Here is a 114,345-nt window from a genome sequence, read left to right as displayed (position 1 = left end):
GCAAAGGCAGCACACTGCATAGGAAGTAAGTACTCTGCACAGGCAGTAACTGCTCTGCACAGGCAGCACACTGCGCAGACAGTAAGTACTCTGCACAGGTAGCACTTTACACAGGCAGTAAGTACTTTCCACTGGCAGCACTCTGCACAGGCAGCAAATACTCTGCACAGCCAGCACGGCGCAAAGGCAGCACACTGCATAGGAAGGAAGTACTCTCCACAGCCAGCACTCAGCACAGGCAGTAAGTACTCTGCACAGGCAATAACTACTCTGCACAGCCAGCACTATGCAAAGGCAGCACACTGCGCAGATAGTAAGTACTCTGCACAGGTAGCACTCTGCATAGGAAGTAAGTACTCTGCACAGGTAGTACTCTGCACAGGCAATAAGTACTCTGCATAGGCAATACTGTACAGCCCACAGTAGCATCTGAAAGCCAGAGGGTGGCGGACCCCTCTCAGATAGATTATCTCCTGGGAGAGGCTGTTGGTAAGCATTTGCAGCTAAAAGGCATTCCCCACTCCCCAGGTCACTTGCCAGCAGATGAATCCATCCCATTCAGGAAGACAATTGCCGTGACTTAGTTAAATTAGCATTTGTAAAGAGGAGCCCCAGGTGCCACGTGGTGAGTTCTGGTTTAACAATAACAATAAAAAGCACCACCGAGGAAATTGAAATAGAGAAGTTTATTATTCACAGGTCCTGGAGGAAGTACACGTCTCTTGGGGTCACACTGGGAGGTCAAGGTACCATCTCCAGGGGTCACATGGGGAGGTCAACGCAAAGTGCAGGCAGAGAGGCAGGACCTGGGGCTCATGCCTTTATTAGGGTCTATGGGTGCAGTGCTTTGGGTCCCCCTCTTCTAAGGGCAGATTAGTCACCTCAAAAACAATGGGGTTTTGGTAACCTTTTGGGGTCTTATCTAAGGGACACACATAAAGAGGACCCTGAGAGGTAACAGTTTGGGGGGGTGGGGGACACTTGTTCTAAAGGGCTATTGAGGAGTCATATCCGAAGCTTACGTTTGCTTGTGATTCTGAGGGCTACCTAGGGCACGTGTTCCAAGGAGGGGTGTCAGTTCAAGGCCCCCCAGGCCACCTGGCCACACAGAATGGGTGCCGAGGCAGCAACACCGTAGAGCGCCTGACCTGAACTCTTGACATTCATAGTTCGCGGTGAGCATGATGTCATCAAGGCCCATCCCTGTTGCAGCATACGGTCAAAATTTCCTCACTTGGCAGGCTGAATAATATTGCATTGGATTCCTGTACCGCCACAGATACCAACATATATTTTGGTTATCCGTTCGCCGTCTGGACTTTTGGCTGCTTCCATCTCCCAGCTCTCGTGAACATGGGTGTGCACACATCTCGTCGAGTTCCTACTTTTAATTCTTTTGAGTATATACCAAGAAATGGAATTATCGCTGGATCACATAGTAATCCTACGTTTAATTTTTTGAGAAACTACCACCCCATGTCTTCCTGGCCCTGTGGGGTTTTGTCCAGGTTCTAAGGGGTTCCTAGCCCTGTAGTAGGGGATTCCCAGACCCTGCCGGGTAACTTGGGTGGCTTTGGTCCAGCGTCTTGCACACTGTCTGGGGCAGGCCTCTCTAGGAATACCACCGCCTCCCACCAGCATGACCCCGCTGCTCTCTTTGGTGGGAGTCTGGGAACCAGGTCTGGAGGGTTTGTTCCCTAATCTCCAGTTCCCAGCCCTACATTTTGTAAAGTAAGGAGGCTGCTTTAAGACCCACTTCTAGGGTTATTACTGATTTGCCAAGCAACTTTGGGAAGGAAAATGACTGAAAGAAACTAGAGTATGTCACCCCACCACATGCCTTTGTGAAAATAAAGGACACCTCATTTAGAATGGAGCCAGGAGGCCCTGAAGGGGGCGCTCTTACACAGGAACCTCTCCCTGCATTTGCACAATTGCCGGTGGAAGAGAATTATCTTCAGGAGGGAGGACATCTTTCACACAGGAATTTCATTTACTGCTTTATTTTTAAAATTTATTTTGTAAATTCTGGTATAATTAACGTACAGTGTTACATTAGTTTCAGGTGTACAATATAGCGAGTCAACAATTTTATACATTTCTCTGTGATTATCACGATAAGTGTTCTCTGAATCCGCCCACCTACTTACCTACTTCACCCACCCACAGACATCCCCTCTGGTAACCGTCAGTTTGTTCTCTATAGTTAAGAGTCTGGTTTTTTGGTTTGTCCCTTTTTTCCTTAGTTCATTTGTTTTGTTTCTTAAATTCCACACGTGGATGAAATCATATGGTATTTGTCTTTCTCTGACATATTTCACTTAGCATAATCTCTAGCTCCACCCAGATTGTTGCAAATGGCAAGATTTCGTTCTTTATTGTGGATGAGTAATGTTCCATTATACACGTACCACTTCTGTTTTTTATTTTTAAAAACTTACTTATCTAAATTCAAGTTAGTTAGCATACAGTTAGGTCTGAAAGGAGTCTCCTGGAGGCAGCATCTAGATGGGTCTTGTTTTTTCATCCCCTCCATCATCCTATGTCTTTTCACTGGAGTGTTTAGTCTTCGTACATTCCAAGTAACTATTGATAGTTATGTACTTATTGCCATGTTGTCGTTTGTTTTGCGGTTGTTTCTGAAGTTTCCCTCTGCTCTTGTCTTCTCTTTCTCAAATAGTTTGCTGGTTTTCTTTAGTGGTATACTTGGATTCCTTTCTCTTTATTCTTTGCACATCTGGTAGTTGTTTCTGATTTTTGGTTACCATTTGATTTGTATATGACATCTGCATATAGCAGTCTATATTAAGTTGATGATCATTTAAATGTGAACCCATTATTTACTCCTCCCCTCCCTGTGTTTGGTATATGGTGTCATATTTTACATCCTTTTATTTTGTGAATCCCCTGACTGATTTTTACAGATATAGTGAGGTCCAGAAAAATGTATAGGGCAGGTCTTGGTGGGGTCTGCTCTGGTCTTCTGGGGAGGGGCCCACAGTGCTGGGACTCAGGCAAGTGTGACTGGGAAGGGCAGATCCACCCAAGAGCAGGTGGGGGTGGCTGGGGGACAGGGCTTAGTGTAAGCAAGTTATGGAGTGAGTGTTGGCACCAGCTCCTGAAGGTAGCCCCGTGTTTATGCCAGGGGGCAGGGTAGGGAAATGATGCCCTCCCCGAGTGTGGGCTACCAGACAAGGGTGCCAGCTCCCTTCTCCCTGGGGGGCGGGTCGCCCTGTGATCCCGGCTTCTCTGGGCTACACTCTAGGATGAGCAAGTCACTCTCCCTCCCAGCGGCCCCCAGCGTTTTCTTCAAACTGTTAGTTCTATGCTGTATCTTTATGGGCCATTTGTCATACTGTCTCTTTAAGGGCGGGGACTCCACTTCCTAATGCCCTCCGGGCTTTCCCAGAGCTGAGCCCACTGATTTTTAAAACTCCAGGCTTTAAGTCCTGCTGTTTGTGAGAACCCATGAGATTCTGGCCCCTGTTGCTTTCAAAGCCAAATATTATGGGGGTTTGTCCTCCTGGGTCACGGGCTTTTGTGTGAAAGTCTGTTCTTTGCCCTTCTCCACACCACCAGCTCTCTCCTCACCGAGGACGGCCATAGTCCATTTTGTTCCCAAACTGTGTCTCTGCCCTTCCTACCTTCTTTGATGTGATCTCTTCACAACCTTTCCGTGTGGGGTTCGTTATGCTGGGCTTCAGGTCGATTTCTGGCATGGTCGATTTATTACGCTGGCATGAGTTGTCTAGTTGTACCCATGGAAGGAAGCAAGGTCGTCTAGTTGTACCTATGGAAGGAAGCAAGGTTAAGGTCCTCCTGCATCTTCCCAGCCCTCCATCACCCCTTTGAAGGTAGCATTCTGGATGACCCAGATTTCGTCTCCAATCCCGAAGACGTAGCAGTCAACCCCACCTCCAGAGAATTCTTTTTACAGGGAGCATCCCCCCCCCTAAATTTTTACAGGGCAGCACTCCTGCACTTCTGGGGTAACTCCCATAATGTTGGGGAGCCCTAGAGAAATAGACACAGAGGCCTGCCATGAGGGAGACACTCACTCAGTCTCAGCTTTTGCAGTATTCTAATGGCCCACAACCTGAAGGCCAGCCCCTGGATGCCAGGTCCCCCATCCCACCTCCCAGAGCGTCCTTTCCACCTCCAGATCCTGAGCTACATACCACCCCCATCGGAGGCAATGCCCAGGATGGCTCTGAGGAGCAAGGCGCTGCATGCCACGGCTCTGCCAGCTGGGCGTCCCCAGTGAGCTCGTATCTCTGCAGCCCTGGTACAGGCTTCTCTTGACAGGTGATCACAACACAGCCCAGTGTCAATGGCCCAGGGGACTGCAGAGGGCCCTGGGGCCTACTCGTCCCCCTCCCCCAAATCTTCCCCAACCTGGGAGCTCGGGAGCCCTGAGAGCCTTACCCTAAGGACTCAGCAGCTACAAGAAGCTTGTCCTTTCCAGGGACAGCCCCCATTTATGACTCTGGTGGTCCACTGGGACAAAGGTAATAACCACATTCCTGGCTCTTTCAGTCACAGGAGCCTGAGTCACGGTAATTCCAGGTAACCCTTCTAAATTCCCCAAGGGGGCCTCCTACACCCTACCAGAGGGAGCACAAGTCAAGCTGGATGTGTCTGTGGCACCATATTTCCAAATTAGCTGCTAGTGTTATTGGCCCCCTGGCTCCCTCTTCCTGTTACAGGTACGGATGCCCTGGCTCACCAACACATTGTTGGGAAATGTCACCAAAGAGAATTGACTGCCGGTTGACCTGTGAGCTGGACCCGGGCCCTTGGAGGCTCCTCACCCCCTCCCACCCTTGGAATGCGGGTTCCATTTGGCTTTCCCGATCCTAGAGGCTGCTCCAAGGATATGGACTTGAGATAGTGATGTGGTGTGGAGAATACCTGCACCGTGCATGTGACTAAACCCATTGAGGGTCTCTTTGTAAACGCTTAAGACTTGGGGGGCAGGTGCAGGAATCCATTCATCTTGTTGCTCAAGACAAGCCTTGTATGTAAGTTTCCTTTGCTTAGTAAAGCTACCACCTACCAACTGGGAGTCAGCTGCCTCTTTCTTTGGTGTCTCCTGCCCTCTGTGTAAAGGGCCAAGTTCAGGTTTCACCAGGGAAGCTCCAGGAAGGCTGTGATTCAACACACATCTACTGGAATAAGCCTAAATTCCTGGCATTTCTCATGAGAACCTGCTCAACTGCTTCTCTAGCACAAATATTGGTGGAAGCAAGGTGCGGAGGGATGATGCTCCTTGACCCTGGGGTCATTAGCCCGCCACCTCATCCTGTAATAGCCCCGTCTGGCCAGTGTCAAACTGGCCACCAAGGAGTGGAGACTAACAATTGACTCTGGCAACTTAAATGCACAGTTTCCTGCCACTAAGTCTCCCATTTCCAGTAAGACAGAGATGATGGATGACATCAAAAAAACTCAGGGCCCCTACTTTGCAGTCTGAGATCTAGACAGCGTGTTTTACTCTATTCCCATCAGTAAAGACTCACAACATCGATTTGCTTTCACTTTCAGACACCCAGGGCACCTACTCGGCTGTGGACGGGTTCCCTGCACAGCCCTGCGTCTCCTATAACCTATGCAGACAAGCTCTAAATCCACTCAAACTAACCCGCTGTGGCCTTTAGCATCATATGGAGGACATTCTGCTACAGGGGTCTTGAGATGGCTGTCCGGGAAGACTCACGCCAGGCAGCACGACATTTATAGCAGGGGATGAACCACCACTCCGAATACGATCCAGGACCAGCCGCTCTGTCAAGTTTCTCGGCACACTACGGTCAGCTGAGGGCCACGAGACTCCTCTTGCTGTGAACCTCCACCCCTCACAGCCAGTTCTCCCATGACACTGCGGCAGGTGAACACGTGGCAGGTCTCTCCACCTTTCGGAGGCAAAACGTCCCCACTCTCCATTCCGCTTGGCCCTACTCGTGCCGTTACTTGCCAATTGGCTGCCTTCCTTGGGGAGAACCTCAGAAAACTGCCTTACAGCTTGCCCTGCCCTTGGTCCCTCTGGGCTCAGACTTCCAAGTTCAATCACTGGCTGCCCCTGATTATGCCTCAAGGCGTCCCCAGGATGAGCACGGCTTTACTTGAGCGCGGGGTTCTGGGCCAAACCCGCCCCAGACGGCAGCCTGGTACATGCCACTCAAGTGCCAAAGTTTGGCAGCCTACCGAGCCCTATTACAGACAGAGGCATTACTGGTTCCCAGCCCGAGCAAGAGGCACACAGTCCCCATCCTGCCTTGGCTCAGCATAGCCACCGAGGCCTCACTGTCGAACTGGAGTTTTTTGTTTTCAGATTACAGGAAGGTGTGGCTTCCCCCACACTCGGCCCCCTCACCACTGACGTAGAGGCACAGATGGCCGCACCCCCACTGCCGGCCCTCTAGCGGTTTGGGGGGCCCTTGGCATCAAGGGTACGGCATGGAAAAGGAGCCAGTTCTTCGCCAATGGCAGGGCTGCCGCTGTACGGAGCACAGCGCCCCAGAAAGCCAGGGCATGTCCCACAGCCTGTCCCTGATTGGGGTGGGCAGTCCCAGCAGAACGGTGACAGTATGCCTGGCTCTACAATAGGTCAGAAGAATGACACTCCTGAGGGGGCACCTGGGTGGCTCAGTCAGTTGACCATCCAACTCTTGAGCTCAGCTCGGGTCTTGATCTCAGGGTCCTGAGTTCGCGTCCCACATTGGGTTCTGGGCGGTGCATGAAGCTTATTTAAACAACAAACAAACAAACAACAACAAATAAAGAAAAGAAGAGAAAAGAAAAAAAAAAGAGACTCCCAAGACACACAGTGTTGACTCCTGGGCGGTACGCAATGGGTTAGCAGCCTGTCTAGCCTGGTCTAGACAGTGGCCTCCCTGGGGCATCTCCATCTGGAAAAAGATCGCCAGCTCATGCATGCTGACTGTGGTCATGCGTCTCTGCACACACACACCAACACATACCAGAAGCACCTTGTAGTAACCTTGCGGACTCCAGCTCCGAATGACATGCCTGATCCAACGTGCCACTCGAGCCACCTCCACGCGTACCAGACACAGCCCGACACGACGAGTCCTCCAGACACGGCTGACCCACTAGCAGGTACGCTAGCGGAGTTGGCCCCTTACACCAGGTCACAGGACACGGCAGCCCCTCACCGCGGCTCCAGGCAAAGTGGTGGCACAGGATTGTCTCTTGCTGGTACATAACTGGCTCCCAGGAGAGGACCCGTGCCCCAGGAGAACAGACCCTATTCTTGAGCAGCCCCCACTAGAGACAGCAGGCACCCCACCACTATCTGGGTCACCTTCACTTTACTCCTGCTGGCCGTTCCTCTAGAAATGCTGCCCCCAACCTGTAACCACCTTCTTAAGCAGGTCTGGGCTCGTCTCTCTTGGCACACACACCAGATATCATGGATTGAGATCAAGGTGCCCGTTTCACTTACCAGGCTGTCCTGTCGTGAGTTCTAGAACGTGGCACCTTGTGGAATTTCCACCTTGCTCACCGGTCCCAAGCAGCCTGGTTTACAGAGAGGCAAAACGTTCTACTCAAAGACGTGCTTCTCAAGCTTTTAAACCAAAGGGGTCCCTCCGGTGGACAGAGAGTTTGCCCTAAGCTCTGGTCTTGCTCAAGTCCCAGCTCTCAGGGCTCCAAAACCCTCGCACCAGCTACCTGTCTCCTGCGATATCTCCTTGTGAGTGTTCCAGGGATCTTCATCCCGCCATAGCACAGAGGGCGTCATTCACATCTGTCACCGGGGGAGGCTCCCCTCGCCATTGAGATCTTTTGAGTTTTTTATTTCTATTTTCATTTTTTGAACTGGTGACCCAATTGAGGGCTGATTGTGTAATATGACCCTCTTATAATAGAAAGCCAAGGGGACAACCCCACCAGATTCTTAGAGGTCATACAGATTTCAGTGGTCCCGGTTACGATGGCCCAGTACCAGCTGCAAAACTAAGGCCGATGATGCTGCCTCACATTTGTGTTATAATAGCTGATCAATTTAAACAAATTCATCAGGGGTGCCTGCCTGGCTCAGTCCGTTAAGTGTCTGACTTCGGCTCAGGTTACGATCTCATGGTCTGTGAGTTCAAGCCCCGTGTTGGGCTCTGTGCTGACAGCTCAGAGCCTGGAGCCTGCTTCAGATCCTCTGTCTCCCTCTCTCTCTGGCCCTCTACTGATTGCGCTCTGTCTCTCTCTCCCTCTCTAGTGGGACTGTGTGGGTCTCAGAGACAGGAAAAGAGGTCTTCTGCTTAGTGATGCCATTGGGAAGTGAAATCCACAAAGGAATCCTGGAATATAGTGGTTGTTATCGGCAGACGTGGGCCAAGCCTCCACCCTGCCCTAGGTGGAGGGGTGAATGACCTCGGGCTCCGAGGCAGCCACACTGCACCTGGGGTCAATATCCAGACCGAGTCCCCAAGAGGCCCTGCAAGCCTGTACATGCTCTCCTGGGTTGTGGCTCCTGCTCTCCCCTGCACAGCCCGGATGGTGGGGTGGCAGGTGGGCCTCGGAGGGTAACGCGTCCCGGACTATGGGCTGGAACAGAATCAGTGCCAGTGCTACAGGCCCCGCCAGAAGGGCTTCAGCCAGTGGGCCGCCAGCCGTGGGTTCTGACCCTGAGCTCACCTCCCTCTCATTAACTGGGGCCGTGGAAACGGGTTGCTCCTCCTTATCCCCTGCCTCCGGTTATGCCCCGGGCAGAGGGCCCTCCCAGTGTAACCAAGTCAGCCCGTCTGGCTGGCAGGGGTGTGCTCTGACGATATGCCACAGTTTAATGGGGAAGTCTCCGGACTGTGAAGCGGCCATCCACAAACGTGGTGACAACTAGCCCATCAGGGTGTCCGGAATCTGTAAGCACCGTGGATAGAATCTCCACGAGACTCGGACACGGACAAGGCGCACCCGCCACGAGCAGGTGGAACTGCCTACAATCCGCTCGCCGAGCCACAGAGCCCACACTGCAGCGCCACCCTGAGCCCGGGCCCTCGCAGATGGACTCGGGACTTAACACCAGCCCGCTCTTGCCCCTCATGGGTCTCCTCCTGGGTGGGTCGCCCTCCGCCTGGCTGGCCCCTACCACCCCAAGTACGCCAGTGCCTCGGACAACGTCACCCCAGCCCGAGAGCATGATGGGGACGGTGCGCGGTGACCTCTTGGACACTGGGACTTTCCCCTCCCAGGTGTTCTCTGCACATGGGTTGGGGGGGGAGGGCCAGTGCCCGTGGCACAGTAACCTGGAGGCCAAGTTGCACACATGCCTCCCCCTGACCGACCCTGACAACCGTGCAGAGTGTTATTTTTTCTGGAATAGCTGGGCTTGCAGACCCTGCCTCTAGCAGAGGCTCGCAAACTGGGAGGAAGTCCCCTGCCCACTGGCTGGCACTCTGGGCAGCATTTCACCTTTGTGGCCAAACAGTGGACCGTAAACCACGGCAGCCACTCTGAGGGCACTTCCCGCATCACCCCGGCGTGACGGCCTGGGCCTCGTGAGGCAGGGGCCTCCTGCTGCCGCGTTCACTGCTCGGTGCACTGGGACACAGCTCCTGCTTTGCGCGCGACACGTCCGCGACAGGCCTTGCTCCCTGCTTCCCGCTACCACCGCCAGCACCCCAGGCACTGTCCGAAGGCTTCCAGCTCCACTCCAGCACAAAGGCCGGACCTCCCCCTGGGTACTCACTGTCCCCCGATGGCCACGCCTCGCTCAGACTCTAGAGTGGACCTGACTCAAGGCCCAGGAGCAAGTCCAGCAGACCGTGCCCGCCCACAAGCCATCTGCAGGGATGGCCCCTGTTCCTGCAACTCTGTTACCTTGACTGTTCCAGCGCCCTTCGCCCTCTGGGCATCTCCCCCAAACATGTCCTGCTGGCTGACCAAAAGCCATTCTTATTCCCATCCTGTAAGGGACTGGCCAGCTCCACTGGCCCTGCAGGAACGGAGAACATCCTAGAGCAATTCCCAGCTGCTCTAATCAACCACACGCAGAGAGCACCAAGCTCCGAGTCTGAATCAGCAACAGCACCACCGGCTGGGCAAATGGTGATGGGGTCCACCTGGGCAGGTTCCCGGGGGCCGAGGGCATGGGGCCTCTTACAGGGACAGTGATAGGGTCCACCTGGCGCCTAGGTGCCTCAGGTGCGGGGCCTCGGGCGCCCCTCGCTTTGCTCAGAACAACTCACGACAGTACAGGCCAACCTCAAGGAGAGGCCTCCAGATATCAGGTCAGGTAGAATATAACTGAAATATCCAACAACCTCCGTCTCCCCGAGGTCCCTGATTTGTCGCAGGGCTCCCGCCATGCACCTGGGGGCAATGGCTGGGAACAGGACTGCAAACAGCAGCGAGCCTATGCACTCCAGGCTTCGTCGTGATGGCCTCGATTCAGCGTATGTTCTGGGGGCTGCAGAAAGCAGGACCTATGTCCTTTAACAGATCTGGTCCTTGCGGCACCTGGGCAGCTCAGTCCGTTGAGTGTCCGACTTCGGCTCAGGTCATGATCTCACAGTCCGTGAATTCGAGCCCAGTGTTGGGCTCTGTGCTGATCACACAGAGCCTGCTTCGGATCCTCTGTGTCCCCTCTCTCTGCCCCTCCCCCACTCTCTTTCTCAAAAATAAATAAACATTTAACAAACAAACGTATCTGCTCCTCCATCCCTCCATCGATGGCTACTGCTGAGGGCCGGGCATCCCAGGACAGACTGTCCAGAGTTCAGCTAAGCTGCTCTGTGGGATTCCCGCCTCTGCCCCTTCTCTCTATTCGGGCTCCGTAAAAAGGCAACATTGAGCGTTGGCAGGTGGATGGCTTGCCCAGGCTGGAGGTGGGGACAACACAGAGCCAGAGGGTCTCCAAGCTTCACCCAGGACTTTGTAAAGATGCTTCAACGTTTGGCTACAACAGGAGGACACATTCTGCCCTGAAAACATTTGCTCTGTATCAGCCGAAGTCCTTACCCACAGGCAATCCCTCCTCTGACAGAATCAAACAGCTCCTTCCAGGTGGAGGCTGCGGGTAAACGAGACCCCCTTCCTCCTGGGAGCCTCGGCCCGGGCTTGGCATCTTCCCTGGAGGCCAGGCCGCCCCACATGTGGCGGTCCTGCTGGGCTGAGGCAGCGCCCCGCCCCCTCCCCTCTCCCCGCCCGAGATGAGTCTCGTCAACGCTCATCTGTCCCCGCAGGGACATCCACCGGACTCCAAAATACAGGAGAGAAAGGACACGCCTATCCGTGGAGGCAGGATGATTGGAGGGCGAGTGAACCCTGGTCAGCTGCACTGGGGCCTGCCGCAGGAAGTGCCTCACAGATGTAGCTTGCTCACCTTGTTTGTAAATAAATGAGATACTATATATAGAAACACAAGGAAAATGCAGCGGGATAACGTAAACGTTTCTCCTGGGGTTGCCATCGCAGGGGCGGGCGTCAGGGGCCATGGAAACCTGGAAGATGTTTTACTCTAATTTTATACCATTTTTTAAAAATGCTTATTTTATTTCTGAGGGAGAGCATGAGCGGGGGAGGGACAGAGAAAGAGAGGGACAGAGGATCCAAGCAGGCTCTGCGCTGACAGCAGAGAGCCCGATGCGGGGCTTGAGCCCACGAACCTTGAGATCATAATCTGAGCCTAAATCAGACGCTTAACCAAACTCAGCCACTCAGGCGCCCCAATTTTATACCATTTCAAAAACTGGGATTATTGTTGGGTTTTAACTTCATTTGTATGACATATTTTCCTAATGGAACTAACAAAATTAGGATGTGGAGGAAGGGACTGTGTCTCTGTGTTGTTGTCTGTGTCCTGACCCCAGACCGCTGCCGTTTTCAAGTGACAGAAGCTTGATCATGACCAGCAGCACCCCACCCCCCAAAGTCTGGACTCTCAAGTTCAGGTTCCAATGTTGGCTCTGGGCTCTGCCAGTGGTGGGAGTGGTCCCCTTGGGGAAGTGATTTCCCAACCCCCCTGGCCTTCAGCCTACCCCCAGCCCCAGCCCCAGGGTAATTTATGGTAATTTTCTGACTCATAGTTATAACCTCCTAGGAATAGAAACTTGGAGAAAAGGCTCAGCCAACATTGGGACTAGTGTATCCCTCCTGCCTGGAGCCATGAAATCCTTGGGTGGTGCTCCAAGTGGGCCAGGGCCAGTCCGTTTGCATTTCAAAAGCTTTTAGAGTTTCACTGTTACAGACACCGAGGCTCAGACAGCAAAGTGTCCCATCAAGGCCACGCTCTGTCCTTAGGCAGGGCAGTTCGCTGGACAAAGGCGAGGGGAGAGCGGGCCCTCTCTCCACCAAGAGCACAGTCCTCAGTCTCCAAAACGCGTCTCCCTCTGGGAGCGCTACCTGTGCACCTGGGCAGCAATCAACTCCGCAGGTGTCCTGGGCCCTCTCTTCCAGAGAGGTGGGGAAGGGGCAGAGGTCAAGAATCGTCACCTGTTTTGGGGGGTGATTTGGGAAAAAGATAGAGGACATAAGCATTTGTCTGTAAAGGCAGGAGGCTTGGCATCCCTCCGTACGTTGCCGTGGAAACGCAGACAGGCAGCTGTCCCAGGGCCGGGGCTGGCTCCCCAGCTCTGCCCACACAGCGGCGAGGTCTGCCGGCAGCTTCAGTGTCCACTGTCCGGGGCTCCCTTCTGCAGCAACAGAACACAGGTGACACGGATTTTGGTAATACATTTTAGTTTACCCAGTGTGTCAAACGTGTCATTGCTTTGGCCATATTACGAATGCAGACATCACTGAGCTGCTTCATGTTGTGTGTCTCGAGTGTTCACAAAGCAGAGTGCGTACCCGCTCACGGCACATCCCAGCTTGGAGTCGCCACGTGTGGGTTGCCGGACAGAAACGCCCTCACGGCCTGTGGCAGGGGAGGAGCCTGGCCACAGTCAGGGCCAAGGCTGGCTTGAATCCAGGGCTGCGTCTGTCGCGGGCCCGGGCCTGACCTCTGCTCTGGAAGAAACGGGGATGCGAGCAGAGGCGAGGACCGCTTGCTACAGGGCTTTGCCAGGGCTTGGCCCCAAGCAGGGGGTCCAGACCCCAGAGTCCCTCTGCGGAACAGCCCCCTCAGTCTCTGGATCCAACCTTTCCTACCACCAACTCCCGGAACACCTTTCTAGAACTTCTGCTCCTGTGCCAACCTGCTCGGGTCACGTATCCCGGCCCTTCTTACGCCTGCGCCTCGGGACCCCCCTCTCTCTTCCACTCGCCCCTGCACGGGCGGTGGGGCTCCTCAGACTTAGCAGGTCTTCAATGGGACCGTGGGAGGCCAGAGAAGAAGGGAGAGCTTTCAAGGGTGGAAAGGCCGGCAGTGGGCGCGGGGGGTCGTGTGGAGTGCTGGGGGGCCTCGTAGGCCTGTAGGGCTGCAGTGGCTTATGTGAAGCTTTGGGATCATTGTGGGGTGGTGTGTGGTGTGTGGTGTGTGGTGGCTTCAGGGCGGCATGGGGCAACACGGGGCTGCGTGGGGGGACCGAGGTAGCTTGTAGCTGGTGTGTCCGTCCCCCAGGGGAGGAGCAGAGACGTTGGTAACTGTCGGGCGGCTCCGTTCCTCCCAGGCTGGCTCTCCGATGTCGAGCACACTCAGAGACCCTGCGCACGTCCTTCAAGGACCCACAGCTTTGGGGATCATTTCTGACCAGAACGGGGGTGCCTTTTAGGACTGGAAGCACTCTGGACTCGTCGCCTGCTTCTTCCCTGTCGGGGGGCGGACAGCAGCTGGGCCCTCGAAGCAGGCCAGGAGGGCAGTGCTCCTGTGCCCCCGAGCTTCGCGGCCTGCAGCTCGAGGACCAGGCTTCCCGGGACTCTCTGGGGAGTCGAACGTGGCATTTCCAGTGGCTCTCAGCAGCCCCCAGGACAGTCCCACGCAGCTTCTCGGCTCCTCCATCTCCTCAGGGCTGCCCCCTCGGACACTTGACGGCTATCAGTTCAGCACAGACTTGGGTGAAAATAATTTCTTTCTCTTTCTTTGCTCGTCTGAGTCAACCTCACGAGGACGTCCCAGAACTTTTCACTTGCAAATTAACCCAGCCAGAAACAAAACCGAGCAAAACCCGACACAGTTTGAAAGGCAATACTTGACATCCATTAAAAGGGGTTGCAAGTAACGCCCCGCCCTGCTGATCTCCAAAGTGAGATAAGCCTTCGACCGAAGACACTGCAGCCTCTGCTCTTCTCCGCCTCTCCCGGGACCTGAAGCTTGGGGACCGTCGCAACGGGCTGTCCTGTTTACGTGGATTTACACACTACTAAATTACTAAAACCCTTGGGACTTGATCCGTCCACCCAGGTTCAAGAGAAGGGGGCTCGGACGTACGGCACCAACCTAAATCCGAACCTTCTGGGGGCCGGGCAGGCACAGAGGCAGCTGCCTTACGAGAAGCTCGTTTCGTGGTCACACTTTGCCCGTTACGATTCGGAGGGTACAGATGAGGAAGCAGCAGTGGAGGGTTCCATGGCAGCTGAGCAAGGAGTGTGGGTCCCGGTCTGCTCTGGGCGCGGGTCTGGGCAGGGGGCGCGTATTTGTGCTGCACGGCAGGTGCTCACTGACATTCCTTCTGCTTAATTCACTGGTGGCCAAGCCCCTCGAAACAGCACCCACTGGCAATGCACGTGGTCGGCAGAGCCTGCACTTGGCAGCCTGAAGTCCTGTCTTAAGCCCGGACGCATGCGGGTGCGCTCACCCTTCGCAGCCCTGCAGGGCCCAGAGCAGTTGAGGGATGGGTGGTCTGGCAGCACTCTGGGATCATCGCTTCCCGAGAAGATAGTATTAAGGGAGGTGGGTCTTGCAAAGTGCTAACCAGGGGCTTAACTGGGTGGGACCCTCGGCCTTTTCTATAAGACCTGGGGCGGGTGGGAGAGAGGGAGGCAGTTCTTACCGAGATCCCTCTGACCTGCTTCAGTCTCCAGCTTGGTCATGTCTTCAGACCGTGAGTCCTAGAGGGGGGTCCTGGGGGTGGGGGTGGTGGCCGGAGAGGCCGGGCAGTGGGGTCCAGGCAGGTCTCAGGCGTTGCTCACCGTGACGTCTGGTTTGGGGACCTGGGAGGAGAGACCAACACCCCGGACCAAACCCGGAAAGGCCCCCTCGAGGAGCACGGGAGACACCATTTTTCAGTCCACAAGTCCCCTCTGGTGGGGGCTGCTGGCTGGCACTGTGGGGCCTGAGGAGGACAGGAGGGAAGGGAGCCCGGCTTCCCCCGGGGCCGTGTATTCTGCGGGCTTTTCTCCACAGCGGATTCTGTGTTGACCTGAATCCCGTCAGAGGGGAGCCCGCTCTGCCCGGCCCGGGGTTGGGGACCAGCAAGCTTCCCCAGGTCACGGGGGAAAAAAACCCGTGTTGACAGACAGAAATCCCCTGGGCTGGGCTTTTGCACACGAAGTCTCCTTATCTTGTGGTTTTTGGCCTCTCTCCCCACTCGTGTGTCTTGGGCACAAGCAGAGGTAGTGGCCAGTCGGAGGCTGGGAGACCCAGTCGTGCCCATCCCGGAGCGGCCGAGCCCTGCGAGATGCCCTCACAGCCCGCAGCCCGCAGCCGGGGATTGGGGGCGGGGGGGGGGGGGGGTCAGCTCATGTGGGGAGAGCAGGTGCAGCCGTCGGTGCGGGAGCTCAGGGAGGGTCCCCAGCATGTCCGCCTAGGGCACCGGCCAGGGGCAGCAGCTCGGGACGACTGGGAGGCTTTTTCAGAGGGGCCGGAGTCCCGTGTCTGTAGGCAGACACCTCGTCTTGGGGAGGCTGCACGCTGACTTGGACGGGGAGCGAGTCTCAAAACGGACCTAACCGTGGGGTCAGACTAACACCTCCTCTTTCTGGGTGCGAATCTGTCCCAGCGCCCCAGGGAGGTCGGAGACGCAAAAGGACCAAGTTCAGCAAGACCCAGTACCAGGTGCTCATCGAGGCCTTCGAGAGGGACTCATACCCTGATATCACTGCCAGAGAAGAACTGGCTCGACGAACCCAGATCCCTGAGCCCAGAATCCAGGTGACTACAGACCGGTTGCTCCCTGACGGGAGGGCGAGGGGGCAAGGAACCTTGTACTAAGCGCCTGTTCTAGCTCGGGCTTAACAACCCGCTTTGCGTTAAGCCTCTCGGTTCCCCTGTGAGTAGGCGTTAATTATGCCCTTTAGCTGGGCATTTGGTGACAGGTTACAGCTCTGGCAAGGGGTAGAGCCTGAACTGGTGATCTGAGAGTTGCATCTGCCAAACAGTTACCATGTTAGCAATGAAGAGAAATCTTCAAATATTTACTAATTAAAAAAAAAACACATAATAAACCCATTACGTGTAAACCGAAACTTATTTTTCAAGATAAGCAACCATATTGTCACAGCCAGAAAATTTACTCAGAGAGGATGCCAGAGGAGGCGGGAAGAGCAGGGGTGGGGCTCCCCTCTGCCGAGGGCTCTGAGAAACCCTTGAGAAAGTGGGGTGTGAAGTAGGCAGAGGCGGATTACATCTGGGTGTTGTAAAGGAAAGCGTTGTGAGCTAACAGCGATCCCGAAAGGATGTCAGGGATCCTGGGGGTCCCGGGTCATGGGGTCCTCTGGGTCTCAGTGTTGGGGGCACCGGGCCCCACCTCCAGGAAGGCTGCTGGGTGCAGCCTGGGTTTGAGGGCCGCTGCCCTGCATGAAACCCAAGTCGTCGAGAGTGGAGCCCAGATACCGAAGGTTGTTTGGGAAGCCCCCCCAGGTGATTCTGCTGTGTAGGCGCCTTTCAATCTGAGACCATCAGGGTCTCATCCCAGACTGATCAGGATCTCTGGGAGTGAACGGATGTGCAGAAGTTTTTAAAACTGCCAGGTGACTGCAGCATGCCGACCCCTACCCTTTGACCCTTGCCCTCCCGCGTGCTGTGGGCCCAGCCCTCCCGGAGAGCCGACCATCTACTGAGTCTGGGTTCGAGCTGGGCCCTGGAGTTCCGAAATCTCCCCAGGTGGTTTGCAGGTGCAGCACACTCAGGGTCACCCCACTGGCCTCCAGGGCCCACCACCCCCATTTCTTACCAGCCGCTTTCGAGGTCCTTGATGAGGGTGGTGGGACGGATCACAGGCTGCTGCATGAGAACGAACAATGCTTAAGGGTTTGCTAATTTTTTTCTAATGTTTGTTTATTTTGAAAGAGACAGAGCATGACTGGGGGAGGGGCAGAGACAGAGAGACAGAATCCCAAGCAGGCTCCGCACTGACGCGGGCCTGATCCCACAGACCGTGACCTGAGCCGCAATCAAGAGTCGACACTCTACGACTGAGCCACCCAGGTGCCCCAAGGGTTTGCTAATTTTAAAAAATTTTGACCTAACCCCAGAGATAATTAAACCACAGCCCAGAGGGGAGAAGGGTTACCAAAAACACCCTACAGGGGCTGAGAGATAAGCCTTGGGGCTTCCTATTTCTAGAAGCAATAGATAGCCTGGGCCGTCAGTATCTGTCCTAGAAGCCCCCTGCTGGCCCAAACCTTACAAAGAGAACCAGGATACAGAAAAGCTTAGTGAAAGCCCCAAGCCTGTGACATTAGATTTAGTGGCCTTTTATCAGCGGGCCTGGAAACCTCACTCAGGGAGGGGCAGACAGCCCTTCAGGACTAGATCACCTTCCCAGAACCCGTCAGCCCAAACAGCCCTCCATGCCAAGTACAACTTGACCTTCCCCAGGAGAAAGAATTGGCCACAGAAGTTCAGTACTTGGGGTGAGGTGGGTGGGTTCCAGGTTTCAGCTCAAGCAGCTCCCGGATCCGGGAGGAAAACCCTGACGTTCTCGGTCCGGCTGGCGCCTGGGTGGCGAGTGAGTTCCCGGGGCCAAGTGTGCTGGGGCAGCTGTGATCAGGATTCGCAGAGGCTCTGGCTCCCACAGGCTGCACCGGCACCCTGCCGGCCGGCACCTGGGCCCGGCCCCGGGCCAGGGTGTGTGTGGGAGGGTGCCAGGTGGCGGTTCTGGGAAAGGGCTGCTGGAGGATTGGGCTTTTGTCTTGCAGTTTGTGCGGAGGATTTTTTTTTTTTTTTCTCTCCCTGGGGCAAGCAAATCCTGGGAGTTGTTTTGCCTACTTACGACCCATCTTTCTGTGGGATCTTCAGGCCTCGCTTGGTGGCTGGCCCCAAAAGAGGCCTCTGTTGTGTTTTCCAAGAGTGGAGGGGAGGCCTGGCTGACCGCTGCTGGGAGGGGCATGGAACCACCTGACCCAGGTGACCCCCAGAGGAACCGGACATTGAACCTGGGCAGAAAGAGGCTTTACTCACAGGCGTCCATCTTACTCCTTGTGTGGTGGAGAGGGGACCACCCAGACAGAGCAAGTGAAGGCTGCGGGGTGATCTTGGCGGGGTGCAGCCCCGTCGCTGGTTCAGCAGAGCCTCAGAGGCAGGCAGGGATGGAGAGCTGCCAGTGCAAGGTGTGGGTACTCGGACGCCAGCGCGGTCAGCCGGAGGGGCACCTGTGTACTGGTCTGGGGAGCAGACTGGGCTGCTGGTCCCGAGCTGAAAGCAGGTCCTGGGTGGGCATGGTCGAAGCTGATGGCTGTAGGGGTTCTGTTGTGATCTGGTCGCAGGTGATCTGGCCTTTGTATGTTCAGCCCTTCACTGTTTTCCAATACATTAAAATTTTTTTAGTGTTCATTTATTGTTGAGAGACAGAAGTTGAGTGGAGGAGGGGCAGAGAGAGGGAGACACAGAACCCGAAGCCCGCTCCAGGCTCCGAGCTGTCAGCACAGACAGCTGGGAGACCCAAACCCAGCTGGGAGGCTCAAACCCACGATCTATGAGATCATGACCTGAGCCAAAGTCGGACTCTTAACTGACTGAGCCACCCAGGCGCCCCTGTGATACAATATCATTAGCTATAGCCCCCCTGCTCTGTGAGGCCTCCAGAACTTGTTCATCTCAAGACTGCAAGTTTGTGCGCTCTGACCAGCACCCCCATGGTTATCGGATAATGGAGGATCGGGGAGAGGGCGCGGGAGCCGGAGTGTAAGTGTTGCCCGGTGGACCGTGGAGACCCCTGGACGACACCACACGCTCTGGTCTCGTCCCCATAAAGAATTCAAGGACAGACCAGACAGTGGTTGAACGGTGCTAGTAGGAAAGTTTGTTTAAGAGCAAACTCTGAGGGGTGCCTGGGTGGCTCAGTCGGTTAAGCATCCGACTTCGGCTCAGGTCATGATATCGCGGTCCGTGAGTTCGAGCCCCGCGTCGGGCTCTGTGCTGACTGCTCGGAGCCTGGAGCCTGTTTCAGATTCTGTGTCTCCCTCTCTCTCCCCTCCCCTGCTCACGCTCTGTCTCTCTCTGTCTCAAAAATAAATAAACGTTAAAAAAAAATTAAAAAAAAAGAGCGAACTCTGGAGATGTGAGCGAGCTCCAGGATGTACGGGGTTTGGGGCTCTGTCTTATATTGATAGTTGTTAACCGGGGGTGGAATATTAATTACTAGGGGAGGGGACTAGGGTTTTGTGCCTTTTTTCCCTTATTTGGGCAGGGTCTCTGGCCTTTGTCGTGGGAGGGGCTGGTTTCTTCCAGCTTCCCTTGGCTTTGCCTTGGAATGCTCCCAGGACAGGTCTGTAACTGCCCCCTCCGTGGCAGTGACTCCCCTTTGCCAGCCTCCAGGCATCATGTTAAGGCCTAATAATAACCGCCTACCCTAGCACGGGCAGGAGAGAGCCCGGTGTTTCCCCGAGGCAGCCTTCCCGTTGCACTGGCGTGTCCATGAGTGTCTGTCAGTGTGCACGTGTGCACGGGTACCAGGTGGGTGCCTTGGGGAGAGGTGCCTGGAAGCTAGGGAGGGCCACACAGGGAATGGCTTGATCAGCCGAGCCAAGGATTTTGCTTTCGTTCTAAACTCTGAAAGTTTCATTTGGTGACCGTCCAACCTCGGCTACGTGGTGATGATGACTGTACTGGCTTTATTACAGTGTCTCCTCTTCGTCTCCCCTTCCATGCCCATCCTTGCCCCTGCAGGTCTGGTTTCAGAACCGGAGAGCCCGAATCCCCAAGAGCAACCAGAGGAGGCCAGGCGTGGAGGCAGGTGCCCAGGCGCCGGGGTCCGGTCAGCACGGCGGGGGCGCCCCCCGCTGCGCCTGCCAGCCAGGCTTTGTGGGGGCCCCGAGCACCGCTGGCCACTTCTTGGCGTCGGAGGGCACTTCTGGTCAGGCCATCCCATCGGGGCACGCTGCTGTCGCGGACGAGAACGTGGCCTTGCGTGACCTGGAGACTCCAGGCAGCGCACTGGGCGAGCCTTCCGGAGATTTCTATCTCTCTCCCTTGGGCTTCAGCCCCGAAGCCCTGTGTCCGCTTCCTGCTTCCCTGCAGCCCCTCTCCCAGCCGGAAGAAACCGGAGCTCAGTGGGGGGACCTGGGACAGCTCCTGCCCTACGGGGACTGTGCCCTGCAGGGCTGGGAACAGCCTCCCGCCTCCAGTGAGCCGCAGCCGCAGCCGTGGTGGGGCTGGCAGCCTTCGCCCTCACTGGAGCCGGACGTGTTGCCCCCACAGCCCCAGCCCCCGGGGCCCTGGGAGCAGCCAGCATGGCCCCTGCCTCCCACGGAGCCCTGGCCCCAGCCCTCACTGGAGCAGGTGCCCTTGGGCGTCGGGAGCAGTTTCCCCACCCCCCTGGGACACGGGATGCTTGAGGGAGGCCCCGGGGCCCCCACACACCCCGGCCCCCAATCCCGCAGCTGTGGGGCCATGCTGGGAGCTGCTGCTACAGCGAAACGTTGAAATGACTTCAGCTCCAATGGTAGGAGATAGTGAGTGAGCAGCGGTTCCCCTGCACGCTTAATGCTACGCGAAATTAAAAGGGAATGAAGGTTTGCGTCCTTTGCGCGGAGAGGTGTCCCGGACATACCTCTCAGGAGTGGGGTCTGTCATAGAGTGCAGAGGGACAGGCAAGCGGAGGATCCAGGGGGATGTTCTCAGATGGGAGGAAAGGGAGTTTTTTGTTTTTACCACCCATGTGACCTGCCTTCAAGTCATTGGTAAACTCAGAGCACTTACAATGTCCTGTAGACTCTTAGAGGGGGCTTGGGGACAGGGCGGGGCTGCCTTGTACAAGGGTCAATAAAGAGGAGCACCTCGTCCCTCTTCACATGTACAGCGTCTGCTTCCTTCCACCTGGCCTTGGCCTTCACAAGGGTCCCACACTCATTCCTCCCCCACCGCTCCCCCATCCCCACGTCCAGCCAAGTGTGGCTTCCTCCTGGGCACTGGACGTGTCCCTGGTGCTGGGCAAATTTCTTGAAAACGAGCCCTATGGGTCTAATGCAAAATGCGGCATAAAATGGCTGGATCTCAGCAGAGAGAAGCAGGGAGGATGCCTGAGCTGCGTCCCTTCTCTCCGGTCCACAGTGTAGTCTGGGCCCCCCAACACCCGCCCATCTGCACTGAGAAGGGGTGTGGGGGAGGGTGCTCACCTCGCCTGGACAGCCGGTGGTCCTGCCTTCAAGGATGGGGAAGTCATGAAGACCTCTCTTGGTCACCGGAACCACACCTTCGAGGTTACACAGAAGGAAACATTAGTGGTGCCCAACTTACAAGTAGGGGCAGGTGTTAAGTCAGACGGACGCCAGAGATCGACCACCCTGCGGCCCTGAGAAAGCAGGAGCTGAGCCCAGCGGCTTGTCGGGCACACACTTCATGTCCCTGAGGAAAGGCGGACACACAGATCTCCAGGGCTTCTGTGAGTGATGTTGCCGTGGCCTCTGTGTCACCACGTCCACCTGCTTGTCCTCCTTTTCCAGCTGAGGCCCGGGGGGGCCTCCTGCTTCAGCCGAACACTCTAGAACCGGGTCTACATCAGCACCCTGGGTCTCAAGCCAGGCCAACTCAGGTGTGTGGATACGTAGACCTCTTTGTAGCCAGCAGTCCCGGTGTCCCCATCCCCCGTTACCCTTCCCCAGATGACAGTCCCAGCTGATGGGGCGGGACTCTGCCAGGCAGAGCCCCAGCTGCCTGGTACGATGTCGTCCCTGTCGGGGACCTGCCCTGCGTATCTGCTCGTGAAGAATGTTCTGGATTTCCCAGGGCTGGAGCCAGAAGGGACCAGAGCTGGGCTGCGTGCCAGGGGACCCAGCGGCCGTCCTGTTGGGAGGGCGCTGATTGCTGACCTCAGGGTGGGTTCTCCCTCTGACGCCCTTTGTATCTAGAACAACCTGCAGCGTGCGAGTCCACACGGAATGATCCACAAATATTAGCTGGCCCTTTACCACGTGCCAGGCGTTGGTAGGGATGAGAGACAAGATGCCTGCCAACCGTTTCTTAAATACCCAGGGTGATGCCGGGCCCAGAAACTGCCTGTGCTGAGCAGCTCGGGGAGCGATGTTCCTTCTCTGAAGTGAGGCCCTGGCGATTCCTACCTTCCCGTAGCTGCGAAAGATCCAAAGGAGTCAGCTGTCTCTTGCTTTCTCTCTGTCTTCTATTATTAGCAAGGAATCTGGCTTCACGGGAGGAAGGCCTTTAGAAGATTGGTATTTGTTAGGAAATGCTTGGGGATATACGAGGGGAAGCCAGGCTCACCGAGGCCCTAGGTCTCCTCGGATCACAGCTCGCTGCTCAGCTGCCTGCCTCCCTCTCCACCGGGCTCAGGTGCGTATCTGCCAGGCAGCTGGTCAGAGAGAGCCTGAGGAGTAGCGGGAGGAGTCTGAGGAAGGATCGGGGTTCGGTTCTGCCCCCACTCCTTCTAGGTGTAGAGTCTGGGCACTATTTCTTCTCTTACAACCTAGTTTCCTTAATTACGGGGGAGCATTTGAGAGCTCGTTTGGGCCAAGAGCGGTTCCAAGCATAAACATAAACGTGTAAGAGATGGCTCTGCCTTAGTTCAGGAGAGAGAGTCACTGCAGACAGACTCAGAAGGCAAACGACAAACTGGGAGCAACATGAGGATTTATTTATTTATTTTTTAAGGATTAAAAAAAAATTTATTAGAGGGGCGCCTGGGTGGCGCAGTCGGTTAAGCGTCCGACTTCAGTCAGGTCACGATCTCGCGGTCCGGGATTTCGAGCCCCGCGTCGGGCTCTGGGCTGATGGCTCAGAGCCTGGAGCCTGTTTCCGATTCTGTGTCTCCCTCTCTCTCTGCCCCTCCCCCGTTCATGCTCTGTCTCTCTCTGTCCCAAAAATAAATAAACGTTGAAAAAAAAATTAAAAAAAAAATTATTAGAAAAAAATTTTTAATGTTTATTTTTGAGAGAGAAAGAGAGACAGAGAGAGAGAGAGAGAGAGAGAACGAGCAGGGGAGGGCCAGATAGGGAGACACAGAATCCAAAGCAGGCTCCAGGCTCCGAGCTGTCAGCATAGAGCCGGATGCGGGGCTCAAACTCGTAAACTGCGAGGTCATGACCTGAGCTGAGGTCAGATGCTGAACCGACTGAGTCACCCGGGTGCCCCCAAACGAGCAATTATAATAGCAGAGAAACTAATAACACCAGATAAGGACGACTATCACCTCCCAAAATGGAAGTACCTATAGATGGGCAATGAACCTATTTTAAAAGTTATCATTCTAAAATTTAAAAAGTAATGCAACTTAAAATAGTGCCATGCTACTTTTTACACAGTATATTGGATTAAAAATGAAAATATTCGTCACACATAGTGCAATATTTGAGGAAATGCATAAGAGCTTGTAATAGTAAAAATTGAGGGGCACTGGGGTGGCTCAGTCAGTTGAGCGTCTGACTCTTGATTTCAGCTCCAATCATGATCCCAGGGTCATGGGATCAAGCCCTGTGACAAAGCTTCTCTTTCTTCCTCTCCCTCTGCCCCTCCCCCTCTTGTGCTAGCCCTCTAAAAGAAAAAAAAAAAAAAAAAAGGAAAGAAAAAAGAAAGTTGGGAGAAATTTGCGAGGTTAAAGGACCGTAGAATGGATAATTATACAGATCTTCTAGAACATGAACTATTATGCACCCATTTCAAACAACGTTCTAAATGAATATTTAACAACATATAGTCTTGTTTTCAACATCTGGGCGAGAACCATTCAGCTAATTAAATCCTCTACAGGAAAGAATCTGAGCAGATAATTAGCCAAATTCAACCTCCTTCCTTCTCTTTTTTATTAAATCTCTCCACCTAATTATAAATGCCTTTAAAGGCACACCAGCACCATTCAGGTGAACCACTTGAAACTTCCGAAATGCTCCTGGTTCTGGTCCTGGCCCTGGTCTGGCCCACCACGTGCAGAATCATCCACCCCAGCTCGGCGTGTCCAGGGCAGAGTTGGGGGAAAAGACATTTGCTAAGCAATGTGGCCTTTGGGTTCAGTGGGCTGAGCATCAAGTCCTGGGGAGCCTTCCCCTCTCAGACCCCCAGGGAACGTGTCCCAGGCCCCAGGATGCATCCCCCCTCTGGGGTCTCCTTTACTCATTCGGCCTCGCAGCAGCCAGTGCCCCGGGCAGCCCCCCTTCCGGAAGGTGGGGGTGAGGGGATTGAGGAGAGGAGGCAGGAGGTGGCAGGGGGCCTCACTCACGCCTGCGCACGGTCAGGTTCTGGAGGACACTGGAGATGGGGCAGGGGACAGAAGCTGAGAACCGGCCCCAGGACACTGAGCCTGACTCCTGTGGGTGGTCCAGGGAGCACGGTGCCGGGAGGGGGCACCACCGCCCTGTGCTCCACCTGAAGCCTGCGTTTGCACGTCGGGTCTAACGGGTGCAGGTGCCCCCCTGCCCCACAGAGGAGACTGTGGAAGGAGCAGGGGCAGTCGCTCTACAAAGGCAGGGGGGACACCCGCGGTTTTGCCGGGGCTGGGAAGGCCCGTGCAGAACTGTCGGTGTGCGGGCATCAGCAAACGGAAGGCAGCAGCGGGGCAGCCCCTGTGCCAGCGACAAACCAGGCTGACCCCAGCCCCCTCTACCTGCGCAACCCAGACTGCAAGTGTGAGTTGGCCTACCTCTCACCTGCCAGGGATCCAGGTCCCTCTGTGGCGTTGGGCTGTGGAGAAGCAGCTGGAGGGTCCTCCCTTGTCTTTTTAAATTTTTTTTAACGTTTATTTATTTTTGAGACAGAGACAGAGCATGAACGGGGGAGGGGCAGAGAGAGAGGGAGACACAGAATCCGAAACAGGCTCCAGGCTCTGAGCTGTCAGCACACAGCCCGACGCGGGGCTCGAACTCACGGACCGTGAGATCATGAGCTGAGCCAAAGTTGGACGCTCAACCGACTGAGCCACCCAGGCGCCCCATCTCCCTTGTCTTTTTAAATTCTTCTCTGCCTTTTCTCCTTTATTTATCTTCCAGAAAAGGGGGATTGTTCTTTCTCCCTTCTCTCCTAACCCCCGTGTCTTCTGAGTAAAGACAAACCTTCCCAGGATTCCAGTCCCCATTGTCCCGCCTCGCCCACGGAGGTCTGGGGAGACAGGACCTGGGACGCGTGGTCAGAGTGGTGGATGGGTCGCTGCACTGTCCATCCTCCCCTGAGACCCGAGTCTCTGCCCGGCCTGTCCCAAAGGCCTTGGGATGCACGGGATGGGTGACAGGGCTCGCATGCCGTCTCAGATTTTGAGGAGCTAAATCAATTTTGTGCCATTTTCACTGCAGGGGTCTCCGCGGAGGGGAGCACCCTGGGCAGGTGTTTGGGGACAACCCGCTGGCCCTATTTTACAAGGACTTAGAAAGTTTGGATAATATCACCAACAAAAAATAATTGTTGCTAATACAAACTCCACAACCATATCTTGCAAGTACTCGCATTACATTGTCCCTTCTTCTCGACACTTTGCTGCCCGTTCTGTCTGGAAATCCTCATCTTTGATATTGGGATTCCTGAAACTAATCCCCGATTTCCTTAACTTTTTCTGTGTAGCTTTACTCTCCTTTGTGACACTTCCTTGACTCTCTCTTCCAACCGTTCTGTTGGCTTTTTTAATCACTCACATCCCGTTTTCTTTAGTTCTGAATGCTCCTTTTAAAGGCACCCATAGCCATATTCTTATTTCCTCTAAAGACACATGTATATGCATAATATCCTTGGAGATTATGTATTTGTGGATATAATGATAACTTTGAAGGTTTTTTTCTATTTTATACATAGTTTCGTTCCTCCGCATTGATTGTTTTTGCTTGTTTTGGTCTTATTTTCCCTTTTAGAAGCGGGTCTGGTAATCCGTGGTTGTCTGCTCATGGTTAACAGTATGGAATGGAAAAGCTTACCGGAAGCCCTATAAGTGGGTGTGGCTTGCTGACCTTGCCCTTCACTGTGAGATGATCTTGTCCTCACGCACCACTGCTGAAGTCAGTCCTCAGCCCAGAGCTCCTCTCCAGAGAACAGATGGGGCTGTTGGCCGTCATGAAGCCCCGTGGGCTGGGGAAAGGGGTCTAGTGAGCCAGCTGCTTCTTAAACTTGGCTTGGTTCTCAGATGAAGTCCCTTGGGGCTTTGAATGCAGCTTTCTGGGGTTGGCTAGATCAATTATTGCTCTTGATTTTTTCCAGCTTCCAAAGTTGCTTTCTGTCTTCTGGTTTGCTGTTGAGGACATGTTTTATTCCCCAAAGATGATGACCACAGTATCTCCAACCTCACGTGCTCTTCTCACCGTGATTTTGACACTTTGGTGGCTGAAAGTGTGTGGGTAGACTGATGGGTTCAGTCAGTCACAACTGCAACACCGAGACGATGTTTGAATTTGGGCGTCACTGGCCTCTGTGCTTTAGTTTTCTCATTTGAAATAGGAGGATAACGATAGGACTGTTGCTGTACAACATTCACAGAGCATCTTGAGTTACATCTGGTGCATGGTAAGCCCTCTGTTTTATTTTTTATTTTTATGAAAAAAGATTTTTTTAATGTTTTATTTATTTTAGAGAGAGAGAGAGAGAGAGAGCAAGCAAGCTGCAGAGGGGCAGAGAGAGAGGGAGACCCAGGATCTGAAGCAGGTTCCAGGCTCTGAGCTGTCAGCACAGAGCCCAACGTGGGGCTCGAACCCACAAACTGTGAGATCATGACCTGAGCTGAAGGTGGACGCTTAGCTGACTGAGCCACCCAGGCGCGCCAGCCCTCTGTTTTAACTATTGCTATGATGACGAAAGAATCTCGGTAACTTCATTCTTGCTTCCTAAGTCTTGGCTCCTACTGTGGTTAAGAGTGCAGTGTCTTACCTCCTACAGTATGTTACCTCTCCTCGTGAACAATTGTGCCAGAGGTCAGCTGGTTGATTTTACTTATCTCTTTGGTTCTCCCACAAAGAACCAATTTTAGGGGCACCTGGGTGGCTCAGTTAAGTGTCCGACTTCAGCTCAGGTCATGATGTCACGGTTCGTGGGTTCAAGCCCCGTGTCGGGCCCTGTGCTGACAGCTCAGAGCCTGGAGCCTGCTTTGGATTCTGTGTCTCCCTCTCTCTCTGTCCCTCCCCTACTTGCACTCTGTCTCTGTGTCTCAAAACTAAATAAAATGTTAAAAGAATCTATCTATCTATATATAAAAGAACCAATTTTAGACTTTTTGGGGGCCCCTTTAGGTATATTTCCTTTTTAATCCACTTCTGCTATTATTTTTATTATGTTCTGCCTTCTGCTTTTTGGGGGAATATATTTTTTTTGTTGGATATTTACACCTATATGGTGCTTTTAGTATGTAGCTCTAGTATACACTGAGATTCAAGGTCAGTGTTTCCCAACTTCTATCATGATTTCTTCTTTAGTCCATGAGTTACTTAGAATCGTTGACTGGTTAATTTCTATGCAAATGGACATTTTCCCCGCTTAATGCTATCTTCTTTTATTACTGTTTCCTATTTTATTTTATTTTTTAATAAACATGTATTCATTTTTGAGAGAGAGAGAGTGTGAGCATGGAAGGGGCAGAGAGACAGGGGGACAGAGGATCCAAAGCAGGCTCTGCGCTGACAGCAGTGAGCCTGATGCGGGACTCGAACTCACGAACCATGAGATCATAACCTGAGCCGAAGTCGGGTGCTTGACCGACTCAGCCACCCAGGCACCCCGCTGGTTCCTATTTTAATTGAGTTATAGTCAAAGGATGCAGTCTAGGTGAACCAATTCTTTGAATTTGTTGAAGCTAGCTTTATGGTCCAGGATATGGCCAATGTTTGTATGTTTTCCCTTAAATGTTTGGGAAATAATGTGTATTTTTTTTAATGTTATTTATTTACTTATTTTTTTTAATTTTTTTTCAACATTTTTTTTTAATTTACATTTTTTTTAAAAACGGGGGAGGGGCAGAGAGAGAGGGAGACACAGAATCGGAAACAGGCTCCAGGCTCCGAGCCGTCAGCCCAGAGCCTGACGCGGGGCTCGAACTCACGAACCGCGAGATCGTGACCTGGCTGAAGTCGGACGCTTAACCGACTGCGCCACCCAGGCGCCCCTTTAATGTTATTTTTGAGAGAGGGAGAGACAGACTGAGTGTGAGCAGAGGGGAAGGGTCAGAGAGAGAGGGGAAGACACAGAATCTGAAGCAGGTTCCAGGCTCCAAACTGTCAACACAGAACCCGATGCAGGGCTTGAACCCACAAGCTCTGAGATCATGACCTGAACCAAAGTCAGATGCTCAACTGACTGAGCCACCCAGGTGCCCCTTAATGTGCATTTTCTAATTTAAGGGTGCAGTGTTCTATATACGTCTATACAGAGATCAGGTTTGTTGTTCAAATATTTACCAGTTTCTGTTACTCAATTCCTAAGTTGTTGAGAAATATCTTACCATGGTCATAGATCTTTCAGTTTCTCCTTGGATTTCTAGGAGTTTCTGCTTTATATATATATATATATTTTTTGAGATTTTATGTGTTACTGGGCACAAACCTTCTAAAATTGTTATATTTTCCTGACAGTTTGAATTTTTAACTGCTATTGATACTTTTTGCCTTAAAATGATAGCATGTCTGCTAGGAATGGTGGGGCCGGGTGTGTTGGGTGCGTCTGCCCACCTTCCACGTCCTTCCTTTGTGTGCCGCAGGCATATCTCTAAACAACACGTAACTGCACTTTGTGTCTTCAGGACATGTGGGGATATATCCACGTTTATTTCTGCCGTTCCGTTTTGTGCTTCCTACTTACTCTGATGTTCCTCCTCCCTCCCTTTTGCTGCCTCCCTTTGCATTGTCCAACTTTTCCTCGAAATTCCATCCTCCCTCCCCACCAATTCAGAAGTTATACACACTGATGGCACAAAAACAGACACATAGACCAATGGAATAGAATAGAAACCCCAGAACTAGACCCACAAACGTATGGCCAACTCATCTTTGACAAAGCAGGAAAGAACATCCAATGGAAAAAAGACAGTCTCTTTAACAAATGGTGCTGGGAGAACTGGACAGCAACATGCAGAAGGTTGAAACTAGACCACTTTCTCACACATTTCACAAAAATAAACTCAAAATGGATAAAGGACCTGAATGTGAGACAGGAAACCATCAAAACCTTAGAGGAGAAAGCAGGAAAAGACCTCTCTGACCTCAGCCGTAGCCATCTCTTACTCGACACATCCCCAAAGGCAAGGGAATTAAAAGCAAAAGTGAATTACTGGGACCTTATGAAGATAAAAAGCTTCTGCACAGCAAAGGAAACAACCAACAAAACTAAAAGGCAACCAACGGAATGGGAAAAGATATTTGCAAATGACATATCGGACAAAGGGCTAGTATCCAAAATCTACAAAGAGCTCACCAAACTCCACACCCGAAAAGCAAATAACCCAGTGAAGAAATGGGCAGAAAACATGAATAGACACTTCTCTAAAGAAGACATCCGGATGGCCAACAGGCACATGAAAAGATGTTCAGCGTCGCTCCTTATCAGGGAAATACAAATCAAAACCACACTCAGGTATCACCTCACGCCAGTCAGAGTGGCCAAAATGAACAAATCAGGAGACTCTAGATGCTGGAGAGGATGTGGAGAAACGGGAACCCTCTTGCACTGTTGGTGGGAATGCAAATTGGTGCAGCCGCTCTGGAAAGCAGTGTGGAGGTTCCTCAGAAAATTAAAATAGACCTACCCTATGACCCAGCAACAGCACTGCTAGGAATTTATCCAAGGGACACAGGAGTACTGATGCATAGGGGCACTTGTACCCCAATGTTCATAGCAGCACTCTCAACAATAGCCAAATTATGGAAAGAGCCTAAATGTCCATCAACTGATGAATGGATAAAGAAATTGTGGTTTATATACACTATGGAATACTACGTGGCAATGAGAAAAAATGAAATATGGCCTTTTGTAGCAACGTGGATGGAACTGGAGAGTGTGATGCTAAGTGAAATAAGCCATACAGAGAAAGACAGATACCATATGGTTTCACTCTTATGTGGATCCTGAGAAACTTAACAGGAACCCATGGGGGAGGGGAAGGAAAAAAAAAAAAAGGTTAGAGTGGGAGAGAGCCAAAGCATAAGAGACTGTTGAGAACTGAGAACAAACTGAGGGTTGATGGGGGGTGGGAGGGAGGAGAGGGTGGGTGATGGGTATTGAGGAGGGCACCTTTTGGGATGAGCACTGGGTGTTGTATGGAAACCAATTTGACAATAAATTTCATATATAAATAAAAAAAAAAAACTGAGCAGAGGGGCACCTGGATGGCACTGTTGGTGGCAATGTAAATTGGTGCAATCACTATGGAAAACAATATGGAGGTTCCCCCGAAAATTAAAAATAGAAGTACCATATGATCCAGCAGTTTCACCTCTGGTAGTTTATCTGAAGAAACAAAAAGGTTAATTCAAAAGGATATTGCACCTCCATGTTCATTTCAGCATTATTTATGACAGCTAAGACATGGAAACAACCCAATAAATAAACAAAATGTGAAAAAAAAAAAAAAGAAGTTATACACACTGAGAATCCTTCTTACTTTTCACAAACCTTAAAAGCCGATTCGGACGACAGAAAGTGTTCTGCAGGCTCCACTTCGTTCCAATACGCAGAGGATTCACTCTTCTGCCCCTTTTCTCAGCTCGCTGCACAGGAAGGCAACGTTCACCCGTTCAAACCTTTGGCCTTAAACGGACATAAAGTCACCAAAGGAAAACTGCCGTTTGCTCAAACTCAGGTTCGATACTTAGGGCCCCTGACCTCAGAACCTGGGCTAGATTTGGACCCAGGCCGACCTCAGGGCACCCTGAACATCCCTAAACCTAAAACCAGCACCAATTACGAGGTTTTCTTGGCCTACTAGCTGACTGCGTCAAAACTGGACTCCAAACTCTTACAGCTCAACCTCCTCATGCTTTCCTGAAAATCAACCAACCTGACCCTGTTATTTGGAAAGATCAGGATGACACAGCTTTTGGGACTTTAGGGAAAAGCCTAATACGACCCCTGCCTTTGGACGTCCTTTCAATTCCCCTTTTCCGTCTTGGTATGTGAGAGGGAAGGGAATGCCCTTGGAGCGCTCACCCCAAAATCACGGGCACCACTGCTGTCCCGTAGGGCATTACAGCCAACAACTTGAACCTGTGGCTCAGGGATGTCCCCCCGGCCCCCTTGCCTCCCAGCCATTCCTGCCACTGCCTTCTTGGTTGAGGCCACTGCGGAAATAGTCACGGGGTCCCCTCTCACGATCCTTGTGCCCCATGCAGTGGAAGCCCTCCTGAACTCTCCCCACACTCAATACTCTTCAGCCAGTCGCCTCACTTACCATCCTCCTGCTAACTGCTCCTCATGTGACTCTTCCTTTTTGCAACAGCCTTCACCCCACTATTCCTCTCTCCTCCCTCATTGACAAGACCCTCACGACTGCTCGATGTTGACACATCACCTTTTGACGCCCTGTGACAAGTTACAGGAATTTCTCTGCAGATGAAATACAGACTTTTAATGGTTCACTGATGGTTCTTATCTAAAGGATGAAAATGATAAATATCGTGCTGGGAGTGCTACTGGGACCCCTTTTGAAGTCACTAAGGGGGCACCTTTACCTCTGCCTACTTCAGCCAGACAGGCTGAGTTACATGCCCGGACTCGAGCTGGATACCCTGGCCAAGGGTAAAACCACAGGCATTTATACTGAGAGCTGGTACCCCTTCCAGTAAGTAACTCAGGACTTTGAAATAGCATGGCAACAGCGAGGGTTACCTCCAATGGAGATTAAATTTTAAATGGCTGTATCTAAATATATTACGTGCCATATTTTTAAGGGCTGCTCTGGCGTTACCAAGGTTCCTGGGCATTCCAGACGTGAGTCCCTGGAGGCCAAAGGAAACCACCTCACTGACATTTCTGCCCCAAATGCTGTTCTCTCGGAGGCCAACAGCCAGACCTCTGCCCTGGTCCAAAGGGATGTTCTCTCAAATGATAATTTGGAAAAATTGACCAGAGACCCCAAAAATTGGCCCCAGAAAAGGAAAAACAGTATTAGAAATCTAGTCATTGTTGGTTTGATAGTAAGAGAGAACTCTGGTGTGGACCAAATAACAATCTGCCCACAGAAGTTCCAAAATCCCCACTGCTCACCACTGTACGTGCTTTCAACCACTGGTCTCCTGACACGGTGATGGCATTCGTGGACCAATACAGGTGCAGAAAAGATAACAGGGTGCCTACTTTGCTCGTCCCACATCCAAGGTATAATCCAGGGAAAACCGCACTTCTCTCAGACTCTGAACCGTCCGACGGACCATTTGAGGTTTGGCAAATGGATCTCATATGGCTTCCCTACCTCAGGGAAAGAAACATGTTCTTGTCGTGGTCTGTATGTTTTGCCACCGGACCGAAGCTTCCCCTTGTAGACAGGCCAATGCTTCTTCTGTGGCTAAAATTCTGTTAAAGAAGATTACTCCTACCTGGGGGCCCCTCTCACACATCATGGTGGTCGGGAAACCCACTTCACCATTCAGGTGCTTTGTTAGTTAGGCGTGCACTGTTCGGCCGTGTGATGTTACCACACTTGCACTGTGCACACGCCACGCTCAGTCCTCAGAGTTGTCACACTCACTCGCGGCATCGTGAAGTCTCAGCTGGAAAAACTTGTGGAGACTGCCACTGGTCCTTCTAAATCTCAGATCCATTCTCCGGGGAACTCCTGGACCCTCACCCTTTGAGACAGTCACAGGACGTCCGGCCCGCTTGGCCCTGCCTCCTCAACCCACAGTCCGTAAAGGGAGGTCCCTTCCGTAGCGTCAAGGCTCGCTGCTCCTATAAAAACAACCACGGTTTGGTAAAGCAAGCTTTGCGCGGCGTGCTCCCGGGACACGCCGTCCTGCATCACCCCTGGCAACCCGGAGACTTCGTCTGTCGGAAAAGATGCCTCCGGAAAGACTCTCTTCAACCTCGCCGGCAAGTGCGACCGCAGTCCAGGGAACAGACTCTCGGATCCACGGGACACGTGCAAAGACGACGCCTGACTGGCCCTGCCCGCCATCTGGTGCGGCCTGAGGGTACGGGCTTCCCGGAACTGAAGCTGACATCTGACCAGCTTTCCCACAATGCTCCCCTCTTGCACTTTTCTTCCCCTTATTTGTGTTGGTCTCTGTCTTTTGTGTTACAGCCTTCTTCCCAACACTTGGAGATCCTCAAATATTCATTCGAGTTTAAGACCGAGGCAGAGAACATCTGACTGGAAGCTTGGGTGGGGGCTGGTGTGAGGGGTTCTCCACTTCAGACACACATCTAAGCGTTGTTTCTCTTCTGCTGGGCACTTTCCTGGGAAGACCCTTCTGTGTCTCTGACTTTCCGAGAAAGGTTCAGTAGAGATGTGGGAGGCACACGGAGAGCTGTGGTCACGTGTGGGGTGAGGGGACAGCCGCCTGGGGACAGGTAAGGGGCCGCCGTGGGTTGTGTGGTGGGGCTGCAGGGGAGAAAAGCTGTCATCCCCAAATGTGCGCTCTCTGGCATGTGTGTCTATTCTGGGCTGATTATTTTCATGAAACAGAAGGCTCAGGAAGAACCCTGACCTCCCCCAGGCGCCTCAAGAATGCAGGCAGAGAAGCCGCTTCGGGGGGCAGCCGTCGCCGTCAGTGACCCCAGGACCGCAGGAGGGGGACTGGGAGGCACCTGTCTGCCTGTTAACTCCTCCGTGTCCCACATCTGTCTACCAAACGTTTACTCTACCGTTTACCATCTTCCCTGTGAACCGTCTTCCTTCCTAACACCAGTTATTTCCAGGTCCCTCTGTATGGGAGAAGACACACACATGGGGAGTAGGAAGGTCTAATTGGAACTGATCCACATCGGAAGGGAAAGAAAATTGTTAAGATTCTCCAGCTTTCCTACATTCGGTCTGGCACCTGTTAGCGCGTGACAGAATCACACCGGTGTCAGTCGTCGAAGAAGTAACCTGCATCTCTTTCTCTGTCCCCAAAGCAGACCACACGTGTCCTGCAAGATGCTATGAAAACAGCAGCAGAGTGTGGGCACACACTGTGGGGTCTCTTACCGCATGGCCACAGCCCCCGAGTCCTGGCACTAGCACGCAGCATCCTGCAAGGACATCCAGTGTTCCCCAACCTGGTGTCCCCTTCTTCACGGCTAGTTGTCGAGACCGCGTCCTTCTGGAAATGGATTCCGCGTGAGATTTGCCTGCAGGGGGCTTCTCGGGAGCCCTGGCAGGAGCCACATGTGGGAGGGATGTGGGAGCCAGCGGAAAAGGCAGTGGCCATAGAGGCCTCATCTGATCCCTCGGGAGATCTGAGGCTGATGTGGCGCTGCAACTGCCCCTTTGTATCCCACGAGTGACAGTCACCAGGGTCAGGCTGCCGCCAGGGAAGGAACAAAAGCTGGCGGGGGGGGGGGGGCAGTTCCTGGGGAGGGCTCTACTCCTCTGAGCCCTCAGCAGGCAGCACAGCCGGCAGCTGGGGGGAGGAGAAGCCCAGTCCTGGGAGGGAGCTGGAGTGTGCCTGCGGAGGGCCAGGCCTCAGGCACCTGGCCAGCCCCCACTCCCGCAGGAAGCTGCTGTTCTGCCTTCAGAGTTCACGGTCACCTTGACAGTCTCATATCCTTCATCTATTTAGTATGCAACCACACCTAATCGGTGGGGCCGGTTCTCTGCAGGCCGGTCCCCGCCCCCCGCGATCACGGGTCAGCGTCCGCGGGCCAGTTCTCCTCCGGCTGGTCCACCCGTGATCACGTGTCAGCGTCTGTGAGCCGGTTCTCCACGGGCGCTCCCCCGGAGGTCACGGGTCAGCGTCTGGGGGAGACTCACTACCGCACAAGGACACGGCCGAATCACAGCTATTCGGAGTAGCGTATTGCGAGCTGCGCCGTACTTGCTAAAACCAGTGGCACCATCGGTCTGTGACATGAAGGAGGGGGCCCTTCTCTCTTGCCCGAACTCGAACTCCACCGTACGCACCTTTGGAACAGGGACGTGTGGAATGGAGAGACGGTCTTGCAGCAACCACTTGCTTGAAGCTGGCGCCCTCCCACCCCCAACAGACTGCATTCATCATCAGTTAATGCATAGATACTGTGGCCTCTCTCTATATCCAGGAGAGGTTAATGAACTCTCATTTAAATCACGATTTCATTTGTTGAGAGTTGCTCTTGACTGAATGCATTATCTGCTCCAGCTGTCTGTGGCCAAGGACCACAGACACACCTAACAACAGGGATTGTCTCCCAGTCTGGAGTCTGGAAGCCTGAGATCCAGCATGGGCAGGGCTGGTTCCCCTGAAGCCTCTCCCCTGCCCTGGGAGATGGCCACTTCCTCCCTGTGTCCCTCTGTGCATGTCTGTGTCCTCACGTCTTCTTATGAGGACACGGTGTAGGACCCACACTCCCAAAGATCGGCTTTCAGACCTGTGTTCAGAGAGTTTTTTCTTTAAAAAGACCAGCATGCTTTCCCTTATGGGTAGTTTGAATTTTGTGACTATATTTATACGTATTCGTTGTGCCCAGAGTTCAATTTTTGGCCCGTGTTTAGCACATCAAGTGTCATCAGAATCGCCCAGAGGGCTTGTTAAAAACAGATCACTGGGCTCCACCCCCGGAGTGTCTGACCCAGGGGGTCTGGTGGGGCCCGAGGATTTGCATTTCTGACATGCCCTCCCAACCCCGCTGGGGTGCTCACCCATGTGTTCCAGACATGGTCCACCAGGTGGCGCAGTGGGAGCACCTCCAAACAGGCTATTACGGCCAGCGGGCCCTCCAGGTGGGCAGTTGGCCCCTGTGCACCAGGGACCCTCCGCACAGGCCACGGGTCCCCTCACCCCTGTAGGACTTTTACCCTAAATTGTTGCGACCCAGCTTCAGCTGTGGCATTTCAGACCTCAAAAGTAATAACATTTTTAAAAAATTTTATTTTTAATGTTTATTTATTTTTGAGAGAGAAAGAGAGCATGAGCAGGAGAGGGGCAGAGAGACAGAGGGAGACACAGAATCCGAAGCAGGCTTCAGGCTCCAAGCGGTCAGCACAGAGCCTGAGGTAGGCCTCGAACCCACGAACCGCGAGATCATGACCTGAGCTGAAGTCTGAGGCTTAACCAAATGCGCCACCCAGGTGCCCCAAGAGTAACAGCAATTTATTTATTTATTTTTTTCAACATTTATTTATTTTTGGGACAGAGAGAGACAGAGCATGAACGGGCGAGGGGCAGAGAGAGAGGGAGACACAGAATGGGAAACAGGCTCCAGGCTCTGGGCCATCAGCCCAGAGCCCAACGCGGGGCTCGAACTCACGGACCGCGAGATGGTGACCTGGCTGAAGTCGGACGCTTAACCGACTGCGCCACCCAGGCGCCCCAAAGTAACAGCAATTTAAATGACACAAACTGGTAATGAATAAAGCAGTAAGGAGCTAGAAGTCTTTTTTAATACAGGACTTTTCATGCTGCACAATCAGCATATGCAAAATCGAGCTGAGGAGGATGAAGGGAAGGGTCTTCTGCCTTTACTGTCTTTTGTTCTTACATTTGGTTCGTCAGAGTCAATGGGATCCACTTACTTGTGAAGTTAATTTCCTAACCATCTGCTACCCTTCAGCCTAACTTGCAACGTGAGCTATTCCTGTTTAAACTGTGCGTGCAGTCAACAGCAAGGAAATCACAAGCGTTTGTATGACTCAGACAGTCAATCAAGGAAGTGATTAGTATTTGGGGTGAAGGGAAGCTAATTAAATATGTGCCTAATCATGTATATATGAGAGCAAAGTACTGTAATGAAATTGTCATTTTGAGTGGCACAAGTCAGCATGATGATTAAAAACAAAACTCATGAAGAAATAAGATATTTATTAACTACAGGGAGACTGCAAGATCCAAGTCGTCAGAAAGTTGTACTCAGCCTGGTTATGTGCAGACTCTGACTTTGTGTTCAAGGGTCTTAAATGTTCAGTGCAAGCTATATCCAATTACACTATGAACTAGAGCTATGATTTCTAGCAGTTTTCCAAATGATAGGAGAAAGTAATTATCAAGAATGCACCCTTGTGGAGGGGGAAAGAAAAAAAAAACCCAAATTCTATTAGAGGAAATAAAAGACATGGGAAGAATGTCAAGTTATTTTAGTACAAGCAGATTTCTGAACACTTGATTAACAGAGGGTGTCAGAAATCTTTTTTCTTTTTCTGTATGCCTCCACTGTACTTCAAATTAGCAAAGAATATTGCCTTTATCAAGGCCAAGATTTGCATGTTGCAAAGAGAAGAAAAGAAGTAAGTAGATCATCTTTAATGATGATTCTTGGCACAGTTAGAGCTGGAAGAAGCAAGGGGTAAGTCAGTCTGCGCCCACGAAGTGCCCCGGGCCCACCCCTCAGATGTGTGCACGCTTTAGGCCTCTGGTCGGGGGCGCCGAGGGATCGAAGGATAAGACAGTACAATCTGCTGGGAGGGGACTGTGAGATCCTCAGTCACAGGTCAGTTCAAGGTGAATTTCAGATGGAATCCTACAGTTTAATCGTCACATCTGAGGTGTGTTCTCTGTCCATTCTTCTTCCTTGTAAAGGAAAATCTGTGCTCACATGGTGTCTCAGTCAGCTCGGGCACAAACACCATGGCCAGGCGGCCTAAACAGCAGACATTTCTTTCTCTCCATCCTGGAGGCTGGAAGGCTGAGGTCAGCGTGTCAGCGGGCTCGATTCTTTCCGAGGCCTCTCTCCTGGCGTGTAGACACCATCCTCTCCCCACGTCTGCACGTGCTTGTCCCTCTCTGTGTGTCTGTGTCCTGATCTCCCCCGTTTAAGGACACAAGTCACGTTGGATGATGGCTACCTTAATGACCTCATTTTACTCTAAAATATAAAGGCCGTCTGTGCATACACAGTCTCATTCTGGGGCACCGGGGATCAGAACTCTATTATGAATTTTGGGAGCCCTGAGCACAGAGTGTTATGGCGGCAGTTGGCTTCTGGACGGGAAACCCTAGAGAAGCCTTGTCAGAAGTGAGCCCATGGCTCAGCAACTCTACCAGGTGAGTCCCGCTCCAAAGGGCACAGATTCTACCCAGTTCCTAACCACCGCGTGGCGCGCCGTGGTTACTGAGGGCAATGGGGGTCTGGGGTCAACTTCTACTTCCAAGAAGCAAGATGTCGATACATTTAAAATGAAATTTTAATTTCATAATTTCATGCTGCAATTTAAAATGTTCAGCAGTAAGGGGCACCTGGGTGGCTCAGTCGGGTAAGCGTCCCACTCAATATCAGCTCAGGTCACGATCTTGCGGTCATGAGTTTGAGCCCCGAGTTGGGCTCACTGCTGAACGTGAAGCCTGTTTGGGATTCTCTGTCTCCCTCGCTCTCCTCTCTTTCTGCCCCTCCCCGGCGTATGCTCTCTTTCTCTCTCTCAAAATAAATAAACTTAAAAAAAATTATAAAATGTTCAGCAATAACTAAATCACTCTGTGGACGAGGTACTAATGCCTCTCAGTCAAAAGCACAGTGTGTTTCCTGCAACATGAGAACGGCTGGCTTGTGGTAAACCCCGCGGAAGGCAGCGGGAGAGAACCATCGCCCATGGTGCACGCGGATCCCGTGTCTCGCTGGCCACGACTCGGACAGTCACCCTGCCTGCCCCGCGCTTCTCTACTGAGCACTCCAAGCAGAGCAGGCGTGGATGGGCCGAGGCCCAGTGTGAGAAAACCGGCCTGCCTCTTGGTTCACGGGAGCGCCCGGCGCTCCTGCCTGAACACGGAGGGCCGCACAGTTCCCGGGGAGGTGGGAGATGACGCACCGGAGGAGGCACAGCCCATGTCCCCAGAGCGTCCCTCCTGTAGCTGGTGGCCAGAGACGGGCACAGCCGTCATCACACGGGGAGGGCTTTGGGGGCTGTGATTCTCCAAGTGTATCCTCAGACCAGCAGGGTCAGCATCCCCAGCGAGAGGGTTGGAAATGCAGATTCCTGGGCCCCGCCCGGATCTGCTGAGCCACGACCTCCGAGTGTGTAGCCCAGAAACCAGCGTCTGAACAGGCGGTCTAGGTAAGGCTGCCAGGCACGGTGAATAAAATAAAGGCACACAGTTAAATTTGAATTTTAGAGAAACCCGATTTTTTCACGGGACATACTTATACTGAAATTGATTCATTGTTTCTCTGAAATACAGATTTCATGGGGCTTCTGCCTTTCCTCTGGCAGCTCAAACCCCAGGAGATTCCGATGCTAAAGTTTGGGAATCACTGGTATAGAGATTTGCCCTGATCTGGCACTTTCCATGATGAACTTCAACGGGTTTTCATCAGATTCCTCCCGACTTTTATCTTTCTCTGCTCCTTTTGTAACTAATGACTCCATGTTCTACAGACTTCTTTTCCTGAATCTGGGTCTGGCTTATCCAAGCCAAGCAGACACCCAGAATGTGGTCGTATTTTCGTTTCCACCACAAGGGACTTGGAATGTAGTCGTTACTGGGGAGAAGGACGTGACCCCAGCAGCCGCGCCAGGCGGAACTGCCCTCAGCTCCTTCTCATCTCTGTCCTTACGCTTACAGGTCGCATTAAGATTTGTTCTGATATTTGCACGGTTACCCGACAGCCTTACCGTTTGCTCCCACTGTAGATTCGAGGGCCTCCCCCGACCCCACCTCCTCCCCCCCAGGCCTCTCCAGAGAGAGCAGGAACATCAGGTGCATAGTCCTCTCCCAGATCATTCTTGTCGAAACGCACCAGACAGTCCATGAAACAGCACGTTTCGGGAATACGGGAATGGCGGCCAAGCATCATACACTCACCCCCTTTATGTCCAAGTGACATTCGTCGTCACGGAGGTATGAAGCTCTTGGAGGAGCTGATGTGAACCTTGGAAGACATGAACCACACACAGGGCTGCGCTGATCCGTCCTGGCCCTCACGTGGGAGTGGGGTCAGAGGTCCGAGAACGGGGCCATGAGGAGTATTTGTAGAACTCTGGAAGGCGGACACGTCACAGTTACTGACCACATAGCTTTGTTTCAGACAGCTGAAGAGCCTTCTGTCCCCACATTTGTCGCCCTGGGTACCTGTCCCTCTTCCCTTCATGTCTGATTCTCTGTTCTCTCCCTTGTTTCCTCTGTCTTTTGCTCCTCAGTTTGGTCAGGGATGGTTTTTAAATGTCACCCTCCCCCCCCCCCCCGCCCAAACTGCATGGACCTACTACATGCTGTTTGTGGCTTGTGGCTAACCGGAAAGGGGTTAGACTGTGCACCCTCTGACCAGCACACCTGCCCAATCCACAAGTGCGTTCGTAAGACCCTCAGAAGTCATGTCCTTGTTCTGCATCTGGCTCGTGCCTCCACACGTGCATGTTACTAGGTCACAGCCATTAAATATAAAGGAAAAGAGAACCCCATTTTTTTTTCCTAAGTGTTTGTTTATTTTTGAGAGCAGGTGAGGACACACATGGGGGAGGGGCAGAGAGGAGAGAGTCCCAAGCAGGTTCCACGCTGTTAATGCAGAGCCCAACATGGGGCCTGAATCCATGAACTGTGACCTGAGATTGTGACCTGAGCCAAAGTTGGATGCTTAACCGACTGAGCCACCCAGGCACCCCAAGAGAACACCATTCTTGAAAATCATTGTAGATGGAGCTCTGGTTTTGATTCTGGGTTGGACACTGAGCTGTATGGAGCTATTGATAGTTAAAAGACAAATCCTGGGGCGCCTGGGTGGCGCAGTCGGTTAAGCGTCCGACTTCAGCCAGGTCACGATCTCGCGGTCCGGGAGTTCGAGCCCTGCGTCAGGCTCTGGGCTGATGGCTCGGAGCCTGGAGCCTGTTTCCGATTCTGTGTCTCCCTCTCTCTCTGCCCCTCCCCCGTTCATGCTCTGTCTCTCTCTGTCCCAAAAATAAATAAAAAACGTTGAAAAAAATTAAAAAAAAAAATAAAAGGCAAATCCTTTAATACAGCACGTGCTGTTGTTTATGACAGACAGTAACTGACCAACCAAGGCTGGTTGAATGCAGGGTGTTAGTCGGCTGAGGGCTTAGGAAGGTCATATAATAAATAATATTTGGCAAATGCGTTCAAGAAACGGAGGTAAATATGTCACTCTTGGTGGTGACACGTGATTACAGACAGAAAGTTGCAGCCCCCAGCGTTGATGGAAGCTTTTTAACATTGGGTTTTCTTTTCCTCGAGCAGATTTGCCCAACGATTCAGCATAGCAAGAAAACAGTGCATTTTATACTTAGGAAGAGGGCATGTGGTAGTCGAGACACAGGCTGTTCACATGTTCCTATCAGGTGGGTTTGAACTGTGGCAGTGAGGTTGGGACAGCTTAGGCTGGTGACTGCCTGTGTGGCCTTAGTATCGACTGGAGTTGTAGTCACAAAAGATCATTCCAGGATCTGAACAACTGAGATTTCAGCCCTGTTGCCAAATAGGGGGCGATGTCCCTGTCATGACACGGACACTCGATGATCCCCGCTCTGGGGTCCTTCTCACATAGTCGACGCCATCGCTGTGCGCTGATTTCCACCACGTAGATTCAGCATCTGGACAAACAGGCGGACCTCTCCAGTGTGGCTGCAGATGGGGTGTGCGTGCGCAGAGCCAGGAGGGGCGGCCGGTGAGGTTGGCAAGGCAGGACAGACAGCACGGGCGGTGCTGCTGGGGCTTGATTCCAAGCAGTAACTCCAGTCGTTTACAAGGTTTTCATGTCATAGTTTTTAATGCATTGATGACTGATGGCAGGAGTTCTCAATTATTCACGAGATGGTTCCCATAACTCCTGCTCAAGTTCCCCAAAACAGTCATGTGGGAATTAACTTCCAAATATTATTATGCTTTAAAATCGTATTACCTCAGAGTGGATGTGTGGTTGGAAAAAGAATATGTCACCCGCCTTCTGCCTGGCAGGCGTTCTGTGCTTGCCCTGGGGGCTGTAAACGCCCGTCTGGGCCCCCGCCTCCCGGAGCCCCCTGATCCTGCCCCAGCTCCGGCCCTGGGCCAGTCGGGAGCACGTGCACGCTGAGACCCGGGCCATGGAAACGTCCCAGGAGGACATCTGCAAAGACCTCTGTGTCGGCCACTGTGTTCAGATGAGTTGGCTGAGGAAAGCGGTGTTAGCTGAGGTTCTCCAGAGAAACAGAAGCAACACTGTGCGTATACGTAAAACGACAGGGAGTGAGGTGAGGAGGGAGAGAGAGAGTGGAAGAGATGTATTTGAGGAATTGGCTGGCAGGTCTAAGATCTGCGGGGCAGTGGCGGGCTGGAGACCCGGGGAAGACTGCTGCAATCTTGAGTCTGAAGGCAGAGTTCCCTCTTCCTTGGGGAACTTTAGTCTTTAAGACTAAACCTGATCAGACGAGGCCCACCCACATTATGGAGGGCCATCTACTTTGAAGTCTGCTAGTTTTATTTATTTATTTAGTTAGTTAGTTAGTTGTTATTATTTTAGAGAGAGAGTGTGTGAGCAGGGGAGAGGAAGGGAGAAGGGCAGAAGGAGAAAGAGAGAGAGAGAGAGAGAGAGAATTTCAAGCAGGCTCCATACTCAGCACACAGTCCTACTCAGGGCTCAATCCCACAACCTTGGGGTCATGACCTGAACCAAAATCAAGAGTCAGACACTCGACTGAGCCACCTAGGCTCCCCTGTACCAGAAGTAATGAAAAATTTTCCAGGAACTTCTACAGTGTTTTCTTTGGACCCAACTTGTGAGCAGTTGCCATTCAGCGCTTAGAATAGAGCACAAGACGACTGCCGTTTGGCTGCCGCAAAAGGCACACGGCTTCGGGATGGGAGCCCAGGGGCGCCTTGGGGGGCTCAGTCGGTTGAGCGTCCGCCTTCAGTTCAGGTCACGATCTCGCAGTCCGTGAGTTCGAGCCCCACGTCGGGCTCTGCGCTGACAGCTCGGAGCCTGGAGCCCGCTTCGGATGCCGTGTCTCCCTCTCTCTCTGCCCCTCCTCTGCTTGCACTCGGTCTCTCTTTCTCTCAAAACTAAACATAAAAAAAAAAAAAAAAGGAATGGGAGCCCAAAGCCCAGGGTGTACTGGGATCCTCCTCAAGGATTACAGAGTGGCTGGTTCAGAGGCCCTGAAGAGAAATCTCCAGAAAGGGGGTGTGAACGAGGCCCACCTGCTGGTGTCTGTGGGGTCTGCAGTCACTTGGGGCCTCTCCTGTCAGGAGCCCAGCGGGTTTTCTCAGAGGCTTCTATTTCTAGCTCCCTTCACAAAGCGCATCTCGAGGCAGCATGATGAGCAGGAAGTGGAGCAAGTGGATGAGAGCTGCTGTGCGCTCCCCGCACCCTCCCCAACCGTGAGCCTGCTCCTTGAGCTCTCCCGGGGGGCTGGGGCCTCTCCTGGCCACGGGATGAGGTGGCCAGCTGGGTGCCAAGGGGACCAGACACCTTGCAAGAGCGCCTCCCCGGAGAGTAGGCTTCTCTGCAGTGACAGAGAAAACAAGAGGACACTGACCTGCTGTCTGTGGCAGTTCCCGTGGCCTTCCCGCATCCCCCCCCCCCCCCCCGTCCCCGTCCCCCTCGCTGTGACTGGAGCCCCAGGTGAGGGCTTCCCTCAGCTCCTTAGTGGGTTCGAACCCCACATCAGGCTCTGTGCTGACAGCTCGGAGCCTGAAGCCTGTTTTGGATTCTGTGTCTCCCTCTCTCTGCCCCTTCTCTGCTCACACTCTGTCTCTGTCTCTCTATCAAAAAATTAAACATTGAAAACAAGTTTTTAAAAAATCCATAAGGGGCCCCTGGGTGGCTCATTCGGTTGAGCGTCCAATTTTGGCTCAGGTCATGATCTCATGGTCCGTGGGTTTGACCCCCGCATTGGACTCTGTGCTGACAGCTCAGAGCCTGGAACCTGCTTCGAAATCTGTGTCTCCCCCTCTCTCTGACCTTCCCCGGTTCATGCTCTGTCTCTCTCTCACAAAAATAAACATTACAAAAATTTAAAAAAAGAAATGAATTTCTCTTATGAAGAAAATTTATTCAACCCACAGAAACTCCCGACTTCAGTTTCATCTTCTTCCATTAAATTCCAGAAAACTTAGTTTGACAACTTTACTTAAAAATTGCATGCGTAATATTTTGTTTAATGTTTATTTATTATTATTATTTTTTTAATTTTTTTTTCAACGTTTATTTATTTTTGCGACAGAGAGAGACAGAGCATGAACGGGGGAGGGGCAGAGAGAGAGGGAAACACAGAATCAGAAACAGGCTCCAGGCTCCGAGCCATCAGCCCAGAGCCTGACGCGGGGCTCAAACTCACGGACCGCGAGATGGTGACCTGGCTGAAGTCGGACGCTTAACCGACTGCGCCACCCAGGCGCCCCTAATGTTTATTTATTATGAGAGAGAGAGAGAAACAGAGAGAGAGAGAGTGCGAGCAGGGGAGGGGCAGAGAGAGAGGGAGACACAGGATCTGAAGCAGGCTCCAGGCTCCGAGCTGCCAGCCCAGAGCCCGACGCGGGGCTCGAACTCACGAACCGTGAGATCACGACCTGAGCTGAAATCGGAAGCTTAACCGACTGAGCCACCCAGGCGCCCCTACATGTATAATATAATGTCACGTTTGTAATTCTCTCCCCATCCTTTGGTTTACCTTTCGGCACATGTAGAAAGTTACTCTCTAGGTGCTGCCTAGTGTTGCTTTGAGCTGATTGGAGTCAGGATGAGATTTATATTCTTTTTTTTTTTTTTTCTGTATCACTTTTTTAAATAACAAGAATCAGTTACCATTTGGAAAAAATAATGTTTTAAAAAGCATATTCTCATGGGGCACCTGGGTGGCTCAGTCGGTTGAGCATTTGACTTCGGCTCAGGTCATGATTTCACGGTTCATGAATTCTAGCCCCACGCTGGTCTCTGTGCTGACAGCTGAGACTGGAACCTGCTTTGGACTCTGTGTCTCCCTCTCTCTCTGCCCCTCCCCTGCTCGTGCTCTGTCTCTCAAATATAAACCTTGAAAAAAAAAATTAAAAATAAATAAATAAATAAAAAGCATACTCTCAAAAATGTAACAACGTGCAAAAAAGGGATCACAAAGCTGTGTATCATGACACTGCATAGGAGAAGGGCTGGGAAAGAGTACCTCAAAAGGTCCCTAGTGATTTGTGAGAATTGAGATTACAGGGGTTTTTTTCCATAGCTTTTTTTGATATGTTAAATATTTAACATTAATATGTATTATTTCTCTGTATTACTCGGGGTTCTCCAGAGAAACAGGGTCAACAGGGTATACAAATAGAGATTTATTATAAGGATTTGGCTCACATGACTGTGGAGGCTGAGAAGTCCCCAGATCTGTGACTGGCACACCAGAGGCCCAGGAGCTGATGGTGCTGGTGCCCATCTGAGTCCACATCTGAAGGCAGAAGACCGTGTGCAGCTGGAAGATGGGCAGAGATATGGAATTCTCCCTTCCTTGGCCCTGTGCTCTATTCGGGCCTCCGTCGACTGGATGCCCTCAGTGGGGAAGGCACTCTGCCTTATTAGTCTGTTGATTTAAATGTTTATCTCACCCAGAAAATGCCCACAATCATGTTTAACCAAGTATCTGGACACTCCAGTGGAACTGACAGATAAAATTAACTATCACACTCCTTATAGTGAAAAAATAATAATAATTAAGGCCATTGAAGGCAGAGACGCAGGGTGATCTTTCAAAAGGGGCGTCCATTGGCTGCTTACTGGCTCGGTTCTGCACATGGTGCGGGCCTGTGGAGACCTTCCCCGGGACATCAGCAAATACTCTGAATGACCTCGCTCCTTTGTGCTGCACGGAGGGTATTGGGCATCAGAGGTGATGAGGGAGAGAGCTTTGGGCCCCCAGGAGCCACTGCTTTAATGACCGTAGCTCTGCTCACGGCGCGTCCTGTGAACCCAGTACTATGCCCGCATCTCATTCCTCCCCACCACGGCTGCAAGAAGGGCTGTCGTTCTTCTTTACAGACGGGGAAGGTGAAGGGCAGAGAGGCCACATAACCCATCCAACGCCACACAGCAGGCAAAGGACGGGGGATTTGAACCCAAGAGGCAAGTACGGATGGGCTGACCTCTTGCTCCCAGGTCGGCAGCTCCATACCTCTGCTTCCCTTGGGTACCAGGCAAGGGCAGGTGGACTTTTTTTTTTTTTTTTTAAATCAGGGCATCTTTATTGCAACACGTATACAATCGCAATGCATTTTATATATACTTGAAGGGCTTGAAATCTTACTTTCCAGCTCATTAACATAAAATTGACACTGAAGGCCCAGAAATTTGAGTTTAAGGTGTGACCCGTGGAGGAATGATTTACATATCCTGGGGCCACTGTCTTATGGAAGGGCTGTCTTTAAAGAGTATTCCAGGGGGGCGCCTGGGTGGCTCGGTTGGTTAAACGTCCAACTTTGGCTCAGGTCATGATCTCACAGTTCGTGAGTTCAAGCCCCACGTTGGGCTCTATGCTGATAGCTCAGGGCCTGGAGCCTGCTTCGGATTCTGTGTCTCTCTCTCTCTCTCTGCTCCTCTCCTGCTCGCATTCTGTCTCTCCCTCTCAAAAAAATAAATAAATAAACATTAAAAAAAAATAAAATAAAGAGTATTCCAGGGTGTCTCATCTTCTAGGACACTGCTGAGGAAGGCTATCTTAGGCACAATTCACATTTTTGCACGTTTCCTGAAACCAAATCATTTTATTAGATTTTGTAACACTACTGCTTTCTTTTATACGGGGACCCTTGGGGATTCCCCATGTTTGGAATTAAATTCAAGCCATCTATCTTTTCTCACCAGATGCCTTGCCATCGGGTCTGGTCTTGGTAATATTTCGAGGACCACAGACACCTGGGTTGAGCGGGACACATTTTATTTTATTTTATTTTTTTTTAATTTTTTTTTTCAACGTTTATTTATTTTTGGGACAGAGAGAGACAGAGCATGAACGGGGAAGGAGCAGAGAGAGAGGGAGACACAGAATCGGAAACAGGCTCCAGGCTCCGAGCCGTCAGCCCAGAGCCCGACGCGGGGCTCGAACTCACGGACCGCGAGATCGTGACCTGGCTGAAGTCGGACGCTTAACCGACTGCGCCACCCAGGCGCCCCAAGCGGGACACATTTTAAACAGTGCAGCAACATGGCTTTCGTTTTCCTGAGACTAGATACTTGTTATTCAGCCAATACAATTCCAGATTCCTAGACAGATGGAAAAGTCAATATTTTTTCTTGAACACATCCTAACTCCTAGACTTCTTCTTGAGTCTGTGTGTGAAGCTGGCCGTACACGCACCTGCAGATGTAGTGGTTGTGCTGGTTTTTTTGTTTTTTTTTTAAGTGCTGTACTTTTTACGACAACTTGCCTCCTGGAAAGGGCCCACTGTCCTGGTGGAAAACTTGCTTGTGACAAATGTTTTAGTTTTGAATTTTGGTGCTGAGAATTAATGGGTCACAATAAATATATGAGGGGGTTCTTTGTGGTTTTTTCCTCAAGGCGAGTTTTCCTTTTGATATTATGAATTACTTAAAACATCAAGCACACACATGGACAAGCGTGTGCACACACAGGGCAGTAAGAATAGGATGCGTCATTTTCTTCCTTTATTTAGTGTTTATTTTTAAGAGAGAGAGAGAGAGAGAGAGAGCGCCAGCAGGGCAGGGGCAGAGAGAGAAGGAGACACAGAATCCGAAGCAGGCTCCAGGCTCTGAGCTGTCAGCACAGAGCCTGACACGGGGCTCGAACCCATGATGTGTGAGATCATGACCTGAGCTGAAGTCGTACGCTTCACTGACTGAGCCACCCAGGCACCTCTGTGATATAGAATTTTCAGCATCTTTTCTGCCACAAAAGTACCAACTATTATTTAGTCCGGGAATTGTGGGAAATTTCCTAAAGGCAGAAATTTAAGCATTACTGTTTTTAGTTTCTCGGTGGTTACTTCTAAATTCCAAACTATACTGGGGAGCTGGGTGGCTCAGTGGTTAAGCGTCTGACTTAGGCTCAGGTCATAATCTCGCCCTTCATGAGTTCGAGCCTCGTGTCAGGCTCTGTGCTGACAGCTCAGAAGCTGGAACCTGCTTTGGATTCTGAATCTCCCTCTCTCTCTGCCCCTCCCCTGCTTGTGCTCTGTCTCTCTCTCTCTCTCTCTCAAAAATGAATAAATATTGGGGCGCCTGGGTGGCGCAGTCGGTTAAGCGTCCGACTTCAGCCAGGTCACGATCTCGCGGTCCGTGAGTTCGAGCCCCGCGTCGGGCTCTGGGCTGATGGCTCAGAGCCTGGAGCCTGTTTCCGATTCTGTGTCTCCCTCTCTCTCTGCCCCTCCCCCGTTCATGCTCTGTCTCTCTCTGTCCCAAAAATAAATAAACATTGAAAAAAAATTTAAAAAAAAATGAATAAATATTAAAAAAAAATTTTTAAACAAAATTTCAAATTATAAAGTTTCTCCATTTTTCGACCTTGATTTGTTTTGTGATGACCTTCTGTTACGGAAGATGGAGGTTTAGCTAACATGCACTCCTCTCTCCTTCCTCTGGATTATTGTAGGTACATGATCACAGTCAGTGCTCTTATAGGTTCATATTTAGCTTTAAGTGGTTGCTTGAACTTGAATTTCTTATTGGATCAACTTTAGATGGTAGGAATTGCTGAGACAAGCAGGTCTCCAAACCCTGCCTTTCCCTCCATCTTTCTCCCAGCCTTGTGTGTCCCACATTCTTCCAAATAGCATTTATTTTTTTAGTGATAGATTTTTTGCCCCATTTTTAACAGCTGGTATAGTTTACATACCATAAAACTCACCCACTTCCAGGGTACAACTCACTGATGTTTATAAATCTACAGCTGTGTAAGATCCACTAGCTCTGTTCCAGAACATTCCCAACATAAGTATGCACTTATTTTTATATTGTCAAAGTAAATGTTATTGAGTTTGGTCCCCTGGCCATATATGAATTTTCTGGGTTTCATCTAGAAGTCAGGTCAATACACCACACACAGCCATGATTACGACAGTATAGGGATGGGCCCGGTGCAGACTCATGACTGTTTACTTAATTCACTCAACAATAAATCATTACTGAGAATCCACTTGTGTCAGGTGCTGTTTTAAACACCAGCAACAAGATGGCGAGCACAGTGCACCTGGTGCCTGCCTGCATGATGCTTAAACTCTGGAAAAGCCATTGACACCATAAAGTACCGACCCACACATATGTATATCCATTAGCTTCCACCAGCGAATGGTGGCTTCAAACCACAACCACCTGATTACCATACATCTGATTACTGGGTCATCTGGACTGGCCATCCAGTCTGGGCCAGCTTGTTTGGTCCCTGTATGTGTGGTCAGTTAGAGGGTAGTGTGGAAGCCGGCTGATGCAGGATGGCCTCCTGTCACACAGGGTCTCTTCCACCACATTCTGTTGGTCAAAGCAGCCATGAGCAAAGGGGGAACGTAGACCACCCCGCTGAAAGGGGGATCCTGGGTAGGAAGATTACCCGACCTGAAGCAGCCATGCTGGGAGAAAACTCAAGCCTCACAGAGAAGCCACGTGCAAGAGCTCCAGGCCTGGGTGAGCCTGCCTTTGGGTCATCCCAGGTTAGGTGCCGGATAAGTTAGGAAAGAGGCCTCTGTCATTTCGGTCCTCTTAGCTGGGGATTCCAGACTCCAGGGAGCAATCAAACCATCCTGTTGGGGTCTGGCTAAATTCCTGAGTGCAGAATCCAAGGGGCATAATAGAGAGGATGTTGTTTTATCACAGTAAGTTTTGCAGTAATCCATAACTGGGTCAAGGAGAAAGATGGGGGAAGTACTGGGGTAACTCACGGAGAAGATGGTGCATGTTTGCAATGTTGTTCCTTTCAGTTAAAATTGTTTGCATGTGATGTCGAGAATGAATGTGAGAAATCAGGAGCCCATACTGTGCTTTGCATTAAGTGACACATGATTTGGATATTATCCGAAGTTGTGAATGGAGTGACTCTGCCCAGCTAGTGCTGAGTGGAAATGGTGGCCATGGAGCAAGCGTGGGGTACGCTGTCCCAGAGCAGTGGGTGTCCGAGGCCACTGGGCCTGGTCTGCCTTGGAGAGGACAATCATACTGGTTTCTAGATCAGAAAGCTCTGAGCTCAGGATAAAGAAAAGAGTCTTCTACGGGAAACTGTAGAACTTGATGTTTTTTTGTTTTTGTTTTTTTTTTCTGGAATATTTATTCTTTGTTTGTTTTTCTAAATGAGTAAAGAAAAATTCTAAAGAATATTCATTGGATTTAATTTTGTTCTTTGGAAATCCAGGGATGAGCTTCTAGGGGAATGAAAGGTACATGCCTGAAAGGGCTTTTCTCTTGTTAAAAAATGTGATTAGAGGATTACCCAGAATGCTGTGTTTTGCATTTTCCCTGTGGCTTTCATTACAGCTGCTCCTTCCTCAGCAGGCTCCATAATTATACAAATGTCTTAGCCTTTCAAGTGTTCCATTATTCATTTGTGACTCACCGGGAGCACCTACGGCCTGTTCAGCTGCGGAGACAGCTTGCTCAGTGCACTGGCTGTACATTTGGTTTTGACTTGGGTCTTTTGTGTTTCCGGGAAAGATGAAGTGGAAGATAGCATTTATGCCGTGGTTCTCCTCGCTTACACATGGGGGCCTTATTCTTTATCGCTCACATGCGTGAGCCTCCAGACTGCTCAATCCTTGGTTCCCTGGTTGCACTGGCTTGCAAATTGTAGACACTGTCACTGAAGCAATCTTGCCTCCTTGAAATATCTCATTTACTGTCATTGCTTTGGGGGCAACCATTTCCCAGCCTCTGAGTCTCTTTGCCCACCTACGTCTTCTACTTATTGTATCCTACACGTTTCAGCAAAGCCATCTCAGAATCCTCATTTCCCACCATAAATGTTGCTTAGATAGAACTAAACTAGGTTAGACAGAACTTTTGGCTGTGTGCCCCTGGTGACATGTAGAAGCGGGAATGAATAAAAATGATAGATTTTTGACAAACAGCAGTTAATAACAACTTTTAAGTGGTGAATTAATCATTTGGGCCATTTAATTGTCATGTAGAAGAGTTCAGAAATTGGAATGTCTATGAGGGTAAGCAGACACATGTGTGTGGACGGGCTGGGGTGCATAAGACATCTACAGTTACACAGCATCTCATTAAAGTAAAGAAAACTCTACACATGCAGTTGTATGAAATAGTACAGAGACATCTTGAGCACCCACCACCCAATTTCCCCAGGGGGTAACATCATCCAAAAGTACAGGACAATGTTAACCAGAACATTGACACTGATAGTCAGGACATAGCATTTGCATCACCACAAGACCCTCTTGGGTCCTCCCCGTCCTCCCCACCCCATCCCTAACCTGGGCAATCACTCCTCTTCACCAGTCTTTTCTCTGTCTCTATAGTTTTGACATTTTAAGAATGATATATAAGTGGAATCATAAGGTATTATTAAAAAGAGAAAACAGGCCCAAAATGGAGTCACCAAACCAAGACTTAATACCTAACATAACAGGTTTCAGCCTCTCCCAGGGGTGTAATTTTTTTTTTTTAAGTTTATTTATTTATTTGAGAGAGACAGAGACAATGCAAGTGAGGAAGGGGCAGAGAGAGAGGGGGAAAGAATCCCAAGCAGGGTCCATGCTATCAGCACAGAGACTGACACGGGGCTCAAACTCCCAAAACCATAAGATCATGACCTGGGCCAAAACCAAGAGTTGGAGGCTTAACTGACTGAGCCACCCTGGCAGCCCCCAGGAGTGTAATCTTAACCAGTCAGTCTGGGATTACCTGGTCAGTACTAGTGAGGTCATCTGCCTGATAGACCCTCAGGCTTCCCCCAAAGGAAGGTGGCCTTGACTAAAACAGTCCACTCTGCTAATAACTTGTTTGTAAAAGTCTTCCATTTTGTACCCCATCTGCCACAGATCTCCTTTGTATCTGCTCAATGGGATGCTGATCAATTCATGAATCACTGAATAAAGCCAATAAGATCTTTAAAATTTACTCAGTTGTCTTTTAACAGTAACCTTTTGGGAATGGATGTTTTCCCACTCAGAACTCCTTGTAATCTGTTGCATAAATAAATAGTTCTTTTGATCGCTGAGTATAATTTCATGGTATGGACCTCCCAGAGTCTGTGTGACTTGACACCCACTGAAGGACATTTGGTGTGTTTATATTTTTTGGCTGTTATGAATAAAGCTGCTCTGAACATTTACATAAAGAATTCTGTGTGGACATAAACCTGCATTTCTCTGGGATAAATGTCCAAGGGTTTGCTCCCTTGGGTCATGTGGGGATTGTGTGTTTAGTTATGTAAAAGCTCCCACACTTTTCCAGAGAGACTGCATAAATTCACATCCCCCCCCCCCCCCCAGCATATACAAGTGATTCTCTGCATCTTTACCAGCATTTGGTGTCAGTGGTGTTTGTCCTTTCAGCCTCTCTGTTAGGTCTGTAGTGATAGCCCACATGGTATTAATTTGCATTTCCCTCATGATGGATGGTGTTGGGCTTATTTGTCGTCTTGCTTTCATCCTCAGGACGTGTCTGCTCGTGTCTTTTCCATTTTCTAATTACACCATGTTTCAACACATGAGACAGAGGAGTGCAGCACGTCCTGGATCCCAGAGAGCCTGCTACATAGATGACCATCTCACAGAAACTAAGAGCCATGGCAACTTTCCCTGTTGAAGCATTTCACAGTGTCCCATGGCACTCACTTTGATAATCGCTGACATACAGCCAGCGAGAAAGTAGTTTTCTTTGTCAACAGAAGGTGGACTCTGAAATCTGGGGTCAGGATCCCTTGTAGCCAAGAAACAGAAGAAGCATCTGCCCTAGCCAAGATGTCCCCATGTCTCCCGTGCTGTAAACGGGCAGGGAAGCAGCTGGAAGGTGCAAGGGGCAGAGGGAGGGGGGGGCAGCACCTAGAACCCCAGGTTTCTTCTCTTCCTTCTTGGCACTAAAATTTTCACTTCAATCCACAGTGGCTGCTCAAGCAAGATTTTGCTGGCTTCGGCCCCAAATCTGTAATTTCAGCAAGAGTCCAGGTCATTTGTCTCCTTCTATTTGGGAAACAGTGCCTTCTAGTGCTCCTGCGTGTCACTTACTCGTCTGTCACAGGGCGGATTCCCAGGAAGATGGGCTACCTGGTCTCTTGCCAGCGTGACTTAGTGCCATTTAGCACACGTGCTATGGTCCTCTGTGCCCACGGTTAGTGGCAGCCACCAAGTCCATCAGGCACCTCTTCTGAAGATGCTCTGTTGAACTATTGATGGGCATTCACAGAAGACGGGACCTGTGTGTATTGTTAGTTGTACACGGCCCATCTGTCCCACAGCATCTAACTTTCTGCTTCCTACTTCCTTTCCAGTGTACACATATTTTATGAGCACAAATTCTCGGGGGGGGGGGGCGGGGAGGGACATAACGCAGGCTTTGTTTATTAATACTAGAAATTACAAGTTTCCAAAAAAGTAATTCTAAAATAATTCATGCAAGATATTCCCAAATATCCTAATCAGGAATCCTCCTGCCCTGTACCTTAGGAAAAGAGTCTCAAAAGAAAGATGAATGGTTTCTCCAAATCCTAAATGACCAAAAGCACCGATAAAACCCACTTCCCCTGGATTAATGCTATGCTGTGGTCCATTTCGATCAGTTGCAATCATGTTCACTTAGTAAAAATCTCAATAAAATTGTCTATGTCAATTACATGTTAAAACAACAACATTTTGGTATATTGGGTTAAATAGAATACAGTATTAAATAAAAAAATTTTAAGTTTATATATTTATTTTGAGAGAGAAAAAGTGAGTGGGGGAGGGGAGGAGAGGGGTGGGGGGAGAAAGAAAATCCCAAGCAGGCTCCACGTTGTCAGCGCAGAACCCGATACGGGGTTCAATCCCGCGTGAAATCATGACCAGAGCCGAAATCAAGAGTTGGCTGCTTAACCCACTGAGCTCCCCCCCCCCAGGTGTCTCTACAGTATTAAAACTAAGCCCACCTGTTTCTTTTTAGTTTCATAATGTAGTAACTAGAAAATCTAGAATTACGTCTGTGATTTGTTCCTCTTCTGCTCGATGTGGGCGCGCTCCTCGCTTAGCTCTCTGCCAGAGGTCACCTCCGCCTGACTCCTGGGTTTTCCTACCTGCCAGATTTCTGTTCACAGCTCTGGCCTTATACGACTTCATGTTTGTCATTTTTTGTCTCTTCCCCTAAAGTTAAAGGGTGCGGAAGGCAAGGACTGAGACTGGCCTGTGGGCCCCCCACCCCCCAGACACCCAATGAACATTTGTTGAGGGCATACAACTCTACCAGACAAAGCTGCAGTCAAGTTCATGATCCAAGGCTATATTTGTAAACAGTTGAACAGATAAGCTCTGGAATGCACATTTTTTTTCCTTCCTTTTTTCAAATCTCATGGTTTCACAGTCCTTCCAAGGTTTGTAGCTCTGACCCAGGCCCTCAGGGCTAATGATTTGCCTAAACCTATCTCTTTTTTTTCCCTTTATTTTTAAATGTTTATTTATTTTTAAGGGGGTGGGAGACAGAACTCGAGCTGGGGAGGGGCAGAGAGAGAGGGAGACACAGAATCCGAAGCAGGTTTCAGGCTCTGAGCTGTCAGCACAGAGCCCAGTGCGGCGCTCGAACCCATGAACCGCGAGATCATGATCTCAGCCCAAGTCTGAGGCTTAACCACCTGAGCTGAAGTCGGATGCTTAACTGACTGAGCCATCCAGGTACCCCTATTTATTTTTATTTTTTAATTTTTTAATGTTAATTGATTTTTGAAAGAGAGAGAGAGAGAGAGAGAGAGAGAGAGAGAGAGAGAGAGAGAATGAGAGGGAGACACAGAATCCGAAGCAGGCTCCAGGTTCTGAGCTGTCAGCACAGAGCCAGATGCAGGGCTCGAACTCATGAACCACAAGATCATGACCTGAGCTGGAGTCAGACACTTAACTGACTGAGCCACCCAGGTGCCCCCAAACTTAATTTTCTAATAAACTTTCAACTTTACACATTTAGAGTTGAGACATCTGTAGTTTGTCAATTGGGCACATTTTAGGAGAACTAAATGTATAATAAAATCATTTTGAAAGAACCATATCTGGAAGAACTGTTTTGTACCAATGTTGAGTATTAAAAATTGAGTGGGTAGAAATAAAAGCTTTTTAGACAAATACAAGGTGAGGAGAGTTCCAGAAACTATGGTCATTATTTAAAATAAGTTCCTTATTTCTGGTATTATTACTGATCCTGAGGCTTATCTTGATGAATTCATGAATCCATACTTTGTGTATACTCGCTCAGGCAGAATAGTTTGCAATATTGCTACTGGCGACTTGAAATGAATTAAACTATGATTTAGATAATTTACAATAAAATAAGTGACAGTTTTTTTCAAGGGGAATGAGGGCCTCTGTGTATTACTAAATCCTCCCTCCGGGATATCTAGTTCTGAAGGAGAGGCTTGTGCTGAGGGTGACCCAGAAAACAAAACGTGTAGGAACTTTCTTCCTTGGAGAAAACGGTTTCTGATGGAAAATGATATACAGGGAGGATCTTCGGGGTATTGACGGAGGGCTGATTCTGAATTTTCTGTCATTTTCATCAGTGTTAAAGTCTCGGCCCCTCTCTGATGCCAAAGAAGGTGAGTGCAGACAGTGTTCTCCTGGGAACTGGCTCCCTGGTAGGGCCTCTACTCCAGGATGGCATCTATAGTTAAACTCAAGTTAACCAAACTCTCGAGACTGATGTATAAACCAAAACACCAGTTTATTACTGTCCCAGTGAGTAAGGGACAGAAGTTCAGTTCTTCTCTTCAACACATTCGCCCTTCAGTACTGGAAGCCCAAGTTATTCTTAGTAGACTGTTTTGGGTAGCGGACAAATGCATGTAAGATGCTCGGATGGCATCTTGCCAGGTGGCAAGCAGCTTAGGACGCAACTCTGAACCAGAAGCTGAGGGCCCTGCCCTGCGGAGGCCGATGCGTACGTCATTCCTGTGCCGGGCCCTCAAGTGCCTGCCGGCAGCACAGCCTTGCTCCGTATGTGGTTGGAACTTGGGCAAGTTCTGACTTTGTTGGCCCTCCGTCCACAGTTCTGGTAGTTATTTCTCGTTGCCTAATCCTGGCTCTTCAGACAGGATGCAACATACATGTGATTTCAGCGTCCCTGAGTGACAGTCACCTTTGAGCCCAAGCCATCTGCTTCTCCTCCACAGGATTTATGCCGTTTGGACACACCTGGACATTCCCGAATGCCTACAGCTACGCGGTTACAGGTGATGGGTTAGGGGGGTTACAATGGCACTTTAAAACTTTTTTTTTCAACGTTTTTTATTTATTTTGGGACAGAGAGAGACAGAGCATGAACGGGGGAGGGGCAGAGAGAGAGGGAGACACAGAATCGGAAACAGGCTCCAGGCTCCAAGCCATCAGCCCAGAGCCCGACGCGGGGCTCGAACTCACGGACCGCGAGATCGTGACCTGGCTGAAGTCGGACGCTTAACCGACTGCACCACCCAGGCGCCCCACAATGGCACTTTTAGAAGGAGACCTCATCTCTAAGTTGTGTGGACAATTTACCTTACGTAGCGATATCTTTACTTTTTGTATCATGGAAGCTAGCTGTCATCAGGGAATCTGCCAATTTATTCTCAGTATACTGCTGATCTTTCTGCAGTTGTCTTTTGGGGACATAATAGTATCAGTTTAAAAATAAATCCTCAGAAGGAATGTCTGTATTGAGCCGGGGCTAAATCAGGGAGGGGACAAGAGTGAGCACGGGGAGAAAGAGGAAGCCCATCACGGACGCACCTCGCTGTGTGCACCCGGCCGTCGGCACACTTGGTAAAGTAGATCACACACCACGGGAAACGTTTCCGTTCCCATCTGCGGAATGTCCGGGCCTGTTGCAAGTTAAGCTTATGCCCAGAGGCTGGGTCAGGCAGGGTGAAGCTTGCCGGCCTCCCGTGAGACCCGCACGTCTCGGATTCCCACCAGAGTCCTTGGCCTGACACTAAACTCTACCTTGGCTTATGGACTTATTCTGGGGGATCACCTCCGCACCAAGGCTGGGTCTCCTGTCATCGGGACGGTATGACAGGCACCATCGTTATTCAGTGGCCTGTTCGTGTCTCTGAGGCCAAAAGAATTCAGTATCATTTCAAGTATTCCATCCGTCTGCATGTTCACGGATGCCCATTGTCTCTCAGGGACCCTTGTAAGAATACATCTTCCCTGGTGCTTTCCGTCAGCACCCGCAGGGCACATTTCCTTTCTATTACACTTACAAATTTTTTGAAGTTTATTTCTTTATTTGAGGGAGAGAGAGAGAGAGGGAGAGAGAGAGAGGGAGAGAGACAGAGGGAGAGGGAGGGAGAGGGAGGGAGAGAGAGGGAGACAGAGGGAGACAGAGAGTGCATGTGCGCGCATGAGCAGGGGAGAGGCAGAGAGAGGGAGAGCAGGAGAGTCCCAAGCAGGCTCTGCACACTCAGCACAGAGACTGACGTGGGGCTCGAACTCACGAACTGTGAAATCATGTCCTGAGCTGAAATCAAGAGTGGGATGCTTAAGCGACTGAGCCATCCAGGTGCCCCTACACTTACAATTTTTTTTTAATGATTATTTTTTTAATTTACATCCAAGTTAGTTAACATATAGTGTAATAATGGTTTCAGGAACAGAATTTAGTGATTCACCACTTACATACAACACCCAGTGCTCATCCCAGCAAGTGTCCTCCTTAGTGCCCATCCCCCCTTTAGCCAATCCCCTCCCCCAGCGTCCCCTCCAGCAACCCTCAGTTTGTTCTCTTACACTTACAATTTTTATTTCAAGTATGACTCCTATAGGCGGCAAAATGCAGGATTTTTTTTAAAATACTGGCAATGGTTTGCCCTTTCTTCCCTTCTCTCCCTCCTTCCCTCCCTCCCTTCCTTTCTTTCCTCCTCCCTTCCCTCCTTCTTCCTTCCTTCCTTCTGCCCTCCCTGCCTCCCTCCTTCTTTCACAGCAGAGTTCTGCTGATCTGGACTGGCTCACACAACAGCCTGTCTCCACTCACTGTGACTCTGTGCCACTGATACATGGCTTGCTTTCTGCCCTCCTGGATTCTTTTGCAGAGTGTGAGCGGGTCACATGGCTCTCGCTGACCCACTGGTGACTTTCTTCAAGGGGTTCGGGGTAAAGAAATGCCGAACTCCCTGCCACATTCCCGGAGGAAGCCCACGCACTGTTGGAAACCCTTACTGTGACCCGAATCATCTACTTAGACTAGCGGAGGTCAGGAAAGTCTGGTCTGGAGAAGTGCCTGTCAGACCAGTGGTGACGATCACCTCTGTCTCTAGTTCAGCAGGTGCCACTCTGAGAAGGGAGCACACTCCCCTCGGGGCCCTGGGGACACAGCTTTGCAAGGGTGTGCAGCTTTGGCCAACCAGAAGAAATAGAAAATGCATCTTCTTCACCAAATCGCTGCACTTTGACTCATTCCCCCAGCTTGCCTTTGGATCTCCAGTGGCACTACTTTGAAATGGATTCTAGAATGAGTGCGGCATGGAGGATGTCGTCAGGCGCAGATGGGGACCAGGTTGTCTCTGCATCTGTCCCTCACCCCACTCCCTGCCCGGGCCGCTCAGATGCACCCAGAATGCCTTACCTCCAAAATCAGCTCAGAAGGAGCGTATCTTTCTTCCAAATGTCAGCTGGAAGCTTGTGGACACAGCCTGGCTTGGACGAAGACCACTCACAGTGCGCGTGAGGGCAAGATTGCTCTTCATTCCGAGCACCCTGGAAAGGGAAACGTGACTTGTCAAAATCAAGCCCCTTGAATTTAATGGCCATAAATTTCAAGTAATTAAGAACCTGACAAAAGCAGACAATTATGCTTCAAAATAATTAATTTTATAGTTTTTGTTTCCAGGAAATTGACTGCTGTTTGGATATCTCGTGAATTTTGTCACCGTTGAACAAAAATAGCTTCCCTCTGTCAATGTCAGTTAATACCACCCTGTAAGAGAAAATCTCGCCACCATCACATGAGTGTTTATGACAAGACGTTTTGATAGATTTGCATCACTCTTGTAAAAAATGAGGTGGCAGATGCCAAGCTGTTGTTGGGATTCCATAGAGAACAGAGTCCGAAGGGAGATTTGCCGGTGAGATCTTTTAAGGTGCCCTCTGGGAAGACACCTTTTAGGGGAGTGAGGGGAGAGTTGGCTGTGATGCTGGTGCAGCAGCAGCCTCAGTGAGCCCAGTTCTGAGCAGGGATGGCCTTTCTGAGACGACATGCCATGAGGTAAGGGATCTGGGGCTTGCACCTTCCAGGGAGGAGTGGTGGTGACCTCAGATGGGGAAGTGTCCTTTGCAGAGGGCAGTTCCTGAGGAGGGACCTGTCTGGGAGCCGTGGACAGCAGGGAGGTGCTCTCAGCAGCTGGGGAGTGATGGCCAGATTGGGAGGGAGATTGGGCAGTACACCAGCATCCACCAAAGCAGTTATTAAATTGCTTATTTTCTCTTCTTGAATATGGATAGTCATATGGAAAGGGAAGGCGGGAAACCCTGGGACAAGGAGGTCCACACAGGGTTCTGGCAGAGCCCATCTTCCCGGTGAGGACTTCTGGGTGGCTCAGTGGGTTAAGCATCTGACTTTGGCTCAAGTCATGATCTCACTGTTCATGGGCTCGAATCCCATGTCAGGCTCTGTGCTGACAGCTCAGAACCTGGAACCTGCCTTGGATTCTGTGTCTCCCGCTTTCTCTGTTCCTCCCCCACTCACACTCTCAAAATGAATAAACATTAAAAAAAATTTGTTTTACAGAGAAAAATGTTCATTCAGGTCCTTTGCTCATTTTTTAATTGGATTTTTTTCTACTGGGTTGTATGGTTCTTCATATATTTTGTACATTAAATCCTTGTATGATTTGCAACTATTTTCTCCCATTCAATAGGTTGCCTTTTCATTTTGTCGACAGTTTCCTTTGCTGTGCCGAAGATCTGTAGTTTGCTATAATCCCACTCTTTAAAAAATTTTGCTTTTGTTACCTGTTTTTGGTGTCACGAAGGAAAAAATTTTAATTAAGAACAAAACAGACACAAACCATGAGAGACTCTTAAAGATAGAGAACAAACTGAGGGTTGATGGGAGGGAGGAGGGTGGGGGGGGGTGGAAGGGGGGATAGGTACTAAGGAGGGCACTTGTTGAGATGAGCACTGGGTGTCGTATGTAAGTGATGAATCACTGAATTCTACTCTTGAAACCAGTTATCACACTGTATGCCAACTAAATGGAATTTAAATAAAAATTTGAAAACAAAACAAAACAAAACAGATTCATTTCAAAAAGTGAATCACTATTAACATTTGTCTTTTCTCTTTAGGTCAACAGCAAAAATATATTGGACTTTCAAACCCTTTAACGCACTGAATAAATCCTGTAAAATAACATAATTTAATCAATGCCTCTAATTTTTTTTAATGATCATCATTTATATTACTTTACACCCAAGGAATAACTTTAATTCTAAATTCTTATAATATTCAAGCCCATTGTTCAATGTACGGATATCTTATAAGAAACTGTATTTCTTACTTTTTCCTAACGCTTAGCTGAAGTGATGTCAGTAAATACTGTTTTCTCTAAACGCGCATGCCCCCCATTAAATTTATGGGAGAACTTTCTAGAAGCTGACATCTGTTACCCCAGACAACACGAACCTGAAGTTGTTGCGTCTCCTGTCCCAGGCCCCGCCTCTCTGTTGTCTTGTATCCTTGGCTGGGCTCGCCTCTGGGAGAAATTCCTCCAACACTGATCTTTTAAATTAAGACAATAATAGGGAGCCAGAGCCTCTGTCTGTGAAGCTTGGGGACTCATGGAAGAGTGGGAGCTCCACGCTCAGGCAGCACCGTGGTCCAGGTTCACCAAGACTCGGGCGTTGCTCTGAGAACCAGGCCACCTCGTTTCTCTAGAGCAGGGTGGCCACGTGCCCGCCTCCTGCGACCTGGGTGGTGAGCCCGTGGACGGGCCTGGAAAGGCCTGGGGGCACAGAGAGCTCATGACCAACCCATCAGGTCATCATTTTTCGGTCCAGGCAGCTCCTGCCATGCCGGAGGGCTGGAGCGACTGCTTTTCCTTCTGGAGAAGCCAGAATCCAGACGTTTTTAATGTGAACATCTCTCAAATTTTACACGTTAGAACTATTTACATTTTCTTTGAAAGCAGGGTGTGGGCCAAAAAAAAAAAAAAAAAAAAAAAAGCCTGCGGCTACTTTTGGGCCTCAGGCGTCAACGTACGCGCTCCTGGTAGCCTCTGGTGGGCAGTGTAGTCGACACGGCTCAGAAGGAAGGTGCCGCCTGGGCGGCACCACCCACCCGCCAGACGCGGGACAGGCGCGGAACCCAGGTGGACTGGAAAAATGAGAGAGGGACACCAGCCGTGCTACTGGGCACACTCCTCACGGGGTGGGCTTCTTCACGTGGCTTCAGAGAAACAGGTGGTCCAGGCAGAGGGGTGGTTCGTACAACCCCAACCTGTGCGAGTGTAAATCAGGGAAGGTCCGTGAGGCCCCTGCGTCGAACGACTGCTTCCGCGGGCTTGCACAGGCCTCAGAGGTTCCTGTTGCGGGTTCCACGGGGACAGGAGAAAGCAGGCGGATGGCCTCCTGTTTACCTGTGTGCAAAATACTTTCACCATCATTCCCGGGCTCGGGTGACGAAACTTTTACCAACAGAGACCCTCCCAGACGGGGACGCTCACCGACAGGGTCCCTCGCAGAGGGGACCCCTCTCCCCACGGGGGCGTCTGGAGCCTCGAGGGCCCGCCCCGGCAACCTCACTTCCGGTCCGGGGCCCGCGGGCGGCCAGGCGCGGGGAATGTCGGGAGGCGGCAAACAAGACTCGGTGAAGAATGGACTCTCCTCCCCTCGCACCCCCAACACCTACCCTTTCTCAGCGCTTCCACCGATTGGAAACCTCCGAACTGCTCGAAGTGTAACCTGTTACCCTGACCCGCAAAACGTCGGGCTGGGGCCGGCGGCCTTTCGTCCTCATCCTCCCGAGAAACGTGCCTGCCGGTCAAGGCCACGGCGGGCTTCCTCTCGCCCTGGAAGAGCCGGCCCGCATCGGCGCCGCGGAAGCTCCGATGGCCTGTCCGGAGCAGCGCTGACGCCGGGCGAGATTTCCCTGGGTGAGAGTCGCACGCTCGGCCCGTCGGGAAACGTCGGGAAACGAGCGCGTTCGTGCTTAATTGCCACCCAAGCGCCTTCAGCTCTTTTACTCCGGAAGGACAGCGCGAAGATCCTCCGATGAGACGAACTCTTGCACGCCGCCTTGCTGTGAAGACTTGTGTTACATGCACTTGGGGAGCCTCCCTTTACAAGGGCATTGGCGTAACGGGGCACTGGCCACTGAAGCTAACGTACGAGCCCGGCTCTGGGACGCAGTCTGTCAGCTGGGTCGTCCCCCCCACCCCCGAAGGGCCGGAGCTAGGCAGGAACTCTCCCCTTCACATCACCAAGCAAACCGGTGGGCTGCGGTCCCCTGAGTCCTGTTGGGGAAATCCATTCGAAAGGACCAGTGAGTTTAAATAGCCAAGGAAGTAAACACTCTTATTTTCTTCATCTCTTTACAAGATTTCAGGTGCTACAATGACTGATTTGCGACTCGAGCCTGTGATTACATTTTTGTGCACCATAAGCTGATGGGGGCATTATGCAAAGGGCATTTTTGTTGCTGGGGCGGGTTTCAAAAGCCAGGCACGTAGACTGTACCAGAGTGTTTTAGCAGATACTTTTAATGAGGTTGCATCAACACTAAAACCATTTTCAAAGCCAAGAACAAATCAATGTATAATATGATCCAGATGGTTCTCAGATACAGGCTTCCAAGGACTCTGGGCCCCATATTCCTGTAATAAAAAGAATACAAATTCTACACTTTCTTTAAATGTTTATTTTATTTTATTTTTGACAGAGAGAGAGAGAGACACAGAGCATGAGCGGGGGAGGGTCAGAGAGAGAGAGAGAGACACACACACACAGAATCTGAAACAGGCTCCAGGCTCTGAGCTGTCAGCACAGAGCCCGACGCCGGGCTCGAACTCACAGACTGTGAGATCATGACCTGAGCTGAAGTCGGACGCTCAACCGACTGAGCCACCCAGGCGCCCCTAAATTCTACACTTTTTATTGGAAGATTTGAACCTACAGATAAAACAAGAGTGGATGATTTCAAGAACTGGTTTAAAAGATTACAGCCTTGGGGCGTCTGGGTGGCTCAGTTGGTTGAGTGTCAGACTTCCCCTCAGGTCATGATCTTGGGGTTCATGGGTTCAAGCTCCGCATCCGGCTCTGTGCTGACAGCTCAGAGCCTGCTTCAGGTTCTGTGTCTCCCTCTCTCTCTCTGCCCCTCCCCGCTCAGACTCTGTCTCTCTTTCTCTCAAAAATAAGCATTAAAAAAAATTTTGGAACACACGGATGGCTTTTTTAAAACGTATGTTGAATAACGTAGACAAATTCGAAAGTATCAAATCGAGCCGAGCAAAGAGGAGCAGGCAAACGCAGCAACCGTAAAGGCTGACCTAATTACTGGGACTGAACTTAGTTTGTATCCTTCTGGTAAGCATTCGGGCCAGAAGTGTTATAAGCCACACTGTTCTCATTACCAAATGACAAAAAACACGTAATTTGCCTCAGAAGAGATGAAGTTGTCGCCATCACTAAATTCTAAAAGTTAGGTGAAGAGACAACCGGTCAACTGAACAAATAAATTTTAAAAATTCAACCTGCTGGCCTAGAAATTGGTTGGCTTTTAGACTAAAGTAACCCAAGTGTCATATCGGGGAGCTTATCTTGGCGTCCATGTGTCTGATGCGGACACAGACTCTGGGCTCGGAGGCTCAGAACACAAGGGGTCTGGGAGCACTCAGGCCTCTGTGCACTGGGGCATATGTGGGACCAGTAACACGTGGTGTAAATTTCCCAGTGAAAACCTCGTTCTTAAATGCTACAGCATATGACAGGATTTCCCGAGTTTTCAAGGCCGAACAACACTGTGCTGCACGAAGATCCCACATCATCTCCATCCTCTTACCTGTCCATGGACACGAGGTGACTTCCCATCCGGCTCTTGGCTCTCGGGGCTGAGCTCTCTCTTCTCTGCCTTCTGTGGACAGGGCTGCAGCTCAGGCGGGCGTCACTGCTTCTGCACGTCACCGTCACCGTAGCAACAGGTCAGTGAGTGTGCAGAGGAGCTCCGGATCTCAGCATTCCTGAGCCGCCTCCAGGTCCTTCTAGGCCTTTCAGAGCCAGGGCGGCCGGGGCTCAGACATGTCCCAGACGCGCCACACCGGCCGTGGCACTGGAAACTCTGCTCCGACGCAGGCCACGCTTCTCACTTTGGCGTCTCCAGCATAGGCCCAAACGTGCACATCGGGACTTTCCAGATTGGGAAACCTGATGGCTTTGCTGCTTCAGCAAAAAGGGAATGTAAATATTTTCTCTTGCATCCTGGGAGGATGAGAAAATAAAGTCTTTGCCACCACCCAGAAGAACGGAAATGGATTTCATAGGTCATAGAAAGTCTTTTACAATTAGGGAGAATTAGAGTTTCAGTTGGTGCGGTAGAAGGCCCTGAGGGAACCAAGAAGGAAGGAAACATGTTCGGGAAACAGAGGCTTCGCTCAGGCATGGCGGCCTCACCCATCCCGGCCTCGCAAATGTCCCAGGACACCCACAAACCCTAGGGAAGGGAGCTGAGGCTCCGGAGACGCAGTGAGGGGACCGTGTGGAAGCCCACGCTTCCCGCCCCACCCAGAATCAAGCGGGGCCTCCCTGTGGGCAGCACAGTGCTCTTGAGGGGGCCCGGCCTTCCCCGAGACTCCTTCACCCAGGCCTCACTCACTCACTATCCTGTGCCTCTGCCTCAGGACCCTCTGAGGCACATGCTGTTCCCTCTGATCTGTTCGACATCAACGGGGGCCAGTGCCGACACCAGCTTCAGAAACACACTAACAGAGAGAGGCCCTTGGTGACCAGCTGGGCCCTCAGTCGCTATCACTTTTTTCTGCTCTATTTTTCTTTGCTATCATCCCTGACATTATTTATTATAGATTGTTAAACGAGAATATAGGTTCAAAAAATCCTTTTCTGTTTAACTTTGCGATTTCCGCAGTGCCTGAAGGGTGCCTGATGTAGAGTAGATCTCGCTTCATACCTGCTTTACCGAGACAAGGCCTTTACCCTTCCCTCCCCCTCCCCCATCGCCGCCAGGTGTGGCCCCGGCAAATACAAGGGTGCGCAGTGCTTGCAGGCGGCAGCAGAGGGCGCTGTGTGAACCCAAAACTGCTCTAAAAAATAGTTTATTAATTACAGAACAAAACAGAAAGGAGGATGACCACATGCCGGACACAACTGAGAGTCTGGACGGACTGCGGGTTCGTGAAAAGCAAGGGGTGCCTGCTGTTGGGCTACGCTCAGCCTCTGTCTCCGGGCTCAGACCCGCAGGAAATCCTCGCGGAAGGTGGGGTGCCGGTGCCCAGGGCGGCCGAGAAGCAGGTGCCAGCCTCGGGGAGACGGGGGACGCTCCGGGCATCACCCACCTCCTGGCCCCGGTGCTCTGTCAGGAGAGATCCAGCACGTTCGAGGCGGCTGCCTTGGGCACCCTGCAAGGCCTGTGTGGGGCCTTGGGCACAGGGAGCGGGTGGCGCAGGCTTCCGTACAGCTTAGCGTCTTAGAGTCATTTCCTAACGTCTTATTCGGTTTTTATTTATTTTATTTATTATCATTATTTTTTTTAAATTAACATTTATTAATTTTTGAGACAGAGAGAGAGAGCATGAATGGGGGAGGGTCAGAGAGAGAGAGGGACACGCAGAATCTGAAACAGGCTTGAGCTGTCAGCACAGAGCCCAACGCAGGGCTCCAACTCACAGACCGCAAGATCATGACCTGAGCTGAAGTCGGATGCTTAACCGACTGCGCCACCCAGGTGCCCCTCCATTCGGTTTTTAAAACTTCTCTTTTTGGGGCGCCTGGGTGGCACAGTCGGTTGAGCGTCCGACTTCAGCCAGGTCACGATCTAGCGGTCCGTGAGTTCGAGCCCCGCGTCAGGCTCTGGGCTGATGGCTCGGAGCCTGGAGCCTGTTTCCGATTCTGTGTCTCCCTCTCTCTCTGCCCCTCCCCCATTCATGCTCTGTCTCTCTCTGTCCCAAAAATAAATAAAAAACGTTGAACAAAAAAACCAATTAATAAAAACTTCTCTTTTTATGGCTGCCTCTCTCGGGGGTAAAGTGAAGGCATGTGTGTTTGGGACGAGGTTTTTGCAAAAGCTTCGCTTTCGAGGATCTCAGGACGACTTTGTGTGTTTTTTTCCAAATGAGAATGATGGGGTATTAGGGTTCTCAGAGAAACAGAACCAACAGGATGTGTGTGCGGAGAGTTATTATAAGGACATGGCTCAGGCGATTATGGAGTCTGACAAGTCTCCATCTGCACTGGGGGCCGGCAGGCTGGACTCCCAGGAGAGCTAGTGGTGCCAGTGACGTGGAAGGCCATCTACTAGAAAATTCCCTCTTGCTCGGGGGAGGCTGGTCTTTTTGTTCTATTCAGGCCTTCAACTGATTAGATAAGGCCCACCCATGTTAAGGAGTCTTTCTTCACCTATAAATTTAAATGTTAATCTCATCCAAAAACACCCTCACAGAAATACCCAGGGTAATGTTTGCCCCAATATCTAGGCACCCTTTGGCCCAGCCAAGTTGACACACAAAATTAGCCATCACACTCCTTCCCTCCCTCATTCCTCCCTCCCTCCCTCCCCACCTTCCCACTTTCTTTTTTTTTAAACTTTAAAAAAAATGTTCATTCATTTCCTTTGGCAGAGAGAGCGAGCAGGGGAGGGGTAGAGAGAGAGAGGGAGGCGGAGAAGCTCAAGCAGGCTCTGCACTGTCTGTGCAGAGAGTGATGTGGGGGTCAAATTCACAAACTGTGAGGTCATGACCTAAGCCGAAATCAAGAGTTGGATGCTTAACTCAGCCACCCAGGTGCCCCTTCCCTCCTTCTTTCATGCAACCCTCCCTTCCTTCCTTCTTTTTTGTCTCCACACATTTCTTCAGTGCTTTTATTTTTTTTTTTTAATTTTTTTAATGTTTATTTATTTTTGAGACAGAGAGAGACAAAGCATGAATGGGGGAGGGTCAGAGAGAGGGAGACACAGAATCTGAAACAGGTTCCAGGCTCTGAGCCATCAGCACAGAGCCCGACGCGGGGCTCGAACTCACGGACCGTAAGATCATGCCCTGAGCCGAAGTCGGACGCTTAACCGACTGAGCCACCCAGGCGCCCCTCTTCAGTGCTTTTAAATCATAGTCTACTTTTCTCTACTAAGTTGTATCCTGAATTTTATTCAATTTAAACTCACATAACATAACGGGATGTAGATCAGTACTTGGATATATTTTCTTAATAAATAATTTGAGGCCGGGAAGGCATATATATATTTAACTTGGTTCCTTCACCAATTGCATGGTACTGAAAAAAAGTTTTCCTTATCTTCAGCCTGGATGCTGCTTTAATGTGAAATCCATTTCTTTTCCATTTGATTTTGGTCCATCTATTGATCAAAGTTAAATAAACACTTTTAGTATCTGCGATGTAGCTTTTTTTATTAAAAAGTTTTTAGGGGCGCCTGGGTGGCGCAGTCGGTTAAGCGTCCGACTTCAGCTCAGGTCATGATCTCACGGTTTGTGAGTTCGAGCCCCGCGTCGGGCTCTGAGCCATCGGCACAGAGCCCGACGAGGGGCTTGAACCCACGAACTGCGAGATCATGACCCGAGCTAAAGTCGGATGCTTAACCGACTGATATGATATAGTTTTCAATCTATGTAACTGTATGATATTTCCCACATACTAAACTGTCTCAACCCATCTAATTTAGGTACATTTTAGAATTTTCCATATAAAGTGTCACACTTGAATTTCATTTATGATTATGAAATATTATAATATTTAACCACACAATCTAGAGGGTAAGGACTGGGCTTTAAAGCTATGCTTATAAAAGTACAAATATTCAGAGTCATTTTTAGAAAATATTTTGCATGGAAGACAAAACAACAAACCCCCAGCCAAAGCACACGTGTGCCCGCAAACACTTCTGCTTCCATTCTCTGTCCCCGGGAGCTGGCTGAGGCAGGACAGGACATGTCCACTCAGATGCCTGTGGCGTCCAGGTGGGTAACCCAACTAGACCAAGTGTTAGCCGGCAGTTACGGGCGCCGTGTGAGCTGTGGCGTGCGCGCTGCACCTAAAACCTTAGCAGTTGTAGCTTTCCTTCTGCCACGGGAAGAGGCCCCAGCATGAACAGCTCAGGGACACACAGCGTGTACAAAAAGGAACGACTTTGGGAGTTGAGAGGGAATTCTGAGAAGCGCGAAGATTTTAAAAACGAACGCTATCACTGTTACACAAAACCAGAAGGGCTCTTCACTTTATAACTTTTTTGTTTTAATGTTTATTATTTATTTCTGAGACAGAGAGAGACAGAACACGAGCAGGGAAGGGGCAGAGAGAGAGGGAGACACAGAATCTGAAGCAGGTTCCAGGCTCCGAGCTGGCAGCACAGAGCCCGACACGGGACTCGAGCTCATGAACTGTGATCATGACCTGAGCCGAAGTCAGATGCCTAACGACCGAGCCACCCAGGCGCCCGAGAAGGCCGCTTCACTTTAAGAGGCATCTGGCAGTCCCAGAAGATTTAGAGGTTATGTAGTCTAATCAACAATGAGTAGCAAATGAATTGAAACTATATCTGCATTAAGTCCTTCGCTACGAGGTACAGCTAGGGTGAACTGATTATCTCCAGCAGTGTGGAAAGAAATCAAGTTTGCACGTCTGTGTCGCTCAGGCTTTTTGCTCTAATCGAAGGTCAGCGTCTTCCCCCACCCTGCGGACCCTCTCCCCCAGCCACACTGGGTCCTCTCTCCCAGAGCACCAGCCCGCAGATTTAGTGTCTGTCATTCTGACTTCCATTTAATTTGTTTCTAGAAAAGTCCAGATACAATTGTATTTGCAAACTGCGGAGGAGAGGGGAAAGCATCGTATGTCTTGTATCGTTCACAGAAACTAGACAGGTTTTATTTCAGGCCGTAAGTCATTTGAGAACACAAAGAGAACTTTGACCTTAAGCCGTTTGGTCTGGTTTTAAGGGGAGGAGCTCTTGTGCTTTCTTTGAAGGGGTTTTTTAAACTTCGGGCTTGTTTTGTTCCAGAGGAAAACTCATTTTGGATGGCAAAATATTTACTTTATTTGGTGTGTTGAGAATAAGACGTCTCCGGGCTTGAATCTCCATTTGAACACTTAAAAACTACCTCTATCACCTTGAGCTCGCGACTTCTCACCAAGCTTCTGTGTCTCCACCTAGAAAATAAGCGTGTTGATATCTGGTTTGGCTTCCTTAGCCCTGCCTACATTTCCACAAGTAGACTTGTCATTACTGTACTGATGCTCAGCCTTCACTGGCCATTGGAATCGCCTGGAAAGCCTGGCCCCTGCCCCAAGCACCGGGAATGTGAACGCTCCCTGGTGACTCTAATAGACGGCCATGGTCAAGAGCCACTGTGTTCAAGTCTTTAGATTTGAACCATCAGATGTAAATTCTATTTTCTGCTGGGATCCTGGATATAGACATCGATATTTTTAATTCCTCAATTCATTCCCACTAAACACTCATTGAGTGCTTACCATTAGCAGGCTCTGTGGTAGGCTGTAGGGATACATCAATTCTAAGAAATTCTGTTTTTAAGAATTGTAACTAATGTGTAGAAGATGCATTTAGAACTTATATTCAAACAGCATAGATCTTGCCATAAAGAATTCACATTGTTAACTATAATCCTATCTGTTGTTATATAATGTTCTGAAAATATCTCATAGACAATGAGACAAAAAAAAGCCGGGGTGGGGGGGAAGTTATACAGATCGGAAGGAAGAAATACAACTGTGTCTGTTCACGATGACATGGTTGTCTATGTAGAAAATTCTCAAGAATTGACCAAGAAAAACGACAAACTTCTGGAGCTGTTGGGTGATGAAACAAGGCTGCAAGATTGCAGGATACAAGGATGCTATATAAGATTCAATGCTCTCCCATATACCAGCAACGAACCATTGGAATTTGAAGTCAAAAACACAAAACCGGGGCGCCTGGGTGGCTCAGTCGGTTGAGCGTCCGACTTCGGCTCAGGTCACGATCTCGCAGCCAGTGAGTTCAGGTCCTGCATCGGGCTCTGTGCTGACAGCTCAGAGCCTGGGGCCTGCTTCGGATTCTGGGCCTCCCTCTCTCTCTGCTCCTCCCCCACTCACACTCTCTCTTTCTCTCTCTCTCTCTCTCTCAAAGATGAATAAATGTTAAAAAAAATTTTTTTAAAACCCCACAAAACCATTTTTAGAAAGGAAAATGGGAATTATGCGAGTGATGGATATATTATTTAGCTTGTGATGATTACTTCATAATGTAAACATGTCAGAACATCAAGTTGTTTACCTTAAATATATTGTTTTTTTCAATTATACCTCACTAAAGCTGGGAGGAGGTGAACCACAACACCATTAACATCAGCAATGAAAAAAGAGAAATACTTAGATACATATCTAACAAAATCTGTACAAGGTCTATGCAAGAAAACTACAAATCTCCAGTGGAAGAAATCAAAGGAAATTTAAATAAATGGAAAGATAATCCGTGTTGGTGAACAAGAACATTCAACATCGGAAAGATGTCAGTTCTTCCCAAGTTGATCTACGGATGCAATGCATTCTCAATAAAAATTCCAGCAAGCTACCTTGTAGTCATCCACAAACTGGTCCTAACGTTTATTTTATTTTATTTTATTTTTTTATTTTAGAGAAAGTGTGCTTGAGCTGGGGAGAGGGGCAGAGGGAGGGAGGGAGAGAGAATCTTAAGCATGCTCCGCATGGTGCTGGATGTGGGGTTTGATGCAGGCTCAGTGCAGGGCTTCACGTGGGACTTGACCTGGGGTCATGACCTAAGCCCAAATCGAGAGTCCGAGGCTCCACCGACTGAGCCACCCAACCGACTGAGCTCCTGATTCTAAAGTTTATATGAAGAGACAAAAAGACCCGGAATAGCCAAAACAGTATTAAAGAAGAAAAACAAAGTCAGAAGGCTGAAATCACCCCAATTTCAAGTGTTACCGTAAGGCTGCAGGAATGAAGACAGTGTGGTCTTTGTGACAGACACATAGATCAGTGGAACAGAAAAAGAGACCAGAAATAGACCCTCACAGACAGAGTCATTTGACCTGGGACAAGGGAGCAAAGGCAGTTCAGTGGAGAAGACGAAAAAAGAGTCTTTTTAACAAATGGTACTCAAACAACTGGAGAACCACATTAAAAAAAAAAAAAAAGAACCTAGGGGCACCTGGGTGGCTCACTCGGTTAAACAGCCAACTTCAGCTCAGGTTATGATCTCACGGTTCGCGGGCTCAAGCCCCGCATCGGGCTCCGTGCTGACAGCTCGGAGCCTGGATCCTGCTTCAGATTCTGTGTCTCCCTTTCTCTCTGCCACTCCCACACTCATGCTCTGTTTCTCCTCTCTCTCAAAAATAGATAAACATTAAAACAAAATTTAAACCCTTAAAAAAATTGAACCTAGACACAGATATTATAACAAACGGTACGGGAACAACTGGATGTCCACATGCAAAACAAATGTAGACACAGATCTTACCCCCTCCACAAAACTAACTCAAGGTGGATTGCAGACCTAAATGTAACACACAGAACTGTAAGACTTGGAAAAGAAACCATACGAGAAAATCTTGGGGACCCATGGATTTGGTGATGAGTTTTAAGACATTAAAAGCACGATCCATGAAGGAAAAATTTGGTAAGAAGGACTTAAGAAAACAAACCTTCCAAAGAGTCCAAATGTCCATCAAAAGATGAATGGATAAAGAAGATGTGGTTTAGGGGTGCCTGGGTGGCTCAGTCAGTTGAGTGTCCGACTTTGGCTCAGGTCATGATCTCACGGCTCATGAGTTTGAGCCCATGTCGGGCTCTGTGCTGACAGCTCAGAGCCTGGTGCCTGCTTCCGTTTCTGTGTCTCCCTCTCTTTCTACCCCTAACCCACTCGCATTCTGTCTCTGTCTCTCTCAAAAATAAATAAACATTAAAAAAATTAAAAAAAATTTTTCTTAACATTGATTTATTTTTGAGACAGAGAGAGAGAGAGAGAGAGAGAGAGAGAGAGAGAGAGAGGGGGCATGAACGGGGGAGGGGCAGAGAGAGAGGGAGACACAGAATCAGAAGCAGGCTCCAGGCTCTGAGCCATCAGCCCAGAGCCTGACGCGGGGCTCGAACTCACAGACTGCGACATCATGACCTGAGCTGAAGTCGGACGCTTAACTGACTGAGCCACCCAGGCACCCCTTTTTAAAAAAAAATTTTTTTAACTTTTATTTATTTTTGAGACAGAGAGAGACAGAGCTAAAAAAATTTTTTTAAAGAAGATGTGGTTTATATATCCAATGGAGTATTACTCGGCAATCAAAAAGAAAGAAATCTTGCCATTTGCAACTACGTGGATGGAACTGGAGGGTATGATGCTAAGTGAAATTAGCCAGAGAAAGACAAATATCATATGAATTCACTTATATGAGGACCTCAAGATAAAAAACAGATGAACATAAGGGAAGGGAATATATAAAAACAGGGAGGGAGACAAAACATAAAAGACTCTTAAATAGAGAACAGGGTCACTGGAGGGGTTGTGGGAGGGGGGGATGGGCTAAATGGGTCAGGGGCATTAAGGAATCTACTCCTGAAATTGTTGCACCATATGCTAAGTAACTTGGATGTAAATTAAAAAATAAATAAATAATTTAAAAAAAACCCTTCTGATCTGTGAAAGACACAGTTAAGAGGACACGGAGGAACCTTAAATGCATATTACTAAGTGAAAGAAACCACTCTTTTTAAAAAATGTTTATTTATTTTTGAGAGAGAGAGAGAGAGAGAGAGAGAGAGAGAGAGACAGACAGACATAGGGGAGGGGCAGAGAGAGAGGGAGACACAGAATCCGAAGCAGACTCCAGGCTCTGAGCTGTCAGCACTGAACCCAACCTGGGGCTCAAACTCGTGAATGGTGAGATCATGACCTGAGTCGAAGTCAGACGCTTAACTGACTGAGCCACCCAGGCGCCCCAAAAGAAATCACTCTTAAAAGGTGACATACTGTAGAATTCCAAGTCTATGACATTCTGGAAAAGGCAAAACTATGGAGACAGTAAAAGGATCAGTGGTCGCCAGGGATTTGGGGGTGGGCATGAGTAGGTATTGTGCGGAGGACTTTTAGGGCAGTGACACCATCCTGTGATATGTAATGGTGACATTATACATTTGGCAGAACCCAAAGAAGTGTCCCATACAAAGAGCAAACCCTAATGTAAACTGCAGATTTTAATAATAATGTGCCAATATTAGCTCATCAGTTGTAACAAATGTACCATGCCAGAGCAAGATGCTAACTATACGGACAGAGGGCAGGGAATAAAGGGAATATATAGGAACTCTCTGTACTCTCTGCTCAATTTTTTTGGTAAACTTACAACTGCCTTAAAAAATAGTGCCCACTAATTGAAAATAGGGGCGGGGGGGGGGGGGGGCGTGCGCGTGTGTGCTACAGAAACATCTCAGGCTCCACTTAATGACATTATTTCTCATGAGCATCAAAAATTTTGGAAAAAAATTTATAACACCTGATTGATTAGAAATAGTCAAATGTCCGAATGAAGGCAGGGCACTAATGGTCATTCGCGTGTCTAGAGGAGGAAGCCATGGTGTGCTAAAGTGGACAGGACACTCACAGGCAAAGTCCTGCCAGGCTGGGCTGTATCTTAGCTCCCCACCTGGTGGCAGGTGTCCAGTCCTAAGGCATTAGTTTGAAATGTTGCCCTGAATTTCATTGGACGGGCTAATTCTTGCAGGTCTGAAGCTGCATAAAAAGAAGGTACAATCATTTTTGGTAGGGGTGGTCTCATGAAAGTCTCTCCAGACTTTAGTTTCCTTAGCTGCAAATGAGGGTGAGAGAATTTGAATTCAAATGAAATATTTGGGGCACATTAAGAAAGATAACTTAAATACGTATAGGAGATAAAGGGTCTTGGACTTGGGGTTCTCACTCAATAAGGGAATTTCAAATTTCTCAACCGATCCTAACAGGCAGTAGTGGCAAACGTGTCCTGTAGGAGGTTAAGTAGGAGGTGCTCCAGACTGTGCGGCCACACCTGTTCACTGCCGTTCAGCCGCTGTAGCAGCAAGCAGCCGCACTGCCCGGCCACGCATCAAGGACAGAGCGTGAGCTGGACAGTCACTGGTCAGCAAGAAATGGACAATGGTCTGGAATTACCCTTGGAGCACCTGGGTAGCTCAGTTGGTTAAGCCTCCGACTTCAGCTCAGGTCATGATCTCATGGTTCATGAGTCTAAGTCCTGCATCGGGCTCTGTGCTGATGGCTCAGAGCCCGGAGCCTGCTTTGGATTCCGTGTCTCTCTCTCTCTTTCTGCCCCTCCCCTGCTTACTCTCTCTCAAAAAAATGAATAAACATTAGAAAAACCATTTTTTAAAATAAATAAACGTTTGGAATTACCCTTAACCAGGGTCCCAGACTTCTTGTGTCTGTGGCCTGACATGTAAATTAGCTCAAACCCTTTCTTTAGATGTCAGTGGAAGTTTATCAGTTGTGTTTGTTAGAATATCACAGGAAGGTGGTGCCTTAGAAAATTGTTTTAAGCCGTGCAAGTAAAATGAAGCAGAAGCCCACACTCAGTTGGCTGAGGTTAAGATGAACATCTCCCCTCACTGAGTGAGCCCGATGGGTGGTCTCCTATGTGGGAGCAGATGTCTTAGGTAATTGCTGGCTGCCCCCCCCCCCCCCCCCCACACACTCCCTTTTGGCTTTGACTTAGTGTTTTTAGCTTAAGTCTCCCTCTGAGGAGAACAATGTGGCATTAGGGACATTAACACAAAATGCTAAATGCTTGGGACTTGTTGAGACCCATTCTCAGTAGATGAAGGGACTCATCCAACTTGCCCAGGAAGCGCCAGGCGGGGACAGAAATTCTAGCATCTTTTTGGCACGTGCGCTTGTGCCCTGTGTCCAAAGAAAGCTGTGGCGACCATGAGATGGTTCGTGGTTCTCCTTGCATCCCCGGCCTCCTCCCGAGGGAGATGCAGTGATGCTAGAACAGACAAAAGGGGAAAGACACTTGGCTCCCTGCCTGAACAGAGAAACTAACACTCAGAGGAAGAGAATCCGAAAGCAGGCTGAGATACATACACACCCACCACACCATCTTTGAGCCAAATACGGAAATACAGCGACGTGGTGAGAACATTATGGTAACATTAACACATAATGAGAAAATTATGGAAAAGATGCTCCTCTCCTTGGAATATGGAACCGAGAAAAACCAAGGGGAGATCGAGGATTGTATACGCATCTGGGCAGACGAGTGAGTCATGACAGATGGTTCTCAGTCCTGCAGTTAATTGCTGTACACAAGCGTGAGGGCTTTGTCCTTTAAAATTTTAAATTCTGTCTTGTAACCTCCATACGGTCGCCTGTCATTTGCACAGTTTTCTGTTAAGTCCTGCCTTATTTATTACACTCCAAACAATATTTGCAGAGCGTGTAACGAACTGGTACCAGGGAACATACTCATTAGAATCTTGTTTCTGAAAGCGATTGCTGAGTGTCCCGGAGCATCATCCGCATTCCTGAAACCCCGATACTCACAAAATACAGAGTTGCCACAGAGCAGATTCGCTCCATTTTCCAACATCACACGACGATGACGCTCCGCACTCGTTCAGGCACACCTCGTTTTACTGCTTCGCCTTGTGGTGCTTGGCAGAGCACGTGCTTGTTACAAACTGCAGGTTTGTGGCAACCCTGAGTCCAGCAAGTCTGTTGGCACCACTTGTTTCCAAAAGCACCTGCTCACTTCGTGTGTCTGGGTCACATCGTGGTAATTCTCACAATATCCCAAAGGTTCTCGCTATCGCTATATTTGGCGTAAGGATCTGTGATCAGTAATCTTCGATGTTATCACTGCAGGTGTTTTGGGGGCATCACAAAGTATGCACGTGTGACAGCAAAGAGGGTGGATAAATGCGTGTGTGTTCTGATGGCAGACGTGTGGCAACGGGAGAACCGGAAGCAGAAGGGGGGCCTGAAGACGGCAGGGAGCTGGGCCACCTCAGGATACAACTCCAACGGATGGGGACTTGCTTCCCGTGGATGAACAAAGAAAGTGGTTTCCTGAGACGGAGTGTGCTCCTGGTGACGATGCTGTGAAGAGTGTCAAAATGCCAACACGGAATTGAGAATATCACACGAACTTAGCTGACAGAGCAGCGGACAGGGTGTGACAGGATAGACTCCGGGTTTGAAAGAAGTTCTGTGTGTAAAATGCTACCAAACAGCATCACGTGCTACAGAGAAATCGTTCTTGAGAGAAGAGTCAGTCAACGTGGCAAACGTCACAGTTGTCTTATTTCCAGAGATGGCCACAGCCGCCACCTCCCTGCGGGGTCAGCCGCCACTGCCCTGAGGGGTCAGCAGGCTTCAACGCTAAGGGAAGACCCTCCACCAGCAAAAAGATCGTGGCTCGCTGAAAACCCAGACAGATGATGGCTAGTGCTTCTTAACAGTAGAGTATTTATTTATTTTTGTTTTTTTAAGTGTATTTATTTATTTTTGAGAGAGAGAGAGAAAGAGAGAGAGAGGCAGAGAGAGAATTCCAAGCAGGCTCTGCCCTGTCAGCACAGAGCCCAAATTGGCGCTCAATCCCACAACTGTGAGATCATGACCTGAGACGAAATCAAGAGTCAGACGCTCAACCGCCTGAGCCACCCAGGCGGCCTAACAATAGAGTATTTTAAATGTTTTTAAAAAATTTTTTTAAATGTTTATTTATTTTTGAGAGAGACAGAGACAGAATGCAAGTGGGTTAGGGGCAGAGAGAGAGGGAGACGCAGAATCCGAAGCGGTTTCCAGGCTCCGAACTGGCAGCACAGAGCCCGACGCGGGGCTTGAACCCAGGAACCATGAGATCATGACCTGAGCCGAAGTCAGACGCTCAACCGACTGAGCCACCCAGGCGCCCCTGTTTGTTTTTTTTTTTTTTTAAGTAGGCTTCACGCCCAGCGTGGGGCCTTACACAGGGCCCAACATGGGGCTTGAACTCACAATCCCGGGATCAAGACCTGAGCCGAGATCAAGAGTTGGACACTTAACCAACTGAGCCACCCAGGCGCCCCAACAATGGATTATTTTTATTTTTTATTTTTAAATTTACTTTTACTTATTTTTTGGAATATTTTTAAATTAAGCTACGAACACTGTGTCGTTAGACATAATGCTATTGCCCATTTCACAGACTACAGTACGGTGTAAACATAACTTTATGTGCACCAGGAAAGCAAAAAGTTCACTTGACTCTCTTTATTTCAATATTCACTTTATCCCAATGGACTGGAACCAGATCCACAACATTTCCAACGTGTGCCCATCATTTTTCCCAATTTTGCACACATTGTAAAAAAGCTTAGCAACATCATTATAACTTACGTCATCTCACCAACAGCAGCCCCGCACACAAGTTCCTATTGGCGAATCTTTGCTTGTGGTTCCGCTGGTTGCCTCGGCCTCACAGAGGGCAGCGTGGCTCCAGAGAAACTGCCTTCTTCTGTTACCACAGCATGGCGCCCACAGCTCTGTTCTTGTTTCCTGTTGCTTCTTTGGACTGGTAGTTTGTGAGAATCAGGGTCCTCCTTGATAAGACCCACAGCAAGGCTGTGCCTCATCCCATGAGTCACTGCACTGTAATTTAAAACAAAAACAAAATTTTTTTAACTTTTTTTATTTTTATTTTTTTATTTTTTTTTATTTATATATGAAATTTATTGTCAAATTGGTTTCCATACAACACCCAGTGCTCATCCCAAAAGGTGCCCTCCTCAATACCCATCACCCACCCTCTCCTCCCTCCCACCCCCCATCAACCCTTAGTTTGTTCTCAGTTCTCAACAGTCTCTTATGCTTTGGCTCTCTCCCACTCTAACCTCTTTTTTTTTTTTTTTCCTTACCCTCCCCCATGGGGTCCTGTTAAGTTTCTCAGGATCCACATAAGAGTGAAACCATATGGTATCTGTCTTTCTCTGTATGGCTTATTTCACTTAGCATCACACTCTCCAGTTCCATCCACGTTGCTACAAAAGGCCATAGTTCATTTTTTCTCATTGCCACATAGTATTCCATTGTGTATATAAACCACAATTTCTTTATCCATTCATCAGTTGATGGACATTTAGGCTCTTTCCATAATTTGGCTATTGTTGAGAGTGCTGCTATGAACATTGGGGTACAAGTGCCCCTATGCATCAGTACTCCTGTGTCCCTTGGATAAATTCCTAGCAGTGCTATTGCTGGGTCATAGGGTAGGTCTATTTTTAATTTTCTGAGGAACCTCCACACTGCTTTCCAGAGCGGCTGCACCAATTTGCATTCCCACCAACAGTGCAAGAGGGTTCCCGTTTCTCCACATCCTCTCCAGCATCTAGAGTCTCCTGATTTGTTCATTTTGGCCACTCTGACTGGCGTGAGGTGATACCTGAGTGTGGTTTTGATTTGTATTTCCCTGATAAGGAGCGACGCTGAACATCTTTTCATGTGCCTGTTGGCCATCCGGATGTCTTCTTTAGAGAAGTGTCTATTCATGTTTTCTGCCCATTTCTTCACTGGGTTATTTGCTTTTCGGGTGTGGAGTTTGGTGAGCTCTTTGTAGATTTTGGAGACTAGCCCTTTGTCCGATATGTCATTTGCAAATATCTTTTCCCATTCCGTTGGTTGCCTTTTAGTTTTGTTGGTGGTTTCCTTTGCTGTGCAGAAGCTTTTTATCTTCATAAGGTCCCAGTAATTCACTTTTGCTTTTAATTCCCTTGCCTTAGGGGATGTGTCGAGTAAGAGATTGCTACGGCTGAGGTCAGAGAGGTCTTTTCCTGCTTTCTCCTCTAAGGTTTTGATGGTTTCCTGTCTCACATTCAGGTCCTTTATCCATTTTGAGTTTATTTTTGTGAATGGTGTGAGAAAGTGGTCTAGTTTCAACCTTCTGCATGTTGCTGTCCAGTTCTCCCAGCACCATTTGTTAAAGAGACTGTCTTTTTTCCATTGGATGTTCTTTCCTGCTTTGTCAAAGATGAGTTGGCCATACGTTTGTGGGTCTAGTTCTGGGGTTTCTATTCTATTCCATTGGTCTATGTGTCTGTTTTTGTGCCATATTTTTTATTTTTAAAAATTTACATCCAAATTAGTTAGTATATAATGAAGCAATGATTTCAGGAGTAGATTCCTTAATGCCCCTTACCCATTTAGCCCATCCCCCCCACAACCCCTCCAGCAACCCTCAGTTTGTTCTCCATATTTATGAGTCTCTTTTGTTTTGTCCCCCTCCCTGTTTTTATATTATTTTTGTTTCCCTTCCTTTATGTTCATCTGTTTTGTCTCTTAAAGTTCTCATATGAGTGAAGTCATATGGTTTTTGTCTTTCTCTGACTAATTTCACTTAGCATAATACCCTCTAGTTCCATCCACGTAGTTGCAAATGGCAAGATTTCATTCTTTTTGATTCCCGAGTTATACTCCGTTGTATAGATATGCCACATCTTCTTTATCCATTCATCCATCGATGGACATTTGGGCTCTTTCCATACTTCGGCTATTGTTGATAGTGCTGCTATAAACATGGGGGTGCATGTGTCCCTTTGAAACAGCACACCTGTATCCCTTGGATAAATGCTGAGTAATGCAGCTGCTGGGTCGTAGGGTAGTTCTATTTTTAGTTTTTTGAGAAACCTCCATACTGTTTTCCAGAGTGGCTGCACCAGCTTGCATTCCCACCAACAATGCAAAAGAGATCCTCTTTCTCTGCATCCTCGCCAACATCTGTTGTTGCCTGAGTTGTTAATGTTAGCCATTCTGACAAACGTAAGGTAATATCTCATTGTGGTTTTGATTTATACTTCCCTGATGATGAGTGATATTGAGCATTTTTTCACGTGTCGGTTGGCCATCTGGATGTCTTCTTTGGAGAAGTGTCTATTCATGTCTTTTGCCCATTTCTTCACTGGATTATTTGTTTTTTGGGTGTTGAGTTTGATAAGTTCTTTGTAGATTTTGGATACTAACCTTTCATCTGATATGTCATTTGAAAATATCTTCTCCCATTCTGTCGGTTGCCTTTTAGTTTTGCTGATTGTTTCCTTTGCTGTGCAGAAGCTTTTTATTTTGATGAGGTCCCAGTAGTACATTTTTGCTTTTGTTTCCCTTGCCTCTGGAGACGTGTTGAGTAAGAAATTGCTGCAGGCAAGATCAAAGAGGTTTTTGCCTGCTTTCTCCTCGAGGATTTTGATGGCTTCCTGTCTTACGTTGAGGTCTTTCATCCACTTTGAGTTTATTTTTGTGTATGGTGTAAGAAAGTGGTCCAGGTTCATTCTTCTGCATGTCGCTGTCCAGTTTTCCCAGCACCACTTGCTGAAGAGACTGTCTTTATTCCATTGGATATTCTTTCCTGCTTTGTCAAAGATTAGTTGCCCATACGTTTGTGGGTCCATTTCTGGGTTCTCTATTTTATTATTCCATTGATCTGAGTGTCTGTTCTTGTGCCAGTACCATACTGTCTTGATGATTACAGCTTTGTAGTATAGCTTGAAGTCTGGGATTGTGATGCCTCCTGCTTTGACTTTCTTTTTCAAGGTTGCTTTGGCTATTCGGGGTCTTTTCAGGTTCGGTACAAATTTTGGGATTATTTGTTCTAGCTCTGTGAAGAATGCTGGTGTTACTTTGATAAGGATTGCGCTGAATATGTAGATTGCTTTGGGTAGTATTGACATTTTAACAATATTTGTTCTTCCTATCCAAAAACAAAAATATTTTTAATGTTTATTATTTACTTTTTGAGAGAGACAGAGTGTGAGTAGGGGAGGGGCAGAGAGAGAGGGAGACACAGAATCCGAAGCAGGCTCCAGGCTCTGAGCTGTCGGCACAGAGCCCGACACGGGGCTCGAACTCACAAACCGTGAGATCGTGACCTGAGCCCAAGTCGGATGCTTAACCGACTGAGCCACCCAGGAGCCCCAATGATATTTAAAGTGAGCTCAGAGTTACCTGACCCCAATTTGATAGCAAGATGCAGAGAAATCTACTTAGAAATGTGACCCAGGCAATTCCTGGTGTGGCTCACTTTCCTCCCGGGGGTCTTACCGAGCAGGGCTCCCTCCCTCTGCGGCAGTGCTGGCTCACTTTGCCTACGGTCTCCTTCTGCATAATTTTCCTTTGAGGAGGGGTGAGGAAGGCGGGAGAGTGGGAGAAGAGGGGAAGGAGAGGAAGTCACACCATGTTGCTTCTCTCTCATGTTGGGCATGAGGATGGTCCTGCCCAGGACATGACTTATTTTACGTCTTGGGTGTGGGTGCTACACTGAGCCTCCTCCGTGAGCTGGAACGTCACCATGGCACTTCTGGAAAAGAGATTCGATGTCACCTCTGATGGCAAGTAAGCGAGAAACACAAGGGCAAAAATGATCATCAGGCAGACGATGAGGACAAAGGACACTGGAAGCCATCATTTCTGAAGTGATGGTCAGAGAAAGAAATAAGGTTCTAATCTCAGAACACCCCCAAACAAGGGGGGAGGGTTGGTGAACAAGTCCCTCTTCCCATCACGTGCTGTTGAGAAAGGGCGTGAAAGAGTGGAAGATACAAAGGAAGGGAAGAGAAGAGAAGCCTGAGCTCTGCTGCAGGGGGGGGGTGGGAAGGGGTCCCTGGGGCCTCCAAGCTCAACCACTTGTGTCTTCAAGCTGAGAAAAAAGTAGAGAAAAGGCAAAAATCTATGAAGTCTCATGAATAAATAGATGCTTAATGGGAGGGAAGAGAAAAGAGACTCCCAGACTTCTCCCTGGAAGAAGGAGGGATGGGGGAGAAGGAGAGAGCCCCACTGGCAGGAATGAGGTTCAGCCCCAGCCCAGGATGAAGTGAACCCCAGAAGCCAAGGCAGGCAGAGTGAGGGATCCCCAAGCAGGGGGAGTGGAGGGTACCAACCCCCAAGCCAAGGATGAACTGGCTTTGGCATTCAATTTAACTTGAGTGTGAGCCGAGCTGCCCCACGTCCACGTGGCCACAGCCCAGGAAGGCAAGGACACAGAGGTGGCCATGCCCCGTGGTCTGGAGGGGGGGGACCCTGGGGTCCTTTCAGAGATGAGGGCTGCCTCGGGGCAGCAAGACTTTAAGATGGCAAAGTGGAAGCTTCTCAGACCTCTCTTTTCTCTTCACCCTTAAGAAAATGGTCAATTAGGAACAGAAACAGAAATCCCATCACATAAAGAACATAAGAGAACTGAAATAACGGAAGACAACACCTCTACTGCCACATCCTGATGTCCTTGAAGCAGGGCGGCCCGAGGCAGGGGAGCTCAGACACCACGAGAACACGACAAGGGCAGGGGAGTGGGGAAACGGCCCAGACAAGCCGCGTTCCTGTGGTATGCCACCCAGCGAGGCTTGTTGAGTTTCAGAGTATTTGATGAGAAATCTTGGGGTAAAAAGCTATACTGATGTAAGTCCTTTGGAAGTACAAATGCTGTGATGGCTACTAGGAGCATGAGCAGAAAGGAAGGAGAGCGGTTGCCATGGGAGCGCTCGGAGCCAAGAACAAGACTTGGGGCCTGGGCTCACGTGCATCTAATTAGTCTTATCTTCAGTGTCTGCAGGAAGAGCTCCCAGGTCAGGGGCTTTCAAGCTGTTTGTTCTGGACCATCAACAAGAAATACATTTTTTAAAAAGTTTATTTATTTATTTTGAGAGAGACAGAGAGAGAGAGAGAGAGAGAGAGAGCACAAGCAGGGGAGGGGCAGAGAGAGAGGGAGAGAGAATCCCAAGCGGGCTCTGCACTGTCAGCACAGAGCCCGACGCGGGGCTCAAACTCAGGAACCATGAAGATTTATGACCTGAGCTGAAGTTGGACACTTAACTGACTGAACCCCCCAGGCGCCCCTAAAAGTGCACACTCTTATGACATAAGATTCATTCTGATGTTTTCTACATAGTTTCATTCTGCTTTATTTTTCAAACACAGCTGTGGTGATAAGACGATCCCCAGTGATCTCCACCTCCTGGAGTCCACACCTTTTGATAATCCCCTCCCCTGACTGAGGGCAGGACCTGCAACTCAACATCTCCAACCATTGGAAACACAAACCAAAAGCACAATGAGATACCACCTTTCACCCATTAAGAGGGCTACCATCAATACACTACAAAGTACCAAGTATTGGCAAGGATATGGAGAATGGGGACACTTTGCACTGTTAATGGAAATGAAAATGGTTTAAAAACTTCTTACCAGACATGTCACCAGAGGCAAGGGAAACAAAAGCAAAAGTGAACTACTGGGACCTCATCCAAATAAAAAGCTTCTGCACAGCGAAGGAAACAATCAGCAAAACTAAAAGGCAACCAATGGAATGGGAGAAGATATTTGCAAATGACATATCTGATAAAGGGCTAGTATCCAAAATATATAAAAAATTTATATAACACCCAAAAAACAGATAATCCAGGTTTAAAATGGGCAGAAGACATGAATAGACGCTTTTCCAAACAAGACCTCCAGATGGTCAACAGACACATGAAATGATGTTCAACATCACTCACTGTCAGGAAAATAGAAATCAAAACCACACTGAGATACCACCTCACACCTATCAAAATGGCTAAAATTAACAACACAAGAAAAAATAGGTGTCGGTGAGGATGTGGAGAAAGGGGAACCATTTTGCACTGTTGGTGGGAATGCAAACTGGTGCAGCCGCTCTGGAAAACAGTATGGACTTTCCTCAAAAAATTAAAAATAGACCTGCCCTACAACCCAGCAATTGCACTACTAGGTATTTACTCAAAGAACATAAAAATACTAATTCAAAGGGATATGTGCACCTCAATATATATAGCAGCATTATCAACAATAGCCAGATTATAGAAGCAGCCTGTGTCCATTGACTGATGAATGGATAAAGGAGATGTGGTATACATATACAATGGAATATTACTCACCCATCAAAAAGAATGAAATCTTGCCATTTGCAATGGCATGGACAGAGCTAGAGAGTATCATGATAAGTGAAATAAGTCAGTAAGAGAAAGACAAATACCATATGATTTCACTTATATGTGGAATTTAAGAACAAAACAAATGAGCAAAGGGTGGGGGCGGAGAGAAAGAGAAACCAACCAAGAAACAGACTCTTAACTGCAGAGAACACAAGGATGGTTACCAGAGGGGGGTGGGGGCTGAGTTAAATAGATGTGGGGCTTAAGGAGGGCACATGTGATGAGCACCAGGTGATGTGTGAAAGTGTTGAATTGATATATTGTATACCTGAATCTAATATTACATTGTTTGTTAACTGGAATTTAAACAAAAACTTAAAAATATATTTATTAAAAATGGCTGAGATATTAAAATTTGTGTCTATGTATTTCACTGTAATTTAAAATAATTTTTAAAAACTCTGATAGAGCCACTCACCTGGGAGGCTCAGTCGGCTGAGTGTTCAAGTCTTGATTGTGGCTCAGGTCATGATCCCAGGTCGTGAGAGCGAGCCCTGTGTTGGGTGGGCTCCTTGCTGGACATGAAGCCTCCTGAAGATTCTCTTTCGCCTTCTGCTCCTCTCCCACTCATGCTCTCCTCTCTAAAAACAAAACAAAACAAAAACAAACTCAGATGGAATCACAAAGCAAAACCCAATGTGTATGTCACATAAAAGAGATTGGCCTAAAATAAAGTAACTTACATACTGCAGTAAAGGATGGGAAAAGTCACACCAGACAAATGAAAATAAAGAGAAAGCAGAGGTTACAATGCCACCGTCAGAGGTGGTTGCATTTAGGACAAAGAGTGCTCACTGTGATGAAGGAAGGCCATTTGTAAATGACAAAGTAGCCCAGCATCAGAAAATGTTATTCAAATGCTCCAAGAAAGACAAGAAGCCACTGATAGAAATGTTTTGGAAGTAGGAGGCTTTCATTTACTCCTCTTGGTCCATGGTAAATCAGATAGGGAAAAATAATAATTAAATCTAAAAGACCCTGAAGGATATAAAAAATAAGGTAGACCTGGGGTGCCTGGTTCTACCAGTCAGTTATGCTTTTGACCTTGGTTTCTGCTCAGGTCACGATCTTAGATTCACGTGATGGAGCCCTGTGTCAGGCTCTGTGCTGACAGCATGGAGCCTGCTTGGGATTCTCTCTCTGTTCCTCTCCTTCTCTCTCCCTCTCTCTCTAAAAATAGATAAATAAACTTAAAAAAAAAAAAAGGTAGACCTAATTGATTCACATAAACTCCATTCACTATTAACAAAGAATACTTCTTGTTAAGTGCTTATAAGACAGTCAAGCACATTAACCATATATTTGGCTAGTCCATAAACTAGAAGTCTTTTCTCACAATTTATAACTACTTGTTCATAAATAAGGTAATTGTACTATTGACAGTTTTTAATTATTAAAGTAAATACAGGGGTGCCTGCTGGCTCAGTCGGTAGAGCCTGCAGCTCTTGGTCTCGGGGTTGTGAGTGTGAGCCCCATGTTGGGTGTAGAGATTGCTTAAATAAATAAACTTAAACAATTTTTTAACACAAAAAGTTTTAATCCTTTCTTTTTGCTTCCTGAGAACACATCTTTTGCATCCTTCTGTGAAAGCTTACGCACTGAACACAAAGATTCATCAAAAACGGCAAAGACCTCAAGAGACGGCCTCAGGAAAAACACAAAGGCTACACATGGCTTTCTCTGGTCTCAGGTCAGGACAATTAGAATTAATTTTAAAAATTAGGAAAAAAAAAGTGTTACCTGTATATTTTCTAAAATCTCTTAATACATTCGGGCCAAAGAAGAAATTGTGATAGTTGATAACAATAGCCCTGATACTAAAGCTAAAGCATTGCTCAGAACAATTCATAGTCAAGTATTAATTTTAATAAGCGAAAAATCATTTAAACATTCAACTCTAGGAGTTAGAAAACGAACAATATTTTACAACTAAAGAAACTAAAGGGTGGCTGGCTGGCTCAGTTGGTACAGCATTTAACTCTTGATCTTGGGGTGTGAGTTTGAGCCCTACAATGGGTGTAGGGGCTACTTAAAAATAAAATCTTTAAAAAAATGAAAATAATCAAAACAACTAAAGAAACTAGAAGGAATAAATTAATACATATAGAAAAGAGGAAAATGGTAAAACTAATAAATCTAGTATCAGCTAAAGTATATAAAAGAATACTCATAAATAAAACAGATTATTTCTTTTCAAAAAAAATTTTTTTTTCAACGTTTATTTAATTTTTGGGACAGAGAGAGACAGAGCATGAACGGGGGAGGGGCAGAGAGAGAGGGAGACACCACAGAATCGGAAACAGGCTCCAGGCTCTGAGCCATCAGCCCAGAGCCTGACGCGGGGCTCGAACTCACAGACCGCGAGATCGTGACCTGGCTGAAGTCGGACGCTTAACCGACTGCACCACCCAGGCGCCCCAAAAACAGATTATTTCTAAAAATGAAACCCTAGCCTTTCCCTCCTGCTTTAGGGAAGAGCCTCAGCTCCGTGTCCTGTGCGTTTCTGCCCTGGGGACACCCTGACTCACACCTCCAGTCGCCAGATGTGTGGACAGTTCCCCCACACCAACAAACAATTCTCAGACACCAGCAGGGTGTCCTAAAATTCAACTCAATTCTGTCACCATCTACCCCAAGGTGGCATCAGATCCCACAGGCTAAGGGCTGAGTCCCCATCCCCTACATCAGATGCCAGAGTAAGTCCAGGTTGTCACCTGAACTTCTGACCGACAGGATATAAATCAGAGGTTCCCATGACCCCCTCCTCAGGTTCCATTAATTTGCTAGAGTGACTCACAACTCAGGGGAACACCTGCATTCACCAGCTTATTAAAGGCTCTGATAAAGGATACATACGAATAGCCAGATGAAGAGATACTTAGGGTGAGGTCTGGGAGGGTCCTGTGCACAGGATCTTCAGTGCTGTGTTCACCAGCCCAGAAGCCCTCTGAACCCTGTACCACGGGGGTGTTATGGAGGCTTTCTCATGTAGGCATAATGGATCATTAACTCCATTTTCAGTCCTTTTTCCTTCTCAAGGGAATGGAGGGCAGGACTGAAGATCCCAAGCTCTGATCATGGTGACCAACCTAGGAGACACCCAGGAGCCCACCCAAAGTCAACTCATTAGAACAAAAGATGCTCTAATCACCCAGGAAATTACAAGAATTTCAGAAGCCCTGTGTCAGGAACCCGGGTCAAAGACCAAACATTAGAACAAAAGAGGTTCCTACTATTCTTATCACTTAGGAAATTACAAGAGTTTAGGAACTCTGTGCCAGGAACCAAGAGCAGAGACCAGTATACATTTTCGATTATGTCTCAGTTTCCTAGGAAAAAAATAAATAAATGGCAACTATTTAGAGAATATAAACTATTCAAATGTCAAGAAAAAATGAGAGGATGGTTTCAGGGGGCTATCCCTTGGGGAGAAAAGGGCAGAGATGGTGTCACAAGTGAAGTCTACAGACCTAAGGAACAGATAAACCAAAGATATGAAAATGTTTCTCAATTCGGGAGGTGGGGGGGGGGGAAACATTATAACAGTTTTATGTAGTCAGCATCATGCAGATACCAAAATCTGAAGTGGATAGCACCAAGAAATATCACAAGCAATCTCATGTAGAATTACTAATGCAGAAATTCGAAGGAAAATACTAGCAAATGCAATCAAGCAGCATCTGAGAGCATGATCAATTGTTTTCATAACTGGAATATACAAGAATGACTCAATATGGAAAAACCTACGAACAAAATTAATTGCCTGTATGGATAAAATTGGAAAAACAAGACCATCTCCATAGATGTTGGAATAAGATTGGAAAAAATTTCAAAATCTATTCCTTAAAACCTTTTCATAAAAGATGGAAAGAAGAATAATTAACCTAAAACCCAATACCATAGTTAGCAGAGAAATAATGAAAGTTTGTTAATAAGGTGAAACAAGACAAGGATGTCCACCATATTTCAGTGTTGTTCTGAAGTATTTGAAGACGAAAGAATTTTCAGCACAGAGGAAAGGAGATACAGATTTAAGATGGCAGTTAAATGAGAACTTTATTGCCCCAAATTTGAATTGTAAATATAAACTTATGATTTATGTTTTCTTAAGAAACAAGAACAACTAAACTTATCTCTTAGCTCTGTCCACTGATAAATCTGGAAACAATGACCAAGCCAGAAGCAAGGAGCCTCCCCAGCCCCCAGGCTGTGGTTGCTATGACCAATTCCCACCTTGGGGAACTAGAACTTCTGCAGAGGGCAGATTCCTCGTCAGGGGTGGGATGACCTGAAGTGTCTTGTCACATCAGATAGCGAAGAAGTGAGGTTGTGTCGAAAGGACTCAGAAGACAATCTGAGGAAACTCTCACTGGCCAGCAAGAGGACAACCAGATCAATAACGCAGTGGAGGGCTGCCTGGGTGGCTCAGTCAGTTGAGCATCTGAGTCCTGATTTCAGCTCAGGTCATGATCTCACGGTCACGGGATCGTGCCCTCGTGGGGCCCACACCCAGCATAGAGCCTTCTTGGGATTCTCTCTCTCTGCCCCTCCCTCACACGTTCTCTCTCTCAAAATAAATAAATAAACGTTAAGAAAAATAACACAGTGGATTGAAGCACACCAAATATGTTTAAAATGTTAGTTCATAATAATACTAGATAATACTAAACACACCCAACACCACCCCCACACCTAAAAAAGAGGAAAGAAATCAAGAAAGCAGAAAGCACATTGGTTACCTCTGGAAGATGATGAAGGGGAAAAAAATTGGGCTTCCAAGCTTTTATTTCACCTTTTCTTTATAGAGGTGAGAAGCTAGTATTCCAGCTAGTAAATGAAGATAAAGGCTGAGAGAATATCACTATTCTGCAATCCCTAATGAATTAGAGGATCTAAGCAGCGGGCATCGGTGGCAGCTAACACCACAAGAAGAGAGAGATAGCCAGAGATAATAGGCTTTCCAGTGGAGGAGCATCGCCCTTATGACACACGCCTGTCCAAATAATCAAGCCGGAATCCGATTAAGTCCCCAGATCCTACTTACTAGTCATCTATGGGAAATGCAGAGAGAGGAAGGTGTTGAAAAGGATCAAGAGAACAACAGACTGATCCCACCTAAAATATTCATGCAAAGTCTTAGTAAGATATTAATTGTTAGCAGAGTTCATCAGTACATTATAAAACCATAGCCAAGTAGAGAATTGATGCATTGATTCAAAGATGGTTCAGTATCAGGAAATCTACCAGTGTAAATAACCATATTAAAAGTCAAAGAGAAAAACCAAATGATCATTTCAAAATTTATTCTTGATTGAAGTCATAAGTGCATAGGAATGGAGGAATATTTCAATTCCTCAATAAGATAAATGTATGAATATATACTACTTAATGGTGAAATGTGACATTAAAATTGGGCACATATGGTATGCACTTTTTCCATTATTTAATATCATTTTTATTATTAAATTATTAATTGTTACACAAAAGAAAGAAAATATAATCATAGGAAAGAAGAAGGCAAGAATATGCTTATTTGTATGTGATAAGATTATACGCCTAGAAAGCCTTAAAGAATACAAATTTTATTACAAGGAAAAAAGAAGTCAGCAAGATGGCTGGATCATGACTATCATGTAATTGTTAACCGTGTGCCAGGCACCGTGCCCAGTATTTCTTATATAGGAACTGGTTTCATTGTCATAACAATCTATGAGGTAGACATGGTTCTCACTGTCCCGGCTTTACAGAACAGGAAACGGGGGCACAAAGAAGTTAGTAATTTGCCCACAGCTGGTAAGTGGTGGAGCCAAGATAAGAATCGTTGATGTCTTTATTTGCCAGCAACACCCACTTTTGAAAATGTCCCATTGATTATAACCTAATTAGAAACATCTAGAAATGTGCTTATCAAGAAATGAAGAAGACCCAGGGGTGCCTGGGTGGCTCAGTGGGTTGAGCCTCCTGCTCTTGATTTTGGCTCAGGTCACGATCTCACGGTGGTGGCATCGAGCCCCACGTCAGGCTCCACGCTGAGTGGAGCCTGCTTGGGATTCTCTCCCTCTTTCTTTGCTCTTCCCCTGCTCGTGCTCTCTCTCTCTCTCTCTCTCTTTCTCAAAATAAATAAATAAACATTAAAAAAAAAAAAAAGAAATGAAGAAGACCTGTATGAACAAAACTTTAAAAGTGAAGAAGAAAGATGATAAAGGGCAGAAATGCTGAATTTTTGGTGACCTCTAACCTGACTGGTGTCTAGACCACTGGTCTTCAAAGTCGCATGTGAATACCAGACCTTCCCATTGGGATGAGTGTTGATGCGTTTGGGTCACTGTAAGGCAGTGGGCGTGTCCAGAAAAGTAAACAGAAGCTCCCTAACGAGAGGATCACCCCCTCCCCTCACACACTTGCTTTTAGCTCATCGTAGCTCAGTACGCTTTGCCTCCGTCCAAGTAAGTAAATATAAGGGTTCTATTATTAAATTGAGAGCGTTTTTATTGCAAATCATTGCAATGAGATGGAGAACAACCAGGAAAGTCTTACATCATTCATGGCAATTTTCAGATGATCACATAATAAAATACTTAAGTGAGGTTTTTAGCTTAGACATTACAGCAAAGAGTTAAAAATGTTAAGTTTCTCAATGCCTAGAAGTGTCTCGGAGTAGTTTGTTACCTAGCAGATACTCTCAAAAAAGGATCAGGCATAATCTACTCCTTCTAGTAAATTTCAGGTTTTAACACTAGGATGTTCAAAAGAAAAGTGTTGGGATGAGAACGTTTTTGCTGCTGTAATTTTGTGTCGTTGTGAGAATTCTTACAACATTCTTAAAAATTGGGGAATTTTTTTAAACTTGTTTTGAAATCTTCCGAAAGAAGAATCCACTTGATAAAAATATGAAAAGTAAAACATCTTCTAATTAATATGCAAAACTTCCTGACCCACATCAGGAAAGATAAAACTGACTCCCTTAAAATCTTTCTAGAATGAGTGGAAACGCTTGAATTACTGGAGACACAACCCAGGAGAGCAGCCCAGGCCCCGCCTCCTCCGCCTGGATTCATGTTTATTCTGGAGAATCATTTCACCAAAGATGGATGGAAAACCAAGGGTCAAAATAAATGGAATCTAGAGTCAGACTTCACATGTCTGCGTCAAAAGCTGCAACACAAATTAAAAAAAAAAAAAAAGATGCGTGGGGCACCTGGGTGGTTCAGTCAGTTGAGGCTCCAACTTCGGCCCAGGTCACGACCTCACCATTTGTGGGTTTAAGCCCCACGTCAGGCTCCGGGCTGACGGCTCAGAGCCTGGAGCCTGCTTCGGATTCCGTGTTTCCCTCTCTCTCTGCCCCTTCCCTGCTCATGCTGTCTCTCTCTCACAAAATAAATAAACATTAAAAATATTTTTTAAAAACAAAAAAAATAATGATGCATAGCCTATCACACTGCTCTATTACTAATATTTTCTACTAACATTTTTGTATCATTAAATAACATGAAAATATTTTAAAATAGTGTTTATTTCCTCTTCCACTTATCATTTTCACTTCTATTTTTGCATATGTGTGATAATATACACGATAGATTAATGCAGTTACATATCTACATACCTTAAAAATAAATCTACATAAACCCATAATTAAGAGAAATAAATATACTGGGGGCACATGCTGGCCTAAGGCACATGTTACAACTTGGAGACTCCTGTATTGACTTTCCAAAGTTGTAATAATTTGATGATAGAATAATCTGCCTTTCTTGGCTACTTAGCAGAAAGTTCTTAAAAGTCTGCCCCAGCGAGACTTTTCACTCTTATGTGGATCCTGAGAAACTTAACAGAAGACCATGGGGGAGGGGAAGGAAAAAAAAAAAAAGAGAGGTTAGAGTGGGAGAGAGCCAAAGCATAAGAGACTCTTAAAAACTGAGAGCAAACTGAGGGTTGATGGGGGGTGGGAGGGAGGGGAGGGTGGGTGATGGGTATTGAGGAGGGCACCTGTTGGGATGAGCACTGGGTGTTGTATGGAAACCAATTTGACAATAAATTTCATATTAAAAAAAAAAAAGTTCTACCTGTTGGTTCAGTGGATAAAAGCAAAGTGAGGCCTTAAACGCACACAGCGAGGCTCTGCTGAGACATTTGCATTTGATGATAGGAAAAAAGGTCTAGCTGATCTCCTGTCAGTGTTTTAAAGGAGAATTTAAATTAGTAGTTAATGGTCTAAAAAATAAATTTTCTTTTTAATTTTTTTTTAACGTTTATTTATTTTTGAGACAGAGACAGAGCATGAACGGGGGAGGGGCAGAGAGAGAGGGAGACACAGAATCGGAAACAGGCTCCAGGCTCTGAGCCATCAGCCCAGAGCCCGATGCGGGGCTCGAACTCACGGACCGCGAGATCGTGACCTGAGCTGAAGTCGGACGCTTAACCGACTGAGCCACCCAGGCAGCCCAAAAATCATTTCTTTATATATTTTTTTCTGATTCCCAATACGGAAAGTAACTGGATTCCTGTGTGAGGCCACCTGACTCTACCTGTTACTGGTATTGTCACTTACCTTTGCCACTTGTGGCCAGTAGAGTGGCAGCTCCCCAAGTCACCCAGTGTGCCATTTCTGTCAGGAGAGATTATTCACCAGCAGGAGAATCACGTCATCAGAACTATTTTCTGTGAAGGGACAGTTTAAATCATGGCTCTCTACCTCAGCTGCATGTCACAATCCCTGGGGGTCTTCAGGAAGTTCTGAGGCCCCCGTCACCCCAGCCCCTGGGGGTCTGAGGTCACTGGTCTGGGAATTAGGTTTTCAGAGCCCCTCGGCTAACAGGAGTCAGAGCCCCAGGGCCTGCCGTGACCCTGGGAGCAAAGGTTGCAAAGGCTGAAGGCCAAAGCGCGTGTGTCCCTGTGGGAGCTGAGGCCCCGCCCCTGCCAATGGTTCAGGGTCCCCGGCACCTGCCACATGGGCAGGGGCCGCATCTTGCTTCCACCGCAATTTTCAGATGTTGTTATTTTTTATCTCAGGGCTAAGCTCTTCCCAGAGTTTAAAAGAGTTGTGCAGGAGCACCTGGGTGGCGCAGTCGGTTGAGCGTCCGACTTCAGCTCAGGTCACGATCTCGCGGTCCACGAGTTCGAGCCCCGCGTCGGGCTCTGGGCTGATGGCTCGGAGCCTGGAGCCTGTTTCCGATTCTGTGTCTCCCTCTCTCTCTGCCCCTCCCCCGTTCATGCTCTGTCTCTCTCTGTCTCAAAAATAAACAAACATTAAAAAAAAAAAAAAAGAGTTGTGCAGAGTTGCCCTTTTCTTCAATAAAGTGGTAAACATATCATGAGATGCTTCCCGGAGGCGGCAGAGGTCATAACAGGGACTTGTACGTTGGACACACAGAGATCCTTGTCAGTGGATAAAGAACAAGAGATCTGTTGCCTCCATCTCCGTACAAATAGTCAGCAGGTAAGACCTTGGAAACACAGATGGAAGCACGGAGGAAAACCTGGCCGAGGAACACGGGTGCCTCGAATCACTTCAGTTTGGAACCCGGCAGGATTTTCAGGAAGACGCAAAAGGGAATCGAGACGGTGACAAGCTGTGATTTGCCCATTTTCACGTGTGTAGCTAATAAAGCAAACGCTCTACGAGAGTGTCACCTCTTGAAGTCTCACCACTTGGACACTCTTGTAAGTTGGGCACGTGGAACAGGGGGCGCTGATGTGACCGGTCCGGGAGGACGTTTGTAGAACCACCGACCAGAGATCAGTGCGACCATCCAGCGGCGAGAAGACAACCCGAAGGCAGGCAGCCGGTAGGCGGGACACACCTGCGGGGTACTCAGCTATCGCAGTTCATGCGACTGCAGGATGAAGCTGAGGCTGGAGAGTGGGTTCCCGGGGTTTCCCCTTGAGTGACCTGGTGGCAAAGGCCCAAACCGGGGATCTCAGGTGCGCAGAGGGAGTCTGGGGGGAGACGCAGGTCCTGCTCCAGGAGAACACGGCTTTGAGCGGCAAAGGGGACACCTGCCCTGGGGACCGGGAAGCCGTGCGCAGACGGGTGTGGAGCGCTCCTGAGAGATCGTTCTAGAGACAAGCCTGGCAGCGTCTGCATGTGGGCTGGCCGAGGCCGGGACGTGGGCCAGACTGTCCAGGGAGAGAGAAAGACCACAGGAAATATTGGAAGTTCAGGTGATGACAGAGACACGGGGAGTGGGGACCTCCCCTCTGCAGACCCAGCAGTCTGAACAGCACCAGCAGGGAGAGCGAGAGTGGGGCAGGACGTGTCCAAGGACTTATTACGTCCAGTGATACTGGGGTCCGGTGACCGGTGGCTTCCCACAGGGAGGCTGATTCCAGGAGGGCTGAGCCAGACGGAGGATAGAGGGCCATGAAAGAGGGGAAGACGGCCAGAAGCGTGTCTGTGAAGAGAGGAGGATGGGGACAAGTCTCTGTAATTCTGCAGATGAAACGATGTGATCACGTGTAACCTGCCAGCGAGAAGCTGCTGGGGGAGGGCAGAGGAAGTACCGAGAGGACCCCCACCGCTCCAGCCGAGGACAAGCAGGTCCCTGCCGGGGACACGGCCGCTTGGGCTCTGGAGAGACGGGATGTGGAGGAGCCTTGGGCGGAGTGGGAGCACCTGCACCCTGCTGCTGGGGAGGAGGATGGCAGTGAGGTCAAGGGGGGAGAGAGAGGGACGCCGGAGAGGGTGTAACAGAGAACACGGGGGGCTGCGGGAGGGGTGGTGAGCACCCCCAAAATAGGAAACTTAAGTGACATTACTTCATGTGGTACCAGGGTCCGTGGAGGGTCCAGGAGGAGGGTCTGGTGAGGGTCCGGGAGGAGGGGCTTCCATGGAGGGTCCAGGAGGAGGGTCTGGTGAGGGTCTGGGAGGAGGGGGTTCCATGGAGGGTCCAGGAGGAGGGTTCATGTGATTGCAGAAGGTGTGTCGGTGAGGGTACAGGCCGGGTCTATTCCAGGAGCCGTGGCTGTGGAGAGAATGTGAGCATTTGCCAGAACAGGGAGAAGATGCATAACGTCTGGAGAAGAGTTGAGCCACGGAAGAAGATCCGCTGGGCGTCCTGTGGGTAGTTGTTGGGGCAGCCCTGAAGGCAGGCCCGGGCTGTGGGGTTCATCACCCCCCCCTCAATACAGGACAGAGCATAGGACCTTCTCGAGGGCTTGCCCAGATGTGCGGGCACAGGGAGGGGCGGGAAGCTGCGGGCAGGCAGATACCAAATAAGAGATCAGACTGAGGTCACATCGGAGAGATCGGATAAGTCTCTCAGCCCATGAATTTGATTTTTCCTCAAACCTCAAAATAATGTCTCATCAGAAAAGTAGACGAATGACAGTACTGGGACGTTTGAAGCATCATATCCAAAGCTACCGTGAACCTGGATATCTTCAGAACAAAGGGTAGCCAAGTGTGTAATCATTAGGTGCCGAGTCATCATTACCTGGCTTGTAGAACAGCCACCTTCCGGGACTTGTTCCCTGGCGGCGGATGGGCCCGGCAGACGCAGTCTCTGAATGTGTGGGTCTCGGCGCGATAAGAACGTCCCCAGCCGCCTGACAAACCAACAAGTTGTTGGCGATGGTATCACAATTTATCCCTACCCCTATTGCTATTCTTTTACAATTTATAAAAAAGAAGAGTGAGAGAGACAGTACCCGAGAGCCAGTCCCCAGTCGTCATCTCGACGCCCACGCCAGGCGAGGACCATTATCAGCCTCAAATGTCTTGGTCAGACTTTTGTGGATGGAGTCCAGATGCGTGTGCCCCTCTCCCCTTGATCATATTCGCCAGCTAGGAGAGGAAGAGGGACAGGAGCAGGCTGTGAACTACTACTCAATGCGGCTGAGGGACACCCCAGCCCCGAAGACCACACGGGAGCAGAGAGAGAGCAATGAGCATGGGAGGCAGAGTGTGTGACGCGCAAGGGTGCACCTGCGTGATTCATCCCATGGGGCTTGGGGTTGCTGGGGAATTGAAGGCCTGGTGCCTGGAAGGCGGGAGTAAGAGGCATAGACAGGAAAACAGTGGAAATCCGGGTGAAAATCTGCAAGGACCCCCAGACCTGCACGTGCACCGAGGGAAGCCGTGCACCTTCCCTTTGGTGGGAGGCATGTTCCCCAAAGGCTGTCACCGCTTCCCAAGCGCGGGTCGGCCTGGAGACTTGCTTTAACCTGTAGAATGTGGAATTGGGGATGGGCCAAGTCTGGGCTCAGGACCTGAGGCCTCCTTTAGCGCCTGCTCCTGGCTCCCTGGAAACCCCACTGGGCTGCCACGTGACCCAGCCAGGCCACCCCCAGGATGAGGCAGACAGAGGGTGCCCCCGCCCCACCGGCCAGCCTTGGCCACAGATTCGTGAGTGAGCGGGATGAACTGCCCGGCGGAGCCTGTCCTAGATTGCTGACCCACAGCACCTCAGGCCTAATTAATGCTTGTGTTTCTTTAAAACCACTATGTTGGGGCGCCTGGGTGGCGCAGTCGGTTGAGCGTCCGACTTCAGCCAGGTCACGATCTCGCGGTCCGTGAGTTCGAGCCCCGCGTCGGGCTCTGGGCTGATGGCTCGGAGCCTGGAGCCTGTTTCCGATTCTGTGTCTCCCTCTCTCTCTGCCCCTCCCCCGTTCATGCTCTGTCTCTCTCTGTCCCAAAAATAAAATAAAAACGTTGAAAAAAAAATTAAAAAAAAAAAACCACTATGTTTAGGGGGTGGGTTTTTTGTTTTTTGTTTTAAATACAGCAAAAACTGACAGGCGCACCTTCGTGGGAAACTACAAACTGAACCAGAAAGCCGCTTGACTCAGGGTCACAGGTAGAGCAGTGGGTAGGGATGAGATACACATTTCTACCTGGTTCTCAGCCGTTACTCCAACCGTGAGCCGCCACCTGCATCTGGGTGCTTACATGCCAGGAAGGGGGACAGAACAGCCTTTCTGCAGGAACTCAGGGGCCCAGAGGACCCCAAACAGGGACATAATGTGGGAGAACCACATCAGTCTGCTTCCAGTGGGGTAGTGCATTACCAAACCTGTGGTCACCTTCTTCTTCCGGCAGGAAAAGTCACAGAGAGGAGAAAACCCAGCTTTCTGCTGTCACACACCACCTCCCCCGTCACCACGCAGAAAGGTCAAGCAGCTTTGAGGGGCCTTACTCCCAAATACGAAAGAGCATCCAAATGCAGAGAAGGAAAAGTTCTTCCTCTGCTTTCTTAGGCTCAGTGGTTGGGGCTTATACATCCAATGGATAAAAGACAGATTAACAGGAGAAAAAACCCAAGAGTTTATTTGCAGGTGCAACGTGCGTACACGTGGGAGGACTCAGCGGCGAGTGACTCAAAGGGGTGGTTAGAATCTGGGGCTTTAAACCATCTTAACAGAAGGCGATAAATCGTGGAGAAGAGACAAGACAAAGGAGAAAGGGTGTGGGTTTGTAGGGGTGGTGATCACGGGCTGATAAATATCTGGGGAAACAAATGGAATATGAGGGATCTTTTAGCAAGCTCCGTTAGGGCTGGTTTTCCGTCTCCAGTGAGACAGGTTGCATCACATGGTCTCTTCTGGAACTGGACAGGAGTGGGGAACATCTTCACAAGGGAAAACGTATACCCTGCATTCCGGCAGAAAGGGGAGGATAGAGAGTTTTTCCTGAATCCGCTGTTTCTCCATTGCCTTCCACTCAAAATAATCCTTATGCCAAAGCGGTCTATTTCGGGATGGTCTATTCTGATCTCCTTCACAAGGATAACCAGATACTTGAAAAGAGTTATAACGTGAAAAGCAAAGAATAAGACCATCATACATGAAAAAGAACACAAAATAAACATCAGCATTGGGGACAGTAAAAAAGCAACTTCAAAAAGCCCCCGTAATTAGTATGTGCAGGGATATAAGAGAAAATATTGAACCTGTAAATCAAGGACCAGATGCTGTGAAAAGAAAAATCAAAGAGTAAGTAAAAAGCTAGGAAATTAAAGCATGGTAGTGAAAATTAAAATTTCAGTGGAAGCACGGGGAAATAACGTTCAATCTGTCTTTGAGAAGGTGAAACCATAACCGATGGAGACTTGGAAAGAAAGTGAGTGGATCAGTTTGAGGTTGACTGGTGAGCACTTGAGAAAGTGAGGCCAGGGGAGGCAGCTGGGGAGGCTCTCGGCACCTTACACACGAATCTCCCCTGGAGGGAGGGACTCTACTTTTCAAACGGAGAGCATCACCACGTCCCAGCAAAATGAACGGAATAAGCCAAGGCACACGACCATAACCGTGAGTGGTAGAGCAGCTTGTAAAACATTCCGAGGGAAGGGAGTTACTTTACCAGAGAGAGGGGATAAGATGTCAGCAGGCTCCTTACCATTATTAAAAATAGAAGAAAAACTGGGATAGGCCCTGAAGAAAAATTACCTTCAACCTAGATTTCATGCTGAGTCAAATTATGAAGGATGAGAGTAAAGATGTATCGCTCAGGCACCATTTTCCAGGAAGCTGCTAGAGGAGGCCTTCTGCACAAATGAGAGTGGACGCTAAGAAAGACCATGACAGGGGTTGAAAACCAGGGACCCACCCGAGGGAGGTGGAGAGCAGCCCCAATATGCTGCTAATGGGAGGTCCCAGGGCCACAGCTGGACGGCAGCTGCAGGGGCAGCAGGTGCACATCCCAGGAGCCCGAGCGCGAGCGGAGGGAGAGACAATGGCGCCCACGTGTAACCGGGTATTTTGGCAGAGTAGACAAGTGCACCCGAGAGGTTGGGGGGTAGAACAGAGATACAGATTAAGAAAAGCTGGAAAATGAAAAGGATGTGGCAATTATTAACTACAACCAAAAACTATGTAATAAAGGAACTTGAAGTTTCTTGGATACATCAATTAACATGTTTTTCCCCCAGTTTAGGAAGCGTTGGCCATTTTTCTTCAAATATTCTTTCTTTCCCTTTGTTTCCCTCCTCTTCTCCCGTGACCCGTTAGGGATACATGGGTGCAGCTGAAGGTGTCTCACAGGTTTCTGGGGCTCTCTTCTGTTTTCTATTTCTCAGACTAAATAATCTGAACTAATAATCTGAACTAAATTCGCCGAACCTTCTGGCAGCTCAATTCAGCTGTTGGGCTGTAGTGCCCACGGTCTTCACTTCAGCTTCGGAAATTTTATTTGTTTTCTCAGCCTTTTAACACCTTTATAATCTCTATTTGGTGACACACCGTTCTCAATCTGTTATTTCTTCAGACATGGTTTCCTTTAGCCTTTGAACATATTTATAGTAACCGATCTAAAGTCTCCATCTTGTAAGTCCAACATCCGGACTGTTGTAGGGATACTTTTTATTTCCTGTGTTTGGGCCACACTCAGCTGTTGGCACGTCATCTAAACTTCAGTGTGCATCAAAATCACCTGAAGGACTTGTTAAAACAGAGGCTGGGCCTCATCCCCAAGTTTCTGGGGTCCAAGAATTTCTGACATAGTCCCAGTTGCTTCTGCCGTGGCTGGTCCACGGAAAACACTTTGAGAACCACCAGCCCAGGCTAGACCCACCATCTCGGCCTCAAAGCAGGGTCCGTGTCTTACGGGTCTCTTACTCCACAGGGTATCCAACACAGTGACTCACAAAGAGCCATTCTACTAGCTTTATTGATATTGAATTACTGAATTTCAAAGGTGTGTCACAGAACATGGCATACACATCGAGGTTCTAAAGAAGAACCAAAAGAGAATGAAGAAGGGCGTGTGGCCCATTCATAAGTGAGGCTGCTTCACCAGTGAACAAAGAAAGGGGAAGGCGTGAGCTTGGTGATCTCCAATAGCATTCCGGGCATCGAGTCGTTAATTATCTCAGTTTTCACACAAGGAAGACTTAATTTTTTAATCATAGCATGCTTCTAGTGATTAGTAGATTCAGTATGAGTGAACACTGATGTCTTTTTACTAATGGGAAAATTGTTGTTAGTTACTAACGGGAAAATCATTACGATTAGTGCCCAGCTAAAAAATGCCAGACACAGAAACCGAAGCAACAAGCAGAGGCAGCCGTGTGCAGGACAGTGGGCAGGGGGCTGCCTGGCTTTGAGCCCACAATGCCACGTGCACTCAGGCCCTCAGTTTCTCCCTCTGTAGAATGGGCACCAAAATACATCCGCTTCAGAGGGTAAGTCCTCAAAGCAGCACCTGCTGCACAGTGAACGTTTGTTAAAAATACCAACCGGTGCAGCCCCTGTGGAAACCAGTATGGAGGTTCCTCAAACCATTAAAAAGAGAGTTATGATGTGACCCAGCAATTTCACTGCTGGGTACTTACCCAGGGAAGATGAAAACACGAACTCGAAAAGATACCTGCACACCCGTGTTCACTGATGTTTCACTTACAATAACCAAGATACGGAAGCCACCTAAGTGACCTCGGCAGATGAGTGGATACGGGAAATACTTCCAGCAGAATTTTATTCAGTCATCAAAAAGAAAGAAATCTTGTCATTCGTGACAACACAGAGGTCTCGGAGACATCACACTAAGTGAGATAAGCCAGGCAGGGGAAGACAAACACCGAATGATCTCACTTACCTGTGGGATCTAAAACACCAGCAACGATAAAACTGTGGAGTCATTGCTAGAGAGGGTATTGTAAGTCCTGGAGGGTGAACGGGGTGAGAGCTGAAACGTCAGCGATGTTCTGGTCCCAAGGTTGTCGAGCGCGATAGCACTCTGAGAACAGAGCCCCGTGACACCGCAGAGGACAATTAGATACAAAATCCGCTGTGACCCCCTGACACTCCTTGAAACTACATGTACTCCCTTCACGTAGCCAGCAGGTGCATGTCTGGTTAATGTCTAAAGATCCTTTGTGTTCCCTACCCATGCTTTGATATCCTTTGATACTCATATCTAAGAAAGTATGAAATAAAGACTCTGTGCGGTTTGCTGCTGCAGCTGTTTCACTGGTGGAAGCATGCCCGCACGTCCGCTCCATCCTGTATCTGAGAACTTCTTTGGTGTGCGGCCACACAAAACAAAAAGCAGACCCGTAGACACGGAGGAGTGGGGGCGGGTGGAATCAGTGAAGGGGTTGAAAGGCACACACTTCCAGTTATGAAATGAGTAGGTCTTGGGTGTGGCAGACAGCATGGTGATTGATGGTAGTTAATAATAACTGTGCTGTACATTTGAAAGTTGCCCAAAGAGTAGATCTTAAAAGTTCTCATAAAAGGGTTAATAATAAAAGTAAACCAGCAGAGAATCTTCTCAGGTTAGTCTGTGCTTTCGGGGATATGTTTCCCAGTGAAATTGAGAACGGGAGAGGCACTGGGGCCGTGGAGGGGAAGAAAAGGCTCTCCTAAAGTCCCGTGGGTCCCAGGGGTCTCTAGGGTGATGGCACCCTGTGTAGACAACATCGTGGCTGTCTCGCACCCATATCTGTACATTCCCAGCTCCCATCTCCCACTTCTCCAGACATCCTGCACCTGCAGGAAAGGAGAGGAAGAGAGAGGACGAAAGGCAAACTCACGTCCCTATCAGCTTTTTCGGTCATGCTGTGGATGGGTGCTTCTGGAATGGAAGCGATTTCAGGTTCGTGACCCTCCCCAGAACCCGTGAGAATCCACATCCCAGCCCTGATTTTAGGCTGATGGCTAGTGAATCCGAACGGGATCAACCGAAGGAAACTGGACAAACATTCCTCCTCTTGCAAGGGGTTCAGATTTCCCCCGAGAGCCCTGGAATTGACTGTAAGTCTTGGCAAAGAGCATCGCCCACCAGTGCGGGGCTCATAAAGTGTACAGGTCTCCAGCTGGATTTCGCAATGAGAAACACACCTCCGTAACACAGCCGGAGGCGAGGAACCAGTCCCGGATGACTGATGTGGGGACTGCACAAAGGCGGCAGAAGGGGCAAGATTCGGTCATGCTACTGGCCTGGCCGCGGCCCCTCCTGCCTGGCGGTGTCATTCCCGCGGACTCTGCACGCCGGGAGAGGCTAGCCCTCTGGGTCACCCTGTGCGCACTCAGGCACTCTCTCCTCTTTCACTTTCTTCCCTCCTTTTCTTTCTTCCTTTCATCCTTTTTGACTGAGAGGGCCAAATTCAATTGTGTGTTCTCTCTTCAAGCTTTCCGTCGCAGAGATTTCCAAACACACACAACGGTAGCGGTAGGCACACAACAGTCCCCGAGGCTCTGTCACCAGCCTCCCATATCACATTGAGCCAGTTTTGTTCTCTCTGTTCCCCACGGATGGGGTTCTTGAGCAAACGGCTAAGAAAGAATTCTTGAGATGTCTTCGGTGCGAAAAGGCGGTTTTACTAAAGCACGGGGACGGGACCCGGGGGCAGAAAGAGCTGCCCCGGGGTTGTGAGGGGTGACTGATTATACACCTTTAGGTTTGTGGAGGGAGGGCCATAGAGATAAAGTAAGTTTCTAAGGAATGTGGAAGCAAGGCTTTCAGGACCTTGAGATAAAGTTATGTTCAGTCTTTAATAAAACACAAACACCAAGGGAGTAGGGCAGCCAGGAGTTGCCCGAAGAAGTTCTCGCTCTGCGTGTTTCAGGTGTCTGTCAGTGGGCTGCGGGCTGGAAGGAGATTTCACTTAAGCTACGTTTCTCTTGCCTGTGTTTCCTTCACCACCCTCTACTTTTCCTCTACCACCCAATGTTTTCCTGGAGCATTTTACAGCAGATCCCAAAATTTCACTCTTTTTTTTTTTTAATGTTTGTTTGTTTATTTTGAGAGAGAGAAACAGAGTGCGAGCAGGGGAGGGGCAGAGAGAGAGGGAGACACAGAATCCCAAGCGGGCTCCAGGCTCCGAGCCGTCAGCACAGAGCCCAACGTGGGACTCGAACCCCACGGTGAGATCATGACCTGAGCTGAAGTTGGATGCTCCACCGACTGAACCACCCAGGTGCCCCCAAAATTTCACTTTTAAATGCGGCATTTTGTCTCTCTAAAAACTAAGCACTTAAAAAAAAAAAAAACCTATCTAAAATACATGATCACACTTTCCCTAATTAACAACAATCCCTCCACATCATCTAATATGTAGTTTGTTTTAAAATCTCTCAAAAAATACCTGCTACAGTTGTTTTTGTTCCAATAGGCTCCACTCAAGGTCTCCATGGCGCATCTGGCTGTTAGTCTCTTAAGCTCTCTCAGCATATGACACTTTCGTCTGTCTTTCTCTCCCCAGGCCACATGTCCGGCCGGCTCAGGTTCCCACAGTCTAGACCTGCCCAATTGAATTGTCAAAGTTGTCAGAAGTTCAGAGATAACAGAAGTAAAGCCAGTGAATCACCTAAGTAGCAATGAGTAAAATTTATCGCGCCCACATACACAAGACGGTTTGCATGCCAGGAGCACTTAGACCAAGCACCGTGTGAGGCTTGGCGTATCGTCCTAAAAAGTGGATCATGTCGTGAGAAGGCAGGGACTGCATATTCTTCCCAGGGACTGGCTATAATGTTAGAATGTTCCAGAATTAAAGGGAATTGGTCACCAGTTACCTCATATCAGTTTCAGGGGACAGTTTAAATTTCACTTACGATTTCCAGAGGCACCAGCAAGAAGTAACCCAGGCAAGTGAGCCTCCCTTGTCTGGCAAGACAGAAAAAAAAAAAAAAAAAAAAAAAGCTAAATTGAGCTTTGCTTGTGTGACTAAATTGGTTTTGTCTGCACAGGGAATTTTCAAGTATGGTTGCCATTTGTGTTTCATTTCACCAGTGTAACTAACACATTCCTTTGCTCCCCAAGCTCCTATAAACTGGTGTTTGGATCTGGAGGCTTGTTTAGACGTGGGTTTGAACTTTTCAGCATGGATATTCTAGGATATTCTATACACGGTGCTGGCAGTTCCTCCCACACCCCTAATGTCTGGTGACCCAAGTCTGCTGGACCTGATATTGGTAGGAGGCAGGGGGAAGGTCAGGTCGGCCTGATTGCACCCCCCGCCCAACGTTCCCTGTCAGACTCTTGGTTTTAGCATTGATAATTGCCAACACTCATGTGCTCATTAGTGGTTGCAAACGATGGCTGTCCATTTTGATTTTGTTGTTCTGCACTGATCAGCTGTAATTCCTCTGTTGCTACTTTCTAACCCGAAATACAGTGTGTAGAGGAAAGTATATTTGAAAGTTGTATTTTTGAAATATACATGACACTTTTCTCTTTATAAATTTTCAGAATAATTGGGAACCTACGAGGAGACCAGTAAGACTTTCTTCCGTTTTCCTGTCATCACACACATACAGCAGTTCGAGCACCTGCTTTGTTCCAATGGCGGGGTCTCCTCCAGACCGGCCCCCGGACACAGCCCCCTTGGTCTTGGCAACGTCCCTATTTTGGACCACAACACCGATGTCTCAGGATCGTCTCGTACTGTGCCTGCCTCAGAACGGCGTTCTTTCTAAGAGCCTTGGTTCCTTTCAGTAAAAAGTAGCTTTTGGTGAGTGTGCTTGTTGTGACCGTCTTGTCCTTGAGTCTAGGCTTCTTCTGTGTGTGTGGTTTTCTCTGAAAGATCATGTTGAGCTTATTACACTCTCCTTTCCAAACCAAATGTAAAATTTTAGGGTTTTTGCTTAAGTCTGATTATAACGCTGTGCTGCTTAGCGTTGAAAATCTTGGTCCCTAAGGAATTTTCCGTGATTATTTTTCTGCTGTCTCTTCTGCCGTCTATGTGCTTCACCATGTGGATGGTTCGAATAACAATATCAGTATTAGTATTCCAAGTAGGAAGCTAGGATGAGGGAAAAGCTTGCCACCTGCATGGCAAACAGCCACAGACATGAGAGGTACAAAGTGGCATCGGGGAGAGTTTCAACCACAGTGACAAAAGCAGGAGGAATCAGTGTAAGGAGAGTTTGCCTGCCTGTGAGATTGCTCTGAGATGGGAGGTCTGACACAGGCTCCCCCAGGAGTGTCACCAATGGTACTCAGCAGTAGATGGTTGTTGGTGGCAGGGTTTTAGGGAAGAAGGGGACGGACAGAACTTTTAGCTGCCGCGGGCTTTGGGAGGTTTCACACACGGTACATTTGAGCCTCTGGATTTTTTTTTTTTTTTTTGTCATATTTACTTATTTTGAGAGAGAGAGCGCACATTTGTGAGGGACCAAGAGAGGGAGAGAGAGAGAATCCCAAGCAGGCTCACTCTGTCAGTGTAGGGCCCAACGTGGGCCTCGAACTCATGAACTGTGAGATCACGACCTGAGCCGAAATCAAGAGTTGGATGCTTAGCCAACTGAGCCCCCAGGAGCTCCTTGAGCCTCTGGATCCTAACGGCTTCTTGTAGGTCCCTGGTGCCTTCCTACGGGCTTGGACCACGGGGGCAGTGTGAGAAAGTAGACGTGAAAGATGGTGTCACTTTTCCAGTTCCTTCATTTGTCTCTGAGTTTTGTCCCTGCTTCCAAACTCAACATGACTTGTCTGGAGAGAGGAACATCCTAATAAGCCTGGCAAAAAGTCAAGCCATTTGTCCCTCTGCTTCCTGGAACCTCTCTGGAAAACGCTGCATGTTTCTTTGTGGTGACGCTGTTCACCGTGTACCTGGGTCTCATGTCGGAGAAAAAGGACTTCATGCCCACAAACCCAGCTATGTTTCTATTGAACAACCCTCGACTCGTTTAGCACCTGAGTTGCTAATGACATATTTTACTAAGTTTATGACTTCATAAATGCAATGGTTAGCACTTAATTTCAAGCAATGCCAACTACTCTTACAGGATATTAATTCAACGTTTTAATAAAAAGCTGTTTGGGAGTATGGACCATGGCATTAATCCCCAGATTCTCCCAAAGACGAAGGCGCAGCTCTCTGGGCCCGGCCCTGGCTGCTGCGGGGCTGGCCGGCCGCTCTCGGGGGAACCACTCTTCAGACCTGCCTGCAACCTCAAACACGCACGCCCTTCTCATTAGAGCACACGGCACCTCTGCCCTGGAGGATTAGCTCCAAAGGGGGATAGGAAAAGTAGAAACATCTGCTCAGTCACAGCTAACGGGGACATGAGAGTTCTAATCCTGCCTCTGTCCCCAGCCCCCTTTCCCTGATCTAGGCAGGAACAGCCGACCTGAGCTGAAGCTCAAAGCCAGAGGAGCCAGTTAAAGAGTTGGGGCCTGGGAGCTCTGAGGGGCTGGGGAGCAGGGGGCCCGGGCTGCGTGAAAAGGGAGGAAGAAGGGGAAGGGGTATAGGGAGCGGGTGGAACAGGGGTGCAGGGGTACAGGGGGAGCAGGGGTGTGGATGCACACAGAAGCCAGGGTATGAGGTGTGTACCAAGGGCTGCGGGAGAGGGCAGGTGCGCAGGGCATGGGGGGTGTAGCAGGGATTTGGGGGCGCAAGAGGGGTGCAGGGGCGTGCTGCGGAGGGGGCAGGGGAGCAAGATGCTGGGGGTGGTGGTGAAGGGACACGCAGGAGGTGCAGGGGAGCAGTGATGCGGGGAGGGTGCAGGGGCACGCAGAGGGGTGCAGGGGAGTCCTGGAGGGAGCGGCAATGGGGGAGGGGGAGCGGGAAGGGGTGCGGAGGGAGCGGATGGCGGGGCGTGGGGAAGGACACGGAGGGGAGGGGCTCCTGAGGGCAGGGACTCAGGGCAGGTGCTTCTGTGCCCCCCTCTCCACACAGTACCTGGCTCCAAACGTGTTCGCTGAGCTGAAGCGGCTGGCGGAGGCCGGATCGTCGGGACCTTGGCGCACCTGTGGCCCCAGATCTCAGGGGCGCGCGTGCGTTCTAGGTTTCCTCCGTGACCTTGCCAACCTTGGTCAGCCGTGGAACTCTAGTCCTTCATGTTTCATCTTTTTCTCGTCGACAGAAATTAAAGACAGAAAAGATAGTAAACATTTTAACATTTCTTGAATTGTGGAAGCATCAAGAAGATGGAAACGTTAGTGATTTACTCACAGTGTAGACATTTCTTTGCAAACTGGTGTCAACAATCTGCCAAAGCCTTGTTTGCTGGGAGCATGCCTGAGGGTGTAGCATTTTCTGATTTAGTGATGTATAAATATTTGTAAAAGGGAAGAACTGTGTTTTTTTAATGTTTATTTATTTTTGAGAGAGAGAGAGAGAGAGACAGAGCATGCGAGGGGGAGGGGCAGAGAAAGAGGGAGACACAGAACGGGAAGCAGGCTCCAGGCTCCGAGCTGTCAGCGCAGAGCCCAACATGGGGCTCCGGCTCACGAACCTTGAGATCATGACCTGGGCCAAAGTCGGACGCTTAACGTACTAGGCCACCCAGGTGCCCCGGGAAGAACAATTTTAAAAAGAGGCTACCGGGGACTGAAACCTACAAGGGTCATCTCTCCTCCATTTTTTTCTGTACCCTTAAAACATTCCCCCTTTGGAGTCTGGAGCAGGAGAAGGGGTGCAGCCCAATGTCACACAGAAACAGCAGTTGAGGCTGGGAGAGTCACATGTTCAGGGCCCTAAACAGACCGGTGGCTGGCCCAGTGGAAGGTGCTGGAATCTCTCTGCACCCGGATAATGGGTGGAGATGAGCCCCCACATGTGAGCGTGCCCGCTCAGCATGGTGCGTGGGAGCCCAGAGCCAGGTCACTAATCTGTGGTCTGGCTGGAGCCACATACCTGTGGCTCTGGATGAAACTGCTTCACAGGGAGACAACCTTGTCCCAGGGCACCCAAGAAGGAATATTTCCACAGAGGATAAGTTCACAAAGATTCCAAAACATATCAGAAGTCCAGTGTTATGAAAAATAGTCACGAGGAGAGCCCGCGTCCTGGAAGTCATTCTCTTCTGTGGCCGTGTGTCTCCAACGCCCCAGCAGGGACCTGGTCACAGTGTGGACCGAAACCACCCAGGTGGTTGGCACGAGGTGGGACTCAGAGAGACACCACCAGCGTCCATGGAAGGCCGTCCATGGCCTCCTCTATGACCCCAGGCGGGGACTGGCCACCGCCTGTTAATGAGGATTTCATCCAGAAAGGAGTGCCTGCAGTCCACCTGACCAAGGGACCCGGGAAGTTTCACCAGATTTCATTAAACACGACCCACGGAAATGACCAGCCTTTCCCATGTTTGCAGTGAGTTGACAGGGGACGAGGCCCCTGGAGCCCTCTGTGCTGAAATGGGCTCCCGGATCCATAAGGGAGAGAACGTCCACACGGTACCTGGTTCCCAGCCCCCGCAGCTGAGCTGGGAATACGGGAGCCTTTGGAACATGCCAGACACTCCACAGAGGACTGGGGAACCAGGATCGGAAACCTCGTGGGAGCCAGGGCACCAGAAATGACACGCTTCTGGAACAGACCCCAACCCTCTCCCTCTGTTTGCACCAGTCCAGTGGGGGCAAAATCCCAGGGGTGGGCCGGACTGGCCACCGTCAAGGCACATGCCTGCCACTGACCAGTCTGCTGCAGGGACCCCTTGGCTTCTCAAGTGGGAGAGCAGAGCCTTTCAACTTGCAGTCCCACCGAAACATGCGCAGAGGAGGAGAGGAGTCCCCCAAATGCAAAACAGCATGCCGACAGACAGGGAGAGACTATTCCCACGCAGGCAAAGCAATCCAACCCAGCCCTGTCCGCGACTCCATCCTCACGGCCGTCCACGGAGCCGCTGGTCCTCGGCCAACATCCACAACACCAATGGCGGGCTCTCCACCCTCAAGCCCCTGGCTCTGCTTGCTTGCACTGGCTGGTCTCACACCTGCCCAGGGCTTAAGGATTTCTGGTCCAAGCCCCGCTTGGGTCCCCTGCCTGGAAGGGCTGGCCAGATTGGGGCCAGATCCTGAGCAGTAGGAGAGAGGGATACCCAGGAGGGATGAGGTTGGTGAGGAGATGAGGTGGTGGCAGACAGGGAGGTGGGGCGGCCATGGGTCACGGGTGAGTGGGCCAGGGGCTGCCCTCAAGGGCACGGGCTCTAATGGGGTGAGCCCCCTGGGGAGTGAGGGCTAGAGGGTGGCCTTGAAGCCAGCCAATCCTGGCAGATATTTGTAAACAGAAAGTGTTATCCTGACTTCCTCATGAACTGCCACTGTTTGTTCATTCCTTATTGCACTTGACGTTGAACGTGCCTCCTTTCTTCTACAGGTTTTACTGATTAAAACCCAACTTAAACCTGCAGCCAAGGAAAACTGTGCCCACGTAGCACTCAACCAGGAAGATTTCAAGTATGGTAAATGTGCAAAGTGTCAGAAGGAAAGACCTGGGCCGAGGAGAAATGAGAAAACCATCAGAGGGAGGAACAAATATTTTTAAGGAAACGACACTTGTGTATTGTGATATGCTAAACTATCAATGACAACTGGAGTAAAGAACTGTATTATTACTTTTTAATACACTTTAGCTTTTGGAGATTTAGGATTAGATTCACAGCAAAATGGAACAGAAAGTACAGAGTACCCCCCACGCCCCTGTGCCCCTCCAGAGCCGTCCCCGCCATCAACACCGCCAGCAGATGGTGCACGTGTTACCCTGCACGGATGCGTCACACCACCCGGGGTCATGGTTCACGTCAGGATCACACTTGGTCTTGTATATTCTGCGGGTTTGGCCAGATGCATGCTGGTACCCACCATGAGAGTGCAGTGCTAGTTTCAGTCCCTAAAGATGCTCAGTGCTCTCTACCTCTCCCCTCCCCCACCCCCCATCTCTGGTCTCTTTCCTGTCTCCATAGTTTTGCCTTTTCCAGAATGTCTTGTAGCTAAAATCATACAGTATGCATCTTTTCAGACTGGCTCCTTTCACTTAGTTACATGCATTAAAGTTTCCTTCATGTCTTTTCATGGCCTGATAGCTCATCTCTTTATAGTGCTAATATTCCATTGTCTGGATGGACCACAGTTCATTCATCCATCCACCTACTGACGGATGTCTTGGTTGTTTCCAAAATTTGGTGACTTTGAGCAAAGCCGCTGTAAACACTCATGTGCAGGCTTTTGCGTGGTTGTAGATTTTCTAAATCCCGAGGCGCATGATTGCCGGATCCTATGGTAAGTGGATGTTTAGTTTCGTAAGAAACGAACTCTCTTCCAAAGCGGCTGCACCAATTTGCATTCCCACCAACAGCGAGAGAGAGTTCCTGTTGTTCCACATCCTCTCCAGCGGTTGGTGTTGTCGGTGTTCTGGATTTTGACCATTCTGATAGGTGTGGAGAGCTGGATTATCTTCAGTGCTGGGATCGCAGCATCCAAGTGTGGGCGTGGTAGTGGTTGTTTTCATCTCTAATACTGTTTTTATGATTAAATACCTAGAAACATCTTCCAGTTTAGAGGAAGCACTTGTCATTATGAAACCAGGGTTGACTGGTGCAGATTGGAGAGGGAAAATCATCCTTTTACTGCACAACAATCAGCACTCTTGTCACATGGAAATGAAACATTACAACAAAAGATGTTTTATATATATATATATATATATATATATATATATATATATATACATACATATATATATATATACACACACATATACACACACACACACAGATATATATGTAAGATGTTAAGATGTTACATATTTTTAAAAACTCAAAATGCAATTTTAAGTTTTTTTCTTAAATGTTTCTCTTTCCTTTAATGCATGCATTGCCACACCCCATAAAGCAATGGGAAAAAAATCAGATTTAAACAGGAAAGAACAGAGGCTACATTCGATCTTAGCCAAAAGGCCAAGAGGCAACTGCACATATAATTCAGAGTAATGATTTTCAGTGATGTTTTAGGGAGTTACAAATATAGAAAAACAGGATGTTGTGACAAACTCATCAAGAGGTGCTAGGTGCTAACGAGAAATTCCTTTGATTCAGGGAGAGGGAGAAAGTGCCAGTGAGTTCAGGATCAGTGGCACAGCTCTTCACTGATTCACTCACGGAGACAAGACAGGCTTCATCTTGGAAAAGAGGCTCAGGCAGGAAGCCCCTGGAGCCCTCTGGACCCCAGTTCCCTCTTCTGGAACAAAAAAGAGGGGGCTCATGATATGGTAGTCATTAACTTTGCTCCCCTGTTAGATAAATACGGACTAACTTATCTAAAACCAGGTATGACATTATTAAGGTACTTGAGACAATGAGAAATGGTCAGTCCAGCCTCAGGCTCTTGTAGAGGACACACTAGCTCTGGCCGTGGGGAAGGAAGGTGCAGCAGGCCTGGGGTCACCACACACTGTGGGCTGAAAGGAAACTAGAGACCCCTTGAGATGCCCCCTTAGGCCCCTAGCGTGCTTGCTCCGGCCTTTGGGCTTGCTTCTCAGCTCGGTGTTTCCGCCATTTGGAAAGCTCCTAAAAAAGAAATATTCCAGTATTTTGACATGGTTATTTCAGAGATAGCCTGGATGCTAACATTTTTTTTTTTTTTTTGAGAAACATTTACTTTCACGTAATCAGAACTCCATCCTGGTATTATCAATCACTTTGGAGAAATTGTGGCAAATTTGGTGCTTTTCTTACAAAACCATGCAAGCTTTGTGAAAACCTTCCTTCAATCATGATCTGCTGAAATGGTGTTTGTGAGGTCACTTCCATACAAGAAATGTAAAAAAAAAGAATTAACTGAATCATGTTATCCTCCTCCATGACCCCAACCTCCCCCACAAACAATAATTGGAATTGTTTCAAAATGTCTCCACCCCTACACAATGAATTTTTGACGAAGTAATTTTATGGCGCTTGAACTTGATCAATAAATTCTGGTCAATACCATTGAAGGTGAGTTTGCCTAATATGGCGGCCACATCATTGGATCCCAAATGTCACTGGGTCAGTGGGGGCTGCACACAGCTCATCTTTGTGACCACAACTGAGTCCTCAGACAAGTAAATCAAGACAAAGTCATTTACCAAAGACACATACAGAAGGTCTTTTGTTTGTTCTTGTTTTTATCTGGTAGTTTTCTGATCCTGAAGCTTCAGTTTCTGAAGACATGAATTTTATCTGTTAAAAACACCCATAGATTTTAGAGCGTAAGGTAAAAGTTCTTATGTTACAACATGCAACTGGGTTTCACTACTTTTTTTAATCATGGGAGAAGCCAGGGGATTTATGAGATCTACCTAAGACATTAACCAGACTCCTCCTCTTCAGTCTCTGACGTGCACAAGAGAGATGTATAACTCCCATCTGCTTGTAATAAGAATAAAAGTTTAAAACCTGAGGTTTTATTGTTACCTTAAAGAATCAAATCTTTTATTTGAAATAAGAAAACTGAAAACCAATTTAGGGAGGAAGTCTAACGTCCCCTGGAGCAAATGTGAGCTTCTTTCAGCTTAGAAATAATGATAAGCTGTGGTGTCTGAAAGGCAAACGCTTTCTTCTTTTAGAGAGAGCATGACCGTGACGGCGAAGGAGTGCCTCTCAGCTCAGTCCTGCTGCCCTGCCCTGTCACCTGGAAGTTACCTCTCCTGTGACCACCACTGGTTTTCTTGAAACTTCGAGTCTGAAATTGGCTTGGAAGGTCTACAGGTGAGCACATATGTATTTTGCTTTCTTAAGAGAAATTCCCATGATCGGAGGGTGATGTTTTTGCAGGAGTCTGTGTCCTTGGCCAGATTCCCATTTCCTAGATTTTCTTATGCTGAGATGCTTAGTGCAATCTCATTAACTACTTTATTCACCCGTGACCAAAACTAGTTTAAATTCTTTTTTTTTTTTTTTTAATTTTTTTTCAATGTTTATTTATTTTTGGGACAGAGAGAGACAGAGCATGAAAGGGGGAGGGGCAGAGCGAGAGGGAGACACAGAATCGGAAACAGGCTCCAGGCTCTGAGCCATCAGCCCAGAGCCCGACGCGGGGCTCGAACTCACGGAGCGCGAGATCGTGACCTGGCTGAAGTCGGACGCTTAACCGACTGCGCCACCCAGGCGCCCCTAAACTAGTTTAAATTCTTACCTCTCTCAGAGAGGTTCACAAATTGATGAGGGGGAAATTATTTGTTCTTTAAAAGCACTTGAGAACCTATCAGAAATGTTAGACTGGGCCACTTTTATTTATTTCTTTTTTTAATGTTTATTTATTTTAGAGGGAGGGAGAGGGAGGGAGGGAGGGAGGGAAGGAGAGAGAGAGAGTGCGCACAAGGAGTGGAGCAGCAGAGAGAGAGAGACAGAGAGGGAGACACAGAATCTGAAGCAGGCTCCAGGCTCTGAGCTGTCAGCACAGAGCACGACGCGGGGCTCGAACCCACCAACTGAGAGATCATGACCTGAGCCAAAGTTGGATGCTTCACCGACTGAGCCACCCAGGTGCCCCAGGATTAGGCCAGTTTTAAAAATCTGTATACTGCAGAATACGATGATATGCAAAATACTGGAAGAGATAGTCAAACAAGTTGGGAGAGACTGGGTTACGATGAGATTAAAGGACATTTTAATCTCAGGACTTCTCAGACTCTTCCTTTGCCTGCCCCACAACCCAACATCCTCACTCTCAGCCATTGGGTATATACAGTGGAAATTTGAATGTTCATCTGAAAACCAGAAGATGAAAACATAATGGCCCCAAATCACCAAAGCTATCACAGATCTTCCCACATCCATGTAGGAGCAGTTCTGTAATAAAGACCATAACAACGGATGGCACAAATTATTAATCAATTAGGAAAAGGAAAATGATATAAGTCTTCAGAATGAAACAGTTATGCCCTTAGCCACTACATGGTGAGATTTCCAAAATACCAAGACTGAAGGGTGGTGTGCATAGCACCCCCTGGTGAGGAGACATTGCACCAAGGCTTTATGGAGAGAGAGTAGACTGGACAGACATTTGGCAACAGAGCACACCAGGCTGTGGAACCAGCTGTGGCGTTGCCCCACGTGGGACCTCACTTGGCACACTTGAGGATGTGTGAAAATTGTCTAAGTGTAATGAAGGAGATGTTTCAGATCAGTGCAGAGAGGATGAACAGTCCAATGAGTGGTTTGGGAACAAATGAGTATCTCTTTGGAAAATATACATAATCTTATATTCCCAGTACGTACACACACACACACACACACACACACACACACACACACACACACACAC

At 48.9% G+C, this 114,345-nt stretch overlaps 4 long non-coding RNA genes and 1 pseudogene across 7 annotated transcripts; all 5 read right to left on the bottom strand.

Annotated features, from left to right (window-relative positions):
• Positions 1-11,672: 11,672 nt before the first annotated feature.
• On the bottom strand, positions 11,673-19,143 carry LOC121013759 (uncharacterized). Of its 3 annotated transcripts, XR_005782911.1 has the most exons (4): positions 17,684-18,229; positions 17,007-17,056; positions 12,805-16,762; positions 11,673-12,647 (listed from the first exon to the last, which is right to left on the bottom strand). It is a non-coding gene; the product is annotated as an uncharacterized LOC121013759 (long non-coding RNA). The 3 variants fall into 3 exon arrangements; XR_005782909.1 differs by lacking the exon at positions 17,684-18,229 and adding an exon at positions 18,236-19,143 and having other exon boundaries at positions 12,805-17,056; XR_005782910.1 differs by having other exon boundaries at positions 12,805-17,056.
• An 11,611-nt stretch (positions 19,144-30,754) lies between these two features.
• Positions 30,755-34,630, bottom strand: LOC121013760 (uncharacterized). Its single transcript, XR_005782912.1, has 3 exons — positions 32,381-34,630; positions 31,566-31,720; positions 30,755-30,925 (listed from the first exon to the last, which is right to left on the bottom strand). It is a non-coding gene; the product is annotated as an uncharacterized LOC121013760 (long non-coding RNA).
• A 4,922-nt stretch (positions 34,631-39,552) lies between these two features.
• LOC121013758 (uncharacterized) lies at positions 39,553-64,728 on the bottom strand. Its single transcript, XR_005782908.1, has 4 exons — positions 64,291-64,728; positions 62,143-63,106; positions 58,862-58,992; positions 39,553-40,198 (listed from the first exon to the last, which is right to left on the bottom strand). It is a non-coding gene; the product is annotated as an uncharacterized LOC121013758 (long non-coding RNA).
• Positions 64,729-77,651: 12,923 nt separating this feature from the next.
• Positions 77,652-107,445, bottom strand: LOC121013757 (uncharacterized). 2 transcript variants are annotated; one of them, XR_005782907.1, is made up of 9 exons: positions 107,003-107,445; positions 103,896-103,986; positions 103,466-103,621; positions 100,972-102,961; positions 96,090-96,225; positions 95,199-95,404; positions 92,992-93,101; positions 84,862-85,024; positions 77,652-78,102 (listed from the first exon to the last, which is right to left on the bottom strand). It is a non-coding gene; the product is annotated as an uncharacterized LOC121013757 (long non-coding RNA). The 2 variants fall into 2 exon arrangements; XR_005782906.1 differs by lacking the exon at positions 103,896-103,986.
• Positions 107,446-110,845: 3,400 nt separating this feature from the next.
• LOC121013800 (uncharacterized) lies at positions 110,846-111,011 on the bottom strand (annotated as a pseudogene).
• Positions 111,012-114,345: the final 3,334 nt, after the last annotated feature.

This window comes from Herpailurus yagouaroundi, unplaced genomic scaffold (genome assembly GCF_014898765.1).
Source record: "Herpailurus yagouaroundi ecotype Mexico unplaced genomic scaffold, PumYag 199, whole genome shotgun sequence".
Classification (NCBI taxonomy): Eukaryota; Metazoa; Chordata; class Mammalia; order Carnivora; family Felidae; genus Herpailurus; species Herpailurus yagouaroundi.
This window is presented reverse-complemented; position numbering and strand designations above follow the sequence as displayed.